Source organism: Phaenicophaeus curvirostris, chromosome 3, assembly GCF_032191515.1.
Source record: "Phaenicophaeus curvirostris isolate KB17595 chromosome 3, BPBGC_Pcur_1.0, whole genome shotgun sequence".
In the NCBI taxonomy this organism is placed as follows: Eukaryota; Metazoa; Chordata; class Aves; order Cuculiformes; family Cuculidae; genus Phaenicophaeus; species Phaenicophaeus curvirostris.
The window spans coordinates 86,813,323-86,957,501 of NC_091394.1; the positions used below are offsets into that span (position 1 = coordinate 86,813,323).

The 144,179-nt window shown below is 41.4% G+C and overlaps 1 protein-coding gene across 2 annotated transcripts; it reads left to right on the forward strand.

Moving 5' to 3' along the window:
- Positions 1-9,160: 9,160 nt before the first annotated feature.
- On the forward strand, positions 9,161-99,640 carry FER1L6 (fer-1 like family member 6). 2 transcript variants are annotated; one of them, XM_069854609.1, is made up of 41 exons: positions 9,161-9,251; positions 35,138-35,220; positions 37,944-38,070; positions 38,487-38,541; positions 38,630-38,761; positions 39,468-39,530; positions 43,924-44,002; positions 45,660-45,816; positions 46,930-47,116; positions 48,658-48,850; positions 49,936-50,285; positions 53,918-54,026; positions 55,779-55,959; positions 59,872-59,992; positions 61,223-61,323; positions 61,982-62,072; positions 63,303-63,422; positions 64,536-64,688; positions 65,961-66,135; positions 66,690-66,814; positions 68,458-68,592; positions 69,153-69,302; positions 71,925-72,035; positions 74,219-74,380; positions 75,539-75,722; positions 75,909-76,087; positions 77,560-77,682; positions 77,814-77,853; positions 78,503-78,615; positions 79,704-79,835; positions 80,890-81,015; positions 82,006-82,133; positions 83,951-84,121; positions 85,290-85,450; positions 87,002-87,144; positions 87,681-87,769; positions 90,017-90,115; positions 92,509-92,750; positions 92,887-93,050; positions 95,732-95,832; positions 99,062-99,640. In XM_069854609.1, the coding sequence occupies exons 1-41, from the start codon at positions 9,232-9,234 to the stop codon at positions 99,240-99,242; spliced, it is 5,556 nt and encodes a 1,851-aa protein (XP_069710710.1). In that variant the 5' UTR covers positions 9,161-9,231; the 3' UTR covers positions 99,243-99,640. The 2 variants fall into 2 exon arrangements, 1 of the variants encoding a protein (XP_069710710.1); XR_011337208.1 differs by lacking the exons at positions 95,732-95,832; positions 99,062-99,640 and having other exon boundaries at positions 92,622-92,750; positions 92,887-93,009.
- The last annotated feature ends 44,539 nt before the right edge of the window (positions 99,641-144,179 follow it).

Here is a 144,179-nt window from a genome sequence, read left to right on the forward strand (position 1 = left end):
TCACTATGGTGCACACTTACATGTCTGATGCACACTTGCATAATATCCTTTCTACGTGATGCCAAAATCAAACATTGCAGTGTTATCACTAAATACGTTACAGAGGGATTGTAGTTTTAGCAAGACTACCAATAGACTGCTACTAGTCTGATGTTTTGAGCTTGAAGGGAGTATGTGATCAGGAGCTGCTTCCTTCATGGTGTTAGTTATTTCATGTGTGTCCTTGTTATGCCAGTATGTGCAATATAGGACCACAAGTCTGGGAAGGACTATTGGGTCTTTTATTCCACTCCCCTTCCTGGACCATAACCACAGATGTTAAACCTGGAGGGCTCGGAAGACAAATAGATATACACACATGCATGAGCTCTAGAAATGTGTGTCAGCCAAGATGTCAAAATGCTTCTTTACCTCCATTGATGAAGAGGCTTCAAATTATTACATTTAGTCTGCAGACTTCTGGAGCTAGGGGGGTGAATCTCACCTCTGTCAAACACATTAAGTGGATTATGTCCAAGCAAACTGAGTGACATGCAGCACAACTGCCTTCTCAGAGGAGAAAGAAGAGAAAATAGCAGAAGAATAGCAGGAAATTTGGCAGCAGGTTCAAGTTTCTCCTTCTTTGTGAGTCCTGACCTGTGTGCGGCTGCCTTAATTTTGCTCCTTATTTGTTAGGTTTGTGGCTAAGAGGGGAAGTGGATTATTTTAAGGTGAAGGTAAGCTGGTAAGTGAAGTGAAAGAAAAGGCAGCCTTTGTGTCTGCAAAAATGACAATATTTTGGAGACTAATACTGTGTGTACTTTTATCAGAACTACAAATATTCCTGTTGTAAAGCCAGTCACCTAATGAATGGATTTGAGGAAGAGAAGATACCAGTATTGTAGGAATTACAGCATGGACTACAGAGATAATACATCTTTGCCATGTTTGTTTCTTGGTGCTTAAGCAAAGCAGATCAGGTAGGGGAAAAACAACAGACCATTTAAAGCTGTCATGTCAGGGAGTCAGAAATGTGATCAAGGCAGCATCACGGCTACACAGCACCCATGTCCACGGGTGGTCAGCATTCAGGCCTGCAAAGTTTTGAGCACCCGTGGTCCCTCTGCAAACACTGGGAGCAGACTTTGCTGAGCAGTCATGTGTGCTTCAGCTCATAGATTTTCACAGGAGTACAGCCCCTCTCCTTGGCCCAGACATAACTCATGCTGGAACTGGTGCTTGTTTTCCTGTGATGCATGAGATGACTTGATGCTGCTGGGATGATTGTACCTCATCTGCACCCACACACAGCTGTCTGTGGAGGAACCAAGCACCATGCTGCCTACGTTGCTGCTGAGGACTTGAGACAGATGCTGCTGTGCACGCTGGAGAGTGGGGGCATAGAAGGGGACAGCACTCTGGTGATCCCTCTGGCTGCAGTCTTCCACACCACCTGTGACTTACATCCTGCAAATCTGTGACATATGCCTGGTTCTCTCTTTGCTGTGCATTTGGGAACACAGGAGATGTTTTCCCTTGTGGTCAGGCTGCCCTGGTGCTAATGAAGTGGAGGATGACCCCTCCTAAAACCCTTGTGTTGGTGGAGGCTGAAGCTTTTACTCCTCATAAAGGCTGTAGGCAAGCAGGAAAGGTTGAGAGAGGACAGCTTTGATGGTACAAAGGATGGAAAGCAGTTGAGAACAATGGAGTTCTGTGATAAAAGAAGATGAGGGAGAGCATGGTAGAGGTATATAAAACCCAGACTGACCTGGGGAAAGGAATGGGCATCAGTTCACTGCTTCTTCCAACGCAAGGACTTCAGGCCAACAAAATGCACTAGAGTGTTGAAGCAAAAAATGTCTCCTTTTGGTGTGAGATTTAGGCAAGCTCTGGAGCAGCTGGCACTAGGGAGCTGTGGTTGTTAAAAGTGTTGGGGTGCTTTGCTCTTCCTCCTGTCCTGTCCCAATTCAGCTGCTACAGACCTAGAAAAAACAACTCTTGGGAGGCTCAGCCCCCTTAGCAGTGCTTCTCAGGAGTATTCCTTGCCAGCATTTTACATCAGATATTCCTCTTGCCATAACTGCTATCTCTACTAATTCAGAGAAAGGAAGCAGTGCTGCATCCTTACATGTTTTCCTCTGGAAGGCTTGGACCTTCAAGAGACCTTGTGCCTAAACAACTTCTGGCACAAACTTCTCCTGGAGAAAGTGGCCCAGGCTTATGCTTTGGCAGGGCAGAGATAGGCTGCAGCCTCACTGGTATGCTCTGGGCTTCACACCAGCTTCAGTTAGGCAGCATAAAATGTTATCTGTGTGCCTCAGCGGGTTCCTGTTCAGAAAGCAGAGAGAAAAGGGCCATCAAACTTTTATGGCAAGTTGTAGTTAATTTACATGAGAATTCTTCCATTTGATTGCACAGAAGATGTTTTTATATTAGCTCTGCATGATGTCTATTCCAATGCTTTTCCATCAAGAACCATCTTTTCAGGACTAAATTTATTCATAAAAGCTCAACAACTTTCTCTGAGAAGGCTGAACTGCTAGAGAAGCCAGAGATGATGATCTATTAATTTTGAATTTAAAAGATCTTACTTTAAAAATGTACTGTATTTAGAAGCTTTTCCTCTGCGCTCTGAACAGAATAGATATACCCTGAATTTTTTCCAGTATATCAACATTATATGGTCCTGTGCTAAGTAGGAACCAATGAAGTGCTTTATCCCTTCAACATTTTAGTTTTGTTTCTTATGCAAAAGTTTCTACACTAAAAAGCTGTGAACAAGTGCTTCTTGCTCATCTTTGCCATTCCACTAATTATTTTAGAGGCCCTAATATAACCCATCCATTTGTCTTTTCCAAGTGCTAGTGTCCTAATTTTTGGAGCTGTAACTTGTCTGGGAACTATTCCATGGCCTTTGTCATCCCAGTCACCCCCTGTCCCCTGTCAGTTTAGATTGTCCTCTTCTGGGAGGACTGCCCCTGTTAGGCCACACAGAATAATGAAACCAGATGTGTAGAGTGGTATAATACTTCAGAATGAACAAACGATGGACGCTTTGTCTGCAAAAGGGACTCTGAGATATGACCACTGTATAAATAAAATATCCTTATAATGAAATCTGCAAGTTAATTTTCACTTTAACATGTCCTTTTGTCTTTCTTTCTCCTTTCTTTCTGAAGTGTATGAGAACTGCTGCCAGCTTTGCATCTGCCTGGGTGGAGCCCTATTCCTCATTGCCTGTTTTCCCATTACTTTGCAGCAATGAGCTTTACTTAGATCATGCTTCTCCTTAGCATTTCAACAATCCACATTGCACTACTCAAACCCTCCCTTGCAAGCATAATGGCACTGTTCAAACTAATGATGATAACCATGTAATGAAAGCCACACCTTTTGGCTACTCTAATTTAAGCTGTCTAGTCAACTCACCTTGTCAGGGGCTGAGAAAATATTAGTGGGCAAACACTTATGAGTCACAGCAGTTTCTAGGAGTCACCTGCCTGGGAAGCAGGAAAGTGTCCTGTCTCAGATAATCCCTTAGCCAGGCAGCTCTCTACAATCAGCATTGTATAACTGGAGGTGGGGTCAGACAGACTTGATTCTGTCTTCATTTCGCTCTATAGAAACACCCAACATTTTCCATATTTAATCAGCAAGGAGCAGTTTTGAAATAAATGTTCATGTGTTGTTCTTGAGTTACCAGTGTCAGTTTATACCAAATGAAATCCCATTGTAAGAGGGCAGCAGGAGCTCCACTGTGGATTTCCAGTAGAGTCAATTGTTACTGACTATTTATGCTATAGTAATCTATTTATATTATAAAAATACCTTGCCATTTCTATGAATATGTATTAACCCTAGGATACTGGCAGAGTGAAAGCCCAGTATCGACATACTTTTCCTCTTCCTTTCCTTCCTGCAGACAACAAACTATCACAGCAGTAACTGGCTTTCAGCTTACAGTTTGTATTTTGCAGCCTTCTCAGCCCCTGCTTATACTTTGGCCCAAAGTTTACATTTGTATTGCTCCAAGGACTCATGGAAATGCTGCATTTGCTGTATTGCTGTGACAACGTAGAACATAATTTTCTGTATGAATAATTTGAGAATGTTATGCTGTGCTTGCAAATGCCCCAGGGAAATAAGGAACTGGAACCATTCCCATATTGCAGCTCCATAAGCTGTAGTTCGGAGAGGATGTATGGCTTGTGCAATCACAGTAGCATCAACATTGCTATAGGGAGTAGATTTCATCCTCAACACATGCTGCAAATCCTGATATATCATTACAAGTGTCAGAATATAGGATCATAGGACAGGATCACTGAAGAACTGAGCTTGGAAGGCCCTTGGACAGTCTCTCATCCAACTTCCTGCTTGGAGCAGAGTGAGACACGAGTACAGACCAGGTTCCTCAGGGCTTGGTCCAGCCAGGTTTTGAAAATCTACAAGGACAAGGAGTGTGCTGTGGCAATGAAGGAGATGCAGACCTCGCAAGTTTCTTTAAGCAAATCCTTTTTAATCAGCAGAGCAGCTGCAAACACAGTCTGATGCCTAGTCGGGCTGTTCATCATGCCCTGTGGTAATACTGTCCAGTGATATCTTTTCATGGATTCAGAATTATTTACAGCAGGTACTGAAAAAGCAAAATACTTACAGTCATCTGGATGTAGGGGGATTGTAAAGAAACAAACTTTTGAATCTATTATGAGAAGGTATTAATCAGCAGGTGACACAGTTGGATTTGGTAGTCTGGATTGTAAGGTGCCCATCGGCTGCATTACTGCATCTATAGCTCTTAAATCGTGTAGTAATCTCCATTTCCTAGGTTTTTTAGGAATGATTAATATGGGAGTATTCCATGGACTACTAGATGGAACAGTATGTCCAGCCTCTAATTGTTCTGTTACTAAACATTTCAGTTGAACAAGTTTTTCCCCTTTAAGAGGCCACTGGTCAACCCAAACAGGTTTCTCTCTTAACCAAAAGAGTTTGAGCAGGGGCTTTAGACCAGTGACGTTTAGGATAAATATGTTTCTGTAGTAGTGATAGATACATTGCATTGCTTTAGTAAGTATCTTCCCCATAAAATTATTAGTGTTGACATTGCATATCATAGAATCATAGAATCATAGAATCACCAGGTTGGAAGAGACCCACTGGGTCTAAACCACGCCCCTCAGCACCTGGTCCGCCCCGTCCCTTAAACACCTCCAGGGAAGGTGACTCAACCTCCTCCCTGGGCAGCCTGTTCCAGTGCCCAATGACCTTTTCCATGAATTTTTTTTTCCTAGTGTCTAACCTCAACCTCCCCATAGCTTGAGGCCATTCCCTCTCATCCTGTCCCCTGTCACTTGGGAGAAGAGGCCAGCTCCCTCCTCTCTACAATCTCCTTTATACAACAAGGAGCCAGTAGGGATTCCCTTTCAAGTGGAAACCAAGTCTGGCATAATTATTCTCTTATTTGCCTCTCACCTTTGCCTACATGAGATGCTCAGTATATAAGATATTTCACCACTTCTTGGTGGAAAAGACTTCTTTTTGGGAATGGCGTTTGGGAGTTTTATATGCTTTCTTGTTTGTTTCCTCTCCCTTTACTTTAATTTTAGCCACAATGCAGATGATTCTCTGTGATATGGGACCAGCCTTCAGGCTTTGGTGAATGCAGTAGATACATTCCTCTTCAGGAGTAATTATCAGAGGAACTGCTTTCAAATCCAAGTTTCCTGTGCAGATATGGCTGAATCCAGGCTTGTAAATTTTCTGGTCCTGTCACTGATAATAGTTTGGCACTCCTCACAGGAATTTGTATCCCACCTACACCTGTAACAGCAGTGAAAGCTACATGAACAGGCCACTGAGGAGGCCATTCTGTTTGAGAAATTATAGAAACATCAGTTCCAGTATCTAATAGTCCTGTAAATTTGTTCCCTATAAGTTAATTGTAAGTATAGGTTGTTTTGCTGTGGCTTGCTGAGCCCAGGATACCTGTGCAGAATTAGTACGAACAAATCATCTCTGCTCTTGAATCTGAGGGGAACTTTGAGGAATGGAAGAGGGTAACAAAATAATTTGTGCCACCTTCTGATTTATTGGTATGCAGGATGGGGTTTGAAAGGCAGCTAGCATTATCTGAATCTGACCTACACAGCATGAGTCAATTATTCTTGGTTATGCATATAAAGTTTGTTTTGAAATAGTCGAACACCCTACAATCAGTCCTACATATCCTGTCAGTAAAGGTCCACACATATTAGTTCCTACAGTCTGAAATTTATGTAGTTGTAAAAGAATGACTTCTGAGACAGTTGCCAGATCCAGTCCGGCACTGCCTGTTGTGATGGCTGAAAGGTCGTAGATTAAGCATTTATCAGAGGTGAGGCATGGGTATATTGCACAGGAGCATTCAATTGGTTCATTTGAGGGGCACTGGGCTGCATGCCGCGCTTCCTGTTTCCCAAGAGAGGTTGCCCATTTTTGTCAAATTTAGATTTGTATTGATTAGCCCAATGATGTCCTTTCTGACATTGGGGATAAAGCTCTTCAGTTTTTTTGTATTTAGGCATCTGCTGCTTGTAAGGACAGTACATGCTTATGTGTTATTGTGTTTCACAATTAAAACAATTAATAGTGTCCTGATTAATTTGCAATTGAGCTAATGCAGCAGCGAGAACTGACACTCTGTGAGTTTCGGATCCAAAATTTTGACATACTTTAAGATATTCTCTGAGGTCAGTCGCTTTTCCTTTCAGTGGTTTTAGTGCTGTCTGACAGTCAGTGTTTGCATTTTCAAAAGCAAATTGAAATAATAAGGTTTTAGCAGCTTCAGGGTTATCTACTTGCCTTGTAATTGCCCCTTGCAATCTATCTGTAAAGGTCATATAGGGCTCCTGAGAAACTTGTCTTATTGTTGCAAAAGATCCTGTAGGTTGTTGAGAGTCGGGCACTTGTTTCCATGCAGCTACAGCAATACGTAAGACTTGTACAAAACCTCACCTCTCAAGGGTTATTTGTGCTTGTATAGTTATATATTGTCCTGTGCCTGTTAGCATATCCTGATGAATTGGTATTCCCGAGGTCAAATTGTCCATCACTTGCTCCGTTACTAAATCATTATATTCTAATTGTCAAACGGCATATTGCGCTGAGGATAATACTGTTTTCATTAATGTTTTCCAGTCCCATGGTGTCATTATATATGCCATAGCTACTGCCTCTATTATTCCTACAGTGAATTAATTTTGCACTCCATTTTCCATCATAGATATTTTAAAGTCTTTGAAAAGTTGGTAGGACAAAGTTTCATAAACTGGAGGCTGGTTTGGATCGTGTATAACAGGGAAGGCAAAACTAAAATCACCCTGTTTCATAGCTTCTTCTGTACACTTTTGCATTACTGATTTTACCTCTGTGGAATCCTCTGTAAAGTGATCAGTAGGAGCCGTGGGCAGTGTAGGAATTAATGGCAGTGTTTTCGGCAAAGCAGAAGGGTATAAATCTGAGTCATTCTGTGAATTAACTGGCCTGGGATTAAAAGGGTCCTCGGCCTCAGAGTAATCTGGAGCTTTTTTAAACTGATCATGTATAATTTGGCTTTCACCTCTATCTTTTTTAACAATAGCCTCTGATGGTTTGAGCTGTACTAACACAGAGTATAGGAATCACCATGTCACAAAAACAGAGTCAGGGATTTGAGCACCTGATGATTTACGTGCCTGTAAGCATTCCCCTACTCGCTCCCAAACAGCACTATCAAAAGAACCGTCTGCTGGAAACCAATGCTCTTTTACCAGTAGTAATAATTGTGTTAAATGCTTTTCAGTTACTCTATAGCTGACTGCATACAATACTTGTTGCAGTACTTTCAAATACAGTGTGTGCTCTTGCGAAAGTTTTTGTCCCATTGCAATATGACCCCATAGCTTTCCCATTCAACAGGTGCTACTGTACCTTTTCTTAAGGGCTGCGGCCACAAAAATCCTGAAAAAAGTAAAAATAAACAAACTCACCCATCGGATCGCACATTCACCCAGAAGATGTTCACATATGGCACCATTCTGCAGTGATGAAGGAGACGCAGACCTTGCAAATTTCTTTAAGCATATTCTTTTTAATCAGCATGGCATACAGGAGTCCAATTAAGAAAGTACTACTACTGTTTCTCTTAGTACTTAGTAGTTAGTACTCAGCATTTAGTTCCTAGTTCTTAGTACTGGCTTCTCTCATTCTGGCAGATCTTATACAGTTTCTCAGTTTTCAAAGCTTCAGATAAATAGGATTTTTTTTGTTTTGTCTATTCCACACTCTCTTGACTGTTTTCAGCCATATCTCCAATTCACTTATCCCCAGGTGCTTTTTCCCAGCCTGGCCTTGTCATCCTGTGTGTTGAGCTTGGAACACCTGGTGTTTTTAATAATGTTTATTGTAATTTTCTTGGTACCAGCTTCATGCTTTATCTTAGTCCCAATTAAACTTCCACATACTTAGAGTTGCTACACTGTGCAGCCTCACTGAGCAGCTGTTCTAATGTTGGATTGTCCTTATGGTGAAAACAATTTTTGATTTATATCCAGGACATATAAGGAACCCTGGAGGGAGATAACTCTCAGGCTTTTTCTTGTGTTTTGCATTCCACCAGCCTCTAATATCTTGGTCAAACTCCCATCAATTTTGTTGGGATATTTGTACACTGGGGAGAGTAGTCTGGACTGGCAAGTCTGGAGAGAGGGTCTGTGCAGGTACAGTAGAGAAATAGTATTATTGCAGCAAATACCTGAGCTGCATGAAGCCCTGTGGAAGGAAATGCATATCCTGTTTTCACAAGGTTGCACCTCAGAATATCAGGCTATTGTGTTTCTGGAGCTGTATTAGGAGCCAAAATCCTGTCTGAGACATAAGCTGGTCCCGCCTGACCACAGCAGAAGGTAGAACTCACTTGTGGCAAGAGGAGGAAAAAATACCTCTTTAAAGGAGTAATATGAGCCAAAACCCACAGAGTTTTGCAAGACTTCACTGAGCATCCGGCTACATTGTACACTTCAGTGCTTTGGGAAATCTTATCTAGAATAGAGTCATGAATATAATTAAGTGTTCAAACAGCCTCACCCTACTGTGGCAGGTATCTTGGTGGGTTAATCATAAACACAGGCAAGATCCCTCTGGCAGGCAAGGGAAGAAGCGCGGTGTGTCTTGTCGATGCTGGATCAGTTGCTAAAAGCCAGCTTGACACCGGACAAGGGGCAAGTATAGGAGATGGAGGGAAAAAAGCCAAGGTAATGCCTGCTCTATTTTTCCTTTTTTTTTGGGCAGTGAACATGTAATACATTCTTCAGAAAGAAAAATGAGGTTTAGAAACACATAAAGTCTTAGAATTTTAACATTGAAATGCTTGCATGAGTGTTCCATTTATGTCAGCAAGTATTGTATTTGTTGTTTTTATACTTTAGAAGTCTTTAAGGGAAGATCATTAATACAACTGAACTGCAAATGGAAGGAGATGAATGCCTCTAGCAAATGCATTTTCTTGTGTTTTCAGAGTTTTGTTTTCCTGTTCACTGTTTTTCTGAAGTTTAATGTCTTTGGGATTACCTTAATTCACACTTGGTGTGCATCGACCCAGCAGTGCAAATAAAAAACAGAAATCACACAGAGTACCCTGGTCTGGGACTGTGGGTCTTGAATAGACAGGAGTGGTTTCTATGGCCACATCAGTTGGTCTAACATAAGAGGTATCTCTCCCTGTAGTTTTGTGATTCTGCTTTGAAGAAGTAAGTAGAAATAGCATGCCATATTTCATGGAGAAACAGCATGCCATGTTTCACGGAGCGAGTCCAGAGAAGAGCAACGAAGATGCTGAGGGGGCTGGAGAACAAGAGGAGCGGCTGAGGGAGCTGGGGTTGTTTAGCCTGGAGAAGAGGAGGCTGAGGGGAGACCTTATTTCTCCCTACAACTACCTGAAAGGAGGTTGTGGAGAGGAGGGAGCTTGCATTTCTCCCAGGTGACAGGGGACAGGACAAGAGGGAATGGCCTCAAGCTCTGCCAGGTGAGGTTCAGGCTGGACATCAGAAAAAAATATTTCATGGAAAGGGTCATTGGGAACTGGAACAGGCTGCCCAGGGAGGTGGTTGAGTCACCATCCTTGGAGGGTTTCAAGGGACAGGTGGATGTGGTGCCGAGGGACATGGTTTAGTGATTGATAAGAATGGTTGGACTCGATGATCCAGTGAGTCCTTTCCAACCTAGTGATTCTATGATTCTATAGGCAGATGTATGTAAACTTCACTTTGCTCAGTGAGAACTTCTTTTGATTTCCATAGGATGCATCAAAGGGCAATATTTGAGACTTAATTCTTTTAATGCTCAGGTGCAGCAGCTGGAAATAATCTTATTTTCCTGAAATCAATCCAATTCATGAACTGAGGATTAGCTCTAATTTGTGAAGTGCTGTTTTTTTCATAAGAAAAGAATACTGACTTTTTGCTGAAAGAGAACACAGGAATGTACAGGTGCTTGTGCATAGAATTACATATATGCATATATCCATGTTTTTTCTATGTTTCTGTATTTCTGTTTACAGTGAGATTATTTGAATAGGAAGTCCAGCTTTAAGTGTATTTCTAGTTTCTACCTTCTTTTGCAGTAGAGTTGAATGTGGGACTAGCAAACAAATGTTGCCCTAAATGTAGCAGACTAAACTCAGATCTTTTTCCTGGATTTTGTAGCATCTCTAAAGAATAAGAGATATGAAACTGAGACCAAAGCTTGGCCAAAGTGCTTAGAGGATATGACTGAAAATTTACCGTAAATTAGTTTATATATATAGTAAATAAATGGTAGTGGTTAAATAAGTTTAACATTGTGACAAATTTTAGTTTGTACCCGCTCTAATTTCAAGGGCATCTTCTTCATCATGTGCCTGGGGTGTTGGATTAGTCTCTTCACCAGAGAGTTCCCAGGCTCTGGGTTTTTGATTCTAAACAGTTTATTAGCTTTGGAAATTAATAGTTTGTTTCTCATGGATTAGAGAAATCTCATTTCATTTGATGTAGCTGATTTTTAAAGAAACCATAGTTGCAACAACACAAAGCATCGTAAACATGCAGTGCTAAAGCACTTGGGAATTTGAATTGTTCATAGGAAAAAGTGGAATAGCACAGTGACATGAATCTAATCTAAAAAATATTAATATCTATTCCTTATGAGTCCTTTGCTTAGTTTGCTCTTTGTAACATTGAAAGATACTTACTTTGAGGATGCTGAATTATTTAGTATTTCATTCAGTCCATGGTCTTGTTTTCTTAAGTACTGTTACTGTAGCTTCATAAGTGAACCTGGTTTCTATGTAGTAAGGTAGTATGAGTAATACTAGAGCTGACATTCTAATTATTGGTTCTGATTTTATCTCAGATGCAGTTCTTGGATAGCTTTAGACAAATAAGTAATTGCTTCAGAGTTTACATCAGCATACCTGACAGCAGGATTTTATGTAATGAGATGTGAATTCAGCTATTTATTGGGTGTAAATGAGTGATTTAAAACCAAAATTGCGTTTATAACAAATGAGAACAAAACTTATTTCACAACTGAAAACAAAGCACAGTTGTTCCTACTTGTATATATCTCTTTGCCACTCTGTATCCTGAACACTTTGAGGCTTCTGGCTTGTAGCTATGTGGTGTGCAGCACTGGAAGGAAACCCACATCACAAGGCAGCTTCGGGCTGAGGCAGGCATGGGGAGCTCATCAGAAAAAACACGCTGGCATCTAGCAGGGAAAGAGCTGGGCATCCCCTTGGCAAATACTTGGTGGCTGCAAGAAGCGCTATGACATATGACTATGCTGGCAGTACTTTGGAAGAGGGTTTTGGTTTCTCTGTAAGCACTCAGGGAATTGCAACTCTTCCTTTTTTTCTGCCCCATCCCATGATTATAATTTGTACCACTGCTCAGGGAAAGGCAGGGGAAGAACCCACCTGCAAACACGCTGGAGAGAATTTTGCTCTTGTCAACCCTGTTCCTAATGGCACGATCTAGTCCTTGTGTGTGAGCATGAGATGAATATCTGTTGAGGCATCATTTTGTTTAGTTGGATTGTTTGTCATCTTGGGGCTTCACTGCTCTGTGTCATAGCTTGACCTCACCTGCTTTGGTTGGCTAAGTACGAGCGTGAGTTTTGGATGTGTCAGTGACTGCAGTTTGGCTCAAGCCAGCTCATCCTCAGCTCCCACGTGTAAAAAACCTGGCACATGAAAAACAGGAGAGTTTAGATTTAGAGTTCTGAGTATGTGGCCATTCTCAAGATGTCCTTAATTCACAGCAAGCTTTGGATGCAAGTTTTGCTTGCTGGGGAGGGAAAATCCATCTTGAGGGTTGTATGACTTTTCAGTGTAGAAGTGGCTTCTGATGTTAAGCCTTTAAACACAAGAGGAAACCTCCTGCTACTGGTTTTGCACCCAGATACAATGTTGTGACTTATGAGGCCCTGAAAGTACAATCCAACAAGAAAAAAAAGAAACAAATCTATGGTACTGCGAAGTATTTTTGAACTAGTGCCTCCAGAACATCTTTTGCCTCAAGGATCCATAAAATGCAGCCTTACTCCTCTTCCTTTCTCCTGCTGTTTTCATGGGTCAGGGTGATGTACAGGGCCTGAAGAGCAAGCCTGTGCCTCCAGCAGATGACCTGGGAAGCTCTGAGCACCAAAGTTCTGGTTTTACCCCCTACAGATGGAGAAAGCTGCCCTGCGAGAAGAGGATCTCCTCTAGTCCCTTTTCCTCTGGGGAATGTAGGAAATCGTCTGTGATTTGCTGTTCCCATCAGTAACTTGCTGTACACATAGTGGTGTGCAGCACTGCCAAGAGCAAAACCACTGCTGTTTGAATCAAGTAATTCCTCCCCTTCCGGTCTACTTGTTAATTCTTTACTGAGTTCTTTGATGGGATTTGGAAAACATACCTTGATTTGGAAAATATGCATATAGCACCACCCTTGGGTGCTACCTGCAATGCACACTTGCTGTGAAAACCACAGGGAAATTTTGCTGAATTGGTTCCGATGCAGCTTTTCGATGTTGTCCCTTTCATTTATGCTTTATGCTACTTGTACTAATGTTTACTTCTATCTTAAACTCTTTATTATAAGCCTATCAAATAAATGCATTCAATGGAGACCAGAACTGTAGGCGTCTCCATTAATGCAGAAAGATTGCTACTCACTGGACAAAACTCAGTCTTTTATATCCTCAGAGTATGCCTGCAATGACCCACGAGGGCTCTGAAGAGGCGCCACCGGGTGGCATTTGACAACCAAAGCACTAGTGGCACAAGCGGGCTTTGCAATGTCACTTACTCCTTCATCAGGACAGGGTGATGGATAATCTCATGTTGGAGTGGGGAGGTTTTCTGAATCTGACAGCTCACCCCTCATGTGTCCCTGGGACTTCACAGTTTGTCCCTTTCTTCACTGACTCGAGGGAAATCTGACATCAAGTTGCTTGCATGTAGACCTGAGGCAGAACTAAATGATCACGTTCATAAAACAGGAGCTGTGCTCCACGTGGGACTCAGTGCAAGGACTCAAACCCCCTAATATTTGGGCTTCTCCAGTGAAATCCCCCAAATTTTACAAAAACCTTTCTTTTTTTTTTTGCCTCAAAACACTATACAGTCTCTCTATATTAGAAATCTCTCTCTGTCCCATTAAGACAGCTTAATGTTGTTGTTGGTTTTACACCCTCCTGCTCAGGCTTGCCACATGGGGGTGGGATTAATCTGGACAAATGTGGATGTCTCAAGTGTCTAAACTCCTTTCCCACTCGATGGGTATAAATGGACACATGTGGTGCCCAATCCATTTAGATGCATTCCTGACATCTACTTGATACGGGTGACCCAGCATGTCTGGCTGGGATGTAGCAGTCTACATCTAGATGTCTGAAGTTAAGTGAGATGAAACTGTCGCTGGCAACTAGATGTGTGGCAACAGATCACACTCATACAAACATCATATTGTGACTTTATGGGTATTTATGTCTTTATTGCCTCATGCTTTCTGATGAAAGTGCTGGCCAGGTGGCTGAGCTGGATCCAGTTGGTGTAAGTGGGGAAACAGTCAGAGGGAGTGTGCTGCTTGACAACAACTGAGCATCTGGCCTAAATGTCTCTTCCTATGTTGATCCACATATTTTTTTATGTGAAAGTCACTCTGAATGTCTTGTTTGCTGGGATTTTAATTTTCTTTTTAAAGTTGCACCTTTGTAAATATCAAAAGTAAACCTTATGTGTTTTTCCTGCTATCTCTTTAACTGCATCCTGAGGTAATGAGGTGGATTTTCTGTGCACTTCATAGCATTGTTGAGGAATACAATCTTTTCTGTGACAAAAGATACCTTAAAATTTGGTGTTTCTGGCAGCACAGGCTGGAGCCATGAAAAAGGTTGAAAAGCCAATTTGTACATGCAGACTGAGGGTTAGACATGCATGTTTGCCTCATCAGCAGTAACTTTGGGGTTCTATAATCTTAGAAAACTGGAGATAATTTGATTGATTTTAGCTTGCAACAGCAGACATATATGTTAAGTGAAATTACTTGGCATTTCCTGCAGTTAATGATCTGTTCTGATACAAGGCAACTCATTCGTATCTCAACCCCATTCTCATCAGCTGTGTCTCTTCCAAGCTGCAGCTCGGGGCTTTGACTAGCAGTAAAATGATGGTTTTAACTAGCACCATCGGAAATGCTGCTTTGGGAGAAGTGCCAAAAATGGTATGTCCATTTTAATGGGCTCCCAAGATGGAAAAATACCAGGCTTTGGTATGTCCCTGCTGAAAGTGAAGTGGTCTAAAAGTCCACTGAGTACAAATAGCTATATTGCCTCACTGACAGTGTCTCACATTGCTCCAGTTAAGGCTCATTTATGCTGGGGATTTTTCCATAGCAGGGAATTACAGAAGATAAAAACACACTTGCTGTAACACACTGCTTGTGACAAAAATATAAGTAATCCTTTCTAAAGACAAAATCAGCTTTCACTTATCATTTTTTTAACATTTTAACTATGTGCCAAATAATCCTTCTTTTTGGGCAAGCAGATAGGAACAAGGAGCTATTACTTATAGCCTACCCTCTGTAGGATCATTAATTTCTCTATTCCTTGACTTTGCTGTCTTTAAAAATGAGTCTACGGTTGTCCTTGCAAAACACTCTGAAATGCTCAGAAGAAAGCATTTCTAGTTATTATCAGATAGAGAATTCTGCAACGTTACTGAGGAATACATTTAAAATAAACAAAAAGAAGTGTCTTCTGAAATGGGCTTATCACAGTAGAAATGTAATAAGAGGCTGGGTGGAATTATTCTGATTAATTTTAGGTATTATGTAGGATCCAGGCTGCTTGTTGTCACTGAGGGAAGCATTCCTCCTGAAAACAATTTACTTAATACCAGATAAGCCTTTGCTGTTAAATGTTGATTGGAAGAGCCTTTCTGTCTCCACTGTCTGCTAGGAACAGCCCCATCCTCAGCCCCAGCAATGGTGAATATAGTGGGTAACTTTTTAGTGAAAGATGTTCCTGTCTATAGCAGAGTGGTTGCATTTTTGGTTTTCAAAGTGGTTTTCAAAGATCCCTTCCAACACAAACTGATGTCTGCTTCTGTAATTCTATGAGGAGAAGATTATTTATCTGCATGTTTATACAGAAGGGGGCATAATAATTCCTCCAACAATCTTTCTTCATATAATAACCTGTATCTTACCTAATATTTGTTTACTTTTCTTCTTTATTAAATAGTCCCAGTAAAATATGAATGAAATTTGAAGCACAGTGGTTGCAGACCTGATCCTTCAGAAGAAGGTTCATTCCAAATTTTTATTTGGAGATAATCTCCTTGCCAGACTATGCAAACATCTATTTTTGACCAGCTATTTCCATCTTTATGGGTATAAACTGGAGAGGGACAGATTTAGACTAGACATAAGGAAGAATTCCTTCACCATGAGAGTGGTGAGGCACTGGCACAGGTTGCCCAGGGAAGTTGTGGCTGCCCCATCCCTGGAAGTGTTCAAGGCCAGGTTGGATGGGGCTTTGGGCAGCCTGACCTAGTGGGACGTCCCTACTCATGGCAGGGGGGTTGGAATCCTTAAAGTCCCTCCCAATCCAAACTATTCTATGATTCTATAATCTTTAATAATAACAATGCTTGTGGCAATTGTTGGAGCTTGGCTACTTCCAAACACCTTGAGAAATATACAGAAATCAAAAGTGATTGCACCCTGTGAAGGCAGGATGCTCTCAGGGACATTGAAGAGAAGCAAATATTGAGACATAAAGATGTTCATTTTAGACACTAATAGTGCTTTAGTCATTTTATACAGTGTTTTTTTGAACAGCTATCCTCTAACTCCAGTCAAATGAAAGAGCAACATTGATGGATGATGTTACATCAACGGCTATGGTTTAAGTAGAGAGAGGATATGTTTATCTGGGAAACTTTCAGGCCCTCTCATCTGAAAACTACAGCTGGCTTTGAAAGAAAGAGTGATTTTGTGGAACTTCTGGGCTGATTGCACAGTTTCTTTTTGCAAGTTTGGATTTTCTGGTTTCAAATGGCAACCAAATTGCTGAAGCACTAGAGAAGACAGGTTTCTAGTCCAATTTAAAGGTGTTTGGCAGCATCAGCATGAAGCATATGTATTTGTGGCTGGCTATTGCTTCCTCCTTGATCAGCACCTCCAGCAGGTCACCTGGCACTGAGCGACAGCAGCCCCGTGTCCTCCTTGTAATCCTTGATAGGTCACCAAGAATTTGTTCAGGAAATAATCTAATGCTCCATGCAGAATTATTCAAGGCGGTATTATTTTTTTCTCTCTGTCATGACTAATTCAGGACTGGAGAATGAAAGGAGTTTACTTGGCCTGGCAGAGTTCAGGCTATCCAGAGTGAAAATCAAATCACCCTGCTGTCTGAACTTGAACACAATTAATGCACCAGCTATTTCATAAACTGCTCAGTTTAAGCTTGACATCTATAGAAAGGCTGAAGGCAACATCTGTTCTTCTGGCTTTCAGAAGATATAAGTCTGCTATGAAGATAATACCCTAAAATCATATTGAAGGTTAATTGAAAGTTTTGCAGAACAGGAGGTTACTCTGGAATATGTGACTATTAAGCTCTAGCATTTCATAACCCCAGTGAGCCAGAAATAAATGAATCCTTAACACTTTAAGAGAAGTGGGATACTCTTCCTCTTTCAAGAAATGTCAGGAACACCTGCCACTAACCTCTTCATCTCGGAGCATCTTTTACATTGGCTAATGACTGTCTTATTACTTATTCAGACAGGGACTGAAGTAGGAACAATAAGAACAGATTTATGATCAAAGTTAAAAAGAAAAGAGATCCAGTGCTACTGATGTAGGATCACAGGGACATACAAAGCAAAAAAGTGTTGTCAGCACATGGGCAACACAAAAATCATGACTTGAATCTCATAGGCAGCTGTAAATAGAGAACTATATTATGTGCTCAAGAATTGTCAGTAGCTATTGGTAAAACTCTGGGAGGGCAACCTACATCTCTTATCCTTCACATCTACCCATCCACCCATCCATCTACTACAAGGTCCGTCCTTGTGCCCAATACATCTCTTCCTGCTGGACCTCTGTACTTGTCATGGTAAGGTGAGATACAGCCTTTCTGAGGCTGGACTATAAAAGAGATTATCTGCCAGGTGGAGTGACTTCTAGCTGCTTTGTGCTCCAACACCTTTTTGTTTGTGGAAACCAGTGTGCCTGGCATCCTGAACAGTCTTTAGGCTTCATGTCTACTTGGTAGAGACTCCCACTGTGCGTGTGATGAGCCCAGATGTTGAGCACTTCCCGCAGCAAACTTTCTGGTTTTGCCCCTATGCCAGAAAGGATTCATTTGGGATTAATACTTTCCTGCTAAACAGCCAACAGTCACATCTTGGTGCAAAAAACCCATGCTGGTAAAACAGAAGCATCTTTGCAAATGTTGTGTCTTCATTGGAATTTACAGAATATTTTACATCATCACTGAAGAGTGATGAACTAGTAGCATTTTGGGAGTCTTATTGGTGGGGAGTGGTTTTGGGCTGTGAGTCCTAATAGCTAAACTGAGCAGAAGACAGAGTCTTGTTTCCTCATCAGAGCATGAGAGAGCTCATGACTCTGCCTTTAGGACTGACAGGGCAGCCCCAAGGATGTTTCAGATCTATAGCCCAGGCAGCCTCTGACAACTGGAAACATGTGAGTGGGGAAGGGAGGGGAAGGAGTTAAACCACTGTGGCTTAATTCATACCTTGACAGTAGACTAACTTCTGTCTTGGGACTGATCCTACAACTGTGCCTAAACCTTACATAATATTGTGTGCTACGTCCATCCAGACAGGACTTATTATTCTTTCCCTCTTCAAGCTTCACAGTAATTTGCTGACAAATTTTGCCAACAGTCTTTGGAAAGTCAAAGCTTAAGTATGTTAGGAGTGCTGTAAAATAACGAGCCCCCCGGGGATAAGTAGGAAGCAGAGCTGGGCTGCAAACCACGAGTTTGTAAGCTAAGACCTGGCATCAACTGCATAGCTTGCGTTCAAGAAACAGCTTGATAAAGGGTACTTGTCTGCCTGACTTCAAGAGAACAAAGCTTGGCCAGGAATGGTTCCTGTCCAGGACAGAGACCCAGGCTTGTTTTTACACCCGCAGGGCACTAAGTGAGGCATCAGCACTGACTACAGACTACTAGTGCTGATTATAGACCTCTCCTGGCCGACCTGGCAATGAGGCTTCTCTCTGCCTTGCTGGCTGAGTGGCTTTCTTTTGCAAGCCAGCACAGACCCAAGCCTGTCACTGATGGTTCATTACTTCTGTAGATGCACTAGGTTTTTATGGCATTACAAGCTCAGAATCAAAGGCATTAGCAGGAATCTGAGCCACTTTGTGCTTCCTGAGCCACGCTGCAGTACCCGCTTTACGGGCAGGTAGGTGGAAGGGGAAGCAGGGGCGCGGAGACTGCCAGCAGCTGCTTGGCTGCCTTGAAGCAAAGCTGGGATTACAATTCACTGCTCTAGAGTACTACTCTCTCTGGACTTCAGTATGTTTTTCTCTTCCTAAAATAAAAAAAAAAATCAAGTAAAGCAAATGCAAAAAGATTGAGTTAGAGATGTTATCACAAAGTGCCCCTACGGTGGGGCACTGAATGTAATTCTGCACTTCTACAAAGCATTTATTTTATTTTTAAAATTTGAAATCTTTCCCTTTACGTAAAAGCATCCACCAGTTCAATATTCAGGAAGAAATGCACTTACTGAGGGTAACCTAACAGCATTATGCCACACTAGCCAGGTCTTGCAGTGATTGGCAGGTTCTGGCTCTCCATCTCTGGCTGACCACTGTGCAATGTGCTCCCTGAAACTGCAGGAAGAATTGGGAAAATGTTCCCTCTATGGTTTTATACAGGTGCTTCCATAACTGCAGCTGTCTTGGCCCACAACTAGCTCTCTAGCTTCATTTACAAAAGTCAAAACCTGCTTATTATACTCGGCTCTATCAAACCTCTTTACTTATTTTCAGCTGTATCATTAGCTAGATTCTTCTGCATAGTTTGTAACACATGAATTCTTCCCTTATAAATGACAGTAATCTCATTTCTAGGGCCATCCAGTCACTGAGATAACACATCAATTTATACTTACTGAGAAGATGGTTGACTACCACTTTCTCTCAAATAAAGTTGTTCCAATTCTTTGAGGACTTCCCAGCAGCAGACAGTTTATGGTTAATGTTCTCTGACATACCACAGCAAGAATTAACTCCTGTTTATAGCTTTTGCATTTGGCAGCAACTTGACCAGTTTGGGAACATTTAGAATTACAGAATCATAAAATGGTTTGGCTTGGATGTGACCTTGAAAGGACATCTAGTCCAATCTCCCTGCAATGAGCAAGGACATCTTCAACTAGATCAAGTTGCTCAGAGCCCTGTCCAACCTGACCTTGATGGTTTCCAGGGCGTCTCTGGGAAATGTGTTCCAGTGGCTCAGTCCAGATCCTGCATAGCAAAAGGCATGGGGTCCCTCAGGGTTTCAAAAGTGATTGAGAAAATATTCTGTACCCATTAGAGAAAACCAAAACAAAATACACAGATTCCTAAGTGCCTACAGTAGCTGCGAGGCACCATTTTGCTCAAGCCTTAGATGCACTGGCCCATCTCTATAAACATTGTGGTCCTCATCAGACCACTTCTCAAACATCATTTAAGTTTCCTGACGCTCTTCCCATGGGACAGGTAAATGTTTTAAACCCATTAACCGAACAGACCGCCTAAAGCTACATAATTTTATGGATGTGGCAGAAATGAGGATGGAAATAGACTTTACTTTCTTCTTATCCTTTCCCTTCCACTGGAGGCCTGGTTTAGACCAGGACTGGTCTATTTTTTTATGAAAGAAGAGGGGCTGAGTCACTTTTTAAACGTATTGACTATTGAAAACCTCCCCTTATGTAAGCTTTCTACTCCTGTACACTCCTAAACACTCTGTGACTTAGTGCTGGGCACAGCCCCCACTCCAGTTTATCAAGCAGCTCAGAGGAACACTCCCTTTGTAAATACAAGGGAGTTTTCTGTTTGGCCTCAGATTCATAAAGCATTTTCTGTTCAGATGTTCGCATGGCACAGAGCAATTCGCTGGGCAGAGAGATTACTGCCCTGTGCTGCCTTGCTTAGCAGGCATGAAGGAATGTGACGGGTGGGTTCACCCTCCAGGCCCATCACAGTGAATGTTTTTGCTGGGCAACAATGGGAGATGCAAAGCCCAGCTGCCCTCGAGCATGGCAGGAAAAAAATGAGTTTAAAAAATATGATCAGGGATGGATTTACTAGGGGAGGACAGAAAAAAAGCAAGGCTCAGGGAAGCATAGCTCCCCAGGCATCCACTGGTGCTGTGAGTGTTTCTATTCGGGGTGGACAGCTGGTGAAGGCAGGGTGCCCTTGGGGCTATTTACTGCCTCTTTCCTATGCTAACACGACAGCTGAAAACAGCCCCCTCCATTTTACACTGATTTTTGTAGGATGCTGTTAATTGCTTGCTGAAGAGCTTCAGTTTTACCTACAGTATCCCTGAAGCTTGTTAACCAAAGCCTGGACTTGGCTTCCCTCAGGGGGCATTTACTGTGTTCCATAGAAACAGCCACAGTAGTTCTGAATTTTTTTTTCACTGCTTTTCATATGATAGCAGGCAGAGGTGGATCCCCACTCTGTTTGGGCCAGGATGCGTGCACAGTCTCTGTCCTGAAGAGCTTTTAGTTTCACTAGCAAAGACAGGCAAAGGGGGAAGGGAAAGGAATTATCAGTACAATGGTCATGCAGGTAGGAAACATCACGTAGAATGATTTCAGTGATTCAGCACACATATTCTATATAGCAGCCATGACTTCTGTAGTGATTAATAATAAATGGGAATGGTAGGTCCTGGTACAAGACTCTCCATGGTTCCGGGTGCCCTGCAAACATGGGTTGATTTCAGTGTATGTATAGGTGCATACATAGAATGTTCTTCTGCTCTGCTTGTTGAATGGCACCTCTAGAAACATAAACTTTGGGAAATACGACTGGAAGTTACAGCTGGAACATGATCCTTCCCAGCAATAAGAATAGGAGATACCACTCTCACAGCCTTTCCTTGTTGTTACGACACTTAGTTATAAAACAGTTAGTGGGTCTTTTCCTTCACGTCAAATCTTGCCAGACTGGAGGGACGTGGGCTGTGGAGCAATGTATATGTTTACATCCACATTTTTCAGCATCAAACCTCCTCTTTAAAAAACCTGTATGCAGCTCAAGGCAGGCATCCTAAGTAGCCTGAGAGCTGATTTACACCTCTTTTCACACTGAACCTTGACAATTAAAGTCCTTACATTTCCCATACAAATGAAGCAATCAAGATATAAATACTCTATACTTTCTCTTTCTCAACAAAGTGTCTCCTCTTTAGAACTTTTAATGAGGACCTGGGTTTTTTTTACCATCAAAAGGAAAAGGTAAAAGAGAAATAGAAAGGATAAGGATAAGGATAAGGATAAGGATAAGGATAAGGATAAGGATAAGGATAAGGATAAGGATAAGGATAAGGATAAGGTCATGTTAGGTTAGAGCAGCTGCTAACAGGTTGTTCCAGCTTTTGCTACTCAATTACTACTTGGGTTCTCAGTGTAAATCCACTGTTTCCAGCTGAGGAAAGGGGATGCTTGCTGGCTTGTTTCAAGTCTTATGGAAAGTTTAGTGCCTTATGAAAGAAACTATTTGGAGTCCGGCAGTTGTAGGTGGCTCACAGCCTAGCAGGGAGGCTCTCAGCCTTTGCAAGGAATGTTTGGTTGCCAGCCTGGAGGCCAGTGAGCAAAACTGATCAGCCACTGATGTGCTCTCAGGATGGCCGGGACTGCTTCTGCCCGGGAGAGCCTTTTTCCTGCAGAGCTGCCAGCTCGGCTTATTCAGTTGCAAATTTTAGAGCAGGATAGTGAAACTGTTCTGTTCTGGTAATGAACCATTTCTGAATTGAGCCTTGCAAGAGACATGGGGTTGGAAGTCAGGAAGTGAAAAGAATTGAAAAGTTTGTTTGTTTGGTTGGTTTTTTTGGATGTTACCAGACTCTAAACAATCCTCCAGGTAGAAGGCTCACTGGCTGCTGGCGGTGTTTAGGATTTCACCTAGAAACAGAATGCTCTAAAGCCTGGTTTTGGTGAATGTGGTTTGGAGTGGCAGTGTTGTGTGGCATGTCACAAGGGACCACACTGTTGTCAGCCAAGTCTGATTGGACTAGATGTGCTATTACACACTGTTACACATGTTGCTGTACTTTTCCTCAGTGTAGCTCATGCTTTTCACTGAAAGAGTTATTTAGCCTTTTAAGGGAATTACATAGCTAAAGCAACAGTAACTGCCTGGGGCATAGGCACATCCTCACCCAAACCCAAAGCAAGTGCTGCTGGTGATTTCTGTTGCAGTTATTACTTTGTTTGTGTTAGAAAGAGGAGGAAGATGAGAGAAAGTAAAAACAGAAATTCAAGAAAAGCACCACCAGAAAAAGCTAGAATAGAAACTAGGGGCTAACTCTGAACTTCAGAAGGATGAATGAAAAAAAACCCAAACCACTTAATTTTCTGCTCCAGTGGAGAGAAGGGGATTTTGCACATGCTTTTTAAAGATACAGGATTGTGTTTGAGATATCTGATTTAATTACCATTTTCTTCTTCTAGCAGAGCTTTGCCCAACCACTCAAATCAAACAAGTAGGATTGGTGTCAGTGAAGGGCAGGGCAGCTTCTGGACAGCCAGACAGGAAACCTGTGCCTTGCTGAACTGGGGAAGGGTAAATAAGCTGATTGCAGAGGCACCCATCTCCCAAAAATCACCCCAAAGAAAAGAAAGGATGCAGAATTTCGAATCTGGCTGATCACTTGGGTTAAGCTGCTTAACATTGTTTCATTTCTCTGCTGCATTTCTCACTTCAGTAAGACTCTCATCCTGTGGGTACTTCATCACAGCACTGAGCTTAATTATGTATCTTAGGGAGAATGAATCTCCCTAATCTGATGGGGTTCAAATACTTAATTCCAAAGGTGTCCTTAAAGAGATTTCAGCCTCATGGTAATAGACTATCCTCTCTATAGGTCAGTTCCCATCAGACAAGGTCTTGAAAATGGTCTTGTGGGCAGTGCAGAACCAAAAAGGCCCTGTGACTCTGTAAAGTGTTCTCAGCAAGGATTGGGGTATGTCTGAGAGAAAGCATCAAGAAAGTAGCTGTACATATGTCATGTATGTACATATGTTACTTAGAACAATTGAGTTAAGGGTCAGAAGTGACTCTAATTTAACTCAAACCACAACAACATACAAAGCTGGAGGCAAGAGTTGTAAATAATGTAAAAGTTTACTAACTAAAATTAACACATATTAAGCCTTTTAACTGGGAAGATGGGAGGAGTATGAGGGAGAACCACAATCCAGAGCCCTGTATATTGGGTTGCAATATAAAGAAGTCAGGTAAATTGTCTGGAAAAAGTGAGAAAACCAAGAAAACAAAACCAGTGTTCTTATTAAATAATAACTGGGCATAAATACATGAATACTTAAAAAAGGCCTGTTTTTCCAGAGAGTGGTTGCTCAGTCTGTCTGAAATCTAAACGTTTTCTAGGTGTCTTGGTGGTAGGAAAAACCTGATGTCCTCTTAGCTTGGAGCTATTTTTTGAGGGCAATATGTGACTCCCTGGCTTGCTCCCATAGATCTCTGCAGAGGGAGAGGAGTTACTGTTTGCACAGGGATAAGTCTTTGTTCATGTTCAGGGTTTACCAGCTTGATTAACCAGGCACCACATTTGCTACCAGCAAGTAGCCTATTTGAATGCAGTTTTAAATGCAAATAGGAGCTTGGAGGGCCTGTTCATGACGTAAAAGGTAGCGACTGGAAGAAAATCAGTGGGATGGAGCCCTCAGCAGTGGCACCTCAAGCCCACAGGTAAGTCTAATACCCTCAAGGGATTAATCCAAGGTCTGAGTTAAATTCAGCCAATTATATTTAAAGACTTCTTCTTGAAAGAAAAGAAAATAAACAAGTCCTTTAATGCTTGTCTGCATATCTGCTTCTGGCAGATATGATTATCGGTGGTATTTATCTATTCCATACCGCCTTCTGCTTTCTCTAATCAAGGGAAGACTTTGAGACCAGCAGGAGATGGCTCAAGCTCCCTGTGGTGGGAGGAAAGGACTCTAAGACTTGCAGGAACAGGACAAAAGAACTCGCTGTGTGTAATAACTGCATTCTTCATTTTGTAGTCATGTGTTAGTATTTAGTAGATCTGTTAACCAGCTCTTGTGCATTGACATAGGAAAAGTCATTGAATATGACCACTAAATTGCACCTGTTCAGGATGTGACTTCTTTGCTGTCAAGACTCATAATGTACAAGCATGCTAAATGTGTCAGCACAAAGTCATTACTTTTCTGCAGAAGGGACAGGATTTGAAAGAACCAAAGCCGTATGTGCCTGGGGCAGTGTTTGCTGAGTCCTGTGCTGGGATGCTGCTGTTTCTGAAACATTCTAAGAGCTTTGGAGTTCAAGATTATTTGTGTCAGAACTGCACACAATTAGGAAGTTGAAATTGTAGGTAGTTCAGAGTGTGTTTGCATATACCTGGTGTTTCTTCTTCCAGGTCATCTTTCATTTGTTCTGCATGTAACAGTATCTGGGGAAATAATATTTGTTTTAATTAGAATGTTAAAACCATGCAAGCAACAGGGTCAAACCTTAAAGTCTCCTTCATACCAGTTTCTGCCTGCCAAGAGGGGCAAAGAGTGGATACTTGGGAAAACAGTCTGTGAAATACGTATGAGCAAGTGACCCTGCCCATAGAAGGTTCATGCAGTTAGGATGTTTAAGAACTGGATGGATATCGAACGCCCTGGCTGCAAACTCCATACATTTACCTGAAATATTTTTGAATTCTTTGGTCTTAACAACCTTCCTTGCAAGGTTTCTTATGATGTATGTGTCTTACTGAAAACACTTCTGCTCATTTGTTTTAAACTTGTTGCCTGATAATATGATTGAGTGTTCCTGTTTTGTGGTCTGGGAACTGAAACTAAGAAACTCCTCTGTTAATCTCTCCAAGTCACTTATTTTTTAGCTCACATCCAAACACCACTACAGCGCAGTTAGACAGTACAGTAAATCCAAGTACCTCTAAGAACATGGTGAACACATGAGGCAGTGCTAGTTGGAGATGAACTCTCCTTTCTGTTCAAGTGTGTTCCAAGAACTGATTATTTTTTTCATGATCAACATTTATGCTGGATTTGGTATAATTCTAACAAAAGCTTATGTTGCATGCTTTGATCATTCTGACAGAAATGTCATAGCCTGTATCTGATTCAAAGATAGCATGACTGCCAGGTGACCCAGCCATGCATAGATTTGGTATTTACATTCAGGGAACCACCAGAACATAAGAAATACCCTGTGAGGTCAGATCCGATATTTATCTGTCTTCAGCAGTGGCAAAAGGAAGTAATACTCAAAGAGAGCATGTAAGCCTGGCTACTTTCTGTGATCCATTCCTCCCAGCATTCAGGACGTTCTGTGTCATGAGTGTTTAAGGATACGTCTCTGTTTGATCCTTTTAGTATTTTCAGACCTATTTCATCAAGTGCATCCTTGTGTCGTGGGCTTTGTGGAGTAACAAGCAGCTCTGCTTTCACCTTATACATCAGCTCAAATTTATAAATTTTGATCCTATTCCCACTTAGTTATCCCTTCTCCAAATGAAGAACTTCATCTGCTTCCGTCTCTCATGACGTGACTTCTCCCACCCTTTTTCTCTGCCTCCTCTAACCCCATTGTCTTTCTTGATATGTGGAGACCAAAGCTGCACACAGTATCTGAGATGTCCACCTGAATTATTCTGTGATCCTATCTTCGATCCTTCATCAGTGTTTTAGAGGCAAAATGACACCTGCTGCCTTCTTCCTGATATCTCTCCTGATGATCCTCAGCACTGTGTTTTTTTTTTACCGATGCTACACACTGAGCTGCTGATTTCAGAGACCACCAGTGATGACTCCAGTACCGTCTCCTTGAGCCTGACTGCTCAGCACTTCCCAGGCATGTTTGATTTTCACCTCCCTGCACCACCTTAAAAGCACAGGCTATCAACTCTTTTCCAGGCTGAACAGACTCTGCAAGGAACCATTAGCCTCCTGTGATCACACCACTGTTTTCTGCACATTGATGGGTTTTCTGCTCTTTTCAAAAGGAGTCAATCGGAGCAGCCAGCAGTAGCCAAAAATGCAGTAATTTAGTGGCATAAGATGTTACCGTATCAGAATTTTACTGCATTTCATATACCTCCTAATGGGTGGTTTCAGTTTTTGACTGCTGCAGTGCCATATACTGAACTTTTGCAGAGAATTATCCCCAAAGACAGAAACATTTAATTCCTGAATTGTAACAGCTAATTTAGAGCCTATTATTGAACATACAGGATTAGTATATAACTGACATTTGCCATTAAGTTGTCACCTTGCAATTTTATTTTCTCATTTCTGATGAGATATTAATAGTTGAGACAAGAAATAGAATGCAGTAGAATTATGAAAAACCCCAAGCTTCAGAACTGATACCTGTGTGTTTGTCACAGCTGGCTTTTAAATAGCAGCTTGTCATACAGGATTGTGTATTCACCTTATTGAGGAGCTGAAGCTTTTCCATTGCAAACCCTTGGACCTGTCAAAACAGAGGAAACAGTGGGAAATCAGGAAAAAAGGAAACAAGTTAAGACAGCTAGTGAGAGCTCCAGGCTGTGAAAGAACCATGGGATGATAGATCTTGGGATAAAGGGAGTCTCATTACTGAGTCGGGGTAAAATATCCAACAATATATTGTATGAAACAACCCTGAACTGGCACAGGAGATAAATTAAATGAATAAACAGACAAAATCTTTCCTTAACTTATGTAATCCTGAGAAAATTAATACATAACTTTCCATTCACTAAGATGTTTTTTGCTTTCCATGTGTTCCAGTACATAGAAATTATTTTATTCTGTTCTCTTTCACAATTAAACATAATTCAAAAATTTTCTTCCCTGGGACTACATTTATTATCATGGATGACATACTGGCATAATAAAAATGCTTCTGAATTAACCCATTATTTTTGCATTATAGTTCTAGATTGATTAGGCTTTTCATTGTAACCACATCTTTGCATTATAATTATGTTTTACTCTTTGAAATGAGTGGTTTAAATTATGAGACAATTTACATTTCCATTCAATTTCCTTGACTAGAACATATTATGGAAGTGATAAAATGAGTAAAATTTCTTTCTTATGTTTTTGCATTGAAAAAGGAAAGAGAAAACATTTTTATAATGTGGAGAAATAGGTTTGTTGCTTGTGTTTATTTGATGAAAATGAGAATCTCATGTGGAATTAATGACTCACCTAGTGCAATACTGTTGGATATGTGGTAAAATTCTTTGGAAAATGAAGCTGTGTTGAAAGAAGCAGAATTTTAAGGAACTGCATAAAATTTACAAATGATCTTGCAAAATACAAACAACAAAATGGAAAGATACCAACCCACCTAACAAATTTTACATTATCTGTAAGAAGGCTGGAGGCTGTTTTTCCTCTCTCTTCAGTTTCTAACACTTTCTCAGACAAGGCAGTCACATTACCCGTAGCTTTACAGTCCTTAGGCACTGGAGCTGGCTTAGATCCGAGCTGCACAAATCTTTGATCAGTCCTGAACTAAATCATTGTGATGGTGCCAAAAAGTTTACTGAGACTGCTGCTTCCAGGGAGGGAGGGACCTGGGGGAAAAAGCAGGGCAGCTGCTTCAAAAAGGATTTTCTTCTGCCAGGAGCACACTGACAGCTCATTCACCCCATCCCCATGAGGATTTCTGTATTGTCTTGGGAGCTGTACCAGATATAAACCAGGGATTGTTTATGTGTCTGCATTCCATGGCTCAGGTCAGTCTTTTGACCGTTGTAGCAAATGGAGAAGTATGTGATTTCTGCCATCCTGCAGTAAATGTCTGGAGTGAGTCAAATAGCCTGCACCCTGGAAGTGCCCATTTGTCGGTGGATGATGTGTGACCATTCCCACAGCAAGAATCTGTTCTCCTCAAACATCAATTGTCTGAGCACACAGAGTTTTGGAAGAATTTTGCTGAAAGAAGAAACTAAGTTTAAACAATGTGGAAAAACTCGAAGGAGATTCAGTATTTAGTAAGGTCGCTTGTACTCTCTTGCTGACAGCTCTGAAGTGCTTTTTTTTGCCAGATTTCTTTTAAATTAGACTCCAAATTGCAATTATTGGATGTCTGTGAGAGCATTATGGAGTACAAGAAGTGATCATGAAGCCTCCACGATGATGGGAGAATTTAAATGAAAAATAAAGTTCAAGTAAGGATTTTTTAGAAAAGCTAACAAAGCTGGAATGCTGGAAACTGCCATGAATAAATCTTGATGAGAGTAAAATACAGTTTGTGAGACTTTTTTAAAAAGTATGACAATTAATTCACAGACTCAGTGGACCTGTAGCACTGATAACAGGAAATAAACACTTGTATTTACAGATTTCAGGTGCAAATCCAACATGGTCTGAGTACACTCAAATGCTGTGGTATGGTTGGTGTCCCACTTTTATTCATAACAGGGAAACCTCAATGAATCATAGTCATAAACTGGGACTCACATAGTCACTGTATCTATGTAGAAGAGAAAAGGTTGCCTGTATTCCCAATTCTGTTTCCACTCTCCATGTGGAAGGAGCTGGGAGACTCAGTCGTCTTTGAACTAAGCAATTGATTTCTAGTTGCTTCCAATCGAGGCATTTACAGTTGGAAACCTCCAAGGTAAGCATCTGAGTAGCCTATAGGAAATGTTTCCTCCACCTTCTCCTTGGACATGAATTTTTTTTTATTGTATCTTAAATTCACTTGTATCCGGGAAGGAACAAGACCCTCATCTGCATTTGTGCAACACTTAGTATGTGGGGGCTAAATCTTCACTGAAGTTTGTCAGTACCACAACACTGACAACCTCCAGCCTCACCGTGGGGCCAAGAGAGATAAAAAACTTTTTCTGCACCCCAAGTCTCTCCTGATTTCCCAGGTTATTGCAATGTTTGTGCCTTGCTGACAGCCAGGAGGTCCTGTGGAGAACATGGGAGACACTTCCTCATGACGTCTTTTGGATTTTTGTAGAGGTGGCACACACAGTTTTAGGCCTGGCCTGGGGTTAGCAAATGGATGTGAATAACTAGGGTCAAAATCAAATCTAGTAAAACTGCATGGAAGACTGAAAGTTTCTTTTCTTGGCAATATTTTCCTGTGAACATTTTCACAGGTTTGGGGAGAGATGAATGAGTACTCTTCCAGTTTTTGGCAGTTGATTGAATTTATGTCTTGAAGCTGTAGTGAAAAGAAACATTCTTTGTGGAAATGAGAACTAACTTTTTTTTCTTTCCAAGAGAACAAGCTTTCTATCACAAAAAAGAGCAGCCACAGAACACTTTTTAGAAGCCTACATGATTTTATTAAGCATTGTGGGTGTTACTCATGTGCATAATATTTGGAGCACATACACTGTCACTAGATGACGAGCAGTTTACTTATCAAAGTGATGGAGCCTCTCTGTTGTGAGGAATTGATACCTTCAATCCCCTGAACACTTCCTTCACTTAGTGTAGACCTTTAAAGAGAAGATTCTCTCTACCAAATCCCTTGTATAATGAACACTGCCCTGCCATCATGGCAAACAGCCCCATGCTCTTCTTGTTTCCCATAGCTGAGTCTTCCAAGCGGCTTCTGCTTGCTGCCTCTCTGGTGCTTTTGAGAGACGTTTCTCTGCGTGGCCACAGCTGCTTTCAGCTGAGGCAACAGGTGGGTCTGGGAGAGCAGGAAAGCTCAGGTGCAGCCTAATGCCTCTCTGTGCTTGAACCACCAGCAGACTAAAAAGCTGAGACTGATATCTGGTTTACTTCAAATGTAAGTCTTGCTATTGGCACCTGTGGAGTTATCTCAAGTTTAGCTGTTTCTCATTCTGTTACTCCATGTCATCTCCTGCTGTTCTGTCTTTACAGAATTTTGTTATTATGCCAAAATAAAATCATGGAAGGTGTCCCAGTTTCCACAGCAAGTTTTATTAATGGCCATTGCCTCCAGTTGTCCTCTGACTCCTGCTCTACTTGAGACATATTTAATCTTGGTACTATATTTCTGGTCATACTGACCAGGTTTTGGCATTCTTTAGCCCATGGAAGTTATGCATTTTCTGTGATTGTGCCCAGCATTACTGATATTCCTCTTGGGCTTGGCCAGTAATCTTAATTTTCTTACTTTGAATACAACTTTTAAATGTTATCAGCTTTCCTTTCCCATTTGCAGTAACTTTTTCTCCCTAGATAAATGTACCTAAAGTTTGCAGGTGATTTTGAATGTTTGAGCAGTGATTGCTGTCAGGTTTGCTCAGCTTTTAGGTGCCTGCTTGATTGGGCTAGTTGGGCTGTGCACTTCCTGAGGAAAGCTTTTATTTCTACAGCAATATAGGCAAACAAGTCGTCTGATTATACAGGGGAAAAAACACATGCTGAATATTTATTACTGCATGCTTGTGGCCAATAAAGAACTGGAAAAATGTTGCCATTATAGTAAATCCTTTGCGTTTCCACTCCTACCACCTGGTTTGTTTGTCATTAGAGCTAATAGCACAAAATTCTTGAGCAGCGTAAGTTACTTCTCCCTCTGAAATAAGTGGCGTATTTATTTCCCTGGAAAAACCTTATTAGGAAATGAAGCCCACTGAGAGCTCCTCCTGAACCATTGTGAACGATAATTGGGAATATAGTACAGAGCAATATACTAATACAAGTGAAGTTCTAGGTGGTTGAAATCTGCAATTGCTCACAAATTTGTGGGGGATTTAGTGACAGTTTCAGCTCTCAAAATGAGATGTAAAGAAATATATTTTCAAACTATAAAACCATGCAATTTCAACATTTTAAAATGAAATGTTTCAGATATGCTGGAATGTTTTTCTTGATATTTCAATTTGAAAAGGACCAAATTGCCTCCAAACAGAACTAGATATTTTCAGACCTGAATGAAGAGATTAGTTCTGCAGCAATGGGATTTACATTTTCACTGTTGGAAAAAAGCCTAGTGAATTGTTTGCAATGACTTTGGATTTCTGAGTATAAGTCAGATTGGTCTGGTTCATTCAAAATGACAAATCCACAGGCTTTTGTTTAATGAAAAAAAGCCTCTCGAGCTCAGTTTATTTCTTCTAATTTCTTTCCCTGATCTTTCTTTTTTGTTCTAGTTCAAGCAGTCAAAACCAACTGTCTATTAACGCCCACTCCTAATCCAAGCACTCTCCAATTTGCCATTAAGGAAGAACTTCTCTGTGCGTTTCTTGTGTTATTGTGCCTGTTTTACCAGATCTTGACTGGCAGCAAGAAAAGACATGTGCAGACTCTAAAGGTTGTTGTTAAACACTGGTTCAAGCCTCTAGAAACCTTCAGAAACCTGGAAAAATTAAACTGCACACTCCAGTGCTCAGAGATTTGATTTCCACTCACCAATCCCTTTTCGAATGATATGGCTTAAAAACGCACACTTTGTAAGAGAATGAAAATATAAGAAAAACGTGAAGGTAAACAAAAACAAGCCAGTCCTTTCCCGAAGTGTAAAGATAGCTCTGTTAAATTCCCTGCTTCAATCTCTCAGAAAGGCAATTGCAGGACAGGTGGAAGCCAGCTGTTTCCACTGCCTTCTCAAAAATCTTGATTTGAAAGAGGCTCTTTTGCTCAGCTTTAACTCAGAATAAGGCATTTCTCTTCCACATTGCTGAGAATAGGATGCCATGCTGAGCCGTGCTCAGGGGCAATAGAGAGAAGTCCCATCTCCCATGGCTGCAGTATCAGCTTCTGCCTCAGGAGTATGAAGTTGGAGCAGCTGGTCAGAAGAGAATTTGAGACTCTCAATGTTATTAGCCTTGCAGTCATACACTATTCTCTGCTTGCAAAATACAAGAACACCATCAGTGTCCTGTTCCAGAACTGGTGCTCCCAGACCTCTACAGAGGGCAGATGGGATGAGGCTGGCTGCCAACCCAGAAGGAGGGACTGGTGGCTATGGGAGGAAAAAGGAGACCCTTTGTTGAGAGGAAAATATTGTAGGACATTTGTGGAGATATTTCCTTTCACCCTCCCTCTTTAAAGTCAACTCTGCAGAACATAACTGTTCTTTACAGTCATGGAACGAATCCCATGACTGGAGTGTGGCTATTGACAGCTACAGGTTCTTCAGAAGGGACAGATAGGGTAGGAGGGGTGGAGGTATCACCCTCTATCTCAGGAACAGGACAGAATGTGAAGAGCTGTCGTTGAAGAGTAGCCACAAACAGGTTGAAAGCTTGTGGGTCAAAATTAAAGACAGAAGAACCAACAGGAACCTTGTGGTTGGTGTATACTATAGGCCACTCTATCAAGGAGAGCCAACTGATGAAGTCTTCTCCCTCCAGCTACAGAAGTCTTCACGCTCGCAAGCTCTCATCTTACTCGGGGACTTCAAACACCCTGACATATGCTGGAAAAGTAGCCCAGAAAGCTGCAGGCAATCCAGGAGACTGCTGGAGTGCATTGAAGATAATTTCTTAGTCCAGCTGATAGAGTCCAGATGGAGATCCGTGACAAATCGTGTCCCTCAGGGGTCCATACTGGGACCGGTGCTGTTTAATATCTTCATCAATGATATCAACAGCAAGATTAAGTGCGCCCTCAGCAAGTACACAGATGACACCAAGCTGAGTGGTGTAGTTGCGACACTGGAAGAACGGGATGCCATCCAGACCTGGACAGGCTGGAGAAGTGGGCCTGGGAGAACCTCGTGAGGTTCAACAGGGCCAAGTGCAAGGTCCTACTCCTGGGTTGGGGCAATCCTTGATTTCACTACAGGCTGGGGGATGACATGATTGAGAGCTGCCCTGCAGAGAAGGAATTGGGGGTGCTGGTCGATGAGAAACTTGACATGAGCCAGCAATGTTCACTCGCAGCCTGGAAGGCCACCCGTATCTTGGGCTGCATCAAAAGAAATGTGGTCAACAGATCAATGGAAGTGATTCTACCCCTCTATTCCTCTCTTTTGAGAACTCATCTGGAGTCCTGTGTCCAGTTCTGGAATCCTCAACATAAGAAGGATATGGAGCTGTTGGAATGGGTCCAGAGGAGGGCTACAAAGATGATCAGAGGGCTGGAGCTCCTTCCATACAATGACAGGCTAAGAGTTGGGCTTGTTCAGCCTGGAGAAGAGAAGGCTTCGAAGAGATCTTATAGCAAACTTCTGGTACCTGGAAGGGGCCTACAAGAAAGCTGGAGAGGGACTATTCGTAAAGGCCAGTGGTGATAGAATAAGGGGGAATGGGTATAAACTGGAGAGGGGCAGATTTAGACTAGGCATTAGAAAGACTTTTTTACCATGAGAGTGGTGAGACACTGGCACAGGCTGCTCAGGCAAGTTGTGGCTGCCCCATCCCTGGAGGCGTTCAAGGCCAGGTTGGATGGGGCCTTGGGCAGCCTGATCTAGTGGGATGTCCCTGCCCATGGCAGGGGCGTTGGAACTAGATGATCTTTAAGGTCCCTTCCAATGCTAATGATTCTGATTCTTTTTACCTTGTCAACTCGCTGAAGAGCTGAACCAACAGAAGAGTAAAATAGGAAAAACTCAGCCAGCATATCCTCCAAACAGTCAGCCTGAACCTGCAGAGTTTTTAGGAGAGGAGCTGTATATTAGCTTGCCAGCTGTACTCACTGTTGCCCCAGGACCATGATTTTGTCATCAGTTTCCCAAGAATCAGAACTGCATCGTGGTTCCTTGCTAAAAGCTTGATCTGAGAAATGATCTCCTTGAACTTTAACTAGGTTGGTTAGTTTTAAGCTGGATTGATTCCCTAATCTGTTATAGGAAGAAGTGGGAGGCAGAAAAGCCCTATGCAGTGGTAGCTGGAGTTGATGCTGGGCTGAAGCATCCCTGTAACACAGCTTGAGGAGAAAACCATATTTAGTCTTGTTCATGTTTTTTTTTGCTGTATGGGAGTGAAAACTAACTAAATAAATGGCGAAAGCAGTTAAGGTAAATTTACAACTGATACAGGGGGTGTCCTCACTAAGAAATTTTACACAAATGATTCCACGTTTATCTTAATTCACTGGAAAACTGCTTTTGATATGGAACCTGTAATTTGTGATAAGCTTTTATGCCTAGTGTTGTCACAGGCATAAGGATTACACATGTAGTAAATCAGTAGCTTGGAAGATTGGATTTACTTTCTTTGCCTATTGCTGTCCTGGTCTGAAAAAATCTTCGCTCTTCTCTAAGTATGTTTGCCTGTATACAGCTGATTTTTTAAAATAACCAAAATTAAATAAAGCATAAAACCAGAGCTTTCTCTTGTTTGCTTTCAAAATCAGCGTATAATGATCTTGCTTGGAAATCTAAACTCCATCTTACGGCTCATTGAGTTAGAGTCCACCACAGAAAAGAGCTTGAAGATATTGCACTGATTGCTTTTCTTTATTATTTTTCAGAAAGAAGCTGTTTGCTGGCATGAAGCTGAAGAAGAAGAAAAAAGGGGAGAAAGGGTTGACTATCGCAAACAAAGATGCACTGGGTAAGGCCTTATAAATCAATATTACAACTGGGAAGAGCAGGTGATGTATTATATTGTATGTAATTTCATGTGAACTCATTTGAATTGTATTTTAAGGCTTAGAGTTGATAAAATGTGCAGTAAACTCCTTATCACTCTGAAGTAAACAGAGAGCTCATTGTTTTTGCATTAACTGTTTCATTAAGTCCATCTTCAGATTCTGTGAGTTCAGACTGCTGTGTCTGGTAGAGTAAACCGAAAAATGTCAGCCTGACTCTTTACTATAGAAAGGTGACACATTTTTGAAAGTTTTTTTCTATTCTAGAGATATTATCCGTGTGTGATTGCTCCAGAAGGTCTGCAAGATCCTCTAGAATATCTTCTTCCAGAAATCATAAGAATACGACCTGGATAGGCTTTGATGGCTGGATAGGCTAGCTCATTAAAGCTGGAAGCTTTACTTAGCAGCAATTCTTCTCTTAAATATATAACAATTCTTTTATTTATTTTTTATTTTTATTATTTAAAAAAAAAAATTAACATATGTGGGTACATCCAGAAGACATGCAGAGACTCCTATTTATTTCCCTTAACATAACATTGGTTTCCAAGCTAAGGATACATTCCCCTGTATATCCTACTACTGTAATTTTTCTTCTGTCATCACAGTCCTCCCATTCACTAAAACCTGTAGTTCAACCACAACAAAGTCTCTGTAGTTTAATTTTGAAGTCTCATGCCTGAAATACATGGACTGTTTAAAACATGGACTGCTATGTGTTTAGTGCAGTCGTTGAATTACTGTGTTTTAATAAACCAGCCTTGTTTGTTTGTCTTGACTCACTGTTGGGCAGAAACAGGAATACGTATTTTGTGCCATAAGCATTATTTGGCTAAGGGGCATAACTTTAAAAAATATTCTCCTCTGATCCTTACAGCAAGGTGTTCAGGCTTTTGGAGCAGAGAAAACTAAAGACTATTTAACTTTTTACTAATTGCAGATATGTTGGAATATATGTGTCTTATGCTCCATGAAATACACGATGCTCTACAAGGCACACTGTACTGTGGCTTTCTTCAGCCTTCCATGTGAGCATTCAAATCTCTCTTTCAAATGGCTGTGTTTGAATCATCAGATAGATTGAGGTGCTTATGTTGCATCTTCATCTATTTCATTAGTGTCTTCGTTGCTGAAGAGGCTGAGCTAGCAAAGATACTGCAGTCACCAGTTCTCTCTTGATTGTGATTTCAGCTAAGGAGATCTATCTGGGAAGTGCGCAGTGGGGGAATGTCACTTACTGAGTCATTTTCATTTTCTGTCACTGCATTCAGACCGGGGAATAATTCCTACTGGTTAGTTATGAACAACATACATCTGATGGATAAGGGGAAAAAGGGATGATACTTCAGATATTAAAATGTCAGGAAAATGAAGCTGTAAGATGAGAACGCTAATGGAGAAACTCGTGGAACTGGCTCCTGGCTGGCTGCATTGGAACACAAGCAAAATCTGTGTCTTTCTATACCTGTCTAATGGTTTGCCTCAGAGCAGGGGATGCTGGAAGCCAGGTGAAAAAGGAATATTCAGACTTGATGAGAACTATCCAAGTGAGTTTTACTGTACAGTAGGTGTTTTTTTTCTACCATCGCCAGTTTCTAAACACCATTCTAGTGACCATATCTTTGCAAAGAGGCAAGGAAGCATTATCAGAACCCTTTGTCTAGTTTTGTAGTAGGAGCACAGTGCACAGAGTACTTGGATGTGTCATAGTGCATAGAAAATGCACTTGAATGTGTCACCTTTCATTGACTCAAGGTCACCCTAAGTCCCTGGGTATTGCTGGGCAAGTCATCTTTGCTGTTGCATGTACCACTTGACAGCTTCTGGATCAGAAATAAATCATGCCCCAAACCACTGAACATTTCTTGCTTTTGAAGGTAATTATTGGAATCAACTACAGGCACCCCAATTTTAAACTTTCATCTAAAACGCACGTCCCCCTTTCCAAGGCAGCTGTTGGACATGGACATACTCAGCAAGAGCAGAGATGCAGGTAGAGCTTCTAATCTGACCAGGAGGACAAAGCAGAGCAGCACGAGGAGAGCTTCTCTGGCCAAATGTAGATGTGTACATTTGAGCTGGTTGCTGAGATTCTCTTTATGATCAGGAAGCACTTCTGGAAGCATATTTTCTCCTCGCAGTATAACTCTCTACAAGAGATACTATGAATCATACTCTGCAACTTTCTTCTCCTGTCCTTGATCTTCCAGTTCATCTTCTTTGCAAAGAGGAAAAGTGAGAAATGATTTCAAACCTAGACTATGCTTTGGTCGCTTGGAAGGAACTGAAGTGTGTCAGTGTTACAACAAACCATGGATGGCAGACTCAATGCTGCAAAGTAATATGCGCAAAACCCAGCAATAATCTGTCCTGCGGTCTTTCCAGCAGATGACAGATAGGGCAGTCAGACGTGCCTAGTGTGCATGTGCCTGTTCTGGGTGCACATGAGGTGAAGAGATGCGCTACAGCCACAGTTTGTAACATATATGATTTTGGACAGGAGGGGAGCTGCTGCTCTAATCGATGCTGCTCAATACGAAGCACTACTGTACCTCTGTTTGTCATATCCACATAAATAAAATATTCAGTTTATGCTGATGTATTCACTACACTGCTCCCAGTTAGCTTTTAGCTAGTAGAATCCAGAGGTGGATTTTACTTCCTTGATTGTTTTCTTCATCAGGTGATCAAGATGAAAGTGCAAATCTCCATCATGACACACTTGGAAAACAAGAAGAGGGAGAGGGAAACCTAATGAACAATGATGATTTGTCCAATGTTTTTGGATCCTTAAGCCCAAAGAGGAAAAGGTACTCCTTGGCCTACCTTACCTAATATCCCCCAAAATACTTTTTCCACCCTTCTCAGGAGCGGCATTGCCCTAGGCAATATAACTGCTGACAGAATATCCATTTGCTGACAGTGGTGATCCCTTCACTCCTGCTCTCCCACATGATGGAATGGGTTGCACTTGTCAGCAAAATATTATCAGCTCAAGACATATTGTCATCAGATCCTACTGAGTGCAGGGAGAGATTGAAATGGATGCTGAGAGTGCCTCAACTCTGCTGCTAATGAAAATGAGCCAAAGGGGACAGCAATCTTTGTAGCCAAGAGCTTATGTGGTAAACAATGATTGCTTAGTGACGAGAAGTTTTTCCAGCATGTGTTCGAGTACTGGCTCTTGCTTTAAGATGCTTAATTACCTGTTCTGTCATTTAAACAGGGCAAAGCTGGTGACAAGAATTCATGAAGAGGAGATGAAATCTCAGAACTATCAGGTGAGCAGGGGGTGATGGCCCCTGTGAAAGTCCCCAGGCCGTCTGGACCTGGGCACAGGACTGCATGCAGTGTCCTTGTGTCCCACAGATTGCCATCACGATCATTGAGGCCAGGCAGCTGGTGGGTGAGAACATTGACCCCGTGGTGATCATCGAGATAGGTGATGAGAAGAAGCAAACGACAGTCAAGGAAGGCACAAACGCCCCTTTCTACAATGAGGTAGGTGCTTTCTCTTGAAGAAGGTACTTTATTCAGTGGCTCTGGGTAGCCTCCACCACTTGGTAGCTTTTACAGGAATGAACTAAATTTGTAGCACCTGCACGTCTGAACAGGGAGGTCTATTCAGGAGCTGTTTGAGTTTCAGGCTTGTCCAATCACAGGCAAAGGCTTCTGTGGGTTTAGCTCTATTTGCTCTTTCTCATCTCAGGCTCTGTCCATCCTGTTCCCTGCCCTCTCCACCACATCCTGCGCTACAACCAGTGCCTCTACATTTTTTCAGATGATTCATTTGGGACCTTTGTCTAATCTGCCCTCCAACCTCTTCTTTCTAACATTTCACTGTTTCACTCTTTCCTTGACATGTGTTTGTTCCAGATCAAAACCACTTCCCAAACTAACTGGTCCTTTGGGTCTCCTTGTGTGTCCTGTCCCTTTTGACAATATCCTCTGATGTGGAGCGATGGCCATGGGCATTAGTGAAGGACAGTGCTGTGCAGCCATGCAAAGAGAAGAGTAGAAAACAGATCTGTGCCATGACAGACGTGAACAAGGCGAAGTGTTTTTTGTGTCCCACTGCCACCTCCCCATTACCTCCACTATCTCACTGAGGATCTGTGTGGTAACCCAAAAAGCTAAACCATGCTGCTGACAGCACTGGCTTGCTGGCACAAAGACGATTCTGATCTCCTGTCCCCTTTTCCCACAGTACTTTGTGTTTGATTTCATTGGACCGCAGGTGTTCCTGTTCGACAAAATAATCAACATCTCTGTAAGTACCCAGGAAATCTTGGTGCAGTAAGTAAAGGACATTGTTACTTGTGTCACTATGGCTCCAAATGTATTTCTTAACATAACTAAAAAGGGAAATGAGTTTAAGTACCAAGAGTGCTATAAATCAGCATGAAGTATAGGAAAGAGAAAGGATAGAGGAGAGGAAAAGAAGCAAAGGCAGCTGGCAATGATTTTAAGGAACATAATCCTAAAGGAAGATTAAGTACATTTTCAGGAACACTCACAGCTTGGCAATCTGCAAGGTAGAATGAGAAAATTCAGCTTAGTTAACTTTTTCAGCATTGTCTTCATCCCTCTAATTTTCAAGCTGCCACTTGTTTCAAGCAACTCAGTTGAAATTTCTGGGTTATGTCAGTTCCTCCGATACAATTGTTTCTAACTAAATTATCCAGGTACCTTATCCTCAGCAGTGGCTCTCAGGCTGTCTGGGAGTATTGGTGGCTGGTTGTTTTTAGCATGGGAGTGGGCTCCAACTGTTCAGTGCTGCTTCCAAGTCCTGGTGAAGCTATGTGACATCTCAGAACAGATCTGATTGGAGACATAAATGCTATTGGACTTGAGGCATTAGATAATGATTTACAGTTTGGAAGGCCAAGTCTATAGAGCCATGCTAATTATCTCATCTGAGGCTCATCACCACATTTAGCAAAGCTGCCAAGGGGTTGAGGAAGATCTCATGAGACTCTGGACAGTGCTGTATATGAATTACTTAGAAATATCACAAGCTGTGCTCTTCATGAGTTGTGGTTTTTTTAGCATTTCTACTGTCAAAGTCCCACCACTTGTCCAGATAAATGAACAGTCATTTGCTGCTCTGGGAAAGGCTCTTTTCCCCTGAAGTACTTTGTCCATTTCAAAAAGTACGCTAGGAGGGTTTTTTTGCTGGTTGTACTTGACAGAGTCAGGCAATGGTAAGGAACTATAGGAAACATCTGTGCAAAGCTTCCTAGAGAGATATTCACTGTGTACCTACTTTGCTGAGCTGCTAATGAAGTGTTTTTTCCCAGCTAATATATGAGAAATGTTCATTTACACATGGCCACCTGGACAACTAGGTTTACAGTGCTGGTAGTAAATTGACAGTCTGAATCCTAAACTCTGGTTCAAATCCACCACGTCACGTCCACAGCTGAAATATGTGAAATCCATACTTACAAAAGGTATCTGCAGATCTGACTTTCACTTATTCCTGAGTACAGAGTTTAATACAGGCTATCTTTTCATGGGAGGAGGTATCATCTCACTGTTATGAATTATATCACAGTGTATGACCCCTATATGCTTCTGCCATAGTTAGTATCAGCACAGGACTGAGGCATCAACTCTTGTAAGCTACTGCTGCTTGGGGATGTATAGTTATTTTTCTCCAAGATATGACCAGTCTTTCCAATATCTCTTACATTTGATAAGGATTCCATATATCCAGCAGTGGATGGTAGAGTGCCAGCCTTCTGAGTGTTGAGTGAGTGTGTTACCATTGCCCGCTGTAAATCTGCATAGTTTCATCAGGCTGAGTAAACTTATTTGATTAACAGCTGGTAATGGTGCAACAGTAAGAAGTTAAAGGTCTTCTAGATGAAAAATGACTTCCAAAAAAAAAAGCAAAACCAAAAAAAGCCAGACTAACCCAGTGCATTGCTCTTGTACAATACTGAAAACAGAGGGTCATTACTTTGCAACATAGTTGTAGAAAATGTAGTATGTTGGGGAAACAGAAACAAATAGAAGAATTGGAGTGCTGTGAGGGAAGGAAACACTGGGGAATGGGAAGCTTCATAGCACTTGCTTAGCATGAATCTCACTTAAAGAGAAACAAGGACTGGCAACCCCCTTTACCAGCAATCTTTCAGGCACTGAATATGCTTAATCTGTGAAAACAAGCTCATCTGCATATAGAAGCTCAAGGAAGACAAAAAAAGATCAGTGCCATTGCCTATTAGTTCAGTGGTTTGTCTAGCTGTATTCAAACCTTGAATTTGAGGGGAAAATGAGATTTACCACTTGCTGGCACCTGTAAAAATAGAATTTTTTTCTTCATTAATATCTTCCAGTGCATTCCAGAAACCTTATGGCAATGCTGTAGTAAAAATGAGGAGATCGTTTCATGTTAAATCTGTATCTCCAGTACTCAAATATCCCCCAGCTTAGCACTATTCACGCTTGTCCTCATTCAGAAAATCTGAAGAAAATTGTTCAGTCATATATAGCATGGAAAGACAGAAACCTTTAGTGGCTCAATGGAAATGGGATACACCCTCTCAGAGAAGACAAGGTATTTGCTATGAGGTTCATGCTCATCTGCTTTGTTACGTTTGAAAAATTATGGTTGACCAAAAGTACCAGGAAAGATGCAAAGCATTTAACAGAAGCAGTGGGTTATTTCCTCACCATTTAAAAGCACCATGCCTACTACAGGGAGTGGAAACTGCTATCATTTCAGTGAGAACAGGGTATGTTTCCCCAGGGGCTTCACAGTTCACACAGCAAATCTCCTCAAGGATGCAGAAGTGAGGTTTACGCATCTAATGTTCTCTGAACACACTGTCATGCCATGGAGAGTAAATGAAAAGAGCAATGAGACACCTTGGATTCAGCACAGATACCTCCTCTTGTTTCTGGATCTTAAAGAAACTCGTATTTTTCTGGCTACAGGAAGGCTACAGCCTTCTTCTTGTCCCTTCAATCACCCCATGTTGGATCAGTTGATCTGGCAAACTCCTATTTCCATATAGTTCCTCCAAAGCTGTAATCTTTCCTGGCTTCAAGATGAAAACCACCAGCTTTCATGGATTCTTCAACACCCCCATATGCCCTAGTCCAGCCTCATAGGAGCAAGGGTCTAGTGCTATGATGGGACCTTGCAGCATCAGGGATTGAGGAAAAGCAGCACTGGTGCATGAAGCATTGGTTTTACACTGTCTCCTCACCCACATTAAGGCTGCTAAATTTATAGGCTTTAATAGTAGAGTAAAATAAACTACTCCTTTGTCCACTCTTGACTTTTCATCCCTAGCAACTCCTTCCATGTTGGAGTGAAGAATTACTATGGATGACTGAGAGCAAGTCCAAAATCACAGGGGCACAGTGGCCCCAGGCCTTTAGTGAGGAAGAACATTATGTTCATAGAATCATAGAATGGTTTGGGTTGGAAGGGACCTTAAAGATATTTTAGTTCCAACCCAATTTCCATGTTGCAACAAGCAATCTCCTGAATTCTCTAGTAGATCTTAATGAGGGTGTCACTGATCTTTACTTTGGAAAGTATTTCTCCTGGTCTTGAGGAAAAATGCATAATAAGAAGTCACACAACAAATCCAATGCAAAATCACGGAAGTCTTTTACCCCTGTCCAGGATGTGTAGGTCCAAACCCAGGGTACGATGTCTTCCAGATTCCCAAAGTGATCGCAGAAACATTTACGTGTAGCTTCTGTGGGCTTGAAACCCAGAGGCTTAGTTTTTCTTTGCAGTTTGACCAAGATTTTATAGACAATTCAGCCTGTTTTCAGAAACTTTTTCACAACCGTGGTCTGTGTTTCAACTTTTTGAGCTATTCTGAAACCAGGTGAAATACATGTTTTTTGAAAAATACAGTTCTAAAGCCAGACTTCTTTTAGACTATGTTGCTAAATTCTGCCTTGTTTGAAAAGTGAAGCACATGCATGTATATGAAAACCAGACGTGGATTCAGGAATTATGACCAAAAAATTTATTATTTAGATTAAATCAAATCAAATTTAATTAAATTAATTACTTGTCAGGAAGCTTAAGGAGATAGGCTCAATGGGGCCTGCTTGCCATCCTATTTACATTTATCTCACTTCTCTGATTTTATTAATATTGTGGGAGGTAAATGAAAGTCAAGACTCTTGGTCTATGTGCACATGGAAGTGTTGCAAAGAAATGCTTTAATTCTTTCTCCTCTGGGTGTACTCAGTTCTTATGACAATTCAGCTATTGCACTGAAAGTGGCATTATTTTTGCAGCCTAGTGTGAAACTAGTAATGCCTCATGTGTTTATATTCATTATGATTTATTTAAAACTGCCAGGATAAGTAATATAACTACATCTGCTCTGAAGACACATCTATCTAATTCCTGCTTTATTTAATCCTGGTGCCTAGGATGAACCTGGGTGATTCCACTCGGATGCAATGTTATTAATTTCTAAATTCGCACAAGATTGGGTGAAGAACAGATTTCAAATGCTTGCTGTATCTGCAGCTATGTACCGTGAGTTTTGGGTGATGCTGGATGCTGCTACTTATTCCCTCTGAACCAAATGTGATCTTTGTTTGGATTGCTCTTTTTTCTTTTTATCCAGACAGGGAATAGAGATAGTGACATTCTTTAACTTACATTTTTCTAACAGGTTATGCACAATAAACTGATCGGGAGTGTGCTGATAGGCTCCTTTAAAGTAGATCTGGGGACCGTGTATGGTCAGCCGGGTAAGTGGTGCATTTTCTGCCCATTTTGTCTGTTAAATGAGACGTGAGGCAGGGAAGGAGAAGAGTGGGAGGTGTGCTGCTTTTTCACTTAGATTGTTGTAGTTTATGCCAAGGGATAAACCTAACAAGATCTTGGAAGGGCTATTTTCCTGTTTGGATACCAGAGCAGCAGCCAGATTTTTGGTGTAAAGTTGAGCATAGAAGACACCTTGCCAATCTGCCCATTGGTGGGAAGCACTTATAAGGATGGTTTTTCTTTAGAGGATCAGAGTGGGCGGCTGAGTGCTCTATGAAACCCTACTCCACTTGTTCATTAACAAAGCATCCATCCCTGGAGACATCCAGCGTCAGGCTGGATGGAGCTCTGAGCAGCCTGATCTAGTTGAAGATGTCCCTGCTGCTTACAGGAAAGGGTGGCCTAGTTGACATTTAAAGGTCCCTTCCAACCCAAATAGTTCTATGGTCCTATGATTCTTTTCAAAGCTCTGCCACATGTGTTAGGGTAGAAGGGGTGGATGGAGGAAAAGCAGATGGAGCATTGAAGGAACAGTGAGAAGAGCACAAGTTGAGAAGAGGAGCAGATCATAAAGAGACAGACAAGAAGGAGATGACAAAGAGGTGACCATGAGTCCACTTGACCTGCCATCTTAGAGCTGTCCATTGCTTTCTGAAATTTGAAGCTAAGAAAATATCACCTATCCTTTTTTTTGCCGTGTTTTTACAATCATCCACAGAACATGTATCTTTCTGCCTTCCATAATTACTGAAGGACCTGATCTTTTCTCAGATTGGAAATGTACATATTTAGGCAGCTTGCTATAGATGTCACCCAGTTATGGCAAAAGTGTAGAGTCATTCAGGCCACCCTCTCTTCAGTCTGTAGAGGGAAATGGCCTGACTGACGTGAAGAATCCACATCCATACTCAGAGACTGAATCCGACCCTGTATTTCCTGCACATACTTTTACAGGATGGTGGTGGCTGAGGACTGAGCTTGAACTCATATTCCTGGTACATTCTGGTCTCTCCCTCCCACTCCTTTACACACCAAAGGTGATGTCCAAGGACTTAATGTAAGATTTTAGGATCTTTTCTGAGGAGGATTTCTCTGGAAGGGCTGCCTTAAAGACTGTGCATGACTTCTCTACTTTCCCACTGGAAAGATGGAGCTAAACCTTATTTCTGACTTCTCATTCCTCTCATGACTATCCATGCTCCTTCCTTGCTTTCTCAGCTGGCTGTCAGTGTTACATCTGGCCACAGGTCCCAGCAAGAGTTTTGCTGCCAGAGAGTTCTGAGATCTTCAGACAGTTCTCATCAAAGAGTTGGGCTTACCTCATAAAGCTTCAGCTTTAATTCAGCTGCTGAAATCTCACCCAATCTTCCACTGGTCTTTACTCACTGAACTCAGTCACCATTAATGAAAATGAGCCTGTTCCTGATGAGCTCTAGGTCAATCCTTTGTTTGCCTTTGTGGTCATAGAACATTTTGGATCCTCTAGATATGACTGGTAAACAAGTGTACTTCAGCATGATTCTCCTGAAAGCACCAATGTTGTTGGCAGTGCCCTTTCTAGGAGTGGAGAGGAGAAAGGTTTGCATTTTTTGCTTAATGCATTGTTTGCATTTTGGATGCTTAAGTTTGTCCATCTTACAGGTCATCAGTTTTGTGACAAGTGGGCACTTCTCACAGACCCCGCTGACATTAGGACGGGAGCCAAGGGATACCTGAAGTGTGATATCAGTGTGACTGGGAAAGGTGATGCAATACAAGCTACACAGAAAACAGCTGATGCTGAGGAGCAGATTGAAAAGTACTGTAATAGTTTCTCTTTCACTGCTTCTTTTTTCACTAAGTATCTCTGCCCTTCTTACAGTACTTTCCTTGCTAACTCAGGGTTACTAGCAGGACAGCATTTTACACCTAGCTATTCTGATGTGCTCAAAGAAACTTTTTACAATCCTCTCAACTAAATTGAAGGGCAGGTTAGGGTCACTTCTCTGCAGCTGATAGAATTGACCATGCCCTGACTAAGTGCCAGATTATATCCCTAACAGAAAGTTTATTGATCTGAAACCAGTTAAACATTTCTGAGAAGCAGTGAAGCAAAAGAAAAAATATAATTAGAATCTATTCCTTCCTCTCTGTCAGATGTATATGCATGGATATTTTCCATATCCTTAGATAAACTCAAATACATTAACATTTTCCTTGTAAAATACAGAAATTCAAGGTGGTCAAGTACGCTCTCAGCATACAGGAGTAATGTTTCTGGTCAGTACCAACATACTGGACCAGTCCATGTAGAGACACCAAGATGATGGAGGGCTGGAGCACATGGTCTACAGGGAAACCTGTGTGTGTGTGTGTGTGTGTGGCTTCTTAAGCCTTAAGTAGAATGGTTTAAGAGGGATCTTACATACAGAGAGCAGAGCCAGACTCTTTCGAGAGAATTAAAGTAGAAGAATGTGAGGCTTTGGATGCAGGTTAGAACAAGGGAATTTCAGAACAGATTGAAGGTCTTTATCATGAAGGAGGTCCAACATAGCAAGGGCCAAGAAAAAAATGGGGAATCTCCATCTTTGTGGATATTCTGAATTTACTGGACGAGGTCCTGAGCAACCTGATCTAACTGGTCCTGCTTTGAGCAGGGGATTGGAGCAGATGACCTTCAGAGGTCACCCCCAACCTATGTTTTCCATGTTTCTGTGATTCTACATTACACAGACACATTTACTTAGTAATTCTATATCATTTTCTCATGGTAACAAGAAAATGTTTTGAATTAGATGCAGAAATATATTCATACACCTTTTTGTGTCTTCTTGGGATGCAAGCTAACTCAAGACGACAATTATGTTGGAAAAAATATCGCTTTATTGTCTGAGTTTACAATTTTAGGGAAATGGCTTCTCTTTTCTTTCAGGAACCTCTTGATCCCCGAAGGTTTTCCATCTGAAAGACCATGGGCCAGATTTTATGTGAGAATTTATAAAGCAGAAGGACTTCCAAAAATGAACTCTAGCATCATGGCCAATGTCACCAAAGCATTCATAGGTGACAGTAAGGACCTCGTGGATCCCTATGTGGTAGTTACGTTCGCAGGTCAAATGGTAATTGGTATTTTCGTGATCACTAATGTAGACTTTCTTTCCTGTTAGCTGTGCTACAGACAGGCAATTACGCTAATATCCTCTAACTTAAATAAATTAAGTAAAACACATATTTCTTTAATCAGAAAGAATTTTTTCAGTTCTTAAATTATACAAGAGCAAAGTGATGGAAACACTTAATGCTGGCAGATCTAATATCTGCCTCGCAGCAGTAGGTCAGTCAGGAGGAGGGGAAAGACAAGTCTGTAGATTTGTTGCTAAAGCATCAAGATACAAGATGGTGAATTATCTAATATAGTATCAGATAACTCCTACGTTCTGGTCTCCCTAAAGTGAAAAAAGGAAGCAGGACTGAAATCAGTGAAGATGGTTCAACGTGGATTTTAGCGCTGTGTGTTTACTTCTGAATTACTCCACCATAGTTCAGGACCCTTGCAGCTTTTCTATGGATAAAAGAAGAAGCATTTGAATAGACTCCGTCTCAGTGTTGCCTGACTTCATTGCTCGCAGAGATCCTTCAACATCGAACACAGTGCCAGACAGAGATGCTGAGATGAGCCTTCTGACTTTGTTGGAAGAGGAATTCCAGGGGCTTTGTTCCTCTGGGGTACACCCATAAAACTCTGTGCCAGGGAGCTTGTCTTGATTATTACTGTAAATAAAGAATTGAACTGGAAACTATTTTAAGCCAGTGATGCTTGCTGTGTGCAAGGAAGCCTTAGAACTCCAGTTTCAGGCATTTTGAGAATGAGGCCCTTGGTGCTGATTTCATATTTTTTTGGTGAATCCAGATTGCAAGGTATTACATTTCGAACTAGTATGGGTTAGAATGATCACATGCATTTAGCTACTTCAGGTTTAATAAAAGGCTGAAGAAGACATAAGAATGTGTCTCTGGTGTGACTTTGCATGCTGGTGTGTAAAATATGGGTTTAGAGAAATTGCTGGTGGGTTTTCTGACTCGATTCTCCCCACCAAGTGTGAAAGTAGAAGGCTTGACACAGCCTGTTGCTGCATGGACTGTGATACGGTCCTGTTGACTCCTTCAGGCTAGGAGTAATAAATGTACGTCCCTAGCAAACAGGCGTATGCCCAGAACACTGGCCACTGTAATCATAAACTGCCTCACTTAAGGTAAATTCCATTGGTACATGCAGCCTGGCAGCTGTAAAATATTTCATCTTTTATGAGACAAACTGTGCTCATTACTATCACCCAGTAATTTCAGAAGCCATTTGAAGATGTACAGTTTGTAGCAGAAGTGCCAAGTTCTGGCTTCACAGATATGTTTCGTGCATAAAGGTTTTGAAGAATTAGATCTTATTCCAGTCTCTGCTGTGTGCAGGTGAGAATTCTTCCGATCTTTTATTAGATTTGGAAGGGAAAATAAACAAGCTAATAGAAAAATGGAAGTACTTTCAAGATATGATATTTGAGCTTAACAAATGACCAGGGAGATGTTGCTAAGTGCAATTTGTGCTCATTGCCATTCTCCAGTGTCTGACCCCTCTGGGGTTAAATTTGTTGGACTTTAATTTCAGGGTCGGACAACAGTGAAAAAGAACTGTGCAGATCCAATATGGCATGAACAGATTATCTTCAAGGAAATGTTTCCTCCACTCTGCCGAAGAGTCAAAATCCAAGTCTGGGATGAAGGCAGCATGAATGATGTGGCCTTAGCCACTCACTTCATTGACTTGAAGAAAATATCAAATGAACAAGATGGTGACAAAGGTAAAGGGGGAAATATCTGTTCCAGGATATGCCCTTAAGGTAAAATCAACTTGCCCGCTATCTAGGCACTGGCTAATCCCATTTCAGGAATGCCCAGAGCTCAAGTAAACAACAATATTTTATTATTATTATTATTATTTTTTTGTTGTTCCGAGAGACCTTCTCTTACTTAATTTGAATTGTGCTTAGTGCATGGTGGGTCTGCCTTGTTTTGTACAGGGCTGCTGCATAACTTTGTACCTTCTTTGTAACTGTGGCAATAGTCTGCTTTAATCTCTTCAGGATGACTGATTTAAGTTTGTAGTTTATGCCAGTTTCTGTCTGGACATCAAAACATAGAGTGCAATTCCTGGGCAGAGTAGGCTTGAGTTTTTGATCTAGTTGGTAAGAGCAAAATTTTTCAGTGGGGTTCAACTGGGTGCTGTTACAGCTCAAGGAGTTACTGTGGACTAGCGTGTTTGTCCTCACACATGTTTAGTTCACTATCTAGAGTGTGTTCACTGATGTATGAGCCTGTATGTATAGTCTTATTTAGGCTGTATGAGTCAAGTTGATTAGTTGTTACAGCACCATGTTACATCATGTTACAAACATGATTAGTTGTTACAGCTCAGCAAAGGCATAGTAACTCCTTAAGCTTGGCAATTCAAATGTGGATCTGAGTCCTTAATCAGAAAATAAAAGATAAATTATTTAAGGTGCATAGGGGCACAGGCCTGGGAACAGTCTGGAAAAAGTAAGAAGGCCTCTGTTCATCTCCCACCATCTTCCAGCCGTCAGTCTGTGGGAACAACCATTTTTTTTCAATTGGTGCAGAAGGCCTCATGCCCCAGCACATGTGGTACAAATACCTTCTGAGAAAGGTCTTCATATTGGCGAAGACCCTGGTTGGGTATTGAGAGAGGCTCACTGGTGCCTACGAATTGCCCTGCAAAACAGTACTCAGTATGAAGTGGTCTTCACCTGCATGGAAATGGGTCCAAGATTGGCTTTTGGTGTGTGAGATACAAGATTTCTGGGAGCATGCAGTGGGGAGAGCATGATAACACCTAATAGTAATGCTATAAAATGTGCTTTATGTCCAGGGTTTTTGCCTACCTTTGGGCCTGCCTGGATCAATCTTTATGGTTCACCCAGGAATCACAGCCTCATGGATGACTACCAGGAGCTTAATGAAGGTTTTGGAGAAGGAGTCTCCTTCAGGGGACGTCTCTTCATTGAGATTGCTGTGGAGATACTTTCAGGAGGAGCCCGTGAGTCAAAGTTTTCAAGTTTTATCAAGGATATAAAATTGCCATGTAAAGATAAAGATTTCCAAGCACCCAAAGGAAAAGACAAAACTGAGAAAACAGGAGAGGATCGAAAGCCAGTTTCTCCTTCAGATAAGATGAACTCAACCGAAGTGGAAGTTGAGCCATTCAATGTGCCTTCAGAGGTCAGTATGATATTAAGAGACTAACTCACATGTGAAATTTATTGGAACGTGCTCATGAACCTCCAGGGATGGCACTAATGTGTGTATTTGGGTTCAGGCCATGCTTTTGTGTTCTCCCTAGAACTTCTTCACCAGTCTTGGGACCTTCCCGTAATGATCCAGAGCAAATGGAGCATTAGTGTAGACCTGTAACTCATAAAAAATACCTCAAGTAGGACTCACTTTCCATAAAACTCAGTCTCCTGTCCTGTTGCTCCTTCTGCACTAGCTGCATCCATGTGTTCCTATTAGAAACTTATATGATGTAATGTAGTAAATGCCAGAGGCCGATGGAGGCAGATGCTAGTTATAAAGTCTGTTTTCCTGCATTCATTTGAAAAAATTGGTTGTTGTCAATTGAAGTCAGGAGGGAATCACTGATGCAGAATTTGTTCAAGTGCAGAGGGATACAGCCTAGCCTGTTTTACTCTCCTCCTTTAGCTCTATATCGTCCATGTCAATTTAGATTGCTTCTTTAAGAGAGGGGCTGCAAATTACGTGCTCAGCCTCAACTGGTGTGAACTGATGTTTCTTTCCTTGCTCTACCTGTTGTACTGGGTTACATCATGGGAAGATCTGTGCTACAGTGAGGCCGTATCTGGAATACTGTGTCCAGCTCTGGGCTCCCCAGCTCAAGAAAGACTGGAAGGAGTCCAGTGGAGGGCCACAGACATGATTAAGGGACAGAACCACTCTTCTATGAGGAAAGGCTGAAAGACCTGGATCTGCTTAGCCTGGAGGAGAAGAGACAGAAAGGGAATCTTATAACTGCTTATAAATATCTAAAGAGTAAATGTCAAGAGGATGGGGCCAGAGTCTTTTCAGTGGTTTCCAGCAACAGGACAAGGGGCAACGGGCATAAACTAGAGCACAGGAAGTTTCACCTGAGCATGGGGAAAAAAATTCTTTACTCTGAGGGTGACAGAGCACTGGAACAGGTTCCCCAGGGAGGCTGTGGAATGTCCTTCTCTGGAGACATTCAAAACCCACCTGGACACATTCCTGTGCAACCTGCTGTAAGTAAACCTGCTTTATGAGTGGTGTTGGGCTAGATGATCTCCAGAGGTCCCTTCCAACTCCTACCATTCTGTGATTCTGAGACTCCATCTCTACAATAGTACAGGAGAAACTGTACTTTAATCTTGATCCCTAGCTTTGACTTTTGCTTTTCCTTGACCTGTGCTCCATCATTGCCAGAATGAGTGCTAGCTGAAGCATGTCAAGGAGTGTGTTAGCAGAGTAATGGTATGGGTAATTGCAATCCAGCTGTGTGAACCTGTGCTCTGATCTTGCTTCATATATTTGTGTAGTTGTAAACTGCCTCTGTCCTTACATTCTTCTAAAAAAACTGTAATGGAGGTGATATTGGAAGAATTTTCCTCTATATGGAAGAAATGCATTATTGTGAGCAGCTCAGACACTATGGTCTTAGGTGCTGGCTAAATACTCCAGGTAGAGGAACAAACCCTTCTGTAACACTGATAAATATTAATAGTAGTAATAAGGATTTATTCCTGTGCCTCAGTTTCAAATACAGAAGGAGTAAAAGGCAACAATATAATACTGTGATGCTATATATTCTTTTGGGTTTGACATTCAGCAATATTTCATGCTACAGTAGACATAGTAATTGTATTACAGCTGTCTGAGAGGAAAAGCAGGAACTGGAGACATTACAAAAAAGGTGGAAATGTCTCACAGAGCCTCTGAGAAAACAGAGGCAAACTACCCAGCCCCACAGCACAACTTTATTAACCTGCTCTAGCAGCAAGAAGGCATTAAACATTTGCAATTTTCTTTCCTTATAATGGGAGATAGATGTGTGTGTCATAGACTCTGAGCCTCAGCTTTATTAGGCACCCTGTGCCCTGGGTTCATGCTGAAAAATAATCAGGGCACAGGGAAGCTAATGCTACTCTGGAATTGCAATCTGGTTTTGGTGTTAGCTTTGATACGTGATGCTGCTATTCTTTTCACTGAAGACCTGTGCTCATTTACTGTGTGCAGCAGAAGTTTTTCTAATTGAAGAGATCATGGGCTGTGTCAAAAGCTGTTTCTGCTTTGCAAAAGCCAAGGAAACAAATCTTCATATGCAGCTGATGTTTTGTTCATTGCCTCACTCTGTTGCAAAAGCAACTAGTACTGATCTTGCCTAATGGGTTTTAGTGTGCTGGTGTCCATGCAGTGAAATCAGTAGGGTTTGTATTGGAGAGATTGTGGCAGTCAGGGTGTAAATCTTAGGAGAGCTCAAACCACTTTTCAGGGTGGGCTGCTGCACCAAGGTCCTTTGGTTCCTGTGCTTCCAAACTCTGTTTGGAGCTGAAAACAGGGTTACTGGTTTCTGTGCTTTGATGCCAGAGAAGGCAAAAAGTGGAGGACTGCACCCCTCCACACCCCCCCACCCCTCATCTTGCCCCCTCCATGCTCCCCAGAACCCATCTTCAGGCCGGTAATTTAAAGCACAGCAGGATTAAACAAAAATGAAGGCTACCACTCCTGAGAGCAACATCCACTATTGCAATTCAAATGAAGACTGCTACTGTATTCACTACTAAATAACTTCTATCAGTATGGAGATATTTTGTTGCTGTTGCACTGAAAGTGTCGTTGAGCTGCCATAGATGTATGGTTTGAATGATGATAGAAGAGTACGTGAAGATATGGAAACCATTTAATCATAGAATTATAGAATGGTTTGAGTTGGAAGGGACCTTAAAGATCATCCAGTTCCAACCCCCCTGCCCTGGGCAGGGACATCCCGCTAGGTCAGGCTGCCCAAGGCCCCATCCAACCTGGCCTGGAACACCTCCAGGGATGGGGCATCTATAGCTTCCCTGGGCAACCTGTGCCAGCGCTTCACCAACCTCATTGTGAAGAAATTCCTCCTTATGTCTAGTCTAAGTGTTCCCCACTCCAATTTTTAGCCATTGCCCCTAGTCCTATCACTACAAGCCTTTGTAAAAAGTCCCTCCCCAGCTTTCTTGTAGGCCCCATTTAGATACTGGAAAGACTGCTCCAAGGTTTCCTCAGAGCCTTCTCTTCTCTAGGCTGAACAACCCCATGCACCTTGTATGTGAGGTGCTCCAGCCCTCTGGTCATCTTTGTAGTCCTCCTCTGGACCAGTTCCAACAGCTCCATATCCTTCTTATGCTGAAGAGTCCAGAACAGGACATAATGCTCCAGGGAGGTTTCACAAGAGCAGATCAGAGGGGCAGAATCACCTCCCTTGACCTGCTGGTTATACTTCTTTTGATGCAGCCCAGGATACGGTTGGCAACTCTATTGAATAGCAGCTACCGTTGAGGCAGAGTACGAAGTGAGGGGTAATGACTTTTATGTAATCAGTTATGATATAACTGGACAATATTGACAAGATCACACATGTTTATCTCTTTTTTTCCCCATTCATATCAGTTTCTCAGAGAGGAGGTATTACTTTTTTCTGCAGATTCTGTTTACTCATCACCTCAGACCAATAGACCTACAACAGTAACACAACTACTAGAGACTTGTAAAGACTCCTCTGTGGTGTAAAATAGAGTAGAAAATGAATTTAAAAAAAGTCATTTTTCTGCCTCTGTCTTCTCCAATAGATCTATGAAGAGAAATTTGAGGATTTCCTCCTCTTTGGGACATTTTTTGAAGCCACAATGATTGATAGGAAGATTGGGGACAAGCCGATAACCTTTGAGGTTTCCATTGGTAAGTGTGTTAAGCTCTTCTCCAACACAGAGAGGGAGTCTCAGGAGCAAGTGGATGCTACGTGTTGTTGATAATTCTGTCTTTGGGCTCAGAAGTCTGCTTCAGAGCAGGGCGTACACATTAAAATTAAACCCTGATGACCATTTCTCTGGATAGTAGTCAAGCTGGGCATACTGACACCTAGATGTCTCTACTCCCAGATGCCCTGTATTAATACAAATCTTGTCACTCAATATACACAGGGACTCACCCAGTATTTAGTCTTCTAATCTCTTGGGAGACTCAACTCAAACAATTTATCTCAGGGAGGAGTTAATTCTGTGGTGCCCTTTGCAGTTAGTCTCTGGCCCCACTGCAGGGAGGACCCCTGTTGATCTTCGTGGCCAACTCTGTAGTGCTACATGTGGGTCTGTGTGTGTGTCATGAGGGTTATGTACAGACAAGCCTCAAAATGCATACACTAACTTGTCTTCTAAGTTCTTCCATGTAAGTCCTGTCCTCTTTCTGAGTAAAGCAGGACTGTACTGCATGAGGGTCCTCCTTGTATTGGAGCTGAATTGTCCCTTGGAGCAGATTAAAGAGAAAAAGAAGATATTTTCATTATCATTGAGCAGATATTTTCAAAGCAGAAGAAATTTCCCATAAGAGACAAGCTTGTATTGGTTTTATTTCTCTTGCAAGTGTTCGCTCATCTGTGTACTAGCCCTGCTCTAGTCCAAGTGCACAGCAGCACCCTGGCACTTCCCGTCTCTGTGCTTGTGTACCTGAGCATGCTCAGCTCTAAGGCTACGTGTGCAGGGAAAGATGTCTATGAAAAACAGGGCAATCAATGAGTCATTGATTCTTGCTGAATCTTAGCAGGAAATAGAGCTGATAATGACAAGAAACTCATTAGTATAGCTAGGCAACAACTTACACTGATTCTTGTCAGAATTAATATTGAAGATTAATCTAACTCTGAATTCTGGACCTGAAAATGTACCAGCTACCTCTGCAGCTGAAATTTGGATCCAAAATAGGCAAATTGCCATTATTTACATGAAAAGCTGAACAAAAAGTACGGATCAGGATGTCATATGGGATGATTCAGCACATTCTTCTTCTGCAAGGAAGGTTTTCTGCCTGTCTGTAACAAAATCTGTAATTACCAGTCTGATGGATGCACTTCTTTCCCAAAGCTGGTAATTGCCCTCTAAGGCAAAATCCTGTCAGAGGAGATGGTTGTGTCATTAGCAGAGTAGTCTGACTTCAAGCTGGCAGCTCAAAGCTCTGTTACTACTAACTCTGCAAAATTTGCTCGTTTGAAAATGAGCTTTAGCGCTTCTGAGTTTGGACTTTGAAATGATCATACTTATGTTGTAAGGATGATATATTTGCTATGTAAATCACACACATATTTAGGCCCCTGGGTCTAGACATATCAACAGCAGTATTGGTTTTACTTCTAAATTTTTTTAGCAAAAGCAGAAGGTCCTGGGGACCAGTAACGAAAGGACTGCAATGGGGGTAGTATACTAGGTATATGTTGTGTAGGGCAGGTAAGGAAGCACTGTCCTAGAGTCTGAAAAGTCCTGTTGGGATTAACATATCCTGTCAGGTCCTTTACAAACTGTGGTATGGCCAGACAGCTAATCAACAAGAGGGAACAAAGATTTTCCACTGCTGTGACTGGTCTTTCTCTCTTTTTAAACCATATTTGAGTGTACCACGTCCTAGCTAGTAGTCTCTTCACTTATAACTGTGTGTCCCTAGGCAACTTTGGAAATATTACTGATGGAGTTTCAGCAGCAGCTGGAAAAAAAATGAAGACACATGTCGGAGAAATAGAAGAAAGCTTGCTGCATGAGGAAGAGGATGAAATTTCTCATGATCTTGGAATACCCCTGATATCCACCACACCCCCTGAGAAACCACTGATCACACGTGGGAACAGGTGAGGATCTGTTTCAAAACCTCATCATGTAGGACTCTAACTCCTATTTCATATTCTGAAAGGACTCCTTAATGAACCCTGGTAACATTAAACAGGTTGTGTGGAATTGAGGCTTTCAAATCCTCAATTACGACTTTCACATTGGTAATTTTTCTAGGCTTCATTGAAGTAAAGGATGTCTAAGGCATTTTACACACATCTTCTGATCTTGGCCTCATGGGCTCTTGAACTTGTAGCATTTCTAAAAGGGCTGCATTATACCAACAATATGTTGGAAAACTGTAGGAAAGCGCAGCTGCTTCGGTGTTGTCACTGGTTTAGGGTCCAATACTCTGATCACAGTAATGTCCACCCAGTGACCGGCTCCAGAAGCAGAAGAATGCATCAAGAATATTGAAGTCTGGTCAAAACAAAGTCAGCTTCCAGGAACACTTTCTAGAGCTAATAATTACAGATGTAGACCTAAATAGCAAGCAGTAACAGAAATAGGAGGAAATAGTCTTTATAAAAAAGAATGGAGGAAATAGTCTTTATAAAAAAGAATGGAGCAACGAATGAAAACTTGCAGAACAGTTCTGAAAAGGCCTTGTTTGGAGTGTAAGTGTATAGTTAATTTCAAAGATGCTAATAAAAAGAAATATTTTCTTTGTTCCTTTAGTAGGTATAATGAACCCCAGTATTGCTGAGTGCCAAGACTAGATTGTACCATTTTCTTTAGAATGCCAGGCAGTGCCAAGCTCTTTACAGATATAAGGACCAGGTGGGAAAAATGAACCTGGATCTGTTTGGTATCTGGACCTCACTAAAGTTAAAAAATGTTTTCTTTCTTTCTTGCAGTCAGTGGTTCAGACAGATTAATAAGAGATAGTGAAAGAAAATACAAATGAAAATACAGAAACTTTTGTTTCTCTCATAAATAAATAAAGAGGAGGAGGGGGATAAAACAGTGTTTCACAGAGAGATAGTTGCCTCTCCTCATTAACAAGATTGCAGATTTGAGTACATGCTGGGTTATTATCCTCCCTGAGAAACTGTGGGATTTTTTGTTTTTTCCCTTAGCAGTATTTAGATTTAAAGAACTGTTGTAAAAGAATGAACTATTTTTCAAATCTGCTATTTGATTCTTGGTATATTAACAAAGTTTTCTCTCATTAAAGGTCACTTTCCCCAAATTTATGTGAAGAGCTGCATAATTTTTTTTTCCCTCCCGTGCTATCTCAAACAGTTTCACCAGCCACGGATACTAACTAATGACTTTATGACTCTCATCTCGTATTGGCATCTTACCAGTCTCATCACTGGATATTTTTAGTATTAATCAGTACTTAATGGGATATCCAATAGTTTGGAAAAACTGCATTTTAGAATCATAAGTGAATAATAAAAAACAATAATGAGTCCAGTTTTGAGATTAAAATCACTAAGTAATTAAAGGAGCAGACAGAGCAATAAGACTTCTAAACCAGACACCATGAATTTGCCAGGAATTTTCCACTATTATGTCAAAATATATAGCAAGGATAAACTAACACTGAAAAAGTGTTGCCCCCAGATTCTCATAGAGAGAATAATAGACACAAAAGCTCAGAATTCCATATGAGTTATTTTGTAGCTATACAGTTTTCTTAGTAAAAACGTGAAAAGACTCATAAGCTCCATGAATTTCAGGTTAAGACATTCTGGCATTGGGAGAGTTGAACTGGTTTTCCCTCTTATGAAACCAGCAAAACAAATGCTCACCAGAGACCTGGGAAGCTCTGCTACACACCAAATTCATTGGGTAATGCTTACCTTACTGTAGGTTGCTGAGGAGAAAGTAAATTGGAAATTCTATTTCTCTTTTGATATCTCATACGACAGTAAAATAATGTTGTAGAGAAGATCACCTTTTTAAATAGGAAAATTCTCACATAAACCTATTTTTGATGTGTGGAAGTCAGCAGTTATAGATAGGACATTCAAGAGTGATAAGTGATTTGGTTTTTTTGGGCTTGGTTTAGTGGTTAAACACGTGTCCAGTTCTGTCTGAGATGCTTTAGGGTAGCTGAGGCAATCTTACAAGCAAATACGAGAGACCCAGCCCCTTCGGGACCTACAAGGTGGATGCCCATGCTTAGGCAACTTAGCCTACCGGGCTCTGGATTTCAGGCGTGGATGAGCAGGAGTTTCTAAAAGTTTGGCTGTGCTCAGAGGGACCTTGGAACGGAAGAATTCAAATTCTCTCTCCATACCAACTGCACTCTCCTTTCTTCGGTACCACAGGATCTCCCAGAGGAGACAAAATGGAAAATGCAACTATTTTTTCTGCCTTTGAGTAGTTTTATTCGCTGTTATTTAGGGAATCAGTTTCTGTGGAGAAATACTGAAGACTAACAAGGCAAGTTGTGCTGGTTTTGACTGACATAGAATTACTTTTTTTTAATAGTAGCTTGTATGGGACTATGGTTTGGATTTGTTCTGAAAACAGTGTTGATAATATAGGGATGTTTCATTACACAGAGTCAAGGTCCTTTCTGCTTCTCGCACCACCCCAACAATGAGTAGCCTAGAGGTGCACAACAGGTTGGGAGAGGATACAGATGACCTCAACCGACGAAAGAAATATTCTGTACCATATAGGATTATGCTCAGGAATATAGAGCTGAGGGAAGAGGAAGGAAGTTGGGGGGATATTTGGAGTGAAGATGTTTTGTCTTCCCAAGTAACTGTTATGTGTGAGGAAGCCCTGCTTTCCTGGAGATGGCTGAACTTCTGCTTGCAGATAGGAAGTAGTGAATAAGTTCTTTGTATTGCTTTGCTTGCATAACTGGCTTTTGCTTTACTTATTAGACTGTCTTTATCTCAGCTCACAAGATTCATCACTTCTACACTTTTGATTCTCGCCCCCATCCCACTGGGAAGGAGTGAGTGAGTGGCTCTGTGGTGCTCAGTTGCCAGCTGGGGTTCCCACAATACAAATATACACGAGTACATCCTCTTCTCAGCTGCATTGGGTGGCATTAGGTTATAGCAATTCCCAGAAGAACATAAAGCAATTTATAGAGCTTCATATTCTTTAAAAAGCTCTGCACTGTTACACCATTACTGAGGAAAATTATAAGACCTCTAGTGTTAAATTCAGTATGGCTGACCATGGTGTTTCATAGTGCTATAATATTTTTATAAAGGGAGGACTATGTGCTTGTCAGGTACATGGGTTTAACATAGTGCTAACTCTAATCAAAACATCAGGCTTCGTGGCACGTGTGTGTTATCTGGTTAGGCTAGTTTTCTTCAGTGCAATACATTCATACAGCTGAACACCCAAAGAAAGCAGAATTACAAAAGAATCAATACAGCATGTTGGACCTATGATAAAATGGGAGAAAAGAGAGAGCAACAGATGTGCTTTATCACTGAGTTATTGTGAGATTTATATCACTTTTGCTAGGTAGGTTCCTGCAGACCAGCTTTTGCCAAGGAATGTCAATCTCCACTATTGCTTCTGAAAAAAAGAATCTTGTAAAAGTAATGTGGCAGTGAAACTCCACAATGCCTCTCCTGCTGTGCAGTGTGTGAAGCCACTGCTCTTGAAGAGGTGATCAAACTTCAATCTTTGTTCCTTTTTCCCTTGTGTCTTCCCACCGCTAACAGTATTTCAGAGCTTCTCTGCATGTTTTGTTGCCTGGCTTTTCTCTCACACTGGAAAGCACTGAAATTTGATCCATTGACTTCAAGATTTTTCTCTTCAGGAATCACAAGTGATGTTTCTGCTTGTTCTTCCCAATATTTACTGGTTAGCACATGTGACCACACCCTGTTGTGTCTTTGGTGTCTGTGCTGTGAGAGAGCATCAAACAGCTTTTCTTTCCTGTGCCTCCTTCTGAACCACTCTTGCAGCTTTATTATATGCTCCATATTTTGTTTTCACAGGAACTACCAGTACCTGCCATATGACGAGAGGAAGCCCTGTATCTGTGTCAAGAGCTATTGGGGTGACCAGACCTTTCGTCTGTACTCTTCCAACACTCTTGAAAAAATGGTTGATCACCTGGTACGTGGCAGCCATCCTCCTAGGCTCACGTATTCAGCAGAGTATGGCAATGAGATGTCATGTTCCCCAAAACATGCCTTTAAATTTTCCATCAAATGTATTCCTTGCTGTTCCTTTTGTGAAACCATAGCTCATATCAGCACTTTCTCTTTTTGTTTCCAAATTACTTTGATCTGTTAGAGCTAATCAAATATTCCTGTCCACAATATTTTTTTTTTGTGATCATAGGGCTGTCTTCTCAGAAATGTCTTTGTCAATTAAAATACATGTTATAGAATAATCCTATGGCCCTCCCTCTAATGTTTTCTTATCTAGACTACATGGTTTAGCCTGCATTTATTCTGGACATTCTTTAAAGGACACTTTCTGGTTTTAGTTTTCCTAAAAGTATTGATACAGACAAAATGGCATATTGTCTCATGGGCCATCACTGAGATAGCTATAGTATTTCCATAATGATTTTTTTTTTTTTGCTATCCTTGTTTAAAGTTGAGTATCAATGGTCTCAGGAAAGTGGTGGTATTTTTTAACATTACTTCTAATGTTGGATACTTTAATTTGGAGCACTCATATTCTGTTTCCTTTCTCATTTACCCTTATATACCTCATGAGCAAGAACACTGACGTCATACTCATGCCTTCTCATGTTGCATAGAACAATAATTTGAACCTAAGTATTTGAAAATTAAAAATCTGAATGTATATATGGAGAGACAAGTTTGTGAGTGTACCTGAATACCCACAAGCCTTGCTGGAAATACAGCCATTTATTCTAGTTTGCAAGAATGGACTTCATTTCTAAATGATAACAATAGGTGTTGAGGTAGAACTTGCATGTGGATTCAGGCACTCACTGAAGTTTAAGAAATTAATTCCAGCAACTCGGTAAATGAAAGTAGCAACACTGGAAAGAGAACCAAATCGAACAACCTCGTGGAGAATGTTTCCTACCAACTCATCTTCACCAAAGAAATGAGAAAACAAAGATGCTCCAAGCAGAAGTATCTTAGACTTGTAGTTGGGAAGACTGAGGAAAGGTCAAACTAAATCATGCTGCCAGAATATTCTCTCTGCTCATTTCAAGAGTACTCATATATCAAAGGTTCTGTTCTGTTAGGTTACAAAGTCACCGCCCTCATTCTTGCTGGTCATACAGTGAACAATTGTGTTAGTGGCAGAATGACAAAGTGCCCTCCTTTATGTAATGGCTTTTTCATGTGTTTTTCATAGGAAGAATCATTAGAGTATGTCAAGGACCTGATCAAAGTTTCAGAGATTGCATCAGAGGAGAAAATGAGGGTGACCATAAATGATTTTATCAATCAAAGCAGGTAACTATATTTACTAGAGGAATAAAGAAAATCAGCTTTATATATTGGCTACAAATTTAAGGCTAGACAAGGAAACTGATGATAATAAAAAAAAGTGCCATAAACTTACTGAGATAGATATTTTTATATTCTGCTATAAAAGAAAAGGCCTTCCAAAATGGCAGTTTCTATTTATACAGAGAGAATATTTTATTATTGTTTTCAATATTTAGTATTGACGGTAGACTGCTGTCAATCATTGTCCTATTACTTTGATTTTCTGGACTCTAAGACTAGAAAATATATTGTATAAACAGCATTTAATATAGCGTATGATAGGCATACCATAAAAAAGGGCAAGACTAAGATAAAAACAAAGGATTCCACATGTTGGGATAGATCTCTCAGTGGGCTCTGTGTCAGATAGCGCGATTGGGCTCAAAGTAGATGTTAACGCTAATTTTTATGTGTTAACTCTGTTTCTGTGAAATGTAGGATAGAGTTTTAGCACTCTGTTTTCTGAATCATATAGGTGCTCAATATTTACGTTAGAAAATTTCAGCATCTCTGTCTTCTGATTCATATACTGCAGCAGACAGAGAACATTTAATTCCAACATATTTTAGCAGCTCACATTACCCACTCCCCCTTTAAAGAACCTTTTATTCTTGTGTCCTAGGGCTTTCATTACCACTGCTGAAAAGAAGCGCAAAGGGTTGAACTACACTGCTTTGGACAAAAAGAGACTCATGCTGTTCAAGCAAGAGCTGGTATGTGTGTTTTTTTCCTTTAAACATTGATGCAATTATGTTAACTGAAAGCATGCTGGTTGTATACATTTTTATTTCTATTCGATTTCACCATACTGAAATGCTTTGTAGTTAATATGAATATAGCATCCAAGAGCATTTTTTAAAATAAACCCTGCTGTGCTTAATAAAGAGATGTAAGATTCCCTAAAATAACTCAGAATGTGTTGTTTTTAAATACAAAACAAGACATTATAATAATGAGCTGATTTTTCTTTCCCATGTATCTTAAAATGAGATCATGCTGAGTTCAATGGGAAAAAGCACCAAATTAACTCTGCTGTTAGGCTTTTAGTTACTGTAGTGGACCTAAACTTCAAGACAAGCAAAGCCTGGCATTTAATATTCTTGGACCTCCTCCAGGGGAATAGTGAGAAGAAACTAAGCCAGAGGAGGTTTCTGAATGTTTATTGGCTTTATTTACTGTTTGTAGCACAGAATTTGTTTGTAACTTTTGTCAGGACTGAGGCCTGATAATTCTATGTTGTAATCATGTGTCTCTTTGGTCTTCCCTACATGCAGTACACATACAAACAAAGAGAAAATGTGGGACATTCGCGTTTGACGTAGTTCAGCTTCAAAGAGTTGACCACTTTCTGTTGTGACAAAGAATATAATTGTTGCCTTGAACCAAATGTTTCCACCTTCTCTTTTCAATTTGAATCAGACTGTTTTGTAATTCTTGCCCAGTTCAAACACTTTCAGCCTGGAGAAGAGAAGGCTCCGAGGAGATCTTATAGCAACCTTCCAGTACATGAAAGGAGCCTACAAGAAAGCTGGGGAGGGACTGTTTACAAAGGCTTGTAGTGGTAGGACTAGGGGCAATGGGTATAAACTGGAGAGAGGCAGATTTAGACTAGACATAAGGAAGAATTTCTTCACTATGAGAGTGGTGAGGTGCTGGCACAGGTTGCCCAGGGAAGTTGTGGCTGCCCCATCCCCAGAGGTGTTCAAGGTGAGGTTGGATGGGGTCTTGGGCAGCCTGATCTAGTTGGATGTCCCTGCCCATGGCAAGGGGTTTGGAACTGGATGATCTTTAAGGTCTCTTCACAACCCAAACTAGTCTATGATTCTATGATTTTATGATTCCATGATTCTACGATTCTACGATTCTATGATTCTATGATTCTATGATTCTATGATTCTACTTAATAATGCATGTAAGAGATATATCGTCTTTCCTAACTGCAGGAAGCAATGTCCAGTGATGCCAAGGGAATTGTTCAGCAGCAGAAAAAGAAGATGTCACTGGATGAAACGATGCGAGAGACTCAGAGCTTTATAGATAAAATCAGATTCTTGGCTGATGAGGTAATCCACACAGAAATTCAGATAAATATGAAGTCAAGGGCTTGACTTTGATTTTCATAATCCTATATGAATAATAACTTTTATCCTGGTTATCCAGAGAATTCTTCTTTGGATATCTTGATCCAAGTGTGTTTTGGATTAAATAGAGTTGTTAATAGACTGTGTAGTAGGGAGAAGACACAGTACGGAGAGTTTTTTCTTTACTTTTTTTTCTTTAAATAGGGTCATCCTATGTGTTTGGAGATGTGTTTCAGAGATGATAGGCTGCTTTCTTGTCTGAATTCATCTCTCCACCTATACGAACGTAGTGATTTGGACTGGTATGACCTGAGAGGTCTTTATACTACACTTCACTGTGCAGCAGAGCTTAGACATACTATTAAGCCTGAGAATAACAGAACAGATATATTTAGTCAGGCCAAAATCCAGCCAGTTAAGTGCTGTCTCTCTGAGAGGTGTTTGTGTGAGCAAACTAAACAGGGCCATGGCTATTCTCTGACTTGGAGAGCAAGTTTCACAGCCTGGCATGTTTTGCATACTATGCTTTAATTATCTGCCTTCCCAAAACACAGTGACTTCACTCATGACGCCTTCTGGGAATAGTCCCTGGGCTGCTCTTTCCTTCAAAACACGTTCAGGCTTTGCTTGGGGTGATGGTATTTGGAGCAGGGCAAGGCCATATCTAGGGGCACACTCACAAGCAGAGTAGATGACAGCATGCCACTGCTTGAGATTGGCCCTGGTCTTTTTTTTTTTATTTGTTTGCTTGTATAGAAGCAGTTGATTGTGTTTCCATGGTAGGTACTTTCAGCTTATGCATCTTGTGGGTAAGTTAATTCCTGAGACAGAGTCGCACCTAGATTTTTAATTTTTGTTTCTCCTGAATTGATTTACAAAACTCCTTGATCACTCTACAAAGTTCTTGACCTTCAGCAAGACTGAAGTCCCAAGACTGCAAAGGATGGACAGCCTCTTTTATGCTGGTGCACATCTACCAATCCACGGGAGCTGTGAGGGAATCAGCTCTTTATAGAGAGGTTTTTAACAAAAAATAATGGTGGTGGATTATATAAAGAATTCAGTTCTAGTTCTGTATTCCTCATCATTCAACAGCCTCAGAATACAGTGCCTGATGTATTCATCTGGATGCTCAGCAGCAACAAGAGAGTTGCATATGCAAGAATCCCAGCAAAAAACATACTCTATTCGCCAGCGAAAGAGCAGAGAGGCAAGGACTGTGGGAAAATTAAAACACATTTTCTGAAAGTAAGTCTGTAGTGCTCTGCAGACAGAGGTAATGCCTGGGGAGCTTTCTTCCATGGATTGTATTTTAGAAGCTTATTTTTGTAATATGCTAAATATGTGCACACATTTGTATCTGCCATCTACTCAATTTTGTTTCTTATATTTATGTTTACACTTCTTCGCTGTATCATTGCCATACTTTTGGTGTCTGAGTAATTAATTCTCTCACTACTTGTTATGGCAAGTTTATAGCATTGTTTATCTATAACTATATGCATAAACAGATAGAAGATTTAGAGCCTCTTTCCTGGCAAAACTATCAGAATGCAGCACATGAAAGTCCCGGAAGAGGCTGGTAAGAGATCAGCATGCACGCAAATCAGACAGCAAGGAAACCTAGGTATTCAGTGATAATACAGCAATTATTCATGCTTGCTATTTAAAATGTGCATAGGTTTGTGCAATACATTTCCATAATATTGTTACAGGATTATTAATCTTGAAAGAAGTCTTAATGGATACACTCCTACAAAAGCAGTGTGACAGGTAGTACCCGGAATTGGAATATTATGCAATGTAAATGTTACTATGGCCAGCAGGAAAAGCCGAAACGCATGAGATAATATTAACTCTGTATAATGCCTTTTTAGCGCTTTTTCACCTGTAGCTTCTGGGAGCGCTCCCACGAAGCACAGCTAAAGAACAGAACCTAAGTTCCTGATAGTTGCCATAGGTACTTGTTAAGCAGAGCAGTATTTGCCTGCATGAACAAGAAATACCATAATTAACTCTTCAGCACCTCCAGCATCAAGAATTACCCTAGGAACAGGTAATACTAAATACTGAGCTTAGCAGAGGTAGATGAAGTAGGATAGGAGAGGGAGGTAACAACAGTATGGTTTATCAAGGCTAGCAATATTTTATGCTGGAATACAATTTCTGTCCTGCCCAATGGAGTAATATTTTTAGTAATACTCTCTGTTGGAGACCAGCAAACTGTATGAAATGGAAAGTGGGCTGAAGTCTGGGAAAAGCACTGATATGCTTGCAGCTGTTAGGTAGCTTACACAAACCTTTTGGACTATCAGCTGAGCAAACTACTCTTTTCTTCCCTAAGAATTGCAGAAGTTCCTTATACTAAAAGAATCTTAGGGTATTCACTGTCAAGAAATGCAATTATGAGTATATCAACGTAGTGAATGCTCCTTTACTTTATTCTGGCTTGCTAGGACTCAGCATCCAGCCATCTCTCTTTCTCAAGCTTGTTGATGATGGATGGATTTTTTAATTCAGTTGCCAGGCAAGCGCCCGCTGGGTTGGACCGTGCAGGCAAAGGTGGACATTTACCTATGGCTTGGACCTGCCAACTATGCCCACAGCATCATGGAGAATTTGCCTGTCGGATATGAGACTGAATTACCATCTAACTCCAGCTCAGGGTGCTCACCTGCCTGCCTGCTGTATAAAGGTAAGGCACTGTTTCTTCTCTATTTTAGCAGTTAAGAGTCATGGTCCCAAAAGCTCTAATTCAGAGGGCAGCAGAACCTCTGTTTAAAATAACTGTTCTAAAATGACCACACTTTAGCATTGTTTCATCAGAAAAGGCTGGTTTCCTTGCCAAGTCATCGATCCTGCCACTGACACTTTTCAGATGGCAGGGGAAGAAACAACCTTTTTGCTTGCAGTTTCTTCTCCCTGTCCGATGGGTCTGCCTCTTCACGACGAGGAAGCATCCTTCAGTTCTCCTGGTGAATTTACCATGTTGACCACCTAGAAGATAAACCAGTGATAGGAGACAAAATCTGGCAGTTAACAGCCTTGCAGTAAAGACACGAGACATCGATTTTTAGTGAATACAGATGTCTTCTGGCTGTCTCAGGTGTTTCTTTTGTGAGACAGCGCCAGTAACAGTTCCCCATGTCAAATCCTGGTTGGACAGCGAGTGGTGAATCTTCCCTTCCTACCTATGTGCTGCATCATTTTCATGAAGCTGATATTAATGTTTTCTTTGCAATTATGTAGCCCCACACCTCTTCCAGCTAAGAGCCCACATGTATCAGGCGAGGGGGCTCATTGCAGCTGACAGCACTGGACTTTCTGATCCTTTTGCAAAAGTTACTTTCACATCACACTGCCAAACCACAAAGGTAAGCTCCAATGTCTCTTTCAGTAAATGAAAACACACTTCTTTTTCCATTTAAGCCATGAAGAGGAAAACCTTGGTTTTGCAAGCAGGTACCTAGCAGGAAAAGTTAGGTCCCTGCTGTTAAAGAGCAACTCCTGATAGTTCACCGTAAGAAAGGCAAAAGATTGGGTGTAATCCACTATTCTAATATGAGGTGCAGTGGGAACCTACATGGCTCTGTGCAATGGAATTTGGCAAAGGACACTGGTGGACAAAGTTGAAATGAGCTGAAAACAGAGAGATGCGAGACGTTCTGCACCACTTAAATGCTGCAAAAGTGGTTTCGTATCTCCCTCAGGCATCTCTAGGGGGCAAATGGTCTTCTGTGCACATCTGATGGATCCTCTAAGGAGAAGGGGGAACTTCTGCACAGCTCAAGCAAGATGGGTTGAAGTATAGCCCTGGCAAATGAGCAGGAGGGTTGTCCCTCACAGAACATGAAGACAGATTTTCAGAGGTCCTGAGTCCTTTTTCTACTACCCTGGAGTTAGAACAGGGCCAGGAGTTCTGAAATCCTTGCCAGATGCAGAATTTGCTGGGCCTAATATGGTCTTGCTTCAGAAAAAAAGTACTTAACTCCCCCATCCACCCCTCCCCACCAAAAAATTCAGTGAAGACTGTTTAAATTTCATTAATTCTAAAATTCCTCTGACAAGTTCTCTAGCATGTGCCAAAGGGAATGAAAAGCAAAAACCTTTCTCTGCACTAAGCTGCAGGTGTCTGTGCTGCTTTTGTCTTAAGGACATGAACTGGTGTTTTTCTCTAATGGGATTTACACATCTATTGGCCAATTAAGTTAGTGTTCAGATGCACCAGATTCGGGAAAATAGAATTTGTCCCAGGAAAGATAGGATTTTATAGGCAGAGAAGTTTTAAATTTATACACTGCCTGAATAAAATATTACAACCAATAACTTGCATGTTTTTAGAAGACTGTCAGCCAAGTGCCAATAAACTGTAGTCAAGAGCCTTATCTCCATTCAAAGGAACGATAACAGGTTATGAGTCATTTTGCAGTTGGTATATTTTTCCTCTTTAAATGTTATCTTTGTTAAATATATTTTTTGCCAAGACAGTTAAAACATTGCCTATGATGAAACACCATAAGCATCCACATAAGGCAGAGTACAACAAATTAAAAATTTGATTTATTATGAGTGATTCACTAAAATATCTTTTTTTTAAAATAAAGTATTATGTGTCATTACAGCGAAGCAAAAACAAAATTGAAAAAATGTACCCTAGAGAAGTGAAAACTGGCCTTGATTTAGGGCAAAGTCTTTAATTTAATAGCACTTGGCATGCACCTGCTTTCCTCTAAATTGAATACCGCACTTTGTCTATGCAGACTGGTGTATGGATATCCCCATCAGGGGTCTGTGAGGCAAACAGGGAAATGGAGAAACTGGAGATACCATCCTCAAGGCAAAATAATCATATGCTTCAGGTTGGGAACAACTGCTGAAAAATGCAGAGTATCAAGATAGGGGGTCATTCAGGTTGTGGGAAAGGATGTGGACAGCATGTCAGCACATCCTGCTGATGGACTCCCAGCCAAGCTGTTGATTAGCTGTAGCTAAATAAATGTTTTGTCTCTTTCATTAGATTATTTCTCAAACATTATCCCCAACCTGGAACCAGATGTTGCTTTTCAACAGCATCGTGCTGCATGGCGACAGAGAGGAAATCACCCAGTTCCCACCGGAGATCGTCATTGAGCTGTATGATGATGATGCAGTGGTAAACTCAAATTCCTTCTTACTGAAAATCCTGGGCTCTTATATCTCACTGCTAGTGTGAAAGCAAAACTGTATCACTTGACTAGACAACAAATGAATGACCTTGTTGAATGGACCTCAGTGTTACAGTGGTTTGCGATTTAACATCTGAAGACAGCCTTGAGACCCACTTTATGTCTTCACAAAGCCACAGGCTTTTTTTTTTTCCAAAGTAAATCTTCTTTCTGTAGACTGGCTTAGGGAAATCAGAAGCATCTTTCCCCCACCTCCCTTGCACACAGCTCTAAATATTGTATCTACATCTGGGGAGATACAGATGTATCTCTGACCATAAGAACTCTGACATGATCTCACTGGTTGAGTACAGATCTCAGAAACTTTTGATGCTCTGAAGAGGTAATAAGTGCTCAGCTCCTCCATTTCACAGCCACCTTGCATTTTCCCTTGCCCTTACTTCAGGAGAAGGTTTCTTTTCATGATAGCTAATCTCTTTATCATCTTGGCTCCTATAACACCTGTGAAATTCAAATGCATTTGACACCTATGTTTTCCCTTATTTAGGGTAAGGCAGAATATATTGGGTCTACGGTGGCTGCCCCTGTGGTGAGACTTGCTGATCAAAACTATGAACCACCTAAACTTGCTTACCACCCAGTGTATTGTGGAAATCTTTCTGGAGGAGACCTTCTTGCTACATTTGAACTTCTGGAGGTAAACTAGACTTTCTGGACCATTCGATTTCTACACCCTGGCCTCAGGAAAGCAGCTAAGGTATTGAGGAGCAACTCATTCTTGAATTAGTGGAAATTGCAACTGGAGCAAGATCATTCTACTGTTGGACCTTATAGTCCCCCTGCAATCTCCATTACTCTCTCCACCCTGCCAAGGTCCACTGCCCATTCACACACCACCAGCAGCCTTTTACATGCTTTGAGCCTCACTTGCCTGCCAGTTCCCTTGCCCTAAACTGGGCTATGGTCTGAGAAACAGACCTGCTGCCACTGCTATAACTTGCTTTCTGAAATAGCACATGGCTCTGACTCTGTCACCCTCAAAACTCTCAGTATTAGTGTCCGTCTTGGGAAAAGGGAAGAGGTGAGTAATAAGAACTGAATTAGGGAGCCTGGGTTTTCAGGTACCCCTAACATACTAACAGAAATGTTACATGTGTTTCCAACTGCGATACAGAAGGCATATTCAGTGCAGGTCTGGGGCTAGCCCAGTGAATGCAGCATCGAGGTGAACTGTGCCTGTGATTTCAAGGAATTTCCCTGGAATTTGCAGAGCCACCAGTTAGAAGAAACCTCTCAGCTGAAAACTTGTAGCAGTTTATTCTGAAATATGAAATAGCAAAAATGTGGAACTCCAACATGTTTTAGAGGTTTTCCCTGGATAAAACAGACTTTTAAGCATGATTGTCTAATTGTGTTCTCAGTAAAAGCCTGAAGTGTGTCACTGTGGGGAGCGTATCTTCATTATGTTGAGTACCTAGGGATAGAATCTAGTACCTTAGACATAGTTTTCCCACTTTTTTCCTGAAATTCACTTTTTGGTGAATGAAGAGAGCATTGTATTTTGTTTTGCCGTCTTTTGGGATATATCAAAACAGATCTTTAAGACTTCTCTAGAGAGTTGTCAAAAAAGCCAAGTAAAGAACCCGCAGTACTTATTTTCATGCTCTGCATTATTCTTCTCAGTGACAGCACTTGAGCATCTCACATGGCAGATAATAGCAATATGGGCATTACAGACATTAAAAATTCCTAAAAGGAAAAGATATATATAAACATATGCCAGACTTCAAATCACCCCCAGAGCTGATATGCCTGTAGCTTACTGATGGTGCTGTCTGTGAGGATGGAAACAAAGGGACCTAGGTATCTCATCTGAAATTCTGCAAAATCTGTTAAATGAATTGCTTTGGATTTTTACTGATAGGAGGCAGTAAATATGTGCATATGAGTTAATGCTGTTAAATATGTGAATACTCACATACACTGCAGGCACTGTGCTAGAAGATAAGTTTTCCACCCATATCTTCCTTCACCTACAAGGACCTAGGTAACACATTCTTTCTCCCTTGTGCTAATTAAACTCCTACACAACTGTACATGGCTGCAGATAACGAACAGATGGCCTAGTTAAAAGAAGAAGAAAACTTCAGTTTTACAGATCCTTTGAGAGCTGCATCTCAGATGGCTTCACCTTTCAACAGCAACAAGTTAGATTAGGAACACCGAAGCACTCCAGAAGCTGTGTTTCTTCTCTTAAGAAGCCATATGTACAATAGGCCTTAGGGACTATACTTTATGTGAAAACCAAGTAGAGCTCTGTCTGTAGGTTTTTAGCTCACCTGTTAATTCTCTGTTCGTACACAGAATCACAGCCTGAGTTTCTGATAGGAGTAATCATCAAGTCCTGGCTTCAACTGAAATAGTAACTTGCTAAATGAGCAAGGCTTCAGATCTGCCTTGCATGGACTGAGAAGGTCATAAACACACTGTCAAAAATTAGGGAGGGATTGGGGAATGCAGTCAGGGAGCATTCCCACTGAAGGTGAACCAAGCAGGCAGCAAAGCCTGGAGCACTGCAAGAGGCAAAGAGATGGTCAAGTATCAGATCTGCAGGAGAGGTTGCTCTCCTCCCATCCACCTGGCACAACGCAGTTGTGAGTGCCCAGATAAACTCCTGAACTCAGGGCAGGCTTATGTGCAATCACACACAAAGGACATAAGTGCTGCCTGCTGCAAGATTTTAGTAGTTGCACAGAGAAGACCCAGCACTAATGCTGGAGATGTGATTTGCAATTTCTCAAATGCTGACAGCAGACAATAATATAGGATCGCTTTTCCATAGTGGCTGAAGAACACTATATCTATCTGGCAAATGTGCAGTTTAGCTGATGTTCAACAGCCCTTGTAAATAAAAATCAGACCTAGAATTTTCCTGTGAAAATCTTCTAAGAAGTTTTGCATAGGATTTTCATTAAATAGAATTACTCTGCTTTCCATTTTTAATAACTAGAATTACAATGCTTCAGTACACGCATGTCTTCAGAGTGAACTATGTCCTGCTAGGACAAAGGACTTTTTTTTTTAGAAAGGTGCATAAGTCATATCTATTGAATACTCTTCCTGCCAAGTATTTTATCTTCACGGTGCGATATGTAGACATCCAGGTCACATTCTTCTCACAGCACAACCTGTCTGTTCTGCAACAGATCTTGTAAAACTGCATTAAATTCATGAGTTCTATGTACCATTCACAAATACTTCTGATATCGGTTTTATTAATCAAAAAACCAGCTTAAGTTATGACTGCTTAATTTTTCAGATTCCTGAGTCAGATCCAGACAGACTTCCCCCACTGGATCCACCAGATTTTGGCCAGATTTATCCAGTTCCAGCTAATATCCGACCTGTTTTAAGCAAGTACAGAGTAGAGGTGAGTTTCTTAGAACATTTCCATTTCCAGATAGCCTCTCCTTTTTTTCTCTTTCTGAATTGTAACAGTAAGAGGTGATGATTTTAAAAACCTGTTCAGTAGGAATCACATTAAAATAACATATGGATACCAAAATATACGTGGTAAGCTCAGATCAGATTGATTCTCTGAGGCTGGATATGCGAGGCAGTGCTCCCACCTGAGGTCAGCAAAGGCTACATCTCAGTCCTGACCTCCTGGGAAGGAACTACTCCCACAGTAGAGAGTGGCTGATGGACCTGTGCTCTGTGCAGCCCAGGAAAGTGTCTACAGGAGATGGAGAGCTTGTAGCTGACCTCATAGGAGGTGAAGTTCTACATCAGTCATCTCCCAGGCTTTTTCTGGGTCCCAAACTTCAGCCAAGTGATGTGACCTGCCTGCGTACAAATGTTTGCACCTTCCCTCCCATGCTCTTTTGCACCTGTGAACAGTCAGCTCCCATTAGGGCCCAAAGTCCCCTTATGATACAAAGCGGGGCAGTGTGGCGGCTACTCATGTCAGTGCAATGCCTGCAGGCTGCCCAGCCTCACTGCTCCCTGCCACTCAATCATCAGCCTTCACACCAGCTGCTTATTTGCCCATTTTGCTGTGCCAGGTCAGACCCTGCTTGCATAACCTGGTAGCCCTTCCCCAGAAATACCCATTTAGCAGCCCAGAAGCAGTTTTCAGCTTTGACTTCAAAGATCAAGTGACTGAGCTGTTGAAAAGGAGAGGACAATTGTTAGCTATGCTGTATCATTTACTTAAACTCCTGTTCTTTGTATGTAAGAAAGAAGTTTTGTTTTCAGTATTTCTTTTATCCCAAACCCTGCAAGGTAAATAAAGCTGTGAACTACTCCGCTGATGCTAGAGGGACAATTTAAACCTTAAACTTCTGTGTTGCTCTAAGTATTGTGCCATGATGGCCTTCCCACTGCCCCTGCAGTATGATTGCTTTGTGCTGCTTGTATATTTTATGTCACTGCTGTGACATTTATCCCAACTAGCTTTCAGACATCCAGCCCAGAAGCAACCTCACTGTAGGCTTCTTGTTTCAACATCTAAGCATAGCAATCACCCACCCAGATTAATTCAGATCTTAGATAGATTAAATCGGGGTTTGGAAGTGCATATCTGTCTCCCTTGGTTCTGGAAGGAGCCCATGACAACTCCACTCCTCATTCTGATACCTTGGGCACCTAAAATTCAGGGAAATTACATCCAGATCTAGACAGTTAAATTGCTGCAAGAATAGGTTTATGGTTGGTGTGTGTACATGTACTGAAACATGAACTTTGGAGGACATCCAGCAAGGAAATGAAACAGAATACATATAACACAACTATATTTGTTAAGATATTATAACATATATCTCACATTGGTGGAAAAGGCCATGGAGCCATTGTAACTATAGAAGAGTGCCCCAGTTTTAACCAGGAATCTCTGGCAACAAAGCAGGATCTCACTGATTCTCATCCCCCTCCAAAACCCCGACTCACACAAATCCTCAGTCCTGCCAGCATTCAAGTTGTCCACAAGCCCCTCATGCTCCCTTTTGTTCCCAGACTTCATTTCAGTTTCATGAGATTCACAACTTCTCTCACTGACCATAATATAACCATCTTTTGCCATCCCAGCCCGTTCCTTCAGGGTCCCCCAGCATGTGTTGTATAAAGTCCCTCTTTTCCCTGCAGACTCTTATTTTACAGACCCAGTCTCATTGTGGTCCTCCAGACCAGGGACATGGTTCTTTGAAGAAAAGCTGCTTGGAGGGATTCCACCATCCATTGCAGACCTGAGGGTTAGCTCAGCTGGCAAATTTCTGCTTACACCTCTGTTTGTATGGGATTTGTTTTCTCCTTCAACAGCTCTGACACTTCAAACAAATCAAGCCCCTGCTATTCAGATGAATTACCCTGCTGAAAAAACAACTTTGGAAAACGTGATTATTACTGTCTGCTGTTGGCAATAACTCCTTGATAACAGTTGGATGTTATTAATTGCTTTAACTTTCACCATTAATCATCATGGTTATTTGATACCAGATTTAAGTTGTTTGGGGTTATTTTCTGAGAGTTCTGCATTTCCAAAGGGATATGAGCAGAAGCTTCCCCCAGACTGTGATGTGTCTGCAGGATACCAGTGTTTCTCTCTGCCCACCACAGGTCCTCTTCTGGGGTCTTCGAGAGCTGAAGAAAGTCCAGCTCCTCTCTGTAGATCGCCCCCAGGTTCTCATTGAATGTGCAGGGAAAGGAGTGAAGTCCTCTGTCATCCAGAGCTACAAGAAAAACCCTAATTTCAGTGGCCTTGCAGACTGGTTTGAAGTGGTGCGTACAACATGCTGCTCCTTGCCTGTCCGTTCTCTGGTTAGGCAAAGTGTTAATTAAAAATTTGTTTTCTTTCTTGTCAAATAATTGCCACTGTGTGTTGATTAAATACTAAGGGACATCAGTCCTCCTGCAAAAGCTACTGATTTGAAAAGGCTAAGAAAAATTCTACTACGACAGTATGATAACATAAGATGATGTTCCTCCTGTTATGTCCCAAGTACACAGGGAAATATTTCACAATCAGACTTTTACTAATGAGTTGGAATTTGTTGGCAGATAATGGATATTTTTAGTAGTGTTTTTTCCTCTCCTTTCCTATTTTGTGGGGTAGAGCTCAGTTCCCTTTACTTTCTGTCAGTTCTTTTAATCTTCTGTGTGTTACTGGGCTATTGATCATTTCTGGCTCATGAGCTCTGGACCTTTTCATATTGTAACACTTGCGGTTATGGACTGGAAATTTAATTATCGCCTGTTGGCTGAGTTATTAGAACTAGCTAGTATTTCAGTGGACAAAGGTCAATATCACAAAAAACCCAGTCTGTTTGATTTTCTCTAGCTGTTAGCATCAAGAGAGAAGTTGTTTGTTTATAAGGCAAAAGGATTTCAAAAGACTCAGTTGGATACTGAATTATGGTTGCTACAGAATTTTTAGCTTCCATCGTGTATCACATACCCAAAGAGAATCTTTTCTTTCATAATACATCCTGAAAGGCATGTAACCACTCAATGTCCACATATCATGGTTGGGCAAATTGAGGCAGATAGGATTAGTAGCATTCAACAAAGCAACAGTGGCCCCAAACTTATAACTTCACACACAGTCTTCATTCCACCTGAATGTTCCCTATTTTCCCAGTTTATTCTAACAAGAGACATAATATGCTTTTATATTACAGCATGGGACTCAGCTCAGTAGCACAGTCCATATAGTCCACTCTGTATTCTTAAGTACAAGGCTTTGTCCAGGGTTTGCAGAAAACTGCGGACAGAACTCTATTGCCTATAGTGAATGTATTCTGTGCATTGAGTGTGTTAATAGCTGGGGAGAAGAAGGGACGGAAGAGTAACAGTCCTACTACTGTGCACAGCAAATATTCTATTCATATTCTATATTCTTTAGTAATTCTCATGCTGCTGTCTGTTCTCCTCCACCAGGAGCTGCCTGAAAATGAAGTCCTGCATCCACCACTAAGCATCTGTGTTGTCGACTGGAGAGCATTTGGGAGGAGCACTCTTGTTGGAACACACACCATCAACTGCCTTAAGCAATTCCTATGTAAGACCCAGTTGGGTCCTCAAGCTGCACCAAACAGACTAGACATTGTAGAAATTGAGAGAGGTAAATGCCCAATCCTCACCCTAAATCAAAAGATAAAGGAACTGGCTAGGCATGTACTTAGAATATGTGCTTTACTGTGTCAAATGTAGGGCCAAACCCTTAATGATATGGTCATTTGATGATCACCAAATAAGATGGTAGCATTTCTGATAAAATCTTAAATAACTTGAAAAGTTTCAATTTCAGCTTCAACTGAGTCATCCCAGCATACTGAGTTATCCCGAGAAGAACCATTTTTAGCTGATCACATTTATGCTGATGTGGAGCAGGGTAAATGTACAGTGGTAGAACCAATTCCAGATATCACAACGCTTCCTGACCCTGAACCAGAGCACTCTGATCCAGGGAAAGAGAGAAAACAGAAGGTGGGTATAGCTGAAGCTGCCAGGAACTTTCTGTTGCAGTCCTGTAGACTTCAATTCTTCCTTGTGAAATAGTTTTCTCTTACCTAAATCAGCATTAAAGTTTCTTGGTACCAATGTTAACATCCATACTATCTTGCTGGTCCTTGAGAGAACTAATCAGCAATGCTGCTTTGACTCCATGTGATTTCATCACTTCCTTTAATACATATTGCCCCTCTTTTGTGCTGGATGATCATTGCATGGGCAAATGCTGCTAGAGTGGTAGGATTTTTGGTTTTTCTGGCCTTGTATAATCTACTTAATCACAAACCTCTCACCATGAATAACTGTTCCTGTGTTCACTACATTTAGGCAGGAATCAACCTCCTCTTGTGTTAGATGCTGTACAAACATGGAGCAGAAAGTCTGTTTCCAAAAATTGTTATGGCCAAAATATAAAGCTGATGTCAGTCTGTGCACAGAAGAGACAAGAAATTCCAGGAAAACAAAGCAGTTCTGGTCAGCACGGTGCTTACGGGACAGTGTACACTCTAGATTGTGTGCATTATTTTTTGTTCAGATGCACGTGCTCCTCCTTTCTCTGTAGATTCTCCCATCAAAATCACTCTTTTATTAACAGCAATAAAAGCAGAGTACACAGGACTGAGTTTCATTTCAGAAGTTGTTTCTGCAGTACATGAAGTGTGTTTCTTTAACCTTTGATGTCTCAGTGGTCAAATGTTCCCAGCATCCTTCATAATTAGGAGGTCAAAGAAACTGGAGGGATGTTCCCTAGATATAAACACCAGTCTGGATCTTCCATCAGTTACAGAACATATTTAATGTACAACAACAAAGTATAGTAAAAAATGATTCCTAGAGGGAAACTGTAATTTAACTGTCTGCATTGTGTCCTATTAATTATCATTCCCATCTTTCTATCTTTATCTTTTCTTCACCCCCCCCCCCTCACCAAACTGAAAACTCCTTATAAGGGTACAGGATGAAACGCTCCATTTAACAAAGGCCAATTCTTCTTGGGCAAGAATGAAGCTAATAAGATTTGCCACAGGAGCAGGTGACCTTCAGGATCAGATTTTAGCTTTTTGTGAGAAGAAATCAGCTGAACTGCAGCGACTGTTGGGACTCTTTCTTCCAGAAAGCAATGAAGTAGTAGTGTGAGTTCTTAAAACACTTGCGGACTTAAGTGGGAGAAGCCAATATGTATTTGACTGTTCACATCCATTAAAACATCTTTGCCTGTTTCTCTTTGTGGATTTGCTTGTTGCATGAGTTGCTCCTTTAGCAATGTCTCAAACATTCAAAATTTTAGCATCATCAGTAGACAGAGACACTAATTCATATTGCATTTTATTTAGGTCTTGGAGGCTGAAATTTTTCAGTGTGCATCTTTTCGAGTTTGAGGTCATGAATCAGATGATTAGTTTTAATCAGTTTTACAGTTTACAGTGTTTTTTCCCATGCATTGTTAGGATATGAAAAAATCCATCCGACGGTCAACAAAGAGGAAAAAAAGAACAATTGCAGATGAATCAGCTGAAAATGTTATTGACTGGTGGTCAAAATACTATGCTTCTGTACTCAAAATGCAAAAGGTAAGCCACCTTGAATGCCTAAAACTCTCATGGATGAGCAATATCGCAAAAGTAGACTTACTGCTGAATGATTTCTTTTCAGTATTGCATTCATAATGAGGAGTTTGTACATCATCTTTTTCTTTTGAAAGGTAAAAGGAATTCTTTCCAGTGAGGGAAAATCTGAAGACAGTAAGTAAATTATTTATGTTTTCTATTATTTTGTGCTACTAATACTTAGCTTCTCTACTATTTTGCTGTCAACTATTAATAACTGATGACAGAGTTCTGCTGGTAAAAGGGGTCCTTTCCTCTACAGCTAATCAAAGGGTAGGTAGGTTAAAACTTAACAGGCAGTGTTCCATTAATATGAGTTTCCTGTCACTCAAATCTCTTGCACAAAAAATTATAAAATCAGAGTCCTAAATAATAGAAGATGGAGATTATCCTAATCTTAGGTGCATTTATAACAGGTTCAGAAAAAGAAGCTTCTCTCAGTTTTGAATCCAGACATTAAGATTTGTTAGTTTATGTCTGAGAGGACTCATAGAGGAAGGAAAAAGGCATTCTGGGAGATGACCAGTAGGGAAGGAGTGATAAGAGGACACCATCACACCTAATCCACAAAGCTCATTATGAATATGTTGGCCACAGAGAGGATAAAATGCCACCTCTTTGCCTAAGATAGCAGTGGGAAGAGAGTAGGCCTTATGCATAGCAGTAGAAGAATGAACGGAGAAAGAGCGAGGGAGAATCCTCAGAATGTATTTTGCATTTTTGTCTGAAATATTTGATGTGCTTTGCTCATTAAAACCTGCATGATGTCATGAAATCTCTGCAGATCAAACTCCTGACCACATTGCATTGATCATAGAAGAGGAGCCAGATAAAAAGAAGAAGGATAAGACATTAAAAAAGAAACAGAAAGAAATTCCAAACCTAGCAACACTGCAGGTAAAAGAGAAATAAGTCTGAAGTGTAAGGCCATTATCCACCGTCTCCCCAAAGCTTGACATCAGAGGCTGAGTTTAGCAGTACTTTCTTTACATTTATTAAAGATATCTTGAAATGGATAAAGCACAAAAATTTATGGCCACACAGCACATCAGCACATGGGGCCCAGAGGAAATCAGAGTCTAGGAGGGTGGATCTGGCCCGCTTGGCCTTAGACCTTCAATTTACCAGTACAGACGCACTCAGAGAGGCTTAAGTGAAAATTCAGTTTTGTTGCTCATCTGTAAAATACTGAATATGGAAACTCCAAATTCCATGTTGGAAATACTACAGCTTACTAAGTACGACTTCAAAAGAGTATGGAAAGCATCCTCCTGATAGGAACGAAATATGCAGCTCACATTAGATTCGATTGCACAATGATGGAAGGAATTAGAAGAAAACTTTATGGGTCATGCAAAATAACTGGAGAGAGGAGGAGGTTTGAAAAGATTAGGACTGCTTGGATTAAAATGTAGTTGAATAAAGGGGAATTTAAACTGCTGTTTCCATTTTTTAAGAGAAGGCACTAGCCTAGGCCCTTCTATTTGACACTGAATAACACCTGATAAATTACATGGAAGCACGTTGAAAAAACCCCATCCTTATAAAAATGATTGGTCTTTTTACCGATCCTAAAATTCTGTCCCCACAGCGCTTTATTATTGTCTGCTTTGCTTTTATGTTACGATGCATTAGCATAACAGAAAGGGTCAGTGCATCAAAGACACACTGCAGAGAAGGAAAATCTGAGCGCAGCACATCCACAGTTTTTCACCCACACCTTCATTCTGGCCCTTCTAGAGCCACTTGTACCTGCTGATTTAATATGTTATTCCAGTGGTTAGAAAGGACTTTGGTTAAGGACAAAACTATTCCTGTTTTAAGTAGAGAATTAACTTTTTTTCCTCAAGGATTTTACAAAACTTTAGTTTTATTAAAATCTGTATTTTGATTCAAAATGTATTTCTAGTTATCCTGTAATAAAAGAAGTTGCTATAAATACATTCACTGCATCACAAAAAAAGCACATTCTCTTGTTTTCAAAGATTTATGAAGGAGACTTGGAAAGTGAATTTAATAACTTTGAGGACTGGGTGAAAACTTTCCAGCTTTTAAGGGGGAAATCTAATGACGAAGTTCATGCTGACTCTGAAGACAGAATAATAGGAAAATTTAAGGTGAGATGTGATGTTGATTAAATGGGTAATGATGCTGATTAATGGGTAATAATTTAAAGACTTCATGTTTTCATGCATATTTCAGGTATACTAAAGATGAAAGCAAAAGACACTGACAGCCTATTGTCCTTAATTGGACCTAGAGTCCCCTTTCCCATTATTTGACAGATGAAAGCAACATTCATCAAGAGGTGATCACCCTTGGTTTGAAACAAGGAAAAATTTTCAAAAAAGAAATACAAAAAAAGATTTAAATCACAAGCAGGGAAGAAAAGATATATTGCATAGTCCAACTTCTGCTCATGCAATTTTCTTGCTGCACTGTCAGTTACAGCACCTTACATGTAATTTTCATTAATTTAAATAGAGGCCCTTACAGCTACTACAGTTGGGAACAACTGTACATCTTGATCCAGGGCATCATTAAGCAGTATGAAAACATAGTTCAAAACATGAATAATGTTAGTAGGATTTCAAGCATTTTGTAGTGTATAGGAACTGATTGAAGTCATTGATACCTCAATTAGTTTGCAATGCAAATTTCTGTTCAACTGACTTGCTAGTTGCTTGCAGGCAGTATGACCTACTCAACAGCTTTAGTCAATATTGATTTGAGAGCTCTATGGTGGCTGCAAAAATACGGTTAGATTCCAGTCACACTGTGGGGAAACTAACCCAGTGGAATTATCAATTTGCAAACATACAGTTAAGGGCGAAATATTATTTATAGAATATTAACATCAAGAAAACTAGATTTAGAACACCTGAAGGTGTTAGTCCTTTAAATAACAGAGAGAGGTATAAGCATGCAAGTGCTTCTTGTAATCATCTAGATGTGATGATAGTATAATGCTATAGAGCCAAGACATTTTAAAAGATGATGTTTAGTGCACTGAATCTTTTGTTCCCTTTGAGTGGTACCACAAAATGTGTTATGGATATGTATGTGCTGGAGCACAGGCTGCATGAATGATGTTTTGTTTGCATTCAAAGAGTTGGTTTTGTACTGCACTTGTTCTGTTTTTGAGAGAGATAAAAGACAGTGTATTACCAGGGCTCCTTCTGCATATACCCAAGTCCTGAGGATGGCAGCTTGCTGGATGGAGGGCAGCTCCGCATCCTGCAGGGGATACCACCAAACCACTCTGTCAAAGTCCTCATCAGGGTTTATATTGTGGCAGTAAGTATACAGATGTTCTTTTAGTCTTGGCTATTTCTTTTCAACTCAGTTGACCCCCAATATCTTTGCAGTGAAGCTTCTGAAGATCCTCATTCATGCGGTAGAATTTTTTTGGTCATATTTAAGAAAATGTTTCATGTTGCAGAAATGGGTGTTCAGAGTAGAAAATGTTATATATTCCTTATGATAAATCACAAGGCTGGAGAATCACTTTACTTGTTCAAACTGAAAGGGCTAAAGATGTTAACATAGTATGGACAAGCTGTTATAGCTACATTATGCAAATACAGCCAGTTTTAGCCTGTAGAGTTGTTTCAAATTGACACATATATAAACCAACCCTCATTTAGAGAGAAATGGGAGGATATGTTTTGAGGGTTGTGAATTACATGTAAACAAAGTGGTAGGTGTTGTGAATAAGTTATGGGGTGGAGAAAGAGGCAGAAATACAGAGGGAAAGGTGATGAGAGAGAGCATGATGTAAGAAGTAAAAGGGGTAGAAAGAGCTTGTATTTCAGAGAAATAAGAGAGTTACGGGTGATCTGAGAGGAGAAGAACGGCATGCAAAGAGACAATGGCAGACAAAACTGAAGAGAAGGGTAGGAAGAGGGTGCTTTATTTCCTGAATATACAGTCTTCCAAGCTACCTCATAGTACAGTCTGAAGAGATGTTTTTCACTGTTCAAGGACCTGCACCAATATTTTGGGGAAAGTTTTTCTAAATCCTGCTTGTGCTCGTGCAGCCAGCTTCTTCCTCATCTCTGCCTTTCCAGCTCACCTCTTTTTCTATCTTAATGGTAGGACAGTACCATCTGCTCTACGTTTGCAAACTCTCTTCTCCTCCAGGTCATCTTTTCCCAGTAGCATGGCAAAGCTAAATGCCAGATTTTATATTACATGAAGCAAGGAAACCTCCTGCACTTCCAGGACACCCAGGAATGAACAGGAAACCCACTGTCCTGTGTTGTGACCACAGTTTCTTCCTAACAGGCATTTAACCTCAGCCCAGCTGATCCAGATGGGAAGTCAGATCCCTACATTGTGCTGAGACTGGGCAACACAGAAATTAAAGACAGGGAAAACTACATCCCCAAGCAGCTAAACCCGGTATTTGGAAGGTCAGTGATGGCTTATTTTCTTATTCAGGACTGATTTCTGCTTTATCATTTCCCACCATTATTGCTGTTAGTATTACAAAGTGTTTGTTATACACTGTTTTCTGCCTGTTTGGAAGTTTTTTAATTCTGCTGGTTAAAATACTGAGAACTGGTGTCATCCTGTATGATTATAAATTTTTTCATTTTCATACCCGTCAAAACAAATCATGGAGTACAGTCTGTGAGGGGTTTCACAAAATGATGCATGAGAGGAAATGAGGCAACAAATGATCTTGTCTGTGCAAATTAATGCAACTGTTGGCTTTAAAGTGAAATAAATAGCAGCAGAGTGGTTTCACAATCTTTGTTACTATTTCAGGTTGAATAGAGTGCCAAATGCATCTCATAATTTTAAGGCTAGGACAATAAACTTAGGTTTTTGAACTCATACAGCTTCCTGAAAGGGGGAGCCAGTGACTAGCTGTCAGTAGATATCAACTTTGTATTATCAATGCTTTATACTAATTTATGTTGTTAATGCTAATAGCTGTGATATTTTTTTGCCAGTAAGTCTTCCTGTTTTAAAAAGATTGAAAACATTTTGAATTGAGATGGAATTAGTCTATATGATCATTAAGATAGAGAAACTATACTACATTGGACTGAAAGCTCCCTAGGCCAGGGTCCTGTCTGCAAAAGCAGAGATCTAAAGAAAGAAAAAATTAATAATAAAAGACAACAACAGAGTGGTCCATCCATAGCATGTCACATCAGTTTCTGTGATTTGTTTTTCCTTAGGAGAGGTTGCAAGTGAACCATCATTACTATAAACTATAAAGCACAGCCATTACAGATGCACGCAGATGGAATGGGAACTAGCCAGTGTGTTTGCTTTAGAAAAGGATTGTTCATTTGGATAGTACTTGCTCTTGCTGCCAGTAGCAACACTGGGGCGACAGGACTAGGAACTCCTTCGCAGCAATAGCATCAGTCATCATAACCATTTCTTGCCACCCTACAAGCCCTGGGCAACATAGAACCATCAACCTCTAGCAATCCCAGACTGTTCCTAAACATCTCTCTCCTTCAAACCATGCTCTGCTGCTGCTTCAGAATTTACTTCGGTCTCTTTGAGAAAAAGGACAAAACTTGTCCTTCAGGAGATGAAGCTTAGCATTTGGAGAAATCTGGAGCCAGTGTTGTGTTGATGAGGATGTCCTATCTTCCACTATTTTGTCAAATTCCTTTTAAAATCACTTTCATATTTTCAGCTTCCCTAAACATCTCAATGAAAACAGTTCCTATCTCCAAAAAATGCACTCCGTGATAAGAGAGTTCTGATCTTTGCTTTTCTGAATCTTGTTATCAAGCTCTTGATGGATCATTTTATTGGGTTTCACCAGATTTCTATATTCAGTATTTAATATGGAGCTTTTGGAAGAAAACAGAAAAGACTCACATGCTCCTTTTAGGGGTTCTGAAAAGCATGTGAGAACTCATACTTACAGCTTCTTTAGCCTTGTATAATAATTTCCATACTTCCACCCCAACTGGATTTGGAATAAAACATTGTAGTTGACCACCTCAGTCAAGTATTTTTTCCTACTCTAGGTAAGAAAAATCTTGGGACTGTATAGGGAGTGGTAGGGACGCAAGAGAAACAAAATACTTATGCGAGCTGTGGTTTCAGTCTATTCAGACATCCTATTGAAAAAAACGACGCTGCCAAAAAAACCCATGGGTTGTTAGAAGTGCATTGTTTGCACAGTATTAACGAACTTAGTCTTTTAAACTTCAAAATTGATTTGTCTCCATGTACTTCTCATTTTTTGCTCTAGATCATTTGAAATCCAAGCTACATTCCCCAGGGATTCCTTGCTCACTGTCTTGATCTATGACCATGACTTTGTGGGAACAGATGATCTCATTGGAGAGACTAAAATTGATTTGGAAAATCGTTTCTACAGCAGGCATCGAGCTACCTGTGGGTTACAAAGTCAATACGAAATGTAAGTACCTCTTTAGACAACAATAGAGGGTAGCATACAGTGAGTGACTTGTATTGGTGGAGAAATTCCAGGTGTGGCTAAGTATTATGCTTTCTCCAGCACAGAAGTGTCATAGGAGGTATTTTAATTAAATTTCACCAAAATGCTTAGCAGTGTGTTTGGGTAGCTGCCAGACTTAGTAGGAAGTGGATATTTTAAAATTAACATCATTGCTTGTTCACCAAGTATTTCAGATAGCGAACTATCTATGTATAACATACATGTTTGATAAACTGCCCTTGGAGAGATGTAATTGGCAAATGGAAAAAATTCTGACAGAAAAATTAAGACAGGGCTCAAACCTACCCCTCATTATTCAGCTGCTACTGGAGCGATTGCACCAGCAGTGATGGAACTGGCACAGCACCGAGGGGAGTGGCAGCAGAGCAGGGATGCTGGCATGGCCTCTGTTACAGGGGGGGGTCGTGGGGTGGTGGTTCTGAGCTCCTGCTTCCTGTCATGTGGCTGCGCCCCCAAGGATGTTGTGCACAAAGATTAATTAACGCAGAGAAAGTCACTCTAAAATAAGCCTATTGCCATGGAGCGGGTCACTAACCTGGACTATGTAGGTTTGGGGTTCTCCTATTATTGTTTCTCTGTTTTCTCTACAAAGATTGGACAATGTAAGAAAGCAATCCAGGTGCACAAACAAAACCCCAAGACTTCCCTTGCCATATTAGTCTCCAGTGTGAGGTTTTTCTTTATGTGCTTGATCCAGATCCCAGATAATCTCAGCTTCTCTGCATGTAGGAGCTGCAGAACACTTCTTAAATGGAGGTAAAAATGTATAGATTTGAAACCTTTAGGTAGAACAGGGGATGAGCTCTGGTTCTTTCTCTCTTGGGGAGCATGCCAGTGCCTGGGCTACTTTATCTAAGCTGTGAGTAAGGCTGCCTCAGCTTCTTGTATGCTGTAAGAGAAAAGAGTAATTAGTCCCAGGACCTGAGCAGACAGAGAAGATACCTCAATTAAGAAGTAGTGCTGGACAATTTAAAGAAAAATTTTAGCTGAGCAGATGTTAGGGCACTGATCACGAAGCAGACTTCTGCATGAGAAATGCTGATTTGCCAATGTACTTTGCTGGTGGAAAACCTCAACCATTTTTCTTCACTCTGTTCTCTTCTTGCAGAGAAGGGTATAATGCGTGGCGAGATGCAACCAAGCCAAGCGAGATCCTCACTAAGCTGTGTAAGGACTACAGAATAAGTGGACCTTTCATGCGGCCAGGGGAGATACAAGTAGGAACAAAAGTCTTTAAGGGGCAAACAGTCTTCACAGAAGATGAGAATGGTAATGCAGTAGTTCATCATTTTTCAGCTGCATTGCAAAAGTACTGAGAGGAACCTGTCTCTGTCTTGAAATACTCATAACTGTGGTGATGAAGGTTGAGTCTGCACTAGCTATCATTGTAGCTTAACTGCAGAGAATCTGTAAGCTATGACAGCTGTTGCAGATGACCTGACATCCTCATGGTACATATTGGGGTACACTTTGGATTAGTGCCTGTCTGACCCCAAGGATGGGATGCCTAGGATTTGCAGGGGACCCTCTTGGATCATGTGTTCTGGCTTAGTTTCTTCCAAAAGAGTGTAGCTTGCATGCTTTGAGAACCTTCCACGCAGCAAATCAAAGCATGGGAAGTTACTGAGAGTTTTTTCATCTAGTCCAAATACCTGACCACTACCTGTAGCCAATGGAAAGAAATAAGTATCTTCAGGGGGTGAAAACAGTCTTTAGAAAGGTGCCTGAGGGAGGATATGGATTATCATGGGGCAATCTGTTCTTGATGTTGAGGCTGTCTGCCTGAGAAGTTCAGGTTAAAGACCTTGCTTTCAGTTGGCTAAAATCAGATGAAATACATTGCATCTCAAAAACACGTCAATGCATATGAGGCAACTAGGAGTCGTAATCACAGGGTCATCCTTCCTCCCTCTCTGAGCCACCAGGAAGGATAATACCTACAGTTTAATTTCCAAACAAATCTTTTGTGTCCTACCAGCAGCTCAGAGATAGCAACACTGTAGGGAAGCATGCTAAGAGCTGGCAGAAAGATGTCTTAACTTCCTTCTCACTTGGGCACTCCTCTCCTAATGTAGGAGACATCCCTTTTCAAAAATCTTGGTTCCTTTTGTGTGCAGAACACACAAGAAGGGAGGAAAGAGAAGCTCAAGAGGTCAAGCAGCTTCCTCTGCTTTCCAATATCCACTCTACCTTCAGTATTAGCACTGTTCCTTCCTTGAGGTGCAATTCTCTGGGGTCCTTCCTCCAGTGGACAAGCTGAACTGGTCAGGAGGTTGCATGTTTTTGCCCCATGGACTTCAATACTCTTCCTCTGAGGTGCGTTTCAGATCTCTAGGGGAGTCTTTGCTGTTGCCATTACAAGGCAAAATGAGGCATAGACATAACTCCTAGTGCCTCTTTACTGTCAGCTCTATCAAAATTCAAGTCTCCTTGTCTTTCGTGAATGATAAAAAAGCATCACATTGTCAATTTTCTGTCACTGGTTTCTTCCATCTTCAATTTTCTGTCAATTTTCTGTCACTGGTTTCTTCCATCTTCCTGTTAGAAACTGCTGCTGTAACAGTGAAAAGATGCACTGTGTTTTATAGATAAATTATTGCCTAAGTGCTGATCTTCTAGTTGCCCTGTTGGGTACCGTTATTTACACAAATTAAATGCATTTCAAGAACTTTGTTTACTTTGCTGGGGTACATAAAATCTACCTTATAACTCAAGCAAATTTTTAATTAATGTCTTTAATAATTAATAGAATGTATTACTGTGGGGTTCAACATTATAATTCAACTCTCTTTGTTCTTTTTGCTTTACTCTTTCCTATAGAGGAGACAGTTGAATCGTATGAACACCTCTCCTTAAAGGTTTTAAGTGCTTGGGAAGAAATCCCTGGAGCTGGATACAAACTAGTCCCAGAGCACATTGAGACTCGACCTCTCTACCATAAAGATAAACCAGGCATTGAACAGGTAGAGCAGCTCAAAGGTGGTGGTGATGGTAGACTACGAGCAGTTTTCCTTTCCTCCAGTTACTCTGGTTTCTCTTTCTACCTGCAAACTTAGAGACAGCATTGAAGTGTTGTGAGAGATGTTATACAAAGTGAAACTGCAAATTGTCACATGTGAATATGTACAGCTAGTTATCTAAATATACAGTTATCACACAGGGCGCAACTACATATTTTCATTATTTTAAATGCTTTATTTTATTAAGTTAACCCAAACTCTGCTTGTATTTGGGCTGTGGTTCTTTTTTTTTTTAATACGCATTTTATCAAAGTTGCCAGTGTTTGACCTCTATTTTAACTTCACCAAATTCCTGAAAGATTGATAGAATATGTGTATTTTGTATAATAAGTTTATAGATGAAATCATAGCTCCAGGATAGTGAGCTGGTTAGTGCTTATATAGGAATTGGTGGGTTTGGATATCAGAACTATATTTAAAGCCTTTTAGAAGTCTCTTTAAAATAGGGTTACAGAAATGTTTATCTCTTTGTTTTGAAGGGTCGTGTACAGATGTGGGTCGACATGTTTCCTAAAGATATGCCTCTGCCAGGACCCCCAGTGGATATTTCACCAAGAAAACCCAAAGGGTAATACTCTATGCTTTCCTGCCAGCACAGTGGCTAAAGTCTTCAAAGACTGAATCTTTCTTAAGTGTCTGGAAAAAACTATAACAAGAACTATCACAGCAATCTTCTGTGAGCCTGAGGAAAATTTTCTTAAGTTCACATGACTTAAGGTCAAAAGAGAGCATCTAGTTTGCTCTCTTCCATTAAATAACTCAAAAACTTCTGGTGATTTTTCATCAAGGGCCATCACACACCTCTTTTAGAAAGATATCCCTTTTTCACACAGAGATTGCAGATGGCTAGAGGCAAGAGTCCCTTAATAATTCTTATGTTATCATCCACTTGTTGTACTGATAGAAGTAATTCTGGTTTCGCTACCTCTTTCAGCTTGATAACTTACTTGAACTTGGTTGAGATCTTTAATGCGATGCGATAGTATTGCACCTGTTGGATTTCCAGCACTTCATTCAAAGACAAGATCAAGAAACACTTAAAACAGCAGCAGATAGAAGAGACATGTTTGGAATAACTTCCTCTCAGATTTCACACAGATACTTACACTGCTTTATATGCAACAGCACACATAGTTCTTCAAGCTAATTGAATGTTTGTAAATGAAAAACAAAAATGAGCAACGGAGTCTTCAGCCCATCCTATATGAGCTTTATTCCAATATTTGAGCAAGCCTTTTCCTGAGAATTTTGTGTCTGAAGTAACATCAGGTACTATTCCTGTATTATTTGTGTTTGAAGAAGACACAATGCAATAAAAACTCATTTCCAAGATTTAACAAAAATAAGAGTCAATTACTTTCTTCAGATCAGAACTTTCTGTAAAGTCCCCTAACAAAAAGCAGTTTTCAGTCCAAAAAGATTTAAAACTAGTCATACCCACAAGCCCAACTTGTTGTTATCCTTTTTGTACTCTACAAAACCAGGGGAAAAATATTTTCAAACCATTAATTATGAGAAAGAAAGTAAACATGCAAACAGGAGTTAAACATTTTGCTGACAAATGCATATTTGCTGCAGCAAAATAGGCTCCAGCCTCTGTGACACTTCAAACACTGTGAAAACATTTCCTCTTAATGATCGTTGACTGAACAGGGGCTGATATAGCATTGTGGATGAAGGTTTCTTTGGACAGTGCACAGGCATAGATTTCATGGTTTACATCTCCTTAAGAGCCATGGCCTAGGGTATCTGGTGACTTCTCAGGGATAGTTTTGCACCTGAGACTGAGGCTGTTTCCAAGACAGCACATGTCATATCAGAAATATCATAGAATCATAGCGTAGTTTGGGTCAGAACGGACCTTAAGGATCAACTAGTTCCAACCCCCTTGCTATGGACAGAGATACCTTCCACTAAGTCAGGTTGCTCAAAGCCTCATCCAATCTGGCTTTGAAAACCTCCAGGGATGGGGCATCCATGACTTCACTGGGCAGCCTGTGCCAGTGCCTCACCAACCTCACAGTAAAACTTTTCTTCTTAATATCTAATTCAAATTTCTTCTCTTTCAACTTAAAACCATTACCCTCTGTTCTATCACCGAACTCCCTGATAAAGAGCCTCTCCCTAGCCTTCCTGTAGGCCTGCTTTAAGTACTGGAAGGCTGCTGTAAGGTCTTGCTGGAGCCTTCTTTTCTCTAGGCTAAACAAGCCCAGCTCTCTCAGCCTGACCTCATATGGGTGATGCGCTGTCCCTCTGATCATTTTTGTGGCCCTCCTCTGGACTTGGTGTAACAGATCCATATGTCTGTGTTCATATCATACATCAGTGTTCTCAAAAATAGTGTTCTTTTATTTTGTAGTTCATACAATGACTAAAGGCATACCTACATTTTACAGTATGAATTTTTGATGTCACATGCAACACCTGTATTTCAGTTCAAGCTTCTAGAACTTTGAATGACCACCATAAATGTCTGTATATAGGGAGTAGAAAGGATAGGAATGCTTTAAGTCCTTTTACTGTTGCTTCTAGACATGATGGCACTTGCTTAAATTAAAATACCTCTGAACAGTTCTTCCCTTTTAATGCACTGATTTGCACAAAAGACCAAGTCTGTAGGTATTTCTTCTGGAAAGCATCTCCCAAGGAGCTCTGGTTCACATCAGCAAGCTACTCACTGAGGCTGATGCCATTTTAAGAGTTTTGCACAAGTACAACACCTGTCATTTTAGAAACCCAGGATTTGATAGAGGTTTGCATTAATGTCTGACCAGAGCTTGAGTACATGCAGGCCTACAGTTTTTTTTTTTTTCAGCTATGAACTGAGGGTAATAATCTGGAATACAGAAGATGTGATTCTAGAAGATGAAAATATCTTCACAGGGCAAAAATCAAGTGACATCTATGTAAAAGGGTAAGTTCTTCAGGATTTCTCTTTGAAAAAAACATGTAGTATTTCATTAAAAAATCAGATGAAGTAATTACGTTGTATGAATATCTGATATGCTATTTCTGTGACCTTGGCACTTTGCTCTAAATGCCTGCCAAAATTAATCATCTATATTAGATACTGCTTCTTTTTCTTCTCATTTATTTTCTTACCCCTCTTGAAATCAAGTTAACCAACTGTAAAATGACACTAGTTGTTACTTCGCACTCAGGCAGAGATGGCACGAGAAGAGAACCAAGCCCACAGTTTAGCAAACAGAGATCAAACACTTTACAGAATTTGACGTGTAAGAACTTACATAGATGCCGACAGGTTTGACGTAAGAGAAAAGGTAATTCTGACTACATTAGAAACAAGAAACCAGGTGTTTGCCAAGCTATTTCTATTGGAAGTACTTTCTAACGTCATGTGGGAAGCATGTGTGGGTGAATGCCCATGGCCATGGAGGAGAGACCATCACGTGGACACTTTCTGCTCTCCATCTCCTTTCTGCTGCAGATAAAATACCTGGCACATCTTCACAGATGTTACTGGGATAAGCACTAAAACATATGACATGGATAAAATGAAAACAGAGAGAGTGAAAGGGGACCTTGACACCCAAACCAGCTCTTCACTGAGATTGTAGTAGGTTACTTCTTAAAATTACTTGCCTTTTTTAGAGTATTGCTTCGCACTTTCTGCTTCCGAGATGGATTTGAATAGAAGCACCAGAGAGAGATGGGAAGGAAGTTGTGGTGTAAGTGGCAGTAGGAAGTACTGGAAATCTCAGGTGCAAGAGTGCTCTTAGATTTCTTGTTATGCTTCCACTACTAGTGAGTGAGATTAATATGCCAATATGAACTCTGTCATTGTGGAGTCCTGGAAAAATCTGAATTTGCAGAACACTAGGCATATGAAAAAGTTAATTTCCCTAAAAAACTGTTGCAGTATTGTCAATGACCAAATGCAGGGAGCTGGAGGAGGGAGCTCTGGGACTGATGGAACAGAGAAGGGAGGATGTTTTCCATTTTGCAGGTTCTGAAAATCACATGAACATAATAAGGAATCCAAAGTAAGCATAAGGAGAGGGCAGTCTGGTAGCAGCTCATACACCTATGCAGGGTGTGTGGCTCTGACCAAGCTGTTTGGGGCACCAGGACTGGTATGACTCCTTTGGAGCAGATGATATTAGAAGCACATAGTAATACAACCATATGGCCTCCAGTGTGCTTGCAAGCATCAGTATTGCACCCACTGAATGAGCCAACCTCCCCTTGCAGACTCATGAGTGGAGTTACTCTGAAATAACTGATGTTCACACAGATATATTCAACTTAGCAATGTCCTAATGTGTTCAGAGCAGTAGCAGAGTAGTTCTGAGAGCACAAAATTGAGGAAAAAAATACACAGCCAGCCTTTGTGCTGAGCTGTGTGATAACATGAGAACATAGCTATCAACGACAGAGCAGTTTGACAGGGAAAGCCAGGAGTAGGTAAGTTTTTGCTTCTGTGCTTTAATGATGAAGACACAAATCTATTATGTTCAGACACTGCACATGGATTCAGTGCACTGAATCTGTCACCAGGCATGGATTTGCACTGCAGAAAGTGCTGTGCTTGGGATTGTTACTGTTTTTTCCAATTACTTTTTGAAATAATGGGTCTTGCAGGGGAAAAGTCACTCTTTGGATGCAGCTCAAAAATTCTAATCTTTATTCAAGCTGTGATAAATCATCTTCAGAACTAAAACATACTTAGCTGGATCATTACGTCTTCAGAAGAGAAGATTATACTTAGGAAAGCATTGTCCTAACATAGGATTGTGCATCAGATGTGCATACTGTAGCAGAAACCAAGAGGAAGACACAAGAAAAAGCAAGCAGAATAATTTATTGTTTTATGGCATATTTATAGCCCCCAGACTTCAACTGTAAGTGGTTTAGGCCGTAAGACTGGGAACTTAAATCACTCTTGGGACATGGACAGGGAATTTATTAGTGTGGAGCAAGACGAATGCAGGTGATTAGCAGTGGATAGATGAACAATCTTGTCTTCACCAGTCCCAAAGAAGACAGGCATCTTGACCAACAGTAAACGGCTAAGTGGTATTTTGGGGTCTGATCTAAAAAAAAAATGGAGTTCTCGTTCTTAAATTTTGATCATCACTGGACGTTGCTGTGGATTGTTCCATGTCTTGGAGGGAGCTGAGATCTCTTAGCCAGGGTTGTCACCGTGTATTGCAGTCCTTAACAGTGTGTTATCTGGTACTGCCTAGGGAATAATTAGTATATGCTCATGCCTGTAACCAAATAACAACAAACACAGCTACAGCTTCTCTAGTGACAGAAGTGTATTCAACTATGTGCTTGCCATAGGTGGATAAAGGGCCTGGAAGAGGACAAGCAGGAGACAGATGTACATTACAACTCCTTGACAGGAGAGGGCAACTTCAACTGGCGCTTTGTCTTCCCATTCTACTATCTCCCAGCAGAAAAACAAATGGTGGTCAGTAAAAGAGAAAACATATTTTCCTTGGAAAAGACAGAGCGCAAAATACCTGCTGAGCTGGTGCTTCAGGTGTGGGACTTTGAAAGACTCTCTTCAGACGATTTCTTAGGTAAGTATGCAATGGATTTGTCTGAATGTCACTATGAACTGCTGCTTTGCTCCAGGTATCTTACTTGGAAGCTGCTGTTTGAATGCATTAGTATCTGTCTGGTCTCTGAGTGTTGTCACATTACCTCTCCTTCCAGGCACTCTTGAACTGAACCTGAACGGTTTCCCTCGAGCAGCAAAGACAGCCAAAAGCTGTGACCTGGGCATGGTTGTGGAAGCAGGTGAAGAAAACAAGATCTCCATATTTCAGCAGAAGCGTGTCAGAGGCTGGTGGCCTTTTATCAAGGCTGGAGAGCTTACGGTAGGGAGCTCACTACACGCAACGGCTTTTATCTGGGTCTGCTGAAATTCTGAGACAGACAGATGCTAATTTTGAATATGGCATCTGAAGAACCACCACTACTGGCAAAGAACGGGACTCCTCCAAATGCTTCAGTGGTCCACCCTAGATTTAGTTCAGATAACCGTAGGTAACCGGAGTATGTTGTACTTTTCTTTGCTTTCTTCCACTGTTTGTCTCCCAGCACCTCATGGGAGGTGGGTAGAATGGGAAATCAGGTGTTTCCAACCAAATTTAAATCAGCTAAGGGAATCCTGGGAGGAATCTCACCTGCTTCTTTATTTACTTTGTTTTTTTCTCATTTCAACCAGTGTGAAGGAACTGATTTTGGAGTCAATCATTATTCTCCTTGCTAGTAACACATCTCAGGTAGAAAGAGTAGAGTCCCTTCTTCCAGCTAAAGCGTGCTGACTAATCAAATATTTATTGTTTAGTGGCAGGATAAAACTGGTATAAAGGAATGCAAAAGACAATGAAAGCTTCCTCAAAACTCTACAAGACTTGTTATATTAGCAGTATTCTCCTAAGAAAAATATAAATGCTGCCACAAAACTTCCATTTACCTGAAGCCTCTAGTGCAATAAGGCTCGCCAGCAGCGTATAAATCTCACATAGCATGCGTCTAGCCATTTATCTCAGAGTTTTCTGCTGCAGCTTCTTTTCATAATGTTGTAGATTTTTCTGTGTATAATCTGGGGCTACACAGAAATTCTCAGTGTTTAACACAACTTCTGCATTGTCCCTCTCTTAAAGGCTCCTTAATGCTGTTACAGGTGCGTAGGGACTCTCAGTGTAAATGAAAGACAGCTCAGCTCTCCTGTTTTCGAGGTAGAGTGCACGTACCTATGCATGAAATGCACCCTGATAGTTAACTCTGCATGTGGTCTTTGGGGCGTGTCTACATGAAACAGAGCATGAAGCAGAGCTGTGTGAGCTAGTGAAGGAGAACCCAAACTAATGTGCTTACATGCCCACAGAGCACTCCAGGAACTTGGACCTGAACCTGGGCATCCCTGCAGCTCTGTTCTGGAATAAGTATGAGTTGAGCCTTTTTAGGTCCATCCAGATCCGTATGGGCACACAGACCAAGAACTACAAGCTACCTTCCTGCAGCATAGCCCCATACAGATTCACCTGTTTTGGCCCTTTTTCAGGGGGTCTCTTGCCATTCTAGACTTCCATTGAGTCTTCAGGAGTTTTCCTAAACTTCACCATTCCTTCATATTTCTGTCTTTTCAACAAGAATGCTTTAATAAAAAATGCCATCTTCAAGTTCATTGCCTTCTTCAGACTGAAGGTGCCTGCTTAATTTCCATGGATTTAGTGGACTGATGCCACTTGCATATCCCTTTTTTTAATCTTAATTTTATCAGCTTACGTACTATTGATTCTCCTTCTCCCAGTCAATTTTCATCTCTTGATCCCCTTGTCTTCCACATTGAACCCTTTTATATGCATCCTTCTTTCAGCCCAGTTCTGTGCTGAATCCCCGACACTAGCCATAAACACTTTAGGTTTTGATATCAACCAAATACATGAAAAGCCATTTGTTTTTCACCCATCACAGATTTTGCAGAGCTATTTGATTCACCCACTCTTAAATGCTACTAGATTTTTTAAATCTCTGAAATTGACTTTTTTTTCCCCCCCTTTGGCCTATTTAAATCTATACAGGCAATACTACTGAAGAGCGTAACTGAGTGAACAAGGAAAAGAGCAAACATACAAAATTTGTGACATACACACATAGAATTATTAACAGGTTTGTTGCAGTGAGGGCAAGGGGAAAACAAAGACTTCACCCATATTTAGGAAGCTTTAACCTCCATAGCAGAAGTTACAGTTGATACTGAGATTCTAATAACTCAGGTGACTTGTTTCTATTGCAGAGCTGAGCAAGTGCAATCTTTTATAAGTGCTAATATCGTATTGGCCACTCAGTAAGTTTCAATGGCTTTTCACAAAAAAAACCCATTAAACCAGTAGTGATATTCCCTTATGACTTTTCTAAATTCCAGAAATTATTGGTAAGTTGATGCTGAACAAAGTTGTCCTTCTGCACAGCTAAGTATCATCTTCTGTCCATCTGTCAAGAAAATTGGCTCTGAATCCACCTGCCAGATTGTTGTTGTTTTAGCCTGAACAGAGCTCCAGGACTGCATGATATTTTCTGCACGTAGATCTCATTTCTAGTCATCTTCCTTTTGTGAGCTGAGACCCCACAGCTCAACTGCTGCAGCACTCGTGACTGGCTGAATTTCTCTGCATTGGAACTACATTTTGTCTATGTCAGCAATGCAGCTTCCAGCTCAGACATTCAGCTCTGCCAGGACATGTGATAGATAGAAGACATGTCTTCTCAGATGAATTACGTTATAATGCAGGAAGCAGAAAATGTATTTATGGGTCTGGAAGAAAACATCCTGCCTCTCTTTCCTCAGTTCTGTGGGAATAAGTCAGGAATTTGGCACATGGGTTTTCTTTTGTGCTTTCTCTTCAGCTGCAAAGACTTTATCTTATTTTCTTTAATCCGTTTCCTTCACCCTCAGCTCGTTCTGTAATTTCTTCACAAGCTGAATCCTGCTGTGATTTAATGATAACAACCCAGGACTGGATGCTTACGTATTGTCTTTCTGATCCAGGGAAAGGTGGAAGCTGAGTTTCACTTAGTCACAGCAGAAGAAGCTGAGAAGAATCCAGTAGGCAAAGCTCGAAAGGAGCCTGAGCCCTTGGAAAAACCCAAGTGAGTAGGACCATACTCATTAAACAAGCTGAAGCAGGGGCTTTCAGCAGGAGACAGGGAAAAGCAGATATCCTTGCTTCTCTCCTGACTTCTCTGCTCTTCCCTGCCCTAACCTTGAGCAAGGCATTTTCCCAACTTGTCCATCAGCTGGCTACCCACACTAACAGCTGGTAACACTTTCCAGGTCATCTGAGAAGCCTTCCTCCGGAAGCCAAAATAAATTGCATTGGTGCACATTTGTCCTCAGCTAGAGTTCACATTCACACTCAATCCATAGCTGACCTGGCACGTGATAACCTCTTAAACAGTCATAACTTACGCATACAGCCAGTGCCTCAGTCTGCTCACCTGTAAAGATTGGATGGATTATATTTATTATGTTAAGAGAATAAATGTAAGTCATTAATGCTTTAGTGCTTTAAAATGACTGTATGAAATATTTCCTAAGCCCATTTTTTTTTAATATGACCATTAGGAGACAGAGTCTTGGTATTAGGGAACAAGAATTTTGGACATGAGGAAAAAATTTTTCACCAAAATAGTTATCAGGCATTGGAAAAGGCTGCCCAGGGAGGTGGTTGAGTCACCATCCCTGGAGGCATTGAAAAGATGTGTAGATGCGATGTGTAGGGACATGGTTTAGTTGTGGACTTGGCAGTGTGAGGTTTAAGGTTTGGACTCGATGATCTTAAAAGGTCTTTCCCAGCCTAAAGGATTCTGTGATTCTGTGTTTCTATGATTTTAAGAATTGTCTGCACATATTTAAAGGTGTCTTAGTTGCTGCTTATCATTGGAAAACTGACATCTGCATATATCTAGTTATTTGTGCATAAATTAATGACTTGTAGACAAAGACACATAAAACATGAAAATCAGGTTAAACAGGAATGATATAACTTTAACAAACCTATCTCTAAATAGTTGTACTCCATAATCAAGGACTGAAAAATCTTTTTCATCGTAAGACTTTTCAATGAGGACATTTAAAGTGGTTTAACAAAGGCAGATGATCTAGAAGAAACATTGTATCTTTCAGTGTTTGTCACATTAAAAAATATCAGTTGACATTTTTGCATACATAAAAAAATGTACTTCTAATCTATTATAGCTCAAGTACTTTGTTCTACTAAAATAATGAGCTAGATTAAAAAAGAAAAAAAGATAAATTGATGTTATATTTTCTGCTACCAAAGCTTCTAAAAATTAAATGCTAATCATAATGGTAATCATTGTACATTCTGTTTAGTTTTGTTGGTTTTATATATAACTCAGGATAAACATGGAAAAGCAGAAAAGAGCATAAAGTGGAATTGCCAATACCACTATAAACAGTATGTATTTAGCCTGAAAATTAGAGGTATTTGTTGAAAATTAGCCTTGGAAAGATTTTAATCAATCATTTCACCCAGCATTTTTACCCAAAGGCAGGATGAGCTATACCTGACAGATATAGTTTCCCAGTAATGGAAACTGAAACACTATTTTACAGAAGAGAGAGGACTGGGATAGCTCTAAAATACGTGTGTCATAGTCATATAGGCTTACACAGAGAAGCAGGGGAATTTTCAGATTGTTTTGTGTAATCAAGATTTTTTAATTAAGACACAAAATAATTTAGAAACTATAACTATCTCTGAGGAGCTACTAAACTACAGCAGACTCTTTGACGTAACAGAGCAAAAGTGGACAAAGATTAAATGTCTCAGATCTAAAGAGAATTATGCAAATAAGAAATAAGTTACAGTGAGTGTCATTTCCTGCTGGCCAAAGCACCATGAGGTTATCCACCTCTTAGCCTCTTCTGATCAAGAAAGGATGCTTTTCCGAGTACAGTCTGTTATAACTAGTACTGAATCCTATTGCCTATGTTGCAAAGAAAACAAATTAAATGAGCAACACTGGGGTTTTTTTCCCCACTGTGTTTAAAAGTTATGAAAAGCCTTTAAGTAGCTGGAAAATGCAGACTAACGGGTTTATTACTCAGGTCATAGGGATTGATATTTAAAAAATTCTTTTTAACCTGGAGAGCTTATTTGTTGATTTATTTCTGAGTCATTTCCTCCTCAGTATAAAACACAGTCTTTAATCAAAAGATATTCAGTTGTCCTTTTAGATTTACAGACCTTCTATCAATTGGCATTCACTTCCACATGGTAAATGCTGAATTCTCTTGATGACTAAGACATTGCTTAAATTCCTTTACCTGCTTTCCTCTGTGAGATACAGCTACTGCTTTTTGTGACACTCAGTTTTAATTCCATTCTCTTTCCTACTGCGTCATCTGCACAATTACAGTGATAGTGGATAAGAAAGATGATGCGCATCCAGTTTTGCTGGTGTTAATATTGCTCTACACCACAATGTTCTGTGGGTCCTACTACCACGCAAACCCGACAGATGTCTCAGCTTATTGTAGGGGCAGGGCTGTTGGAGTCAGAGGCAGAGTGAGCTCCCAAGCTGGGTCACATGCCAGAGGAGAGACCGCATCTGTATTTTTCCTAAGGAGAACATGGTTTTCCTCTCTGTGTGCAGCCAGCTTTGTCATACAGTGTGAAGAAATTCCTGGTTATGGAGAGACTATGATATGGGGCAATAATTAGAAAAAAAATAGGACTGTGAAATAGATAGTCCCCAGCAGGAGAAGGTGGCTCTTCTTCCCTCTGTGTCCCCAGGCAAACTTCCTAGATTTTGGGGTTCATCTCACCTCCTACATTTCAGATGGCATCTTTTCAAACTCCTTCTGAAAACAAGCCATTTCAGGCCACATGGCAGGCCTGAGCTGGCTCTGCCTCTTATGTTACTATGACTATCACTGAGCAATTAGATTTTTTGTGGTAGCTCATTACTCCTTTTGTGATGCTAAATTCTATGCAATGGTTAGAAAGCTTTCCTGCTCAGGTTAGATATGTCCACATTTATTCTTTAGGATTTATCACAATCTTGGCTGTAATTTTGAATTTGTATCTTGTTTTAAATTGGACAACTTATGAAGTATGAACTGGAGTTTCATTCCCGGTGGTGTGTGGATCTTGGGCTCAGGAATGGATGGAAGAAGAGTAACCCTCGTCATACTTGGAGCTCATAGAAGTTCCCTCTAAACTCTTTAGTTGATTCCCAGGAGTTAAAGGTCCTTTTCAGTCTTAAATGTGTATTTTGCAGTGGTATACCTATGGAAATATCTGAATCTGACTTTAAAAAAGTTTTTCTTTTTTTCTTTCTTCCCCTTTAGCCGACCAGACACATCCTTCTCTTGGTTTGTAAATCCTTTCAAGTGTTTGTATCACCTGATCTGGAGAAATTACAAGAAGTACATCATCATCGGCATAATTTTGCTTATTCTCATTATCTTCCTGGTGCTCTTCATCTACACACTGCCAGGTGCAATCAGTAATAGGATAGTTGTAGGATAAGCATAGATTATGGCTTTCAATGTAACCAATCATATACAAACACTCCAGTTACAATAAAAGTCAGACAAACAGAATTAATCAACCTGAAACACATCTCATTCTTTGTAAAATGAAAACAAAACTATTCACATCAGAAACTGGAGCTCTCTCAGGATATTTTAAGGTCTTCTTTGTCTGCTCTTTCAGACTCAGCCTTAATGTACATTACCATTAACAGAATGCTGCAGCTTTATTGACAATGCAAGTTTGATTCTGCACATAAAACTAAGTTTGAAAGTAAATTCCTTAATGATATGCAGAAACTGATTTGTCAGTTGAGTATTTATTATTACAGACAAATGATTAAATATTAACTGCAAAATCTTCACGAAGATGAATGTATAGTTCTTTGCATAGTCTTGTAATTAATTATTTGAACTGTTTCTCAATGACATTATAATGGCATGATTATTTTGAAAGAAAAGCTTTATTAAAAAAAAAAATATCTAAGGTTAAATTGTCTCACTTGGTGTCAAGGACATAATTCATCCTTCACCTCTCACCAAGAGCTCTGTGCTCTACAAAGACATTTCACACACTTATAAATGAGGTGTCGGTGATGGGGGAGGCAGAAGCAGAGATGGAAAGAACATTTATCGGCTGCAGTTCCAAAGTGCTGGAGGTCGCTGGAGGAGAGGGACCAGGAAGATGAAGATTCAGCCACAGGCACCACAGTAACAAATGATCCTTGTAAAGGAGAGGGAACAGGCAGATGGAAAGAGGAATGGAAAAGAGAAGGGCTGCAGAGAGGAACAAATCATGGAGGACTAAAGAAAACAAGGAATAAAGACTTACACAGTTGTCAATGTGAAAATCTTCATCCTACACAGAAAAGAACACAAAAAATGCTGCAGCCCGTGTCATGCACAGAGCAAGGCTTGATAACTTAATGACCCCACCTGGCCTTAAAATGCATGATTATGGATTTGAAGTAGCTTTAGAAATCTCCTCTAGTCTCATCCATGGTTAGATATGTTGTAAAGGTGATCTTTGAGAAAATGCTTTCCATCGTGCTCCGCTTGTGCAAAGTGTGAGCGACATTACAAATTGAAAAGTAATAAGAGGCAAGAAAAAGATGTCCTAGAAATGCTGATAATTGTACCAAGCTCAGGGTGCAGGAACAGAAATGTACGCATCTGCATCATTCTCAGAGGCCACTTCTATGGGAAGCTTGTGTGTTACTACTTGTACCTGGCCTGTTAAGGCTGTGAAAGGAGATTCTGTGTTCCCTCTGGCCTACAACAGAGGTAATTAACTGCATTATTCTGAAAAATTGATGTCAGCAAAACTTCCACAGTAATAATATTTTATATTTAAAAGGCATTTTAGAGGTTTATTTTGGATGGAATGAATTCCTCTAAAAGTGCCTCTTCCTCACCCACTGATGGAAGAGGCAGATGGCTAAAGGCAGGATGAAAATCTCCCATCCCCATCCCATCCAGCAGACTGTGACTCAGTATTTCTTCTAAATTACATCCTCTAAGTCTACAACAAATATAGCTAAATTATTTAGGTATGTGAGTAACTACATTACAACTAGACATGTGGCAAAGGACCACACTGGATGGGTTTTACTGTTGGGCTGTTTTCCTTTAGAAGTGCTACTGGTTAAACGTAGCATGCAAGACAGTGATGTGGAAAAGTGCTGATCCCCCTCAAGTCCCTCGTCATCTCATATCCCTCTGCACTGGGCCCTTGTCTGGTGCAGTCTCTGCTTACATATTATGTGATATGCATTCCTCTGAAATGACTTGGTGTTTGATTTTGTGCTATTTTGCAGCTGAGCCTATATGAAATAGAAAAGGAAATGTTATTTCTTTTATGTCTCACCATCCACGAATTTTAGAAATGCAATTTAAAAGCTCCATTAAGAGCAAATAAAATTATTTTGGTGTAAAAGGTGGGAGATGAATAGTGACAACCCGAGTATGTGACAATGGCTATAAAGGCAATGGTCCTGCTTTTTTTCCAGTGTGTCAGGGCAGTAGATCTGATCCTGCATGGCAGCTGCTGTGTCCTTCTGTCCTCACTCTGCTTGTTTGCCCTTGCTGCTAAGGACTGTGTAAAACACGGGACAGTGGCTTGAGTGCCCTGACCCTTGACAGAGGGTTTTCCTGCACAGCTCCAGGACTGAGCCTTGCCTCTGGACCCCAGCAGCAAGCATGGAGTGTCCTAAGCACTGTTAGCACAAGATAGCTGGAATCACATTTCCCTAAAGTCCTGATCTATGTTTGGATGAGCAGGGACCATACAAAGATCCTGTCCCCTTTGTCCCTTTCATCCCAGTGCAAATAGCTATTTCATAGAATCATAGAATAGAATAGTAAAGGTTGGAAAAGACCTCTAAGATCATCAAGTCCAACACCACCATGCCTACTAAGCTGATACAAGAAGTAGTTACTATTTTTAAAAGTGCAGTATTTTTTATTTAAGCTAGAGTTAAGTTTCATGTAAGTAACTATATTTTGTGAAAGTTAGACAGAGTGTCCCTCTGATAGCATGCTTTCTCCCAGACAGTGTTTTTCTAGACACTTCATTCTTTGAAGATGATGATGTCTTGTATGATCTGTGTTGAACAGATGTCTCTTTCCTTCACCCCTGCCGCCTCTGGGGTCTTCAATTCCTTGCAGCATGATCATTCCTCAACCCTTGGTATTGCTGAACACCGAAATCATTTTACCCCCATATAGTCCTGCAGTCTGGGCTAAAAAGTGTATCACACAGGCAAAAAGGTCGCAAGCTAACTCTTCTACAACTCTTAAATTGCCTGTCACTACACTCAACACATGTAGGCTGAGCTGGATTGTGTTGTCTCCTGGGACAAAGCTAAATCAAATACCTTTTTTGTGATCTTCCAGATGGCTGCAAAGTAGCTGGAGAGGTAAGGCTGTCAGTAAGTATTAGAGACAAACTACGGCATCTCTCACTGGTGGGCTACTCATACAGGTGCCAGATGTTATTGTTTTGTGTCTTAAGTGAATGTGTTGAGACATGGGCTTTGTGGTTAACAGGGAGTAAAGTGTATACCAAGGATTGCTGTTATGTCAAGGGCTCCTATCTATTTCATACAAAAAGGAGAGATCCTTATCCTGAGCAGTTATCTCAACATTAGCCCGCACTCATGCTGGCTCAATTTTGAGGTCAGTTTGTACGACTTGGGGTTTTATCAACTGGTTTCTGACCAAAAACATCTCATTAAACAGATCTGTGGTATCATAGGAAAACACAAGATCTTGTGCATATAAAATTGTGCTCTTGGAATGCGAAGGATAACCAGGAATACCAAAAATATTTGGAAATAATAGCCTGCCACTCAGATGGGAGCAGATGTTACCCACCTGAGGGGAAAACCTGAACAATGGAGGGACTTATGCCTGAACTGTTGTTGACGACAGACAAGTCTGCGGTGTAATAATTTCTGAGTGCCCAATTTCAAGTACCTTGTATCATATTTTTAGACACAAACTCACCTCCTACTGGCACTTAAGGGGCAGAGTGGGAACAAAGTCCCACAATTTAGTGTTGTGGAGGAGGCTAAGCAGTGATCACTTTTCTTGCTTCTCCATTTGTTGCTGATTCGACCTACGAGCACATCAGGATGGATGACTGGGAACAGACACATCAGAGGGTTGTGTGGACCAGACTGAAGCCAGCTACAGACTGGAAACATGTATTGGTGCAAAAGCCCTGCTGCTTTCAACAGGACACATCAGGACATGGAGCAAGTAGTGGCCTGGTGTCACCCACACCTGATGCTGTTGTTGTAGGTGGATGTGCTGCATTTTCAATCACTAAGCAAAACTTTACACCAGCAGAAATTGTACAGGTTTACAAATGCTGCCAGCAGATGTCCAAGAGCACAGTGGCAGAGATGGGACAAAAGGAGAAGATGGAGCTCTGTGTTGTTCTGATGACAGCTGAAGAACATCCAAGGAATGGAAATGGAAAATCTACTTTAAAATGGAAAGTTTATGGCTGTCTCTACTACAATTTCAAAATTCAAAACCAAATCATTTAAAGCAAACTATCTGAGTAGCAAAAATTCACTGTACAACAGTGGTTGTACAGCAGTGTCTGCGGCATAGCAGCTGGCACCTCCTGAGCTGTTCCAAAATGCCAGAAACTTCATAAACCAGACAGCTCAGCAGGTCAATCCAGGGAAATTGTGACTAACTGAGAACAAACTATCAGCCTGCACCCCTGAAACATTTTAGGGACATTAGGTTTTTAGGATAAACTAGGCTTTACCTAAGAGGTAGAGCTGTTCTTTCCTACACAGGAACATAACCACATGTCAGGCCAGGTGCTGGTGTTGGACTTCTCTATATAGAAAAGCACTACAAACAGAGAGATCTAACACTTCTTTCTGGCTCTGCTGTGGACACCTCCTTGCTTTTTGAGAGGGCACAGAGTTCTCATGCAAACCATAAAATAGCATCAATAACTGATTAAATAAGTAAAAATCCTTGTACAGAGACACCTAACTATCTAACACATCGTGTCAAAGGTGAAAGGACAGCTTTTGAAAATACATCCTCCAATTATCAGTCGGTAAGGAAGGGATCCCTTTTTTTTTGAAAGCCTAGTCTTTTTACTATTTTAGTTTCTTGCACACATTTTTAGAAAGGAAGACAGCAATGTGGCTGGCAGAAATTGTGGATAGAATACTCAATTAGTTTTGGTGGGATTACCATACTGAGTGGCCATTCATAACTTGACTGCATTAATGTTGTAGTGAATATTGAACTGGTGGATTGCAGAACGATTTATCCTACAAATGAAAGCAAAAGGGAAAAGCTAAGCTCTAATACAGATCATATATGTTTTTACCTTGCAGTTATCATTATTCTGAGACAGCAAATTCAACAGCTCTGTGCCTCCTGACAGACTTAATTCTTTGTGGGTTTGTTTTTTTTTTTTTTAAAGCCCAATAGGAAATAGCCTGGATAACCTGGGTTTGGGGAATGGGATATTTTTTGTTTAGTTTGGGGGTCTGTTTTGTTGGGGTTTGGCTTTACTTTTTCCCACGACACATTCTTGAAAGTTAAGATTCTGGACAAATTGAGGAGATTTTACCTGTAAAGTGATTTCTTTCCCACTCAGAAAAGGTTTGAAGGCACTGTGGTGGATGTTTGTGTGATCATAGCTCCAGAAGTCAGTTTGTCTGAAGGTTCAGCATGTGGGGGTCTCCTTGCAATTACACCTACCCTGTGGTGGTCTCCCTTTTTACACTGCATGTATTATATCACCTCAAGCTAGCCCTGGCTCCTTGCATTAGGGGCAAGGTGTCCTCCACTTCCATTCTGATTTCAGTACAAAGATATGTGATGACCACTGCCCAGGATAAATTAAGGACATAGCAGGAAAAAAAAAGAAGGCTTTACCCAGATCTTTGAATCTTTTTTCTTCATGTAAAGTTGCTCTAGAGTCTTTAATGTTTAACTATCACCACTCTGCTATCTGCATAGCTAAGAGGCAGCTGTATCCATCCTACATAGAATATCATGAATCAACTCTCCATTACAGTGCACCGAATTGTTCCAAAAACCACAGAAATGTCTCGTAACATTGCAGCAGCTGCTGCATCTGAGGTGTTTGTTGGGAAGATGGTTTGCTTGGGGTCATGAAGTCAGTGGGGCTGGGGGGAGTCTGACCTCCCCTGCTTTGTGAAGAATATTCTATGCCTTGCTCCCAGCCCACGAACTGCACTGCACTCATCAGGTTGGTCTCATAGTGACTAATGACGATGTTAAAGTGACTTTAACATTTGGAAGAAACAAATGCCCTCATGAAGTGATACTAGAATTTGTTTCCTCCACACATTAGTCACAGATATGGCTTTTGATTGCCAGGAGGAACTTCTCATTGCTATGTGTGCCAGCTGAGAGATCCAAATGGAATATTCATTAACTTGGCTAGATAGCCTGTTTGCCTTCAGCTCTGAAAGGTAGAGTACTGGCTCCTTTCAGACTAATTTATACCTTTTCTATCAGCAATTTGTGACTGGGAAAAAGCTCAACCCAAGATCTGGTTCCAGGGTCCCAAATATTTTATATATGAAAACCACATCTCTCTTCTACTTTCTAATTAAGTCCCTATCTCAAAAGCAAACAAATAACAACTTTTCACATATTTCTGATGGAGAAATGATGATTTATAAAAATATTGCAGACTGCATCTCTTAATCGCTTCTGCAAGCAGGCATGGAGACTAATGAAAGCTACATAATGAAAGCAGAAACTATGCATCTACTTCCTGGATACCTCTGCCATGGCTCCAGGACTCCACAGCAGTAACAGAGGACATATTCACTAACAGCAAGCTAGAAAGGTCTCTGGCTGTTCCCTCTCTCCTGGTGATTGAAGAATGGCCCTGTCTAAACTCTGTCTGATGACACTGACAGCTAATTAACAGGATAATTGCAACACTCTCCTCTTTTAGTTACCTGCTCATCACAGCACAGAACTTTTCTCATATTGCAGCTCCTCAAAAGGGCTGTGCTTGACCTGTTAGCGATGGAGGACACCATACCTGTCATACCTGCCATCTTCCTTCAGTGGTTTCCTTCTACTCTAGTTCTTTTTTATGCTCTCTAATTCTCATCCAGAAGCATCTCTGTGAGCCCTCAATCCTAAACCAAGGCCCCAGGCCACCCCAGCGTACCACACCTCAGAGGCTTTCCTTCATCCACTTTTGCTAGCTGCAGCCTAAGTGGCTATAGCTGGTCCAGTTGCCTCTTTTGGAAGCCCTGCCTCACAAATCTTCATCCTCAAACAAAGGACCTTGCACCCACAATCAATTGTTACAAGCTGCAAGCCCCTGCTGGGCTAAGGGACAGATTTTAGGCACAAGAAAACCCGAACAGGTTTGCCATGCTCAGAGCATTTAGCTCTGCACTGCAACTTAAATGCCAGATTTCAAGAAAGCATTAGCAAAAGAGCCAAATGCAAAAGCAACTCCAAAGGCTGTTGGCATGTTTACTTAATTGTCAACGTTTCTTTTTCCTTACAGATAAGCAATAGTTAATCCATGCCAGGAACAAGCACACAATTCTGATATGCTGACAAAGTATAGACCTGTCAATATGACTATACAGCAAATAGACATTAGCTGCGTTTAGTGCATGTAATGAACATTTAATTAGCCATTGCAATAAAATCCCATTGAAACACTAAACAAAGGAACTAAGCAAAGGACTTTTCAAATGCCTGCAGCCTTGTGACACCATCATTATGTTCTTGGGTCTTGGGGTGTGAATAGTTCACCCACAAGAGGACCTCTGCCTTTGACTGGTGGCTCTTAAGAGCTGGTACCCACAGTGCAGATGGTTGCACACAGCTTGTGCAGTAAGTGCTACACTATAGCATCTTCAAAGGTTATTTTAGAACATTGGAACACAACTGCAGTGAGTATCATACAATGAAGTCAATATATTAAGCAGACAGTAATAGTAAGAGCAAGGTAATAACCAGAGAATTAGTGAGAGTGACCCTGTTCTGCTCAGTTCACACATTTTTCGTCCTTCAACATCTTTGTTTGAAAATGGATTGCATGTCCCAGACTCCATTTTGGCTGATTCCTGATTTCTGCTCATGCAGGTGTTCCATAAGCAGCTATGACCACAAAGAGGGCTCCCTCGTGGCTCTAGGAGCATGAGTGGATTTTGATACAACAAGGCCAGGTCTTCCTGCTCTTGGAAGCTTGAGTAGTTATTTGTAGGAAGCACTCATGAACTGAATGTGACAATAAGGAGAATGGGTTTCAAAGCCAAGCACTGTTATTTTCCCTCCCAGGAACACGGTAGACCCTTAACAGAGTTGGATGACTGCATTCTCCAATGCTGTCCATGTGATCCAGGTAAAAATCTGTTACTGGTGACTGCCTACCAGGACAGACCTTTGGAGTGTGGGGCAGCACACGCGCTCAAGAAATAGCAACTTATTTCATCGAATTGTTGGAGTTTTGGACATGAAAGGTTTTTCTGCCTGAAAAGTGAAGCTAGGATGCTTTGCCAGCACTTGTTTTTTTCCCTGTAAACTCTGCAATGGGGAGAGGAAAGATGGACTGGCCAGATCCTTGTTATTGACTCCACAGGCTTTGGTCAGGGCCTTTATGGTTTGTAAAACCAAAGATTATGCAGGCAGCTAAAAGGGGAAAGTTTGGGAACAACTACATTTGTAGTCCAAATTCCAATATAGCCCTCTAAAACTCCAGTGACTCTAGAACCGCTTTGGGTCAAGAGCCAAAACATCCTTATTTCCAAGAACCTCACTTTCCCCCAAATCACCTTTGGTTTTGGAGCTATAGACTGGCTCTAGTGTTTCTATTCCCATCCATTCCTGGTTAGAGAAGTAAGCCAGATTTAGGGAAAGGGAAATGCAGGCTGACCAGAACTTGAGGCTGCTGCATCAAGTTGGACCATGAGCCATTGAATCCAGCTGTCCACCCAGCAGCAGCTGGCAGGGATGGCAGCAGAACTGTGCACAAAGCCATGTGAAGGGCGCAGTCCAGGCTAAGTTCTTGCATCAGTCCTTGGGGGCCTGTACTACAAACATGCTTCAGACTGTAAGACCTTGCTCTGCTTCATGCCCCCTTGCCAAAACTGTTCCTTACTGCATCAGGCAAATTATCTCTCAGCAGGTGTTGGGTTATCCATTGCACCCAAAAGGGGAAGCTGCACCTGTAAATCACTTGCACCTGTAGTCACTAGGGTGCTGACTGAATTCCTGACGGCATCCAGGTGTGTGTCAGACCCCAGATGCTCTGCTGCTTATGCCTTTTCTAAGAACAGAAAAAAAAAAGTCTGACATCTGCCTGAAAAGTTACTCCACTTGGTTAGTATTAAAATATGCTAATCTATTCATGGCAAGGAAATTATCTTGCAGTGCACAAAACTAAACGCTGGTTGCTGCCATCACTTGCATTTCAGTAGCTTCACAAAAACCGATGGGTTTGACTCTGAATTTACTCTCATTCATTCTGCTCCCCCTGTGAAGAACTCCCTGGGAGTCACTGTGTGCATTCTGAGGACCTCTCAGACAGACTGGGGTACTGACACCTGAGGAGGGAAATATCAGCTCATTATTTGAGTCTGGTCTTGGAAAAGCTGTAATATTTAACAAGCCCTGCTCATTATGCCTTGCTTTGTTAAATGATCCCATCCAACAAGGATGAAGGACAAACTGAGCATAGGATAAAAATCCTACCCACTTTTGTGTTACTCCCTGCTTTCAGATGTCTTCTCTGCATACTTCAAGAGCACAAGACTTTCCTTGTGGTCCTTGATCACAAGACAGCAAGTTTCCTAAATCAGCTTTCACTCACTGCTAAAAATAAACATCAGACTTTGCCAAGTAATCTGGCAAAACCTCTGTTTCTTTTGCCCTGTGCCACCTGTTCCTAGCAGTGCAAGAGCAAACAAATAATTCCCTCTTTGGAAGAAAGCAGCTTCCTGGGTTCTTCTCTCATTTTAAATACTTATGCAGCAAGCTCAGCCTCCACCAGTGATGAAAAGTAGACTCACACCTGGTTTAACCAGGTTTATTTTTGCCTTATGTGGTGCAAAGTACCCACAGCTTGTTATTTAGTGAGCCTGTATTATGGACTTTTTACAGTTACTGGCTGTAAATAAAAGAATAAAAACAAGCGGATCACATCTCTGCAGTCATTGGAACTGGAAAATATGCAGCCTGCTTGGAAATAAGAGAAAGTGAACTACAGAAAGTGCATTTTACAAGAAAGTCCAGAAGCACAAATCAGACCCAGAAATGGAACCCAGCCCCTACTCATCTGAACCCACAGCAGGAGCACAGAGCAGGAACCAGCTCCAAATTTCACAGCTGGTCCTGCTACCAGCAGGATTCAGAGCAGCTTGAGCCCAACAGGAGCAGAATTACCAGGCTGGACTGAGGTGCCCCGTGGGATGTGAGACGGAAGGCAGGGTCTGATGCTGCTGAGGACTCCCCAGTGTTGATCTTTGGCAGATCTTCGACAGCACTAGCTCAATTCTACATGATCTGAGCTCATCTCAGTGCTGCAGGTCCAATGGCATTTCGGTACTCCTGTAGGTCTTTATGCAAGTTTCTCACAGGTTACGTTTGATTTAAAGCCACTGGCAGTTTCACTTGGAACTGAATTAAATAAACTATGATCCCTGCCTCAGAAAAGCAGGCAGTATTGTTTTGTTGACACTTTAGAAGGGGTGAGGAAAATTTGACAGTAAAAAAAGCTATTTTAACCTGGGGCAGCTTGCAAGTACTTCATATGAGAGAGCTCTTTGATTGCACTGCTTATAATTACACTAACTCAGAGCTTTCACCAGGCTTTTGACTTATGAATATGCATGATTGTGATTTCTATTTTAATCCATCAAATTGCTTTCATCCCTAGGTCGTAAGGTCTTTTACACAGGAACGTTTATGAGATGGTTTTATTTGCTACTGCATACCGCAATGAAAGGGAAATAAACCGAGTGCAGCTCTGAACAGCATGTGTGCAGTTGCAACTCATCTGCTGAGCTGCATGCAGCTGATGTGTGTCCTGCTTGCACCTTGCAAAGGTCTCATGGTGAGACCCATCATTAGCGCAGAGATCCTGAAACGTTGGTGTGCCTGAGCATTCATGCGCAACTAATAACCAAAGACACAATGTGGCTTGTGTAGCCAGTCATTCCCAACACAGCTTAAACATTAACCTGAAATGACTCTCTAACGATGTTCAGCTCCTGGTGTAGCAAAACATCACATGGGAAAGCGATTCTGCTTTCACTGAACATAGTGGGAATTTAATTTCTGATGTGTGCAAGGCCTGAGATTGCTAGACTCCAAACTGTCAACAGACTGAAAGCACCTTCGCAGCTGAAGGCTTTGGAAAACCTCTGTTGCCTCTCATCAAATGCACATGGTTCTCATAGTTTTATGTGTTGGAGAAAAATGAACGCACAGTAAGAAAAGAGCCACTGTAATCAAATGCTCCATTCTAAAAAAGGCATCAGGAGCTTGAATATTTCACATTTTTAGACTTTCCTTTTGCAGCATTCAAAATGACAATGTGGAAAAGACACAGCAACCCACCCCCCAAAAAACCCCCAAAATGCCAAAAAAACCCTCTCTGAACTCCTGCAGTTTGATTGCAGCCCTGGAGATCAATTTCTTTCATCCAGTATCGCCAGAGTGAGTGGCCCTGGGAGACATCGAGGCAGGACTAACATGGGTTGCTTCCTTTGCACTGCTGTGGTGGTACAGGTGCTGTGGGACAGAGCAGAAGAGGGACAGCTGCTTGCACTTACAGCATCGCCCCCGGCTGCAGCATCTGATATAAGGACCTCACCAGCCCATCCTTATCAGGGTTGGTGCTGCTCCAAGCTGTTGCTGCAGATAATACTTTAAGGGACCTGTCAAGATGGCAGCCAGGCCCTGTGGATGGCAAAGACCTTGTTTTTGCAGAACAGAGCTGTTGGCAAGATTGAGTGACCAGCAACGGACAACTGCATCTGGAAAAACAGATAGATTGGGTGATGATGTAGCTCTCATATCAGCTAAGTGACACCTGGGGTGAGACGGAGGCCTCACATGTTGATCTTGCTTCAGTTGAGAGCAGATATACCCCCAAAACACATAATGAGTTCATTCCCTGAAGGCATTGCTGCAGGCTGCCAGCTACCCAGTTTGGGCTGCTGGCTACCCAGTTTGGGCTGCTGGCTACCCAGTTTGGGCTGCCATCCTCACTCATTAACCCTCTGTGTACCAGTCTCAAAGGAGCATCTCACAGGTAACCAGATTCTGACTTGTGGCAGAAACATATGTAAGCATGAACACATAATCCTTTAGTCATAAACCATCAACCAAGTCTGGGACTAGAGATTTGATCTAGGCACACCTAGGTGTCCTCTCTGAGGGGACACTTAGAAAGCAAGGGGGTCTATATTAAACCTTGTAACTCAATGGGAGGGAATCCCTCAGCCCTCTGCCAGAATCTCAGCTGTTTAACGTGATGACGGGTGATGCCAAGAAGAAGCCTTAGTGATCAGTAGCTGCAGAACTGAATCCTTGTAGTCAAAAGCATTTCAGTACTGGGGAAAAAAGGAGCACGCAGCACACACCAGGACCATAGACAGTCATCAAAGTGATGGTGAAGAGAAATCTCCCGAGTTCTGATTGCTTTACAGCAGAGACCCAGAGCAAGCTGTTTCAAGGCCTAGCAATCAAACCATCATGTTTATGAGATGGTGCTGGGTTAACAGGCAGTGAGTTCAGCAGAGCAAGGCTGGACAAACCTACTGCCTTCCTGTTTTGCTGATTTCAGCCGTTTTATTGCAAAAGCTGGGAAAGAGTAGATGGAAATTCTAACATGTCTTTGTAGTGGCAAAAGAGTGAGTAGCATTTCAGTTTGAAAATGAATAAAAATGGAGAATATGAGCAAATGAACAAGGTGGAGAAGATTCTAGCACATCATTTGTAATTTCCAACTGCATCTAACAATCTTGCGACATTGGTATTGGAATGTCAATTTTTACCCATAATCTGTGCTGTGCTTCCACTGAGCACCTCTTCAGTGGTGCACACTTGTGCCAGAAGCCTCTCATCTCATCATAACTCCCTGAAAGTTTATATATTCCCTTGCCATAACCCAATAGGTAAAGCATAAAGTGACTGGTTTCATTAAAGGATAAAATTTGAGTCATCTACCCAGAGTATTACCATCTGTTTGTTTTTCCTTGTTTCCTGTTTGTAGAATAAGTAATTCATAATTATATGCAGCTACATTTTTTAAGTAAGTCTTCTATCAAAAAGGCTGTTACACCAGCACAGTTACCGGGCTACAGGGACCTCTAAATCCACCCAGCCTAATGAGAAGGTTGGTGATGCGAAAGCGTCACTCCCTACACTGCAGACAAAATGCAGCACTGAGCTCAGTCATTTTGGCATCCTAAAGAATATTCCTATGCAAACACTGCTTTAAAAAATAAAGAATATGAAAAATATTAATTCAGGACAATGTATATAAAATCATAGAATCATAGAATAACCGGGTTGGAAGAGACCCACAAGATCATTGAGTCCAACCATTCCTATCAAACACTAAACCATGCCCCTTACCACCTCATCCACCCATACCTTAAACACCTCCAGGGAAGGTGAATCAACCACCTCCCTGGGCAGCCTGTTCCAGTGCCCAATGACCCTTTCTGTGAAGAATTTTTTCCTGATATCTAGTCTGAATCTTCCCTGGGGCAGCTTGAGGCCATTCCCTCTTGTCCTGTCCCCTGTCACTTGGGAGAAGAGCCCAGCACCCTCCTCTCTACAACATCCTTTCAGGTAGTTGTAGAGAGCAGTGAGGTCACCCCTCAGCCTCCTCTTCTCCAGGCTAAACAACCCCAGCTCTCTCAGCCGCTCCTTGTAAGACTTGTTCTCCAGCCCCTTCACCAGCTTTGTTGCTCTTCTGGACTCGCTCCAGAGCCTCAACATCCTTCTCATGGTGAGGGGCCCAGAACTGAACACAGTATTCGAGGAGCGGTCTCACCAGTGCCGAGTACAGAGGGAGGATAACCTCCCTGGACCTGCTGGTCACGCCGCTTCTGATAAAAGCCAAGATGCCATTGGCCTTCTTGGCCACCTGGCACACTGCTGGCTCATATTCAGTGGGTTGTCAACCAACACCCCCAGGTCCCTCTCCTCCAGGCAGCTTTCTAGACAGACTTCTCCTAGTCTGTAGCACTGCACAGGGTTGTTGTGCCCCAAGTGCAGGACCCGGCATTTGGCCTTGTTAAACCTCATGCCATTGGTCTCAGCCCAGCCGTCCAGCCTGTTCAGATCCCTTTGCAGAGCCTCCCTACTCTCCAGCAGATCAACACTTCCACCCAGCTTAGTGTCATCTGCAAACTTGCTAAGGGTGCACTCAATGCCTTCATCCAGGTCATTGATAAAGACATTGAACAGGTCTGGACCCAGAACTGAGCCCTGGGGAACCCCACTTGTCACTGGCCTCCAGCTGGATTTCACACCATTTCCCACCACTCACTGGGCCCGGCCATCCAACCAGTTTTCCACCCAGGAGAGTGTGCGCCTGTCCAGGCCAGAGGCTGACAGTGTCCGAAGCAGAATGCTGTGAGAAACTGTGTCAAAGGCTTTACTGAAGTCCAGGAAGACCACATCCACAGCCTTTCCCTCATCCAGCAGCCGAGTCACTTTGTCATAGAAGGCGATCAGGTTAGTTTGGCAAGATCTGCCTTTTGTGAACCCATGTTGACTGGGCTTGATCACCCGGTTCTCTTGCATGTGCTTCATGATAGCATTCAAGATCACCTGCTCCATGACTTTCCCTGGCACTGAGGTCAGACTGACAGGCCTGTAGTTCCCTGGATCCTCCCTGCGGCCCTTTTTGTAGATGGGCAGAACATCAGCCAGCCTCCAGTCCAGTGGGACTTCCCCAGTCTTCCAGGACTGTTGGAAGATGATGGAAAGGGGTTTGGCCAGCACATCTGCCAGCTCCTTCAATACCCTTGGATGAATCCGGTCCAGCCCCATAGACTTGTAGGTGTCTAGTCGGGCTAGCAAGGCTCTGACCACCTCCTCTTGGATCATGGGAGCCTCATTTTGCTCCTCTAGCTCCTGGGTTAGTACACAGACGGAACGACCCTCCTTACAACTAAAGACTGAGGCAAAGAAGGCATTAAGTACCTCAGCCTTTTCCTCATCCCCTGTCACTGTTGTTCCTTCTGCGTCCAATACGGACTGTATGGTCTCCCTAGTCCTCCTTTTATTATTTATATATTTATAGAAGGATTTTTTGTTATCTTTCACAGACTTTGCCAATCTGATTTCTAGTTGAGCCTTAGCCCTTCTGATTTTTTCTCTACACAATCCCTCCTGTAGTCCAGATAAGTCAGGACACCATCTCTTTTTAGATCAGCTAGCACAGAAGGGTAAATTAGTGAAGTTTTTGGGCACACAAGAGCTTCTTCAGTTCTGCTGTAGAAGCAGAAGAATTCACAGGGATGTAACAGCAGAGAAAAGTTATCACGGTTTGATGAGCTGTGTATCAGATCATCTCTGAAAGAATGGCATTGGTACCTCTCAAGTGGAAAGATATTAACAGGATGGAGAGAAAGGAACTGAAGTAAGAGGAGGCAAGATACTGTAGAAAATGTGGAGCACAGAGAGGTTATCAGGGAGAAGAGAAACAGGTGTCGTAAAAGCAATATACCTTTAAAGTCACTGGTTTTCGATATGCAATAAGATGTGAATTTTAATTCACAAGCTCAAGTTTGGCAGAAGTTTTGTTAAGTTTCTTTAAATCAGTTTTTGAATGAGCAACTAAGAAGAGTTTGCATTTTAGGAAGACTTCTAAAATGTCTCTACATAGCAGTATACCTTAGCAGAAATGTGTGTGTGCGTGTGTATGTGTGAATGCAGTATATTTTGCTATTGCTTGAATATCATAGAACCATAGAATCACAAGGTTGGAAAAGACCTCTTGGATCATCAAATCCAACTGTTCCTATCCGTCACTAAACCATGTCCCCGAGCACCTCATCCACCTGTCTTTTAAATACCTCCAAGGACATGACTCAACCTCCTCCTTGGGCAGCCTCTTCTAGTGCCCGATGACCCTTCCTGTGAATTTTTTTCCTGATATCTAGTCTGAATCTTCCCTGGGGCAGCTTGAGGCCGTTCCATCTTGTCCTGTCCCCTGTCACTTGGGAGAAGAGCCCAGCACGCTCCTCTCCACAACCTCCTTTCAGGTAGTTGTAGAGAGCAATGAGGTCTCCCCTCAGCCTCCTCTTCCTCTCCATTTACCACCACTCTCCGGGCCTGGCTATCCAACAATTTTCCACCCAGGAGAGTGTGTGCCTCTCCAGGCCAGAAGCTGACAGTTTCCTAAGCAGAATGCTGTGAGAGTAAGCAGAATGCTGTGTAAAAATATATGAAATATACATATATCATATATATTCAAATAACATAGAATCATAGAATCATAGAATAACCAGGTTGGAAGAGACCCACCGGATCATTGAGTCCAACCATTCCTATCAAACACTAAACCATGCCCCTTAGCACCTCGTCCACCCATGCCTTAAATATCTCCAGGGAAGGTGACTCAACCACCTCCCTGGGCAGCCTGTTCCAGTTCCCAATGACCCTTTCTGTGAAGAATTTTTTCCTAATGTCCATCTTCCTATAACTCATCACATTGTCTTCAGAGAAGATTTGCATACACCCTGATGGCCTGAAGAGGACATAGCCAGGACAGTGGTTTGTGGTCAGTGCCCCTATGTGGCTACTGGCAATGGAAGTGGCTGCTTTAAACTTGGTGAAACCACATTAAAAACTACATCAAGTCTTTATCATTACACTCTACTTGCAAGATCATTTCAGGCTAAGAATTTCTAAGGGCACGAAAGGTTACTCCCAATGTGCTGCCTGCCTGAAGTGAGCACGGGGGATGGAGATAAGATTTCTAGGTGGTCAGTAATTTCAGGGTGCATACTTGCTGCATGAAAATTTAATACTTGCAAACTAATTTTCAGAGAGAGGTTAAAATTCGACAGTGGGATATAGGTTTTTCAAGGAGAAGCATTCTCTAATTGCTGCACAGGAATGGGTTGCTCCCAGGCACAGGAACAATGACTGAGTGCAGAGAGACTTCAATGTCCTTCCTGCCCACTTCTCTCACTGTGTTTGCATTTGACTCTATGTGCCCTCATTAAGCAGCTATTTGACGTGGGACCTTTGAAGCAGGCTTTAAGCTGTGATTAGCATCTCTGTTCTTGGGACATCCTTTGCTTACACGGAGGCTTTTCTTCACCTTGTGTTTTCTGAGCCCTTATGGAAAGACAACCATGCAATTCAGCAAAAAGTTGCACTGAGAAGAAGAAAAAAAAATCACAATTTATTTGTACTGGAAGACCAAGCATGTAGTGGCTGAGGGAGACTTGGAGGAAACCTGGAAGACACAGAACTGCCCCTGATACAACTGAAGTGCTGTAACTCTCCCCTGTGACAATCCCGACCCTTTCTTACAGCTACTTGAAAGAGACTCACTTTGTTCCTTCCTCTTACCTCTCCCATTTATTCTGCTTATTCACTGCAATCAAGGTTAGGATGGAAATCAGATTTTAGAACAGGGTCTTGTTCAGCATGAAGTTGCTGCTGATGCCTTCTCTAATGAACACAGAAAAACTGGAAGCTTCCTGAGAAAATGAATTACAGCTCTTGGCAGCCTGCCATTACAGTAAATTTCCTCCCATAAACAAAAATATCTACCAACCTATTTGCATGGTAATGGACTCATTCCTTGCCATCACCTGCCTCTCCTCTGGGTCTCTAATGAAAGCAAGTCAGGGATAATCTTATTTTTAGAGTATTTAAACAATCCTCAGTTGGGAAAGAGCACTCTGAGAAGGTGTGAGAGCCTCCAAGCACCACTCCAGGCAGCAGGAGAGGAAGCATACACAGATATATCCACCTCTTCTGGGGCAGTTAAGGTGCAATTGAATCCCTTCAAGAGGAAACCTGTCTTCCTTACAACATCAAGGAAAAAGCTTCTGTTAGTCCACAGAAGTTTCTTTTTTTCTTTTTCCATTCTTCGACTTTGCAAGAACAATGTTGTTAATGCATGTTTAACTTTCTCTTCTCAGTCTGATCTAAGGCTATTTTTTTTTTTTGAAAAAAAACCCAACCAGTTGGACAGCCTTACAGCTCCTGAAGAGAGGCTGAAAGGTACGAGACTGGGCACGCAGGTGTGACTCACAGCTGAGCAAAAAGACAGCTCTGAAGGAGCTGAGTAGCTGTGGCAGGGGACACCCATCCCTTCTGTTGCTGACTTATAAATGGCTGCTTCTTGTAAACAAATAAACCATAATCTGCATAAATGAATTTACCACCTTTAGCAACTCTGATGCTTTCATTTGACTTGCATCCATTTCCAGCTGTACCAGGGAAAGTTTCTGGAGGTGGGAGCTCAATGGCATGAGTCTGAAAGAAAACAACAGCTGTAGAATCCAATGCACTTATAAATTATTTCTAAAACCTGGCATTTTCTGAGAATTTTACAGTCACTGTTCTGATTCTTCCAAGCAGCAAGTTTGTTTTTCAGATCCCAACTAGAAAGGAGCTGCCAAATCTCACCTTTAATGAGGAGAAGTCAGAGCGCTGTTAGGAATAGCATTCTCTTTTGCCAGGAGTTGGGCCCTGCCAGTCCTTGCTTTCAATGAAAATGCATTAATGAACCAATAGTCAGTGTGTGTCTGGTGTATGAAAATGGGCACACGCCGTACTGCCCAAATTAGAGACAAGTGAGGTCTGTGGCTTTGAGACTGCCCTCCTGCCTAAGTGCTCTTAATACGCTCTCTGAATGTCATAATCAGAATTTAAGCTTTTCCTCACTGCACTGATCAGTTTGAATGGTGTACGTAGCCTGATCTTCCTACATCATCCATGTCAGAGATTTCTACAGTGCTACGAAGCTCTGTACTCTTTTCCAGCTCAGAAATCTGATCTTGGGAATTATTGCACTATTTTCAAAATATGCAATCAGACTTGAAAGTCACTTGTCCTGCCTCTGATGTGTCTGCAAATGAACACCTTTCGATAACAATTTTTTTACAGCTGAACTACTGCGGCTGCAAACCTCTCCAAAGATGATTGTTTTTTCTTCTGACTGGATGCTCAGCATGTCTCAGCAGGGAGCAGATCATATTCAGAAAGACTAACAGGATTGGAATGGTCCTCTCCCCTGAAAGTATCAGCAGCGTGCAGATGACGGGGCAGGAGTTCTGTACAGCACTACAGAAACAAAAGCAGCTGATCTAGTGAGCCTGGCAGACTGAAATAAAATAGATGGCAGAGGCTTGATCTTCATCTCAGTTTCCAAATTCAAGGAGAGTGTCTAAAGTTAGCAGAGGTAAGGGACTGAAATTGGTCCCATACCAGTTCTTGGAGAGGTAGACACACTTGCATAACCTTCATTTTGTTTACAGGAGGGAAAGAAGCTACATGTGAGATATTAAAGGCATGTTGTGAGACTTCCACATACTGTGAAAAGTAGCAACAGAAGAAACATTTCCAACTCACGATCAAACATCACTTCTCTCAAGAGCCAGTAAGGGCTGAACTCGATTCCCTGAACGCAGTGCCTTTCTGTTTGATAGCCTCAATATGGATGTCTCTATTGGGTATGTACAAACAGAGGTTTTGTGTTTTTAAAGTAGCTCCTTCAGTTTGGGCTGGATGATTGAGAACAGCTAAGACTGCAGTTTTCCCAAACCTAATCCTTCTAGTCAAAGTCAGTAAAGGAGAAAAGAGAAGTGGTGGAAACTGAAACAGTCCCTGCTTAGGCTGAAAGTTTTGTTAAGCCTCAGATCCAGGGGCATTTCCCAAGCTGCAGAATTTAAGCTCAAACAGTTACAACTGAGCAAAACTGCAAGTAATGGAAGACGTGCTTATAAGACAAATTGTAGTATTGGAAGGATCCTACCTTCAGGGTGGGCAAGTAGGTCTTTCCTCATATATTCACCTCACACAAAGTGTTTTCTGGTCTCCAATTTGTACCTTCTTCCATGTTTCTTTGCTTACTTGCTATCCTGCCCATCATGGAATGGAAATGGGGATGACTTCTTTCTCCCTTGCAGGAACTTGATGTGTATTTCAATACCTTTTAATGCTTCTATGCTACTGCTTCTGAACAGGTGCAAGTGCTCCAGCTGAGAGCTCATCCATGCTGAAAAGTGCAGCAGGGAAACCTTGAGGGCCTTATGCGTCAGTTGCAAAAGTCACCTTAATAATTAGCCTGGTGTGACCTGCTGAGCTGTATTGCTTGAGGAAAGCTGGAAGAGTCAGGCTGGTCCAGTCATTTAATCTGTTGTCCATATTTTGTAGGCATGTACTAGAGAAGGAAGAAAATGGTCAAAGAAAACTTGTTTATTTCCCCATCATTAGTCTCAGTGTATTTATAAAGCTGTTCTTTTCAGTTGAAAGGTGTTTGGGGTGCATAGCTACATAAGGGCACAAGGAAAGATATGCATAATGCATTGAATTGTGGAAGATGCCTTATTGTACCAGGGCACTTCTGAATCATTTTTATTCCAACATATCATTCATTATACACAGAATCTGAGCTGAAGAGATAACAAGAAAAAAACTCCTGTAAGGATTCTTAGAGAATATGGACACTTCCAAAATGAAACAAAGAGCAGATGTGGCCTGTTTGCATGTCACCTGAATTCTATGTCTCACCCTGACCTCTGATCAGATTGCAATTATTATATGAACTTTGTAGATCAGACACAAAAACTACCACATAATAGTATCCCCTAAAGACTGGCTCCAACATGAACTCAGCCTCCCACTTCTGTCAATAATGGATTACTTGTGATACGCTAGGCAGAAGATTGATTATTGTTATAAATTATTTTATAATCCCTCTTCTAGTGCAATAAAAGACAGTGATTCAGCTACTCAAAGAGCAGTGAATGAAAAGAAATTAAGAACTTAGTTAAGAGTAAATCTAGATCAGAAGCCAGTCAATAGAAGACTGCTGGATCTGTTTAGAATTACATCCAGTTATTTTTTTTGTAACATAACTACATCCGAAGTAAATATGCTATAAAGCCTGTAGGACTACACCTGCATTCCATTGTGTGAGGCTGTACCTCAACTAATCATAGCCAGTGAAGCTTTTCTGAACAGTTTATTTCTATTTTAATGTATTCTTTTATTTAATAAGATTAATATTTCCTCACTTTTTTACAGAGTACTGCAGTTTCTTTATCTGTGCCAATGCAGAATAAAAATCCAGAAGCCAGAAGAGAGGAAATATGTAACAGAAACTGGTTTCTACTAGTGGAAGAAATTAAGGTACTGCTTGTAAAATGGATGCTGTGGTTTCTAGAAGGAAATTCTCTTGTTTCACTCATAAGAAAAAGCCACTTCTGTGGGCTTGAATATATCTAAAATAATGCCATTTTGTGTATGTAGACACCATGTTGATTAAATGAGCTGATGGCATATTACCTTGTCTCATTGTCATTTTTACTCTCCCCATGCCAGTCAGACTCCGATTACTGTTGCTGGGATACTGTAAACACACAAGTGCAAGATAATGCAAAATAAAAGATGTAGTACCGCAATTAATATGAAACAAATCATCACAGATGCAAAATTCCTCACTATAGACTTAAACGGTAGATAGAATTTTTTTTTTTTTGAGATTTATCCATATCAAGGCATTTAAAGATAAACAACTGGATGTTAATGATATTTTAAATGTAAGGGAAAACACAATGACAAGAGCGGCTGGGATCTAAAGACTGAAGGACCATCAAGCATGTTATAGGAATTTTCCTCATCCTGTGGCTGGCGGCTTGGTCACTGAGGTCCTGAGCAAGAAGAGATGTCTCCTACATACAGTACATTTTTTGTTATTGTGTTTTATCTAATCTGGCAATAAATTAACTAAACCCATATGACAAAGTTCTAGGGTTTTCTTTGTTATCTCTGCCTGTCCAATTAAAACAACAGTGTAACAGGTTAAGGAATTACTTACACATGTAAAAGATAAACCCTTTCAACTGGGGACTGAGTGATTGTATACATACAGTATCAAGGAATATAAGAACAACTCCCTAGGAATTGGAGATAAAAATGGTATTTGAGTAATGATTGTTGTATTTACAGAAGTGACGATCTTAAGGAAGGCTTCAAGTGGACTTGTAACATCACTTGATGTTATGGATTGTGATATTATTTGGTTTGCTTTCATCGAATATCAAAACCACAACCTGAAACCATTTCCATTAAGTATTTTTCAGATAGAGGAGAAATATATCTTTGTACAGCTGTATCTTATCTACCTAGTACAAGATCACAAGTACCTCCAGGTACTGTAAAACCAGTACTAAGACTTCTGCCTCTGGCTGTCTCTGCCATGGACTGTGGTGCTGTCAGTCTCTTTAGGCTGCTTTTATCAAGCTGACCAACAATCCATTTTTATATAAAAATTATATGTGTCTTTCTCATTAAATGATACGGTCTTTCTCCAGCAGAGTGATCATAATTGGACATAAGGTATTACATTGGTCTGATAGCTAAATTTAAAAAAAGAAAATTAAATAGAAAAAATCAATATGTGGAACTCTGTCATGAGAACTATTTAAATAATGAGAGAAGCCAGGTAGTCTTACAGACTGGATAGGTTTGCACCTGCATGTTGCTCCTCTAAAAGGTATGGCAGGGAGATATGACTGAAGAAGCTTTTCCCAGGTCTTTTATTTAGAATAGAGTAAGCACGTGGACTCCAGGAAAGGGAGCCCTGGAAACTGCTGTCCTCCACATATCAGTCAAGGGTCATTCCATATTTAATCATACAGATGAGATTTCCACCTACCCACCCATCACTGGACTGTAACACTGACTTTGAAGACTCATTCCTATGGTGAGGAAGCCATCACTTCACTCCCTGGGCTGTGGGCTTCACAGAGCAGAGTCATGAACCTTTGACAACTAGGAAAAGGACTAGAGCTGCTATTTGATAGTCATTGCTGGGGAGGGATCAGACTTTACTACTGGAGTTAACTGGAAGTTCCATTCTTAGGGACCACAGTATGGGGAATATTCTCAGATAAAGAGAACTTCGCAGATGAATATGATTTTATATAGAAAATGCAAGATTATACACTAAGAAACAAAATGTATTCAAGAGTCTTCCAGACCCCAGCATTTTCTCGCTAATTGCTTCTGCCACTAGGAGCCTCCTGAAAAGCTGTAAATACAGACCTCATTGCTCTCTACAACTACCTGAAAGGAGGTTGTAGAGAGGAGGGTGCTGGCCTCTTCTTCCAAGTGACAGGGGACAGGACAAGAGGGAATGGCCTCAAGCTCTGCCAGGGGAGGTTTAGGCTAGACGTTAGGAAAAAATTCTTCACAGAAAGGGTCATTGGGCACTGGAACAGGCTGCCCAGGGAGGTGGTTGAGTCACCTTCCCTGGAGGTGTTTAAGGCATGCGTGGATGAGGTGCTGAGGGATATGGTTTAGTGTTTGATAGGAATGGTTGGACTCGATGATCCGGTGGGTCTCTTCCAACCTGGTTATTCTGTGATTCTGTGATTCTGTGATTCAACAGCAATGAAATATGCTGAGGAATCTCTGCAACTTCCTACATCATCCCAGCACAGCACTTTTGCAGAACTTACTTAGATTCCCTTTCTGAGCATGTAAAGATGATTTATCTCCCACTGACACCCTGCTGAATATCCACAATTTGCTCACACCTGGTTTTGATCCTTGGTTGCAGTGCCTTGCAGGAGCAAATCCAATGATCTGTACAGACTTCCTCTAAATCATTGGCTCTGAGAACAAGCACATCAGGATTCACATTGCAATATGTTCCCATGGACCTACGAGAGGAGATGAATCCCAAATATAAATCTTCCTCACTGGCTTGGAAATGCTTCTGGCACTTCAGGGAGTCTCAGCTGACACCGCTTGTATTTCCCTAGGGAGTTTGTCATCCTCAAACTTTTCACTTAATGTTAAAATATTTTTGCTTTTTTTTTCCTTAGCTTGAAGTGTGTAATGTCTGAAGTTCTGTTACAGCATCTGCAACTCACAGGCAGAAAAAGGCTCCCTCAATTAATTAGCATGTGGAAAATTGCAAGCATCGGCCATCGTGTAAAGTAGCTTTCAGTTCCAGTAAGTTTGTGGGTCAAAGCCTTTACCCCTCAGGGCCTGCTCTGGGCCTCCTGTTCATGACGAGAAAGCAGACCTTGCTCTTTGAGCCCTAAGCAGGCAAGGATCACTCGCTGCTCCAGAAGGGATCCAGGCTTAGACCACTTTATCCGATTTCCAGTACAGGGCTTCTTTCATTTGGTTCTCCAAGAGAAATCTTCACCTTCAGAAAATCAAAGAATGACTGCTAGTTCCCCCTATATCCAACACTGTTCTGTGTTGGGAGCGTTCCATAAGGCACAGAAAACCTTGGCACCAAAAATTTTGCGTTAGGAAAAGGGCAGCAGCGCAGCTTCCTTATCTTGACATTAGGCACTTTGACACCAAGGTCCTTCACTACTATTTAATGATACCATGTTGGATCTCACTGTATTTCTCTTTCCTAGACCATTCTGTAAAGACATCCCCAGAGATGGCCCACTTGGGTTGCTAGCTACCTTAAGACTTAAGCTAGAATTCAGGTGACTGAATGTAAGTATCCAGAGACACAGATTTCTCCATTTGAGCTAGTTAAACCAGATTTCTCTGGAGCTGATATAATCCACCATTTCATGGGTGGAATTTAAGCTAATCCTATGGCAGATAACTGAAACAGCTCACATTAATTGTACTTTGCCTTGTATCTTTTCATTATTAAAGTTTCTTCAAGATACAGGAGAATCAGGACAGGATGAAAGGGAATGGCCTCAAGCTATGCCAGGGAAGGTTCAGGCTTGACATCAGGAAAAAATATTTCATGGAAAGGGTCATTGGACTCTGGAACAGGCTGTCCAGGGAGGTGGATGAGTCACCTTCCCCAGAGGTGTTTAAAAGACGGGTGGATGAGGTGCAGAAGGACATGGTTTAGTGATTGATGGGAATGGTTGGATTTGATGATCCTGGGGGTCTTTTCCACAGGATCCTAGTGGAAAAGGAAACCTAATGATTCTATGATTCTATGATTGTATACATGTTCATCTGCCTAGAAATAGTTTCCAAGATTAGCTCTTCCACCCCTTCTCAGGGTTTCAGATGAGACTGACCATCCTCGGTCCTCCTTCTTGCTCTTCTTGAAGACAGAAAGGACATTTACTTTCTTTGAGTCTTTGTGCACTTCTCCCAGTCACCATGATTGATAAAAGATTATTGAGAATGGCCTTGCAATGACACCTGATAGCTCCTCCAGCACTCTTGGCACATGAAATTATGCGTGTCCAGTTTGCTTAAGTATTTCCTGACCTGATCCTCTTCCACCAAGGGCATATCTTCCTTTCTCAAGATTTTCCCTTTGGTCTCCAGGATTCCTGAAGGCCAGAAAAGCATCAGGCTGCAAATAACACATGGAAAAGAGAGTTCATGAACAGGCTTATCTGGCATTGAAGCAGAAAAAAATGGTAAATGTGAAAGGAAACTTGCTTTTCTGTTTTCTGAGTGTGTTTTGAGAGCAGCTCATAGGATGTGCTGTGCAGAAGGAGCCCTTTGAAGGGCACAAACTTCCCCCCAGCCTTGCTCACCCTGAGAATGCCGTTATGTATTCCCGAGTGCCATCTGCTGTCACCTCCACCATGGCTCTGGTACATGGATCAGACAGTGCTCCTCAACCCTAAGCAGTCCCTAAGGGCTGCACAGACTGGCCACAGCCCCCAGCCAGCCCTGGTTGCTCTGTCATCAGGTCAGAGGCAGCCCAGATGGAGGGTACATAAAAATCAGAGGAGACCAAATCTTCAAATGTATTTAAATCTGTCTGCACTTAGCTTTGCCCTCCTGATCATCTCCTCAAAAGTTTTAGCCTTGAACCTAAATCTTTCCATTACAGGGAGGAAGATTTATGAATATAGCTGGCTAAAGGATTCCAACCAATTCCCAGACCTCTTCATCCTCTTGTTTCCCTCCAGGTCACCTACTTAGGTCTCCTTTCTGTGACACTCTCACCCCTTCTTTCTGCTCATATTCCTCCATCCCACTGCATTTATACAAATAAGTGCCTGCTACTTTTTGGAGTGAGAGCTTTGTTGCCTGCTTTTCTTGTCTGATGGCTTGATAGAAAGCAGAAGGTGCCAGCAGGATTTTCTGAAGATGTCTGTTCAAGGCAAACACATGGTGTGAGACTCATACCTGCATCTTTGTGTGCCTTTAACAATAGGTATGCTGTCTGTCGATTTGTAAAAGCTCAATGGCAAAGAAATATAATGTTTGAGAGAAGTGGGTGGCAGGCTGGACCATGGAGGGAGCTGGCAGATGCTGTGTGGTAGCCTGCCTCGCCTAAAAGGGCAGATGTGCGTTAAATAACCTTGATAATTTGTGGATATAGAAGAAAATATCACCCCATGGAAGTGTTGCATTAAGGATTCAAATTCACGAAGCTCATTGACTGGAGAGTGCGGTAACAGATGCACCTTCTTGCAGTGTGTTTTCTTTTGCTAGTGAACAAATACAAATACAAATGTAGACCAGTGGGACAGAAATTAGGAGGGGAAAAAAGGAAACTATAGAACTGCAAAAAGGAAACCTTGTTCTTTACTGTAGCTGCAGGACACAGTGTGAGAAGAAAAGATGACTGATTTGGTTATTACAGGCCTAGGTGCCATGGCAGTTGAATACTACCAAAGAAAGATGGTACCTTTTTAAGCATGGTTATTTTTTTCTAACTTTTCCTCTGTTTCTCCTCAGACCACCAGGTAGTGAGTTTCTTCTATTTTTACTGCAATTTCTAAAATCTCAACAGCTTTATCTAGTCTCTTGATCTGGGTACTTTTAGGCTGACAGGGACTACTGGAGGTCATTGAGGCCATCCTCTCAGTCAAAGCATGGCTGACTTCTTGAACTTAGATCAGGATGTTCAAGGCCTTATACAGCTGAGTGCTCGAAATCTCCAGGGACAGAGATTCTTCCATTTCTGTGGGCATCTGCTCCTGTGCTGAACTAACCAACGTGCCACCGCACACTGCTGCCTCCCCTCTGCACGGAAACACAGGGACCAAATGTGCTAGCACAGGAGATCCTTGGTTTTCTTCATATTCTCATCATTTTAATTTTTAAATGTTTACAGACCTGAATTAAGAAATATCATTGAAAACTAAGTAAATTAGTATCATGAAGAAAACTTGTCCTATCTCTTTTTGTTCTAGGCACTGGCTATTTCTAGAATATTTGAAAGCAGGTACAGCATAATGCTTCATCTCTAAGGAAGTTCAAGGAGTATTTCAAAGGCACTGTCAAGGAGGCAGCTTGAGGGAAACATACAACTTGTACTTATAGATTACACTAGTAAATCATTTAGTGCATTAGAGGAGCTTACCTAGGAATATATTACATTCCTAATGGCCTGTGCCTGTGTGCAGAAATCCAGCATTTATGATTCAGGTGGTAGGCAGTATATATAAAATACATCAGTAGTCAGTTTGGATCCTCCATCATAATTCTGTGGGGAAACAAGGCACAATTCACCTGCTACTGAATCAACATGTCTACCTGAAGATTTCTCAGTGGGATTGGACTGAGTATCCGGGACTTGAAGGCTTGTGCATCTTTTCAGAAACCTTGTTCTGAAAATAGACGATACGGCCATATCAGCTACTTCCAGATTCATGGCCCATCTTTCCTTCCACTTGTGGTCAGCAGGTACAGTCTAGGGCAGCACTCTCTCTGGATATCAAAAAGGAATCCATTTTACCAACCAGCTAGCTGACATTTAGATAACAAGCATAGCTTGATGTCTGAAATTGCTTGATCTTTTATTGCTTGATCTTTAGGGCTTTTATGTAGAGTAAACATAATCCTGTACTAAGACAGCTATGTCCATTAATGAGCACTGTGAGATGAAAGAGTAGGCAGCAAGTCAGTTTTGAGCTACTCCTGCTAAATAAGGCATATGTGACTTGTAAGAAAATGAAACTCCACGAGAACACTCAGCAAATAACTTTCAGACTTGGCTGACCAGAAGACTTAAAAAGCCTTTTCTTCTGGGCTTTTTACTCCTCTCACAATTGTCTGTGATTGTTTGTTTGTTTGTTTTCAGCTATTAAGTCAATTAGCTCAGCTTACAAGAAGAAGACGACAACATTGGAATAACCAATCATCCTCACAAGCATCTCAGGTGCTTTTGCTGTCCAGAGAGTTCATGCTGCAATCTTGCAGGTAGGGAGAGGCCACTGGAATAAGCATTCCCCCTCAAAACTAACTCAGCTCCAGAACTTTCCTAGGAGAAGTACTGCACAGGCCCACCAAAAAAGCCATAAATAATACTCTGTCATTTGTGTGCCTGCCACCCTGAGAGGAGAAGACATGGACCGGAGCCTAGGTGATGTCCTTGCACTTTACTTTCTCTCTGCCTTTCCTCACTTTTCTCTTTCTTTCTTTCCCCTTGACACAGTTTTAGTAAGCCAGTGCCAATCTTATTCCTAAGAATGCCTACACAAATAACTTCCTTTTTGGACCAATCCTTTGGCATTGTTTTGCCTTCATTTAACCTACTGGGTACTGAACCTATAAGTTTTATGGGGAGAACCAGGGTCTTACCCTGGAGACACATGGACTGTCCAGTTTGGGTCATGACACTGGTTTACTCAGCAGTGCTCCACTGGTTTTAGGTAGGATCCAGCAATGCTCCACAGGTTTTAGGTAGGATCCAGCAGGTACTGAATAAGCTAATGTTCAATTGCCCATAAAATAACATAGCCCTCTCCCCTCTATCTTGAGCATGCAAATACATGCACTCATATTGCTTTCTCAAGAATATGCACAAAGTGAAATCCCTTTGTATCCCATTGTGCCCTTTCTAATGCTTCACATTCATATTTCTATCAGCTGGGGAAAATCTCTTCAGATTCACTTAATAAAATCTGTCTCTTTATTAGGTGCATTGGTTTATACCAGAGATATGACTAGTATTTCCTACTTTGTCACAGAAAAGGCAGCAACAAGAACAAAGACACTTCAGTAGCATAAGAAGAAATACAGGGAAAAAGCTCACCACCTGATTTGCACATAAGGCCCTTACAGCATTACAACATGACTTTTTTAGACGGATTATTTCTTTTTAATTGCATAAATACAGAAGGTGATTCCATCTTTTACAGCATAGCTTACGGCCAGAAGTCATTTGCCAAACGGACATCACAGTAGCAAATAAACTTAAACTTGCTTTGAAATTGGAAAGGTAGTCACAATATATATGCTACTGCATATACCAGCTCCCCATGGGCTATCCAGGGAAAAGCAATCGATTAAAATTAGCAAATGTTACAGAAAAGCATGCTGGCAAGAAGGCAAGATAATCTCTTCTAAGCCAGTATCCTGTCAAGTGAATTTAGTGAAGAAATTCAGAACTGAAGAAGGAGATAGACTTCATTAAGTTGTGGCTTAAAATTGCCTACCTAACAACTTTCCTTTGAAAAATATTTGTTTAGTGGAATTCAAACTTTCCTCCTTAATTCCCTGACACAAATGTCTGTATTGGCATAAAATTTTGATTCCTTTTTTTTTTTTCCAGTTTGGAATGAAAGGTCAGAAATGCTGGAGTTTCCCATTGCCAGAAGCTGTTGTTTTGGAAAGGACAGAAAAAAACCAAAAACATCCTCAGACTCTAATTTCAGGCTTACTACATGCCTTTCAGATCCTCGTTGAACAGATACAAACTTTAAAAATTAACAAAATCTATGGAAAATAAAAAACAACAAATCTGAACCAAACCCCAAAGAAACAGCAAGAAGCTTCAGGAGAAAGACAAGGAGAGCAGAACACACTTGCAGCAAATGCCGAGTGGAAATGAATCACCCAAATATCAGAGTATACCAGAGTGTGCTACTGAAGACAAAAGGATTTAGGGGGACAATACCTATGCATCAGATCTTCGCAAGCTGATGAGTTACTGGCAACACCTGTTTCAGCAGAGTGAGAAAAGATTAAACTGCCTGTCCTCCTAACAATATGCTGTACTGTGTTATGCAAATTACAGTTCTTGCAGTCCTTATCATTGTTCAGAAGTGAAATGGTTAGTGCTCAAGTACCCCTGAAAATACGAAGACACTATAACTAAATCCAGAAAAGAGACCTGACTCAGACAGTGGTGCCCCAAAGACGCAGGTCTGTTGCTAGCCATAATCCCCCCAGTAGTTGTGGCCGCTGCATGGGGCTACCAGCTCTAGCAGATCAGAAATGTTGGCCCAGATGACTGCCAAACATGTCAGCATCTCCAGGTGGGGCAGAAAGCTGCAGTTACTGGCTGTACTAGGGGTCTACGCAGGCCAAGCTCTCTTAGGACGAACTACTCCTTTGGTGGGATTAATGTAAACAAAGGTAGAGAAGACTATGTCAGAGACATTCATCTGACTTTTCTTAGTAGTAGTGACATCTAGGCATATCAGTGTCTATTATCTCACTCTAAAGTCAATGTCTAAAATACCCCATATAAATCATATTTAAAACTCCCTACTTTTTCTCTCCATTGACAGTGGCAAGAGCTTAGCATGAGAAGCTCAGGTGGAGATATGTGCACTATATCCAGCCAAACTAAGGAATGATGTATCTTTCCCTATCTAACCACAGCAGACTTATTTTTGACACAAAAGTCAATGCCCAGTCTTTTTAAAATGAATTATCTGCAAAAGTATGTACTTTGATGACTTGTTTATTGGTTTGTGTGTAGCATATAATCAATCAAACTGCTTTGTTCTTCTCACAATGCATTGAGCTTTATTCATTTACACTGCCAGTAAATTCCTGTACTGAGAGTGCATCCAGGCTGCTTGCTAAGAGCCCCTTGGGAAAGACTGATAAGATTGTTCTGGTCATTGTTTGTCTGCTTCTGCCTATTCCCATTTCTGACATAATTTGGTTACTTTAGGAATAGATCCCTTCCTTCTTTGCCAGAGGCAATTGGTTGCAAGCAGTAGCATGGACACAGATGAGTGTTTCAGAGCCCTGGAGAAACTAAAAATAAAAAAAGATCTGCTTTGACATAGGCAGTAAATTACATTTGTAAGACTATCTGGCCTCTAAGTAAATTTTTAGACTGTGGGAGGAAAAAGAACATCAATATACTAATTGGAGAAGAGGCAATAGTTCATTTTGAACATTACCTTTGTTTTCCCATGAAAGAGGATCCTCTCGGGGAAGAAAAGAGATTTCTGTGTGTTTTCCTAGTGTCTTCTGAGTCTCAAGAAACAGAAAGGCAGGATGAAGATGGTAATTTTCCTCCATCTTAACATTTCAAACAAAAATCTGCTGCATCCACCTGCTTGTCTCCAGGACTCTCTGTTTTGCCTGACAACTTCTATTTTTAAACAGGCTGAATTCCTTTCCCTAAGGAATTACCACAGCTACCATCACCCTTCCAGTCCTACCCTGCTTTGCACTCTGGATTACATTTCCTCACATGTTGTGGTCTTGCTGCTATTTTATGAATTTTGATGGGGCATTTCTCCAGTTCCTTCGCAATACACACTGCACGGAAGTGACTGGCGTGAGGAAACAAAAAGCAGAAATGTGTCTCAGTCCTTTCTGCCTGCCTCCAGACTACAGAGTACACTTCATTTGGTTGCTTGCTAGTTTTAATTTTTTTTCCACTTCTTACCTCTGTCCTCATTTTAAATATGATCTTCATATTTGATTCCTGTGGTTGTAATTGCCCTTGACTTAATAGTAGAAAAAACATAGCTGTTCAGTGTGTTAGCTTGCAAATTTTGGTAGCTTTTGAAGAGATTTATTCCTTAAGAAATATGCCCCAAACACACTGGAGAAAGGTCATTTGAGTATTATCACTCATTCATTTACATGACACTAGGCTCTGTGTGCCACACACATGACCCAGGATCTCACAGTCCTATGTATTAATCATGAATATATGCAAGTATTTTCAGCACAAGACAACAACTGATTTGTTTCTCATCTGAAATCTCTTAGTCATTTGCTTTTCCTCCAAGTCCTATGCATGAATATGTATTTATCCTCTGAATGACTGAGAGGAGCAAGCAGCTAGGACAGGTCACAGGATACAGGACCATGCTCTGGTGCAGAATCTTCTCAATCACACTCTGCATTGCACAGCAAACAAAACAGCTCATGGAGCTTAATGAGATTTGGAAGTTGTTTTATCTTAGCTGAAACCAGGACAGAAGTACTGTGTATAATTTCCCATTATAAGTGTATATATCTCCCATGAAACACTACCTCCTTTGTTTGTTCAAAGCATTAAAAACCTGTTTCTACTGTGCTTCCTTTCTAATGCATCCCCTGCAAATGCACATTCGTGGCCCAGCTTTCAGAACTGGGCAATGCTGCCACTAAATGGTTTTATGATTCTATAAAAAAGATGAAATCCAACAGCTCTGGAAATACAGGTCAAAATCTAAAGATGGGTCAGAACCAAAACCTCAGCTCTGAACATGGGCACAAGAGAGCCTGTATCTGGCCCGTACTTGTTCTCATTTATCTCCAGGTGGAAAATTCATAGAGGCAAGGACTTTGTTCAGGGTTATTTTTTTTTGTCCAGCACTTAGCACAGACTAATCATAGAATTATAGAATGGTTTGGGTTGGAAGGGACCTTAAAGATCATCTACTCAGGAATTTAACATGTAATAGTACTTTATGTCCTGATCCAACACTGAGATCAAAGAATCATATAGGTTGCACAGATCTTTAAGATCATTAAGTCCAACCATAAACCTAACATTGCCAAGTTGATGAAACCTTGGCCCTAAGCACCATGCCTACAAACCTTTAAATAACTCTAGGGATGGTAACTCAACCACTTCTGTAGGCAACCTGTTCCAATACTTGATAACGCTTCTGGTGAAATCATTTTTCCTAATATCTAGTTTAAACCTCCCCTGGCACAACATGAGGATGTTTTCTCCCATCCTATCACTTTTTACTTGGGATGAGAGACCAGCACCCACCTCACCACAACCTCTTTTCAGGTAGTTGTGGAGAATGATAAGGTCTTCTCTTGAGCCTCCTTTCTGCCAGATTAAACAACCCCAGTTCTCTCAGTCGCTCTTCATAAGACCCCAGACCATACACCAGCTTCTTTGCCCTTCTTTGGACATGCTTCAGTGCTTCTTTCTTATAGTGAGAGGCCCGAAACTGAATATAGTATTCAAGTTGTAGCCTCACTAGTGCTGAGTAGAGGGGGATGATCACTTCTCTAGTCCTGCTGGCCACATAATTCCTGATGCAAGCCAGGATGCTATTGGCCTTCTTGGCCACCTGGGCACACTACTGGCTCATATTCATCTGACTGTCGGTCGACACATCCCAAAATCCTGTGGCCTGGTCCCACTCTCCTGCAAGGTCCAATTCCTGATGCAGGTCCATAACCACCCTTCAACATCCGTAATTTTAGCAGGAAACCACTCAGACTTTGAAACAGTAAAATAAGGCACCAAGTCCTCAGTGTTCAGCACATGGGCTGAACATGTCCAATAGTACAGCCTGGAAAGCCAACAAATGTAGCAGAATAAGGCAGTAGCTCAACAGGGGATGGTAAGGAGCCTCTTCATGTCATTCAGGCTTTTTTGTCTCCAGCCATGAGCTTTTGTTGGTCTTCACTCAATGACCCTTATGGATTTAAATGATACTGTTTTAGTAGTCCTTTAAAAAGGACTTCCTTACCAGCTGTTCAATTGTCTGAGATGTGGTTTATGTTTTGCATATTAAAGACTTAATGCATCTTGGGAAAAGATACAATGCAGCCAATTTGTCTACAAGGGTCTTGGCTTCACAATGGTGTTGGGCACACTTGTCTTCACAGCAGGCCAAACCCAGCCTCAGAGCCAATACAGCTCTAACTGTGGCGCCCAGAGAAGATGGCATGTGTTTACTGTATAATTATTTTATTTGGTTTTTTCTCAGCCCAGAGAGGCTATTGAACAAGAGGAACAGCCCAGCCTCTGCAACTGGACTTTCTCCTCCTCCAAGGTTTTTCTGGAGGCTGCCAACTGACAGCTGTGTAATTCCCTTGGGTCTGTACCAAGGTGGGTGCAGAGAACATCCCCCTTGGCACTCCACCTCACTGCTCCCAGATAGAGAGCTCAAAGTGCTTTTTGACTGCAAGTTGGCAGCTCTAACTTTACCAGCGAGGGCATGTGGGTAGTATCAAATGTTTTCCCAAGATGTGTAGAGGTCACAGTAACACAAGGACTGTGCACTGTGTTGGGAGACTGCCCAAGGACACCTGGACATATGCTGCTTTCTGCTGGCACAGCACGGAGAGGAACAAACAAATCACATCCCATGGGAGCAACAGACGGGGTACAAATACATTTGGGAAAGGTCTGCAGTACTCTATCCTGCACAGACATGGGTTGTTAAGTCCTTTTATCCCAAGGCAAGTAGAATCTCTGCAGGCCTGCAAGCACTGAGACCCCCTCTGAAACACACTGCCTGGATGAGGAAGGTACTTCTGCTTGCTGGATCTCATGGTCCTCGTGCCAGGTGGACTGACCTGGTAGAAGGGAGGATGGAGCAACCCCTTCTGTCAAATTATTTGACGTTAACAATTTCCCCACATCTCCTGAATAGCTGCTTCTTCTGTGCACGGATTTTGAGGGGAAGGCAATGATTATTTACCCTGCATGTTCAGATTGTATCCTGACTTAAGTTAAAAACCTAAAACCCACTGTGCAGTCTGTTTGCTTGCCACTTTTCATCCTTTAATGAATGCTGCGGTCACATGAAGCAGTCATTTAAAACAATTCAGTGCCTCTAACTCTTACTCATCCATACAAGTCCCTATCCTCATTTATTATTGAGAGACTGAGATGTCAGGATGTTCCGTGGGTATACAAAGTCGAAGGGTTTTGATGAACATTAGTAAACTTGGCTACTGATAACTGTCAATGGGCAAGCCACTAGCTCTTACCAGTTGGAAAGTAATGCTACAAACTTCTTTATTTGGTGCTTAAAATACATCTGTATTGTCTTTCACTGAATTTTCACCTACTACCTCCCCTTTGGGGCATTACCTCTTATTGTAGTAACTTGGACAGGCACTGCAATTCAGCAGACTAGAGATGACTTGTTCTATTTCCATTGTTTGGTTACTGTCTGAGCCAGACAGTGATTCCGAGAGGTCCAACCTTCATCTGCAACAGCCATTTGAACATGTGGTATTTTTTTTTGCATATCTATGGACAGAAATTATTTACTCCACATCCAGAAAATTAGACAAGGTCTGCAAGGAACATAAATTTCTTAACAGGCATACATCCATTTTTCCTCTTTTTCTGCCTCATCATAGCAAGACTGTTATTGGTTATACAACTTAGCATAAAAGATCAATTTTAAAATCCACTTCTAGCACAGGTTTTGATTGATTGCACTGCCATGTGGAGCCTGAAGGAATGTGTTGGCCAGAGACAAATACACATATCTGAAGAAAACCACACTATTCCTGACTTTGCAAGATATGGTGAAGGCACAGGACTGCAAGATTGAACATCTATTTGAATAATGAGATAAGAATTCACTTCCTAGTAAGAATATGCTGTCAACTTGTTCTTCCACACTATAGATTAGCAGAAAGGTGTTGGGGAGAGATTTTGTGGCACTGGTAAATCAAAGATCAATCAGTAGACACAGCCATGTGGCATAACACAGTTTGTAATCTGTGTGTGTTCTAAGACAGACCCCTGAATATGAAGATAAAAATATATGTGGTTTCAGCACTGGCTGAAGTAGTTCCTCACATAGACATGTTTGCAGTCTGCAGCACAGACCCACCAAGAATAAAATAGACAGTATTTACAAAGCACTCTCCGCACAGTACTGTCTTTTCATTCTTTTCATTCTCTTTGCATGGGACCCAATATTTGTCACATACCATACTGATCCATGCCCAATTAGGTACCACAGTCATGCAGTCAGCTAGTTCAGAGGGGGAAAATGTGCAGGTACTTCTTGCCTTCTCCACTCTCAAGTGCTGGATCAGGAACAACCATGCAATGGGTCAAGAAGATGTACAGCTCACAAAGTGATGTTCAGCGAGCTACAGTAAACAACAAAGTGATGCTTTGTTAACATTCAAAATAATAGATCAGAGTTGTGAATTAGAAATAGGAGGTATGACCTCCCTCCAAATCAGGAGACCTCTGATTTGAAGAGAGTATTTCTGTGTCAAAGCACTTGTTCGCATGTTAGATAGTCCAACTATGCTTACATTGAGGCTGTACCAGAGGTGGGAATGAGGCAGAAAGGTCATCTTCATCTGCACCAGCATGGCACAGCATAAGTTAGAAAAATGACAGGTATATATTCAATTTCTGTTAGGATATAGTGCTAATTACCGTTCCCAAAAACTCATCCCTTATACACATCCTATGTTGAGGACATGGGTTGTTTTCATAAAATAAGGGGAAAAAAACCCAAGACTGCTATTAAAAAGGGCCAGAAAGTGATGGTGGGGTGAGTTCTCGGTGTTACTCCCAGCACACTGGCTGGGTTGTATGCTCCCTGTCAGAGGAGAGCATATGTGTGAAGTGTCAGATGTAAAACTGGACAGCCTTCACAAAACTAGAGATACAAACATAGAATCATAGACTAGTTAGGGTTGGAAGGGAACTTAAAGATCACCTAGTTCCAACCCCCTAGCCATGGGCAGGGACATCCCACTATATCAGGTTACCCAAAGCCCCATCCAGCCTGGCCTTAAAAACCTCCAGGGATGGGGCATCCACAACTTCCCTTGGGAACCTATTCCAGTGTCTCAGTACTCTCATGGTGAAGAAATTCTGCTTAATGGTTCATAATCAAGCTAGAAATGAGCATCAGTGACTTAAAATTCCTGTAGCTACCCGCTGTTGTAGCTTTACAAAGTATTTTTCTGAAATCCCCTGATGCTGAGGTAAGTCATACTAGGCAATGAAAAATATATAAATTTTTCTTTTAGCTGTTTCCATTCTAAACCTTAGTGTGGACTTGAGACTTGTTTGCCTCTCTGGAAATCTTAATAGAACTACATGTGTTTCTGGAAAGCTTGTTCTACTCAAACATGTGCTTCTAGGCTTCATCCAAGAGTGCCAAGGTGGAATTCTAAGCTCCTTCCTTCCAACTGTCACAACAAATTATTTAACAGTCTTTGCTGTCTTTAATATTTATGCATTTAAATAACAAAAACCAGATGGCAAATGAAATTTGTTGTTGTTTTTTAAAATAATCTCTTGGGGTTTCATCACCTTCCTGCTTATGGAATACTTGGCAAACTTGATATTGGCTTCACTTTTAGCCGGAAAAATATTTTTCCATTTGGTTTATATCTAACACCAGCAATGCAAAGAGATCAGATAAAACAGTCAGTGGGATAGATCCAGTGATGCATATTCAAAGTCAGGGGCCCTAAGCTGTATCTTTTGATGAGAGCCAGACTTCAAGAGTTCATTTAGCCTCACAGCATAGGCTGTTAGTTTTAGTGCTACTATTTGGGGTTTACAGCTGGGAAATGAAGGTACTAAGAGGTAATACAACATTATTGTGGTCATTCAGATTTTTGTACAGCTGTGAATTGATGTGGTTTTGAAAATAGAGACATTTGCAGCCATTTCATGGCCAATATTATCAATGCTTGCACTAGCAGACAGTTTGGTAAATCAGACTATTAGGTGCAAGGTTTTTTCCTCTATGCTGTATGTGGCTGCAGGAGTTTCCAACTGCTACCCCAGACTACAAGTCTATATTAGTTGTGTTTCCTCAGGTTGCCCAAGGAAAGGTCTTACACAAACCTCTGACCTTCCATATGCTGCCCTAAGAAGGTTTCACTGAGGTCATGTGTGCCATGCCAATATCAGGAGCGAACAATTTTTCTGTTGTCACCACCCATGCAGGGCTTTGCACGTGGAAGCAACCCTTGTTATTGCTGTTGCTCCTGCCTTATTTCAGTAAGAAATCACCATTTATACAAAAATATCCCACATGGCCTTTGCACAAACAGCTGGTTTATCACTTTGGAGGGTGTTAGGTTTCATTACGGAAACAAGCCAGGCTGTAAACTGACACAAAGCCTTTCCTTTGCCAAAAATTCAGTTAAAAAAAACAGAACAGGTGTCTCCCCAGGCTAGGACACATCTCCACTATCCGCCTGTTCATAGACCCTCCTCAAGTGGGATCACAGAGAGAACCATGGAGCAGATTCAATAACTCGGTCTCTTCCAGCAGACTGTCTGCAGGAGTATCCCAGAGCTGCTCTGAGGCTGAGAATGCAACCCCTGTTGTGAGGGGAGGTTATGCGTTACCAGCAGAGTTTTGTAACCATGCTCTGCTGTGCTGGTATATTCTAGACAGCAAGATGAAAATGAGAAGTTTGTCAGAATTGATAAGCACTGTATACAATGATTTCTGGGTAAAGAGCTCTCAGCTGAACCATTTCCATATTAACTCTTCTGGAGCATCTTTTCCGAATGCCAACTCCAAAAGTTAAAAAAAACAGGATTCATTCAGAAACTTTGTCTTTCAAGCTATCAGATCTAGGAAAAATGCCCTTTTCATTTGCTTTGTGTCTCATATTTGAGTCATAAAATCTATTTTTCAAGATTTTTTGCAAGCACAAGGAATGAGGAGCTCAGACTGTGTCAAATATGACCATCTAAGTTAGGAACTGGAGTTATGTGAAAATGGAAAACAGAAGATGGGAGGTAGAAATAGTCAATCTTTTCAGACATCTTTCTGAATAATAATAACTGTAACCAAACATAAAATTTTGCAGTTACAGTAGATTCATGGTTCCCCTTTGACTTTTTCTACTGTTTTCTACCTCTGTTATTACTTATCAGTTTGAGACTCAAATCAACAGTGTGAGAGTGTTGTTTAGGGCTACTAGATACAATTATTCAGAGATAAAAATAATACTAGTGGAAACAAAAGGTAAAGGAATTTAAATATACAGCATTGGCTTCCCTTCTCCCTGCATTTTACCCTTATCACATAAATCATGACAACATCCCATTGTAGATTATCAGCAAATGAAAGGTTTTATAACAACCCACAACCTACTGAGACCAAGCATTAAAGTTTAAATATCCTAAGAGGTGATGATTTATGTTTCCCAAGAACTGTGAAACACCAACAAATCCTGAATTATCGAATCTTTAATCCTTAGCACTATGTTTTACAGCTGCTATGAAAGGGTGTATGGAACAATGATTTTAACGATGTTACATTATATTCAAACTAAATGTATTGGCTTCTGTTCAACTTATGAAATGAACACAAATAACTTACAGAATTAATGGTCTATGATGGGTACACTTCCCAGCTACCTCATGCCAGGAAGAGTGAGCAACTTATAAGCACTAAAGTTCCCCAAATCCTTTACTGAGACAGACTGTCCCAGGAATTTTCATAGTAAACCCATTTAGCGTTTCTATCTGATTTCAGAATCAGATACATAGAAATGTTTCTCAGAGCTCAAAAGCATGCCTGTGCTTCGGATTAGAAGCATAGGGATGGAGAAGGAGGTTTCATTATCAGAGGTACTAAATGCGGTTTTGACACGGTTTAATTACATACACCAGGTGCAGCTTTTAACTATTGGATAGGTTTGCACACTTCTTCCTGGTTTTTGCAGTCACTTTTTGGCATGGATGAATTATATAATAATCAAATAATTAACAGCCATTAAGTCTTTCTTTACAGTCTGCCTGGCAAGTTGTAGCACTAGTGCAGTAACTGTGGGAGTGAATGCTCAATTGCAGATCAGAATCTTTCAATATGAGAAAATATGTTTCTTTGGCTCCTTCTTAGTAGTGTTGAATATCCCACAGAAGATATATTTATACAGACAATGAATTAAAATGTCATGCCAACAGGTTGGAGCCTTTTTTCCTGCATGAAGCCAAAATGGTAAAAATACAGGATAACACTATGTGTTTCCTCCTGTTTGCGCCAGTTGTGTGTTTGTAGGGTTGAATGTACTCACACAGTTGACAAGAGAATAAAATTGTCAAGAGCTGGAGCGATCCCACTGATCAGATGTGAAATGAAGAGAGTGACATTTCAGACTACTCTCAGTATAGAAGACATTCGATTCTTCCTTTCTAATATGCGTGCCAGCTGAGGACATGCTGCTCCTCTTACTAGTTTCTTTTGGTTATCTTTTTTTTTCTGAAGGCCTAAATTATCAAGTCAGTTGATTCTTTAGCAATTAATAGTTTGAAGTTCTTTATATATTTCAGCAGACATCCTGACTCAGGAAACAACCCACTCCTCTGAACTGATCGTTTAGATGAAGCAGTTCCATCAGTCATTCCATGTGCCTTTGAAACATATCTTCGTGTTCCTAACCATTCTTTTCATTCAGACTCCTGAGCATGATTACATGATAAGCAGCTGAGGACCAGCATGAAGGCCAGATGGGTCAGGTTTGATTCATCCCTCCATCCCTCCAGTGGTGGAATCTGTCTGATCAGCTTAGACAGAGGACTTCACAACCAAAAAAGGCATTAAAACGTGTGTTTGTGTCTTTGTGCAGATGGGGAAACAGATGCAGAAAGGACAGGATACGATTAGATGTGGGTTTGTTTTTTTTTTTAATGAGTTCAACTGAAACTATAAATTCTTCCTGCTGAAAAAGTCAGGACTCACTTTTTCAAGGATGTGAGGCATGCAGCTTTCACTGATAGCCCAAAGGCCCCCAAGAACATTGAAACTACTCCAAAGTGGAGATGTCATTACTGGTATTTCACATCCAGCAGTTCTACCAAAAAGTGCAGAAAAGGACATGCAAATATCTCAATGTTTTTCCATCAGTCACTCACTAGGCAGACCAAACAAGAGCGTTACAGTCATGAGCAGTGTGCCCCTGGTGCCCTGCATGAACTGGGCATGATTCTTAGTCCGTAGTAACTTGGTGCACCAGAAGTACCATTTTCATCTCCAGCTTCTGCCCAGTTATTTTTACTAAGCCAGTTGAAAATTTAACTGAAGAATTTTCTCTGCATTATCCAACTACTGAACCATTTTGCTTTAGTTTCATTATGTGCAATGATGTATCTTTGCAAGATATTCTGGTGAAACAGTTCAGTCACAGAATCATAGAATACCAGGATGAAAGGGACCTCAAGGATCATTTGGTCCAACCTTTCTTGGTAAAAGCACAGTCTAGACAAGACAGTTCAACACCCTGTCAGGCCAGATCTTAAAAGTGTCCATTGCTGGGGAATCCACCTCTTCCTGGGGGAGATTACTCCAATGGCTGATTGTTCTCATTGTGAAAAATATTCGCTTTAGGTCCAATTGGATTCTCCTCAGGAGTGACTTGTACTCATTACCCCTCATCTTTTTCACGTGACTCTTTGTAAAATGGGAGTCACCGTCTTCCTTGTAGTTACCCTTTAAAAACTGGAACATGGTAAGAAGGTCTCCCCTATACCTTCTTTGGCTGAACAAACTCAGTTCTCTCAGCCTTTCCTCATATAGCAGGCTTCCAAGTCCTTTGATTATCTTTGTGGCCCTCCTCTGACTGTCCATATATTTTTTGTATAGTGGGTACAAAAATTGAGCACGGTATTCCAGGTGTTGTGTGACAAGCCCTGAGTAGAGTGGGATAATGCCTTCTTTGTCTCTGATGATGATCAGCTTGTTGCAACCCAGCATTCTTTGCCACAGCATCACACTGTTTGCTCATACTGAGCTTGTTGTCCGCAAGGACCCACAGGTCCCTTTCCACAGACCTGCTTCCCAGTCAGGTAGATACCAGCCTGTGCTGCACTCCTGTGTTATGTATTCACAGGTGCCAGACCTTACACTTATCCTTGCTGAACTCTGTAAGATTCCTGTTAGCAGGTCTTTCAGCTTAACCAGATTTTCTTTCAGGGTGGCTCTCCATTGCAAAGTGTCCATTTCCTCACTCAGCTTGGCATCAACAGCAAAATTCATCAGGGTACACTTGAGCCCATCACCCAGACCACTGACGAATATGTTAAATAGCATTGGATCCAATATTGATCTCTGGCAGACCCCATTTGTGACAAGTTGCCAGTTTGAAAAGAAGTTATTTACCACCCTCTGGGTGCAGCCTGTCAGCCAGCTCCCCGTCCACCGCACAGACCACTTGTCTAGACTGTAATGCATCGGTTTCTCTAGGAAGAGGCTGTGGGAAACCATATAAAAAGCCTAGAAGAAATCCAGGTAGACAATGTCTACTGCTTGCCCCACATCAACCAAGAATCATAGAATCATAGAATAGAATAGAATCATAGAATCATAGAATAACCAGGTTGGAAGAGACCCACCGGATCATCGAGTCCAACCATTCCTATCAAACACTAAACCATGCCCCTTAGCACCTCGTCCACCCGTGCCTTAAACACCTTCAGGGAAGGTGACTCAACCACCTCCCTGGGCAGCCTGTTCCAGTGCCCAATGACCCTTTCTGTGAAAAATTTTTTTCTGATGTCCAGCCTAAATCTCCCCTGGCGGAGCTTGAGGCCATTCCCTCTTGTCCTGTCCCCTGTCACTTGGGAGAAGAGCCCAGCACCCTCCTCTCTACAACCTCCTTTCAGGTAGTTGTAGAGAGCAATGAGGTCTCCCCTCAGCCTCCTCTTCTCCAGGCTAAACAACCCCAGCCCTCTCAGCCGCTCCTCGTAAGACCTGCTCTCCAGCCCTTTCACCAGCTTTGTTGCTCTTCTCTGGACTCTCTCCAGAGCCTCAACATCCTTCTTGTGGTGAGGGGCCCAGAACTGAACACAGTATTCAAGGAGCAGTCTCACCAGTGCCGAGTACAGAGGGAGAATAACCTCCCTGGACCTGCTGGTCACACCGTTTCTGATACAAGCCAAGATGCCATTGGCCTTCTTGGCCACCTGGGCACACTGCTGGCTCATGTCCAGTCGGCTGTCAACCAACACCCCCAGGTCCCTCTCCTCCAGGCAGCTTTCTAGACAGACTTCTCCTAGTCTGTAGCACTGCATAGGGTTGTTGTGCCCCAAGTGCAGGACCCGGCATTTGGCCTTGTTAAACCTCATGCCATTGGACTCTGCCCAGCGGTCCAGCCTGTTCAGATCCCTTTGCAAGCAGGGTACTTTATCATAGAGGATGATCAGGTTTGTCAAGAATGATTTGCCCTTGAGGAATCCATATCATATAACCCAATTATATACTTAATTTGACTTGTGATAACCCTCAGGAGGATTCGTTCCCTAGCTTTTCCAGGGATTGAAGTAAGACTTATGGGGTCTATTGTTTCCTGCATCCACCTTTAAGACCTTCTTGTAGCTGGGGGTGACATTAGACTTCTTCCAGCCTTTTGGAATGTCACAAAATCTCCACAACTTTTCAAAGATTATTGTGACCCACCTCCCAGTGACATAAGCTGGTTCTCTTAATGCCCTTGGGTGAACATTGTCAGGGTCCATTGATTTTTAGGGGTCATAGAATCATATAATGATAGAATCCCTAGGTTGGAAAAGACCTCTTGGATCATTGAGTCCAACCATTCCTATTTGCCATTAAACCATGTCCCTCAGCACCTCGTCTACCAGTCTTTTAAACACCTCCAGGGATGGTGACTCAACCACCTCCCTGGGCAGCCTGTTTCAGTGCCCAATGACCCTTTTTCCATCTCTAGTGCACTTTTCTCTTTGTTTTGAGTAGACTCAGAAGCTCGCGGTTAAGCCAAAGTGGTCTTTTGCTCCTCCCACATTTACCTTTAAAGGGGATGAGCTGTTTTTCTGCTTTCAGGAGAGTATTCTTGAAAAGCTCCCAGCCCTTGTTAGCTCCTTTATCCTCCATGGAAACTTCCCACAGAATCCCTCCCAATTGACCTCTAAGTGAACTGAAGTTTTGCTCTTCTGAAATCTAAATCTTTTGTCTCAATGCTAACCTTTCAGCATGCTCAGTAGGATCTCAGACCCTATAATACTGTGATCACTGCAGCCAAGGCTATTGCTAACTGATATGCTACAAAGCAGGTTTTTCTTGGTTAGTGAGCATCAAGTCCAGGAGAGCCTCATTCCTGGTTGATACATCTAAATTCTGTATGAGGGAGCATTCCTCTATGCATTCCAGGAACTTGATGGATGACATATTAGATGCTGTGTTGTCATTCCAACAAATGTGCGGGTAGTTGAAGGCAACTGTGAGAACCAGGTTCTGTTGATGCAAAGCTTGCTTAAGCGACCCAAATATTGCTTTGTTTGTCTTGTTGTCTTGTTTTGGAGGTTGGTAAGCAAATGTGTACTGTAAGATCCCCCTCAAAGACAACCCCTCTGTTCTTGATCCAGAGGCATTTGATTGATAGAGCTTCCACAATTGCCATAGTTGACCTCTATACATGCAAGGTTCTCCTTAACATAGAGTGTGATTTCTTCTCCTCTTCTCCCCTGCCTGTCTTTACAAAACAGCTTATAGCCATTCATTGTGATTCTCTAGTCATGTTGGTTTTCTCACCATGTTTCAGTCATTCCTATGCCAGCATAACTTTTTGACTGGGCACGGACCTCCCAGTTCCTCCTGTTTGTTCTCCAAGATGTGTACGTTGGTATCCATACATCTCATGTGGCTAGTCTTCTGGTTCTTATCTTGGGAGGCAGCAAGGGAGCATTTGTGGCTGCTCTGATTCACCAGTTGGATTCAATAGTATGAGTGTTGCCATTTTGAGCCCCACCTCCAGAGGCCCACAGTTTAAAACCTGCCTCACCAAGAAGGCCAGACTGCTGCCAGAGATTTCCTTGCCTCTTTTAGACAGGTGAATCCCATCCCTCCATAACAGGAAATAGCCATTGAAGAATGTCTCAGTGACATAAAAACCAAAACCCTCATGATGGCATAAGCCATGAAGACAGAAGTTGATTTGCATTATACATTTATATCTGGCTGCCCTCTTTCCTCCAACTGGTAAACTAGAAGAAAAGGTAACGGGCACCAATAGTTTCCCACTTGCACCCCTAAGGCTTTGCAGTCTTCTTTGATTCTGCCCAGGTTCCAGCTTGCAGTGTCACTCACGGCCATATGAAAGAGCAGCAGTGGGTAGTAGTCTGTACTCTTGACAAATTGTGGCATCCTCATAGCAACACCTCAGACCTGAGCCACCAAAAGGCAACAGTTCAAATCAGGGAAGCATCTGAGTTAGGATCATACACAATCAAACTGCATCATATTTGCCACAGGATTCAAAGTATGAAAAAGGACTGTGGGTCTACTGAAAGAGTAATTTGATCGTGTGGCCAAGTCCTTCACCTGCCTGTGCCATAGCTACCCATCTGCAA

Bases quoted from the DNA above. Each gene is read 5' to 3' on its own strand.
- FER1L6 (XM_069854609.1), top strand. From the start codon at position 9,232: ATGGAGGGAAAAAAGCCAAG. The intron at 39,531-43,923 runs GTAAGTACCCAG...TTTTTCTAACAG, and splicing joins ACAAAATAATCAACATCTCT to GTTATGCACAATAAACTGAT. The intron at 75,723-75,908 runs GTAAATGCCCAA...TTTCAATTTCAG, and splicing joins CATTGTAGAAATTGAGAGAG to CTTCAACTGAGTCATCCCAG.